The sequence below is a fragment of the Anarhichas minor genome, unplaced genomic scaffold (assembly GCF_050575085.1).
Source record: "Anarhichas minor isolate MPS153535 unplaced genomic scaffold, ASM5057508v1 ptg000073l, whole genome shotgun sequence".
NCBI lineage: Eukaryota > Metazoa > Chordata > Actinopteri > Perciformes > Anarhichadidae > Anarhichas > Anarhichas minor.
This window is the reverse complement of record NW_027466519.1, coordinates 2,031,572-2,175,750: the sequence shown is the minus strand read 5'-3', so window position 1 is coordinate 2,175,750 and position 144,179 is coordinate 2,031,572. Positions and strand designations below refer to the sequence as shown.

The following is a 144,179-nucleotide window of genomic DNA, read 5'->3' as shown; positions in this document are numbered from 1 at the left end:
AAAAAAATAAAACAATAGGATGCAAAAATGTGAGTCACCACTTGTGTATCATGCAATATGTCCACCTCTGCAACCTTATATATTGATGATCTCATGCATTTCATTAGCAGGAGTTCATTCCAACACACTCTCTCTCCAATGTCCATTCTTTTTCTTTCGGAATGTGAAAAGTGAGAGTATTTAGAATCATTTTTGCATGCAAAAAGTTCAATTCAATTATTCAAGAAAGGACTACAAAGTGCTTTCTAGTCTATAGACAATTGACATTTTGTTTTCATTAATTCATTAACAATGTTTGTTGCTCTTTCCAGTCAGTGTTTTCATTCCGTCTACATCATTTCAGTTCACACAGAAGCTGCGGTAGTGGTTCCTAAAAGTCGTTAACTATGATCCAAGAAATATGTCAACTTAATAATTGTTATTTCTGTAATAAGCAACCTCGACAACTGTGTTTATCTCATCCCACACTTTTTGAACAACTCAAAGGTCTAAAGCCAAGCTAGATTTTCTAGTAAAAGACTAAAATGACAAGATAGTGGTTGTGGAAGTATGCAATTTGGTCTGAATGCCTTAAGAGTGATGACATTTCATTTTTGCATACCCCAAAATATTTCGCAGTGTTCAAAGAATTGAGATCCGACAGCACATATAAATGTATGATATGCTGAGCCCTGAGGTGAACATTCAAAGTCTGGTCGCATGCTGGGAGCTTGTCGGAGGACAGAAAGTCTATGATTCTAAGAATCTGAGTATTTTCAGAGAGTTGGGTGACTAGTTGAGCAAGGCAGATGCCTAAAAATGGGTTCGGCTATTGATCCGTGACGTATGTGCGGTAATGACTTTGCCGTCTCTATTTGACCTGCCTGTCTCGTGTCAAACATACACACACACACACAAACAACAATGCACACAGAAACTAGCACACACACTACCATGGTCCCAGCGAGAAACAATCTATTTCTAGCCATCTCGGATGTTCCGAAGAAGTGATCAGGATCCCATTTCTCCACCATGGTTCCCCGTCGGGCTGTCTAATTGCTTGATGCGGGTTCCAACAGGATTTCCCTCACGGAGCAACTCCAACTCTGATTGGTTGGAGGGTCCTGGAGGGCACACTGGAACGTGGGAGGTCAGGTGGCATCATTATCGGGAACAAAAAAGGGACGGCAGCAAGAGGTGGTTTCCACTCACGCACAGCCACAAAGACTGGAGACATGTGGCTCTCATGGGATCATACAGAGAGGGAAGAGCAGAAGCTGTGTGTGTTTTCAACCATTAATGATCAGACAACATATTGTTTGTTTGTCTGTATGTACTGATCATTCTGGTGAGGACTGGAATTTAAATATTTTGGCTGGTCCTCACATATTCATGAGGGTTAACGCACACTAGGGTTAAGGTTAGCATTAGGTCTAGGTTAAGGTTAGAATAAGACTTGAGGTTATGCATATAATGTGATTGTTAATGTTTGGAAAAGGTGCTAGGGAATGTATTTTCAAAAGTATAAATCTGAACTGTGTGTTTGCATGCACGCATGTCAATATACAGTATGAACATGATTGTAATTACCAATATCAGAACCCATCGACTATCCATCTGATGACAGAAAAGCCTCTTGGGGCAAAGGGGCTATATTTCAGAGGTTCCGGTGTAGGCAGCAAATATCTGGGCCAAGACCTAATTGTCAGTGTGCTGCTCATTGCTTCACAGTCCGATTGGCAACATGAGATGTGAGACCGGTGTTGGAGTTGAGACAAAACATGTACGACCAGATTGTACGACCAGATTGTGTCACAAGAAGCCAGTTTACAAGCACAATTCAAAACTAAATTGTTGTCGGAGGAGGATAGCCCACGGCTTCTGAGATCGCATTTTGGCCAATGCGTTCCACCTCTCTTGCTCTCCACATGGACTGTTTAACTGCTCGAATCTGATTGGTCAATAACAGTCGGACTACGAATGGAAACCAGAACATTTCCTCGACCAAAATATTGTGTGTTGCATCTAGATTCTGCATATGAATGCTTAATGTTTATAGAGATTAGTAAATACTGTATGCATTTGTATGCGAGTACTTGTGTGTGGTTCTGCAACTGCAGGTTCACGTGCGTTTCCACAAACAAAGTGTGCATTTGTATGTGAGTGTGTGTGTGTGTTTATAGCGTTGGCACTCACTTTTCTGTGTGTTATGTGTGCTACATATGCATATTTAAAAGAACAGTGTGTAGCATTTAGGGGAATGTATTGGCAGAAATTAAATATCAGATTAATAAGATTGTTTTCTTTAGTGTATAATCACCTGAAAATAAGAAGTGTTGTGTTTTTATTGAATGAGCCTCTTATATACCTACCAGTCTGACACACTACACATTTAATATGTGTGTACCTGGGTCCATGTGTGTTTGTGGGTACATGCATATCTTTGACACTTTGATATATGTATGTATACGTATGTGTGTGTTCGGTGTGTGTGTGTGTGTGTGTGTGTGTGTGTGTGCATAACTGCTCATGTGTTCATGATTTGAAACCTGTGCATGTGTGTATGTGTAAATGTCTGCATCTGTCTCAGCATTTCCAATTGTGTACTCATATATTTATGTGCTGAGGTGTATAGTATGTGACGTTGCGAGCTTGTATGTCTGCATGTTTATTTTTGTTTGTAGGCATGTCCGTGTGTGTGCATGTGTGCATGTGGGGATGCGTGTGTGTGTGTGTGTGTGTGTGTGTGAGCATCTCAGCAGGCCCCCGAGTGGCAGGTCCACTGTCTGTTACAGTGATACAAGTTGACAGCAGGGTCTTCTTCAGTCAGCTCACTGGAGCTCAGCCAACAACCTGCTCTCTTCCTCAGTTGGTGCTTCTTCCTCCTTGCCCTCTTCTTTCTCTCTCTTCTCCTTATCCTCCTGTTAACCTCTCCCTTCCTCCTCTGGCTCAATCTCTTCCCCTCATTTAAATGAACTTTCTTCTGCCTTTCTCTCGCTCCCTTTTTAACCTTTGTCTCACCTTTTGAAAGGGATCCGATAATGAGAGTGTAAACACAGGGGGAAGAAAATGGTTTTGTTTCAGTTTTCTACCTCTGCCACATCGTGTCAGCACATCTAAAGGCAGTTCCATCAAAGCTGATACTTCAAAGCAACTAAACTCTGGAATATCGCACCAAGGCCATGGAAACACAGCCGAATGACGCATGAATTCTAGAGATCAAACCTGTCAAATGCTGCACAAGTAAATATGCGATGGATAGTTCAGACAGTAAACCGGGATTAGATTAAATGTTTAAACAACAGTTTTGTCCGGTGAATAAAATTAGAAAATAAATGGTAAAATACGCTAGAATGTACGAATACATTATATTTGTTATTGTCATTTGGACAATAAAACCAAGGTCAGCATACACATAATGTTGCTTATAATCTCTCATGGCACCGTGTCTGCAAAATACAACGGTAGATCAAAACTGAACCGGGAAGTCAGGATTTAAACTGGGATTGGATTTTCCCTTAATTTTGATTTCTGAATAAATTTGACCAGCCTGGGGGTTTCAACCAGTATAATCCATGGTCTGACCACTCTTGCTTATTGGACCAATTGTTAGCCATGTTGCAGCTCATCTAATCAGGGCAAAATATGAGCCATGTTCCACTGTAACTACACTCACCCTTTCTGATGGTATTCAAGGCATGCAGCCCCAAATAACATGACATGGATAGTAATACGTCACATTCCCAGGAGACTCCATGGGATAGTCACGTGACTCACACCGCCAGAAGGCTTGGTAATTACGTGTGTGCACGTGGAATCAGACAGCCAATAGCCTTGATAGAATAACCTGTAGCTGACATTGCAACAGCACATTTGATGAGTTTGCAGAGTCCCACTCGGCTACTGACTTTTCTTTTGTTCTCCTTCATATAAGTTCACTAGTAGGACTGTATGTCATTGTAGATGGGTTTATATCCATCAGAGAAGCACATTTCCAATATGTCTAAAATCACAAGGTGTCAATGTGAATGGACATGCAGTTAGTGGGGGGAGACATATCACTAAAGTATCTCAAATCACATTAGAAATGAATTAATCTAATCTATACTTTTATTTTTTACAAAGTAAGTCTGATCTTCTGGATGAGCCACTGTAAAGTTATTTCTTGCACCTCTGTTATATTAATATACATAAGCTTCTGTAAAAACATCAAATTTAACATGGTTATATTATAATTAATTTGTACTAAAATATTACAAGACAACAACATTGCATATTGGCATTTATTTAATTGTCTGCCTGTGCGCTGTTACAGAATATGATTCCACACTGCCTCTTTAATTTTGTTCATTTAGAGTTTGTTGCACTTGTGCTGAGGCAGTGAGTTTAGGTAATGCAACCCACTGCATTGTTGTGCAACCCCACTTCCTGATATTGATTGGTCCAATCAAAATGATTAACTAAGAGATGGAGATGGAGGGTGGGAGGAGTGAGGGATGATCGGGAGGGCAAACAAAAGCAGATTAAGGGTGGGAAGATGGGGATGGATGAGGGGAATCAAAGGAGGAGAAAAGGAGTAGTGAGTAAGGAGAGGAGTAAGATGGCGATGCAAGGAAAGAACAGGAGGATGGATGTCAAATGGAACATTAAAGGACTGAGAGGAGGGTGAATCAGACTAATTTAAGGTAGAACGAAGAGAAGAGAGGAAAAAAACACATTGCTGACATTTGTCTGACTCATTATTTGTTCTCCATGTCCTAGCTTAATGGCTCTAAATATGTGAGTTTGCGTGGGACATTTGGCCAAAATTAGCACAAATCTGAATAATAATAATCAATGTTTTTTTATTGTGTGACAACTATAAGGATGGTGGGTTGGTATGTAGTCTAAGTGCATGGCTGTTAAGTGCACTATATAATGTTAAATACAAATAGAGGGAATTTCTTTAAATTAAGCACAAATGTCGACTTGTACTCAAGGGTGAACTAATAAGATATTGGAGGTCAAAGGTCACTGTGACCTTACAAGACAGAGTTTTGGCCACAACCCAAGAATTTTTGTGCCGATAATAAAAATTTCTCACAAATGTCTAGGATAAAAGGATGAAGTGATGACATTTTGGGCAGACAAAATGTCATCGCATACAACAGTGAGGCGGTGACTCTAGTTTCCTGCTGGCCCCTACAGTAATAGCCTGAAAATACAAATGATATTTGGCCACATTTCCACTTCAATTTGCAATGATCAGTTGTAACAATGTAGTTCAGTGTCCTAAGATGCAGACGTAAAGGCTGTTGTGTAAATGTATTAAGCTGTACACAGCTACAGCTGCATCACTGAGAAGAGGAAGAAACTGAATGAAGGTTGACTTTTTCAAAGCACTTCTTTTCTGTTTTGCTGTTCAGGCAACAACATGTAAGTGTGCAATGATTAAACTACAAATTATGCATCAACAAGACTGAGATTCTAGCCATACTAGTGGCTCTGTGAGGCTGTACTTTAAGCTTAAAGCTAATGTCAGCATGCTTACACACTCATACAAATGCTTACATGCTAATGTGTAATGTTTACCACGTTCAGCACCTTAGTGCAAACATTAGCACTAAACTGTTGGAACTAGTGTGATTTGTTTTGCGGGTAACCACAGGATTAGTTAAATGACCTGCAGGACGCTGCTAGGAAGTGTTTAGGGGTGACAAAAGTCATTACAATTCAACCCGAGGGGAACATGATCATGACAATCTGCCAAAAAAATGTTCAAGATTTTTAACTCAACACCACAAATGTAAACGTCATGGTGACGCGAGGGCAAAAATCAGGGAGATCAACAAATATAAAAGGATTCATCCTCTGGGGACCACAATTGTCTATACTAAATGTCATTGCAAGCCATCCAATATTTGTTGAGATATTTCAGCCTGGACCAAAGTGTGAACCGACCAATCCAATAACATTACCATTTCTAGAGCCATACTGCTAGCACAGCTAAAAATACTCTCTGTTGTCAAGATTGTGTATGTATGTAGTTGTTTTTTTTCTCACTTATCCAAATATAGGGAATACATGCCAGTTTTAGTCGTAATGAAAAATAGCAGAAATCCCCTGCCAGGTAAGACTCTGTTCTTTGTTCTGCATATTGGGTCTGCATCCATTGTGTGTGTGTGTGTGTGTGTGTGTGTGCTACATGTCTGTGTGTGTCCTTGATTTACCTCAGGGCAGTAAATCAACCTGCATATGTCTGTTGTTATGACAGAAGTTTATCAGTTGACAGCAGATGCAGGTAGAGACAGAATGACAGATATAGGACTGTGTGAGACGGAGTGTGTGTATGTACAATTTACCAAAAACTTCAGTTTCCGACAGACAGCCATGGTAGCCACACATGTATTTATACAGTAAAGAGGAGTCACAGACAAGCTACATGCACACATGCACACACACAGAAAACAACATTTGTAAATATACACTATTTCAGTTCTCAGTGACGACCCAAAGGGTGTTCTTCAGTGTGATTGTAGGTGAAATGCAATTATGAGGCATTTGCTTGCAATTACATTCTATTAACTGAAACTTATTTAGAATTACTACAATTGCTGAGTTATTCCCCAAACTACACCACATGCTTTAATATCGCAGCAAATATGCACTGCACCTTATTTTGAAGTTATTAAAGTGGCCTCATTATTCTCATTCACATTCCCCCATGGCTGCGTGGCACATCACACAATATAAATATTAGCAGTCACTTGGCATAAATGGGAAGACTTGTAAAATCCTTGCATGCTCAGCTAAGGAACAACTTGTAAAACAGCATATAATAGTGATTAAGTGTACCTAAAAAGAACAAAATTAAGTGTGTAAACATCAAGTCAGCCATTTAATGCATGATTAAATCGAAGCCAACTCTGATACCGCCTGCTGAAGTGGCAGAAAGGAGATTAAGTGTAGAGTACTTAAATGCATGCACAGTCACATACGCACACAAGCTCTGGCACTGTTTCTTGTGGATACAGTTTTTTTTCCCGATGAGCCAAAATGCTCTATAAATATAGCTGACTAGAATTTTGGACTTGATAACTCCTCACCCCTTGAGGTGAGTGATATAAATATGAGGGCATGCAAAGAACATTTTTCTTAGAGATACATGATTCATCACCAACACTGTCATACTGCATGCAATTTGCGGGTGAGGCATTAATTATATACACTGGACCACAACAAAAGATGATATAAAAACAGAATATTGCCATTGTGAAGTTTTTTTACTTTTTTTGTATTGGTCTTTAAAATGTGGCCATATATGTCAAGAATGCAAATGTGCAAAAGCCATTTATTAAATTCACATCTTGCTAGATGAAATAAAAAGATTAAAAGTGAATTCGTTGACATATTGAAGTCACCATCCCAGACAAAGCATTTAATTTGAGAGCATAAATCTGTCTCTTAAAGTGAAAATTAGTTTTTTAAGCATTTTGCCACTTGATTCATGACATTACTTGATAATGTGTCTTGTAAAATTCAGTAGACACAAACACTGACCAATTTTCTTTTCTTCTTTTTCCACTGGGGAACAACAAAGGTTTATATTATATCATTTTAATATAGGGAGAAAATACTTAATGCTGGAGCATTGATTTGTATCAATGCTCAATACACAACTCATCCCTATCAGACATTATTTTAATTTGAAAATCACATTAATATAGTACTTATTTGTTTATTTTGGTAAAAAAAACGTAATTACCACCTAAACTATGCTCACAGGCAATGATTTATGTACCGCACAGGAAACTAAGGATTGCGTTTCCTGATGTTCCTGATGATTGCGTAATCAGAATGTTGTTTGTTGCTTCACCATGCCATGCCATTGCTGCGACGAAAACCCAATAGTCGGAAAAAATGTCCCATTGGACCAGAAGCCCAATTGTTGGACAAGCAAACGCCCACAAAAATCAGAAAGGTCCGATGATGCATTCTGGATAATAATTAGCCACATGCTTGTGTTTGTTGGAGGGAGAGTTTGTATTTTCAGAGCAATGGGCCTTCGGAAAACAATGAACGTTTGTTTTTAGGATGAAAAGAGAAAGCCCATTTGTCTCGGTCCAATGTGAATGTTTCAGACAATTGGAGTAAGGACCGTCAGAACAATAGGTAGTCCCCTGCTTCACTTAGCACACTGCCTGGTTATTCTATGTCGGAGGCTAGTGTGTGTGTGTGTGTGTAAGTGTGCAGGGCAGTGAACTCCATTACTTTTCTCCTGCTGTGAACCACATGTGCCTGATGTGTCATACCTCGCCTTTGCTTGATGAGCGTGCTGCGTCTTTCTGACACTGTCTGATGCTCAGTTAGACAACACACACACATACACACACTGAAAAACAAAAACAACAAACGACAGACAACTGTTCAAAACAATAAAGTGTCTGACAAGGAATTTCAGTAAATGCATACTGTACACACACACACAGTTATATATCAAACAGCATAAATAAATGGTGCCCAGCATGGGATGTGGTTAAGACAAACAACTCACTGACGTTAACGTTTTAATTATTTCTTATAACAAGACGAAAGTAAACACACACATGCAGAGAGCACCAGAGTTTGTGCATCATTAGAAGCAAGGCTGTCATGTCAATCACATTATTTGTGTGTATCTACATAACGCAGGTGGGGGAGTAAAGGGGTGTGTGGGCGGGCTGTGTCTTTTCTGTCTCATATTTTTCATAAAAAAAGGATATTGTCATAAATTCCACAAATACTACATTACATAAAGTTACATTAAATACAGAGCCACAGCATTGGATGTGGAGAGCAAGAGGAGAGAATAAAAGTAGCAATGGAGAGAGAGAGAGAGAGAGAGAGAGAGAGAGAGAGAGAGAGAGAGAGAGAGAGAGAGAGAGAGAGAGAGAGAGAGAGAGAGAGAGAGAGAGAGAGAGAGAGAGAGAGAGAGAGAGAGAGAGAGAGAGAGAGAGAGAGAGAGGAACACGTATAAATCCACAGTGCAGATCCTGCAGTTGTAGCACTTAAGCAGGCTGAAACTCTCACAGAATTCAAAAAATGTTGCTTCAGGCAACTCACGAAACTCCCTCTCTGCTCCCTCCTCACGGCAATGACGACAGGATTTTCCTTGAGTGGATAAAAGGAAGACTGGCTGTCTTGTTGGCATAAATGATCCAGTTCATCCCACCTGATACTTTACAAAGGAGGTAGCAGCAATTGTCAACCAATGCCCATGTTCCATCTCAAATGTAGTAGCTGCAGCAGTGTTTGTGTCACAATTAAATTAAATTAAATTGTTAAATTATGCTCATGTGATTGTTTTTATGGTAATGATGAACTAATAGTAGTGACAGTTTGAAAGCGACACTGTCTGTGTTATATGTAAAACATTTTGAGGCTTTATTTTTTACTAAATTGTAATGTGTCCCAGAATACTGTTTTGTCTTGTCAACCTCCAGGTAAATATTGGCTCCGTCTTCATGCCGCCACGCCAAGATTATGCCAAATGTGTCAGATAAAGAGTGGGATCAAGTGGCCTAGAGGGAATGCCTAAGGGTCATGTTTCGTACATTATATCTATTCAGTCCAGATCAGAGCTGGAACTACAAAGCATATGCTGAAGAATAGATTGTTTTTGGCACACCTGCGAGTTAACAGAGCTCTCCCTGATCAACAAATCTGAAGTGCCAGAATAGATTCGCAGGTTTTCATATGCAGGGCTTTTTCAGTCAAACACAACATGTGAAAACACATCTCTGAATGCACCCGCTGATCTGAAAACATCTGCCGCGCAAGCCCACCCTCTGTTGAAAGTCTGCGTTCCACCTGCAGCGTACACAGCTTAAAATGTGTTAGCGCACTCTAACTGTAGAGTGCACAGCATGGCAAGCACAAGTCCCATGGGTCAGACAGGAAGGTTGAACAGGCAGAGAGGAAGAGGAGAGGACAGAGGTCACCGCAGCTTATCTTCTTTTCTGTCATTCTGTCTGCTGCCCTTAGGCTTAACGAGAGAGCACATCCGCACATACACGTGCACACACTCCGCGCCATGATGATCACCCGCGAGGACACTCTGTAAATTGGTGTGACGAACTTATCTCCTACTGCTTTCCCCAAAAACTAGGCGGAGAGGATGTTCTTCCGTACGATTAGCAACCTGTTCGGCACGTTTGTCTTCCTGCTTTTATTGGTTTCATGTGTGTCAGTCGTTCACTGCTCTATGTCTACGAAATGCTGTAAATCCACCCTCTGCCTATTCAATTTTCATGGTATTTACAAATTGTACATGTGGGAAATGTGTAGGTCTTGGCATCCTCGAGGAATATTCTAGCAATAGGTTACAACGCTCCTACCTGCAGCATCGGCATGATTTGCAACAACAGGTTAGGTGCTAATGTGAATTTCCTGATTTATATAATCTCCTCCTTACATAACCTCACAGAGGCACAGACAGTGACAGACAGACACACCGTGATGACTGTCTGCTGCTTCGCTGCCTCCGTTTGCTGTTTTCAGCTGCAGGTACATGGAGTTTGAACAGAATGCAAAGATGATACTCTGCAGGCAGGCGGGTAGTTTTGGAGCACTGGGAACATCTCTTGGCATGGCAGTTTACTTTTCTTTTTCGTTAATGCAACATAGCACTCCGACCACCAACACAACTGATTCAGACTGACCTGCGTGTAGTTTTCTAGGTGTTTCTGTCTGAACATGTGTTTGCATGTATGAGTCATCCCCTGCAATGTTGTGGCAAAACAAAAAAAAAGTTAACATTTCATTTTCATTCCACCTGTTACATTTTCTTTCAACTCAAATTTCAATTTGACCCTTTTCTTGGAATTTGTGTAGCAATGTGTCGCGAACAAAAAAAAAAAAAGGCTTGCAAAAAGCAGCAACCTTTGATGCAGCAAAGGGGCATTACTAGGTCACTGAATCTCCGCCCCCAAATTTGGGGGCGGCGAGAATAAGAGGTTAAAAGCCGAAAGGATTAAACTGCAGGAAAAGACAGCATGTGGCGACTTTTAGTTTTTTTTAAAGCAAATGCGTTCTGAGTAGCAACAGATTTTGTTCAGCCGATAACAGTATTAGAAAAACCATCGAGCTGTTGGTTCTTTAACTCCGCCCACTGATTTCACTCAGCCAATCAAACCATTTCAGCATTTCTGCCTCCAGAATAGATCTGTGCACAAGTCTGCTTATGTAACCACAAACATGGATTTTATCAGAAAATGATGACCGAAATCCTGGAAACAAGTTATCCCTACTGCATCAGCCCATTCAAGAGCTGTCGTGTCTGTGTCTCACAGTAATCCTCCAGCACGGGCTACAAGAGTTCCAAAATCCAACAGAGTGTAAAAAACAAAGAGTATTACACTGTGCCTGTGTAGGAAACAATGTAAGGAAATCAGATTATATATGAAATAAACAAATCCACAAAGGAGTTGACTTCCACGAATAGAAGATGACATTTCCCGTCACATTATACAAGTACATGTTCAGCACTACTATGACACCTGAGACAGGAGGCTCAATACATTTGCATACATTTTCAGCAACATATGCAGGTGCATTTCAGTGCATCTTTAAGTCATCATTCAGCATTTCTTACAACATGTTTTATGGTGATAATGTGTACATAAGCAAACAAGTCCTGGTGATCTGGTGCCAGAGTTTGTAGATTTAAATAACAATGGGGGAAAAGATCAGAAATAAAATCACCATTGGATTTTGTATGATTTGTAACAAGAATGCCTGAAATGTGATTCATAGAGACTTTGTGGCGTTCCAGGAACTCGCCTGAATTCTGCTGCAGTTTAGCAAAAAATACAGGTAAGTCCAGCTTTGCTTTCCTGGTCATTCTCATACATTTCTCAGCCGCTCTGTCAACACTCCGGGGAGTCGGCGGCTCTGGCCGTTGCCTACACTTTGCCTGTACTTTGAATTAACCCAGAAGAAAGCCGATTTCATTCCTCCATACTTCTGAATGTCTTCTAAAGACAGTTTTTTTGCACATTGCATCAGAATACATGGTTTGTAAAAAAGAGGTTTATAAATTAGTGGAGTTTGAGTAAACACCAGAGTTGATCACACACTGTCATTGTCATCTTTCGCTAATTGTTTTTATGTGAATTTCCAAAGAACCATTTCTATTGGTGTGTTCCCTGTGTTGAGAGATTTGTGTATTTGTCTCCTACAAACCAAGGTATCTGAGCTGTGAACTCCAATGGGATGTGTTTGACCCCAACTCGATTGGTAGCTGTGAACATTCAGCAATCCCCACACTGCAAAATGATTGAAATTGAAGTGTACCAAACATCAGTCCCAAAAGTCACTGCAGAGTCAGCCCAACTGGGACGACACATTTGAGATTGAAACATTGAGTAACAGAAATACATGGACTGTAACGTACGTTCATAACATCAACACAAATCGCCTCACGGTTTAAAGTACCTTGTGGAGTTTCCGTTAGCTTTAAGTTGCAGTTCTTAAGTTGGTGTTTTTCCTTCTTTCTACTTGTAGCTTGCAGAACCTTCACTGTTGACATTTTAATGAAGTGATTCAGCTTGTGGGGAAATGGAATGCCGCTTTATGCCTTTCTTTCTTCAAATTAGTAGAATAGCCTTCTCACCAGTGGACAAGCTTCTTGACACACACACACACACACACACACACACACACACACAGGATCCTTACAAGGGTACATACAAGGGTACATCCTAAAAATATGAAAAAGAAAGTTCTACTAGGCAACTAAAGAATAGGTACAGCTTTTTAGGTTTTAAAAAATTCAGTTCCGACATCATACTCCCATAAGCATGCATTTATGTTTTAAATGCATGCATCACATAGAATCTACTCATACACAAATTGTCATACGCACTGTTTAAACAATTGGATCAGTGATATTATAGTGGAAAAAGTCTCTGCAGTTTCCTCCAGATGGGGCTTCCACTACAAACGTCACAAAAACAAAAATAGCTATATCAGCAGATGATTTATAGTTATAAACCTACAATGTTAACTGCTAATCGTTCAGGATGATGCCTTATTATGAAGCAGATTTGTTTTGTTTATGTGTGTTGAATCACCTAAACTCATGTGACAGTACCTTTAGGACTTACTGTAAACATACCAGTGAACTTTGTTATGTGTGGAATACAGCATCTCTTTATTATCTGTCTTGCGGTGTGCCTACAGAGCATGAGGGTCAGATTTGACTGGTATGAATAATGCTTTATAGTTAAGCTTTGCCTCTAGCCAAACTGTGCACTTTTACTCTTAAGTGAAATTAATGCTGACTTTCAAATCTAATTTTAATTGATTAGATAATTCATCATAAATATTTTACAGCAGGCAATTAGATAGTGCACAATAGAAAACATATATACATGACTTTTTGAGTGACGCTAGTTCACTCGAGACTTTTATTAAATTTGACACTACAGGAATTTGCTTCAAGTTGCCAATTTGTCATCAGTTGTCGGTAACGGCTATTACTGGAATGCATCAGTTATAGCAGCCATTACATATGACTGCATGGTTGATGTGATGTTAATCTTCATGATTAGCAGCCTCTAGTATTGCCAGTTATCCTACACACACAAACACACACAAACAAGTCAGCCTTTAGCTCCATCATGCAAATTCAAATTCACTCACACAGATGACAAAAGGGCATATGTGACTTTCGCATCACATCTGCTCCAGTCATAATCGTGACAGACAGACACACACACACACACACACACTCATAGTTATATTTCATAGCTGTCGCTTGGCTGTGACAACCTTGGCATGGTGGCATATTATTGATGTAAATTCCAACTTGAAAGCACCAGGATGTTTTTAAGTCCAGTTTACAATTAAAGTGGCAAGAGACATGCTTTTGCTTTAACTATTCATCATGAAGTAGATGTTGATTGCACAATGTAATGGCTGTAGAATAATGCTGCCATCTGTGTTTAAATTGATTTCCTATAAGTCTCGCTTTCACTATGCAATTCTGTCTGCTCCGGGTCACTGTCTCCCAGGACAATAAAGGCCGGATTTACGATACAAAGGAGAGGATAGCGCTTGAGTTGCGCCTATACTTACTGTATGAAGGCAATCACATAATATGACGGAGCCTGCGTAGTCTGAAACAAGATGGCAAACTTTGTATTGCCTTCAACATTGTCAATGACAACGCATTACAGCTATACTCCTTCCATTCTTACCTTTCACATTCAAAGCCCTTGACATAGCGTTACTGCTTACCAGAGAGCATTAGGCCAAAGGTAACTCTAAACAATAGCTTCCAGTAGTTATAGCGGAACTGGCGAAGGGTTGACAACTGGAGCAAACAACATCTTTGATAACTCACACAGCCTTATTAACACTATGTCAATATGTGATCATTTTTGTGATCCAACTGACATTTTGAGACCCGCATTTTTACTCTAACCCATAAAACAGTACAGGAATGTATCTCTGGCACCCACTCTACGATAATCAGCTGTAGAGAAGCAGTTTATTGCAGCTTATTTTTCAACAGGGATGTTTACGACATCACCAAAATGCTTCGGGGCTTAATATGCATTATTGCTTTGAGCAGGGGCAAACAATTTCAGACCATATCAACATCAAAACCTTTGCCTTGTTTCAAATCATCAGAGCATCTAACTGCCTCCTAAATACCACATTAATAATTCATTAGTATGGGACATTTTTATGCCCCATCTGCCTTGCCGAATAAAATCAAATCGTGCTGAAATAATTTCATCAACACAGCTTGTTGCATGAATCCAAGATTTCAATTATTCTCAATAATTCGTATCGATTTTCAAGCTTCACAGAAACCAGCAGTGAAATAGAAACAGTAACTCAAATGTAATCAGTTCAAAGGTTTATTGTCATACTGTATGAGGGCAACTTGGCTTGCAGGCAGGATTCCCCAAAAACACAATAAGTAACCACAATAGATATCACATGGGCACAAGTCCAATGACAAGTAAAGAAACCGTTGTTTTTTTTCCTTCATACTTTAAAAACCAGCAATAGTTCTGTGGCTACCCAGAGAGCATCACGGGCTTCTTAGATATTCTGCAGAGGATGTAAGACACTATCCCTATGATTTTTCTCACCTTATGTGTCAAGAGAAACACGTCTAGAGTCAGACACTAACATATAATCACAAAAAGATGCACATGCAGGCATGTACTCAAACTGCAGAACCATGCATAAAGACAATGTGTACAGTACCAAAGTCTGAAGGTCTTGCATTCAAAATTGAGATGAAAGATAAGTCGAAATGCGTCCTGTACAGTATGTGGAATGAATGACAAATATATCAGAGTGCAGTACTAAGCATACACAAATAACACACAACTGCAGAGGTGCTTGTAAAAAGAAAGGTGTACATGCAGACGCTGTCACACATGCATACGTGCTCCGAAGCACACATGCACATAAACAAGCTACGGCAGTTCTGTGAATCTCATCTGGGAGGGGTCGTCATACACTTCAGGAATTTCTCTCTGAAGAAGTTTTAAGAGCTGTCCCCAATAAAAGGTCAATGATTCATGAGAAGGTTCAAGTAAATCCCACAGAGGCGAGGCAGGTGGCCTGTAAAACATCAATACTCATTCTCATTTTCTTCTCCGCTCAAGTCATCCCGATTGTCAGTCCCATCCCATTCTTTCCTCCTGTTTTTCCTTCTTTCTTTGTTTCTTTCCCGCACACCCTGATGGTACATTTTGACATCTTAAAAGGAATTCTAAATGTACCTAAATATACATTACTTTTAATATGAATTCAATGAACAGTAAATTGTGAAAAAAGTCCCGGCCCTCCAAAAGTCTATAATCCAAAGAAATTCAGTTTGCAATGATACAATTTCCGTTTCTTCCCGTTTCCTTCCTTATTATTCCTGATGCCATGCAATAGAGCAGGAAAACAATTTAGCCTCCTGACCCAGCAAGTAAAACAGTTTAAAATGTATTATTTTGACCTTACATTCATGCTACCACCCATGTTTCTCTTTAATCTCCTCTTCCCCCCTTCCTCTACCCCCACCTCCGCTCCTCTTACTTCCCTCAATCCATCTCTAGTCAAAGCAAAAAGGCTGTTTAAAATTGTTATAGTGCAACATCCTGATTACCTCCGGTCCATCTCTTTCTATTATCTTCTCATTCTTCTGCTCCACTCTCTGCCCCGTTACTTGACTGAGACATCTTTCATCTGCCAGCAGTAATCCGGTTGAACTCATGAGAAGATGAGTGAAACCTTTTAAACTGTACCATTCCCCTTCCCCCTCTGTTCCCTCCCAGGTGTGTCTCAGTTTTTCATGTTGACTGTTTTCCCTTGTTGGTCCTTTTGTTTCCTTTATCTGCTCCACACAGTTTGTATTTCCCTCCTTCTCTGTTTTTATCATGTGCATGAATAAATGAAATGAACATAAATCAGTGTCCTCCCATGTTTGTGGCCATCAGTCTCCTCCTCCTCACCTTCATTCCTCACATCCAATCTCTGTCACCGTCTTCCCACAACAGCTAGGGGCATGCAGTGTTAGGTGCCTTCGGTGAATGTTGTGTGCAAACATTGAGGCATTCAGTGCATTCAGAAACAGTGCATATTGAGGAAATAATTATTACCATAACTGTAACCACACATGACTTAATTAGTCAAATGGCATTTTAAATATCCAAGGGGTCACTCGCAGTGACAACCTACAGGACATTATGAACCGACTCTGCACTTTCCCTCAGCACTCATGCTGACATTTGGCAATTAGCACGAAACAACAGTACAGCTCAGGTATTTGCAGGAATTTGGTCATAAACCAAAGTATTGGAAAAATGTAAACTTTGCCCTGATCATGGAGCTAGGTGAAAAGTCAGTGGATCACCAAAGTTATTATAGTTTATTCAAAATCACAAGTATGAACCTAAAGGTGGCGGTTGGGGAAAAGTTAGGGGGTAACTAAAGTCAGTAGGATTCATCTTCTGGGAACCATGCATAGCTGTACAAAAGTTAATGGCAACCCGTTTCAACGGTTGTTGAGATATTTCAGTCTGGACCAAAGTGTTGAACCGATATTAATACATAACTGTGTTGCCTAAGCAAGTGTTTTTGTTTTAACTCCACATGTAAACCACATGTTTACTGTAAAAGTAGTGGAGAGTCAGGTGAGTTGGTGGAAACCAAAAACAGAGCTAAAAGAGAGTGAATACCAGACTATGGCAAACAAATTTGCCATATCAAGGTGATATTATGTCAAGCTTGTGTTTACAGCATGTTCCTGCTGCGTCCAGGCGGCCAAAAAGTCATTTTTTGCAGTACAGAACCAGAGGTCGCCAGAAAAAAACATCTCCATTGTATGTTTCTATAAACGATGGCATACGGTCAACCAAAATATGTTTCATAAATACATTTTCACATCAACCTCATATCACGCTTAAAGAAACCCATAATGTTCTCTCTTATAATTTTTTCCAAAGTATTGTGTTCGTTTGACCCTTACACCCAAAGGTTCAGGAAATCATCGGTCCTATTGACCCTAAGACATTTCCATCATCGCATTCATAAAACTGAGCTGCTCTGTGTGTAAATCAAGAGATCAAAAATTCAGGTAGTTATTTAAGTAGTTCAGTGTTAGTACGAGATTGGACTGAATAAATTGGCGCTACATAATTTTGTAGAATTAGTCCACAAATTATCACATTTACTCTCCTATCTTTCTCTGTCTTTTTCTCCCTTGGTCTGCTTCCTCCCACAGGAATACATCCATTTAAAAGTTTATCAGCAGTACTCCCTTATTTCAACCTTGTATGTCTTTCTCCCTGCCATTATTCCTCCCCTTTCACCTACTCTCCGTCTTTCCTCCCATTAATAATCAGTTTACAGTTTCAGCGGATGGTGTAAGAGTGTTTAATGTTTCATCACTGCTCGTTTTCAACGTCCTTAACATTCCTTCCTCCCTCCATCTAAGTCTCAATACTGGTTTGTTCATTGGAATTCTCCTTTTTTCAAGCAGCTGCATCCATTCTCTTTCCACTTAATATTCATTCATCTTTCCATTTTCGCCGCAGTTTAAACTGTTGAGCAGATGGGATAAGGCTGTTAAATTTTTTATGACAGTGCCATTTTTTTTCTAACTTTCATCTCCTCTTTTATTGCCCTGACTCCATCACTTTTTACCCACTAACCCTCACATATGTACATATTAATAGAGCAGGATAATTAGCTTAAGATCTTGGAGTAGTTATGAGTCAAAAAGATAAGCTTTTGTTATCATTTTTTCCCACCTTGTTGTCACCATTCCATCCTTTCATGACTATCCTGGAAATCTTTTCCTCCCTATCCTCTCCGTTCCAATTCAGTGGGACCACAATGACCTTCTTCCCACTGCCTCTATGCCCTCCCTTTCTCCACTACCATCCCATCTATTCCTCCTCCTCCACCGTACTAATAGTGCCGAACAATCAGTTTAGAGTCTTGGAGTGGTGATCAGTGAAACAGTTTAGGTTTTATTGTCCATCGGCATTAATCTGGTCGATACGGGTCGGCGTGGAGATGAAGCTGATAGCTGTGAGTCAGGACTGAGTCCAAATCAATAAAACTCTAAACTTTATTATGCTTATAAAACGCATGAGTACACACAAAGGTGGATTCACACCCAAAAAACAAAAACTGATGTCCACACACAAAGATAGAACTACAATCTATTTAGGGACAAATGACTGACATTCATAAAATGCATAGAAGCATGCAATAACACACACATACACACACACACTTACTGGCAGTTTTGCTCATCCATCTGTCTTTCAAACAAACATCTGGGAGGCGGCCTGACAACAGACAATGTCTCTATTCAGCTATAGATTTTTGTGAGAATGTGTGTTGACTTGTATGAATGAGTTTACACATTTTTCACTTGGGAGAGGTTTTAGGGTTCAGCAAGAGAGTACAGCTGCTGGTGGGCTGAAATGTTGGAGAACAAGGACAATTGGGAGAGAGGTAAAGGAGGGCAGAGGAGGTGTCAGATGGTTTGGAGGCGATGTAAACATACAGGTGTATGTTTTTTGGTTGATCCAAAGTTGGTTGATCGAAGTTTCTTCTTTAAGAAAGCTGGCTCTGCTGGCGGAGCCGCAATACTTTCTTTCCACCCTGGGATCAATTACGCCCCACTCGCTCTTCCCATCTTAATCTATTTGTTACTGTCCTTCCGCCATGCTATCTGTTCGTCTGTCTTTCTTTTTTTCCCTCTTACGTTGGCTTTGTTGGCTTTTGTGCATCTCCTTCACCCTGTGAGTTTGACTGGTCACATAACAGCCTCTTATCTGGCTGACTGCTCGGTATTCACAGCAACACATACTTTTCAACATGATGAGTGCTACTGAATATAATGCATTCACTTACTGAAGAACATTGTGTGTTTACTTGCATTTGTGGAGTCTGGGAGTGTGTGTGTGTGTGTGTGTGTGTGTGTGTGTGTGTTTACAGTGTAACGAGTGATGTACTGCATGGAGTCGAAGAGATGCATGACCAGACACTTCTGTTATGACAGCTAGCAATGAAAAAAAGCATTTCTTGGCTAGCACCAGCTATTGACAAAACCTTCTTTTGCCATCTATTCTTGTGTCAAGCAGCACATTACACACACTGAATACACAGCGTCAGAGTTGGGTGGCATGGTGGCGTTAAGGATAATGATTAAAGCAGCAGTTCTGGACCCCTTTTTGGTTGTGACATTTCACTTTAAATTTGATGTCTTCCATCTATTTAAGAATATGCTGAATATTTACTCTTGTTTCTTGACTGGTAATTGGTATTTCACTCTCCATTCAGTTCTAAAAGCTTTTGAAATCACTCTGTAGGAGAAAACAACAGTTGATACAGAGTTCGATATAGGAATTTTAAATGCAGTACACAAATAGCAGTGGAATAAACACGTTTTCACAAACTGATGAGAGCAAATTGAAATGTCATCCTAATGTGACCAACCTATGTCATTGCATGAAGTGGTCTGCTTTACAATATGTGTAGTTATCAGATGCTGTATTGTTCTCTCTTTAGCTTAATATAACATGGCACATTTTGGGCCTGTCCTCACCTTTACCTCACCATGAAAATGAAAGCAATGGTGGTGTGTTCAAATGTTTAAGCAAATGTTTAGCAAAAGAAGAAGCGGCATTATATTAAACATGGGACAGGGTCAGGGTGCATGGTTGGCTGAACAAAGTCATTTTTGGAACAAGTAATTCATCAGTCATTTTGGAAGACACTGACACATTGATATGTGGACATTTGGGTATGATGACAGCTTATATCAGGTATAAGTGGTCATTTCGTTATAATATTTGAAACACACTTTAGCATTGACTTCAAGCTTACCACCAATTAATTGTGTTACTATTCTGTATTTATTTACATAGTATCCAGCTGCTCTGTGAGAATGATATTGGGTACAGTGGTGCTTTTGAGCTTCATGCTAACATCAGCATGCTAACAGGCTCAGTGTTACACGGTTAACATGCTGTTTAGCATGTTAGCATTCTATCATTTACCAATTAGCACTAGACACAAAACATATAACACATAAATCATCCTGAGGTGAACAATGTGTGTACCAAATTTCATGACAAAACATCCATTAGTTGGAAATTTCACTTAAAGGGAAAAATGTCAACTTGCTTGTGGTGCCTGAGGTAAAGTCAGAGTACCACCAAAGTTAGTATCTTCCTCTGGAGATCATGCATGTCTGTACACAATTTCATGGCTATCCCCCTGCATTAGTTGTTGCACTGACGTGACTTAAGCCAACAAGCTTATGGGTTGCCCACTCATTGACCAAGTTCACTGAGCCACTCAGCTGTTAAAACAACCATGGGCGATGTGTTGATCATATTGCTCCTACAGATATAGTTAATTCGATTCCTATGCTCACTGTCTGAGATTAAATTCCTCCACAGTGTTGGAAATGATCAGTTAACATGTTGCCCGTCATTGCACAAAAGGGTTTAACTCACCGTTCCATCTAACATGCCCAAAGTAAAGCTTCATATGGTCTCATGCTCCCAAACAAGCAACTACAGACATAAAAGATAACAACACACACTCGCATACTCACACACAGAGCACCAATGTCATCAAAGCGGATTAGTCACACATGACAAAAAAAGAGCAGAGTGATGGAAGATTGGGAGTGAAAAGCATGACAAAGAGAAGGGGGGCATGAAATGGAGATAAAGATGGCAGAGAGAGAAGAGACCGAGACACGGAGGGAGATTAGGAAAGAGTGGCCTGCTGGTCGACCTTGTGTTTGTTTGAAAAACAGAGAAAGAAGAATACAACCAGGGGCATCACCCATATCTGAGGCTTCCCTCTGCGACACAGAGTTTGAATGAGAAAAAAACTGTAACATCTTACATCTGTAAGTCTCACCTGTATATTTGTGTGTGTATGTGTGCAAAATAGGGTGATGATGTATTCTAGTTTAATAATGCCCTCAGCCACAGGGGATACTCACATGCAATGTAAAAGCCCCCTCTGCACACGCACAAATACATAACGCACACACACATGCATTCCTGTATTACCAACAGTGGACCATCATCCTACTCCAACCATGTTAGGACCTCTGTTTCTGAGCATTTTGAAAACACAAAAATAGAATACAAAAATTACTTCTAATGTATTTTTTTCCCAGAACATTTCTGCAAATGCAACGCTTCCACAGGTTGTTTTCAGTTCGTGAAACTTAGTTGTAACATTTTGTCTCCCTAAAACTGACTTATTGATTGTTGTACTCCACCCTCTCATGTCACTTCTGGTTGCAAAAAAACAAGCTGTCTACAGCCAAAAAATAAGATGGCGAGAGCCTAAATCTCAAGGGTTAAGAACCGTAGTCCAGAAACCAATGGATGGTTAAGGTGACTACGTCCAATTCATATATAGTCTATGGTAAAAAAAAAGAAAAAAGGTGTATATTAGTCACTCAAGAGCCAGCGCACATTTTTGCTCTCTGCATCTAACCAACAAACATTCACCAATAAACAAATAAATGCAATCCTTCCTTTAAAACACACTCTGTGTGCATGCAGCCACCTTGACACATTCCCCTCTCGGGCGGGCAGGATGAATGGCTGAGCTGTCCTGTATTGACAGCAGGATTGATGTTGTCTGATTCCCAGGTGACTCATTTGACCACAGTCAGAATACACCTCTTCTCAATGATTCACCGACTCACTGAGTGCACGTGTGTGAGTGAGAGGGGAGAGAGAGCAAGTGAGAGAGTATATGTTAGTGATATATTGCAGGTCTCTGGTTTGATCAGCATTCATTAGGAGGAGCACAGTTAGACAGAGGAAGGGAGGGGAAGGAAAGGAAATGCTGAAAAATTGTGAGAAATTCTGAGTATTTGTGTTCGTCAAAGAACTTACTCACATTTTGTATGTTTTATGCCAATTTATTTATATTGCATGAACTAAACCTTTAATAACATTAAGATATCTAAACTTATTCAAAGACACGGAAGTTAGGGAAAAGCAGTGTACGTGTCAACTTTGCCTCATAGAAACTACTTTATATACTACTAATTTGCATATGAACAGTCACTGTTCCATGATGTTTCACTAATCTTAACCAAGGTCATAGTCACCAACCTGCTGAGTACAGTAGTTTGTTGCATGAAAAAGTAAACCTGAGAAATTTCAAGTTTGTTGACATGCAAATGGTTCTCCTAGCACAACACAGGCAAATCCTAAATGTATACAAGAAAGCTTTGAGTGCTCAAGATTTTTAATGTTCATTTCAATTATTTTGTAATGTTCCTTTTATTGTTATTTTTGGCCAAGCCAAATACCTAATTCCATCACATCCTCACACATTAGTCATGTGCATTCTCATTGCATCCACTCAGTCACGGTTTCATTATCAACTTCCACAAGTGGCAATGAACGCATTTTGCGCAACTTCTTCCTCCACACTGAGAATTTCAACAGCTTTTTTTTCATCACTTATTAATATAAGTAAAAAATTACTTGACTTCAAGTTATATATTGTAAGAAAATCACACAAAAATGATGTTTAACTACAATCAATGTTCCGTAACTAATAATCCATTCACCTTTAATTAATGCAGTATTACAATAATGAATGCAATGCTGCCAGAAAAAAGACACTATATATAATTGATGGGACGGTCTCCGGTGGCTTGTTGCATATTTAAAATTCCATCTGTTAGCTTTAGCTGAAAGACTGCAGTGCTGAGATCAGCAAGCACCTCCATAGGCATGCTACTTGTTTTACAAATGATGTTGTTTTATTATTCAATTAATTAATTGTTATAGATGTGGAAATGTGCCTATGGACCTTTCTGTAACTTAAGTGCCAGGTGTATGTTTATATTTGCAGATACAGTGAAGTCCATAGGTAGGGAGAAAGTGATACTTTACATGTTGGCTCTCTGCTCTTTGAAGCTCCAGTGCTTCAGTTTCCTTCTTAGTTACATGTGAAATTAAAAGTTCTTCCTAGGAACTTTAAATCAGCTTTCTTTTGGGTCAAGTGCTGTGTCAACCTTTAACCGCAATTTGTTTCATCTACATGTGATACACCTCTTTTTAGATAATGACTTATACTCTATCAGATGGGAGGAAAACAGAATATTCCAAGTACAAGAGGACAATGGATAATGCATTTTGTCAATGCTTGATAACACTGTCAGCGAAAAGGGACATCTGTTTTTTTAATTCAACAGCTTTTTTATCAGTGAATAAATGTGTCACACCAAAAAGCATAACATCCATGACATTGTACAGTAGTTCAGCCTCATGTAGGGATATTCGATCCATACTTAATATATATGTATATCAATCATTTGCTATCTGGGACATAGCTTTTGTTGTTAAATTAGACGAGTGAGATGAGTTTTGTGGTGTTGAAAACAGCCCGTTTAATTAGCGTACACACGCTCTGAATATCTGATGGTTAAACTCACCACAGCAACTAACATATAACATGATCTTCAGGGTTGCAATAGGACTGGATGACGCCAAAGACACTCTCCCAAAGCTTGGTGCAAAAGAGTGCGGAGAGAGAATCGGGAGTACTGACCGTGCCAGATTGTTTTTTATTGACTTTTCCACAGCTTGTAATTGTATATAGCCCCATGTTCTCAGAAGCTCTTATCCAACTTTGACATGGACTCAAATATTGGCTGTTGGCTGGGGGATTTGTTAACAACGGGACCCTGGCTAGTGCACTTTCATCCTCTGCTGCATCACCACAGGGCAGCTCCCTTCCACCTCACCTTGTTTGTTAATATTTGCCAAATTAAGACTCCGAAGAAAATTCACAAAAAGTGTTGGGCGGCTTTTGCGGATGCTAAACCTGTAGAAATAAGATAAAAAGGAAGTGTGTAACTTACAGTTATTAGTTTCTTCAGACAGTTGGTGGTAACTGAAGCCCATTGATATGGGGTGTCATGCTCAGACTTTCATGTCATCATAGCAGCACTGAATTTGTTTGAATGAAATATATTTTCATTTGTCCCCATTTTCATGTTTCATTCATCTTTTTTATGGTCTAAAGGGGGTGTTGAGTTTATTGAAATTAAATCGGAAAAAAGCTCTCTCTCTGTCACAATAAGATTATTTGCCTGAAGTTTTGAGGAATACCTCTGCACCTCGACAGTCAGTTCATGTAAATTGTGGTGTGAAAATTCCTCTGCCACTCTGTTCTTGGCGCAAAGGAAACATTAATACTTTGCCGCATGGATATTTGCGATCACACGCAAAAAAAAATAAATAAAAATTGCACTGAGCTGGTAAACTTCATAGCTGTGTTTGTGTTGTAACATCATAAATAGATTAGATTTTGCGAATTGGACCTCAAGACGAGGCAGATAGCGGTTGCAAGTGATGTGTATTCATACTGCTATTCGTGGTCACAGTGTACAGATATTAGTAAGGAGATACTGTAAGGGTGCTTGATGATGAGGACTTTATTCATGGAACAGTCATTAATTAGCCTCTACGATATTGTAATCTTTTTTAATTTTCATGTCTTAAAATGTTGCTTTTTCTTTGATAGCAGCTTCTCTCTAAACGCCATTCCACTCTATGTACTTGTTGTCAAACTTAACTATATTCTCTGTACGGACTGTGTTTATCACTCAAAGTGCAGGAGGTGGCACCGGCTCTCTTGTGTGTGACCAACAGATTTCCATGACCAGAGCACCTGCAGCACTGTTGTAAAAGTGTCTGGATTAGGAGGATTAAATTATCAGTGGGTGTGATAGCAGCTGGCATCAATCAAGGCCAATCAGATCAACTGCTCTCAAGCCTTTTAAATGCAGTGCACACCATTTGCTGTGGTGGACCGACAGCTTTGTAATGTAGAGGAGAGTCCAGCACAGATTCCCTTGAGAGGGAACCAGCTGCATACGGTAAATTAAAGGTACCCTGTGGATTTTTTATTTTTTTTTGCTTTTATCAACAAAATGATGTTTACATCCACAACATATTGAATGTATCCTTGAGGCCTAATTAATCTTTTTAAATGTTGGCCTTCCTCACATTTGCAGGGCTGATATTCGGAAGTATATAAAATTGTTTACGTCCACGTTTGCTTGCTAGCAGTCTTCTTCTTGCGTACCTTTTTTGGCACATTGTTAAGTTCATTTACGTTAACTGGCAAAACAGGGAGCAGCTCTTTAAAACATTGCTCCTGACATTTAAATATGAACACCCCTAAAATAGGCCTAACGTCCCGTCCCATCCCGGAAGCAATGCCAAGGAAAAGTAATTTAGGATACTTCTTCGTCATGGACACACAAATTCCTAGGTTCAACAGAAATTTACGTTTTAAATTAATGTTTTAATCAAAATCCAGGAGGTTAGGAGGGGTAGATGGGTCAAACACGAGCCCGGTGTTTGTGTCCCGTGTGAAACGACAAGTCAATGTTGACTTATTTCAAACTCAAACCATGATGTTTTCTTTGCTAAACCTAACCAAGTGCTTATGTGGCCTAACCCCAATGTTAACTTGTTTAAACTAGCAGAGTAGTTTAAAAAAAATGTCCTTGCAGTGGAATTACCCCTTTGCAGCACAAGGTCATTGCACTTCATCTCCACTACCCTATGTTCTGACTGTGTGTCTTTTTCCTACATATCAAAAATTGGGAAAAGCTAGGTATGCTTTCAAATGACTAATTCTCTCTTATGATGAAACAAACAGAAGTTAAAATAATTTAGCCAATAAACAAGTATTTGAACATGTTACACAAGCATCTTCTGAGTTTGCCTGCATACGAGTGTATGTGTGTTTACATTGGGCATAGGTGAACTCCGGGTGCACCTCTATTCTGCTGATAGGAGAGCTTCCATTCGGCAGGGTTGGAGGGGGGGTCAAATCCCACCCGACTTGAGCTTGATTACACAGCCCTCTGGTACAAAAAACCCTCCGGTTGACAAGGGTGGCTTATGACCTCATAAGATGTAGGGTCAGTAATCTCAGTTTGCTGGGCCTGAGCCATTCATTTAGAATGCATCACTTCTTAAAAAGACGCCCAAACATCAGAAAACGAAAATAAAAAGGTTTCACATAGAAACATCTACAATATCCGCAGATTTTTTTGTGTGTAAAAAAAACAGACTTGGGTGTACAACTGGATCCCACACAGACGAGGAAACCACATTATCATCATCATCATGTTCTTATTCATGTGACGGTAATACTCATGACAATCTACCTTCACCACATGTCTGTTCCCATTGATATTCCGTCCGCGAGTCAACCTTGCCTCCGGAAGTTGACATTACACTAAAGAGAGCTACCAGTAACTAATGAAGGACTTAGACGGCGTCTCACCATAGATTAGAGCCAAGGGTAACTAGAAAGGACACATGGTGATGACATCAAACAGCTTCCTCATGTCCCTCTGGCTCCCTGTCCCCAATCGTCTACCACCCTTGAATACATACGGACACACACACACACACACTGGAAAATGCACGCACACTTGCAGGAAGTAGATTTTACTACCACACAGTGTAAACTACTCACTTACAAGCCGGACACCACACACCGTGTACATGGGCATGCATGTTTTAGATCTTGAATGTTTCTCCATCTGACTTTCTGTGCCGGTCGATCACTTTCATCCACACGTCAAGCTGACAGTCGCTGATGTAATCTAATGTAACATTTGATCCCAGAGCCTTGAGATTAATATGCAAGCTAATAATAGGATAACCAATCCACTCCCAAAACAATTTATTCAAGATTGCTTCTTCTATATTGGTTCACACCTGGAAAAATGTGCTCAGCATAACATACACCAGTGGGCCTATTGCAACAGAGTGATACCTCCTTGACATTCCGGTGAGGCACAAAGTTGAGCTTAGCGCAGTTGAATATCAAGTGAGAGGGAAGTGAAACATTCAGTCCAAGATTAGATCCTGCATTGATTCCACTGATGATAAAGAGGTTTTATTCCATTACTGAATGTACAGAAGAGTGGGGAATCTGGTAATAAGGTGCCATTGTGAAATATGCAGCATTGTGGCATATATATATACCCCCGATGGAGTCTCGAGGCTGGGGGTGGTGAGAAGGCAGTGGAGACGACTGTGGAGTGTCCGGAAGCAGCAGCAGTGGAGAGACGGTTTTCGAAAGTGGAAGCAGTATACAGTAACGCTGGCTCCTATGGCTCAGGGAGAGATCTGAATCTCTTGTTAAATGTCAAAATGTCAAAATATAAAATGGCAGCATTGAAAATAATGTGAGCATGTGAAGCTGTTTTTAAAACTAGAGTGTATGTAGTTGTTTCTACTGTTAATACATATATATATATATATTTCCATTGTTAATCTTAGTTGTATTACATCAGGCCCTGCCTTCTAAAAAAAATAAACACATAAACTTCTGTGTTCACAATGATGCACGTCTACTGACCCATGTGATGCTGCGACAGGGCATTCATTTGAAGTGTGGCCATTGTTTTTTTTTTAAAGGTTCTATTCTCAGCACATCTCAGGGGTTAGGAGAGATGCAGTTTTACCCGCCCAACTCAATAAATTAACACAATTTAAGAGGCATATTTATACCATCAACTCCTTACTGCAGACCATGCCTCCTCTTTGGAGCAGTTTATACTCTGGCAGAGAATTACATGTGCACAAAACTGGATGGTGCAATATACCAGATCCAACCATTTTGCCAGAGAGGAATATTGACATTCGACGATTCTGCAAAGCCCAAGAATGGTCGAAGTCATGGTTTTTTTCCCCCCCATTCTTTATCTTTTAACGTCAAATGCCAACATTTCTAAAATGCTAGCGTTATATCTGCACAAGGCAACAATATTATGGTCAATGAAAAACCATGGTTATGACAAATAAAATATGGTTGGGGAAAGGCAACTAAAACAGTTGGTTAAGTTAATGCGAATAAATATTATATAGTATATAATAATATATAGATATTATTCAATTCAACTATCTGTTTTTGATTTGACAGTCAGATGTTGACTACATACAGACCTTAATACAACTGCATGGCTACTTCAATAATACTGGCACTAAATCATAGCGCAAGTTGGACATTATTGTGATGTTCTGGACCTTTGTGTGAGGACATTTTCACTAACTGGACCTCGTTGAACATTAATTGAATACCCCTGCCCATAGACATATGATTTTTGTAGGCCAGTATTTTCTACAGCTGCATTATCTACAGCCATATAACATGGATACCAAAAGATCAGCCTCTCAAGTGGTTGTGTTTTATATCCACAAGAGCATTCACAAGAGCTCCTAAAAGCAGTGTTTTCTCCACACTGTGTGATTTCCAATAAAAGCTGGCACTGAACACAGTCTTGCCAACTGTCTTGGCCCTTTTCCACATCACACACACACACACACACACACACACACATGCTGATAGAGCTGACACATTCTCAGATCTATGGGCCGTCCCTGTCTAACCTCCCATAGCGCTAAAGAGCAGAAATAAAGCTGTTTTCACATCATAAAGCCAGCTGTGTAACTGCACTGTGCTTCTGTGGCTTGTATAATTTATAACAGCGACTTAATGAAAAGGCCTCAGTGCCCTTGAAAGAATTTGTAAGAAAAAGTAAACATGATGATGAAAAAATGAAAATATTCACTTAGCACAGCGTTTGGGTTTCTTCAGCTGTGGCCATGATGTGTGGACTCAGTAGGGGACAGGAAAACAATACAATTAAAAATTAGAAAGGAAAAAGCACAGTAAATAAAAGGTACAGTAAGAGTTCAAAAAGATCCAGAAGTACAGTTGGTTGGTGGACAAAAGGAAAGAGAGACACCCATGAGTGCGGAAATGCTGAGTGAAGAGAGACAGAAAAGAAAGACAGAGGTGTAGACAGAAACACAGCTAGACAGAAACATGCTGACGCAGGGAGACAAGGGAGAGAGAGACACAGACCGAGAGACAGATGCTGCAGGACAGAAAAAGCAGACGAAGGCCCCTGTGGAATCAGTGTGTCAACAGAGTTGTAATTGTCATCTCATGGTGGACAGACCGGGCGGGACACTGATGGCGTGGGGGAGGAAGAGAGGGCAGAAGAAAGGTGGCAGAGATAAGACTGAGGAAGGACATGGGGAGTGGCATGTCTCCAAGGATTAAGATCTGTCTGGGTTGTGAAAATGCAAGGTTATCACTGCACCGAGGTGTTCACATGCACAGAGACACGCATACTTTCATCTCCTATACGTATTACATTGCATATGACAGGACATTAAGTCAGGCACTGTCACATGTAACACTAACAGTCTGTTAGATGCTGGTCACACATCATTATTATGGACAAAATACTCTCGACAGAATAAGATTTTGTCATCAAAGCCTGTGTCCAAAATCTCTCCCCGTTTCACTCATTTGTTATTCCCTTTATAGCTAGAAAGGTGCACTCAGTGGAGTGCAGATCTCCGCTAGTTGCAACGAGCACTGCTGTATTGTGTGATCGAATGAATACAAACCAAAAGCTACCCTCTCAGATTAGAGGTAGTGGTGTAGGCATTGTACCGGACTGGGCAAAGTAATGGAATATTGCATGTAAACAGCAGGGAGGCTGGAAGTTATTTTTGCTGGACGACAGTTACCAGTAGGGCATTGTAAGGTTGTACGGGAGCTAGTGGGATTATTAAACGGGTATAACATCTCTTGAGGGGAAAGAAAGTTGCCTCGGATTTAATACGCTGGCACACTATGCCAAGAGAAAGCATTTGGAACAGATGGCTGCCAGGGTGAACAGGGATGGTGGCAATTCTTCCATTTCCTTTCTACAGCCTGATGCAATGCATTTCATTTACACAGCTGACATTTTATTCACCCACTCGGCAGTGAAGGAGCAGCCCGTGGAGCAGAAGTTCCCACCAGGTGGAACTTTACCTCGGTGAAATGGAGAATGTGAATATATAAAAAATGGGGCATGAGTGTTTGTGAGACGTTAGGCTTCCTTGGTTGCAGCACGAAGAATATTCTGTTTCAGCGCAGGTGTTTCTATCTCGCTACTATCACAGTGATAATATCGACAGCTTTTTGTGATTGCGCAAACAGTAGCACCCTCAGGTGTTTGATTGCTAATCAGGAACACACGAGCTGGGTGAAGAAAGCAGCCGACACACCTGCAAAACATCTTGGTGTGTGATTGGATTCTACCATCATAATATTGGTCCATCGTGCAAATCTGTTTGTCTCTCTGTTCCCAAAGATGATGTTACCCATTGATTAAGAACTCTGAAGCAGTTTCATTGCTAATGTGCATACTACTAATGTGACCATGAATGTGATGAGCCAAAACATGATTTATTTTCTGAATTGGTGAACTACTAACCACTGCAGGTATACAGATATGTCAATAAGTCAAAATACATTGTGTGCTCCATTAATAAAACAAATCGACACATTTATCATCATTCATGTCATTCAAAAACATTTTTTATTTAGCATTTCATTGAATTACATTGACACAATAATGAGATTTAGGTCAGCTATCAAAAAAAGAGAGATCATTCAGTGACGCATGGTTAGGACTATTTCATTTGCAAAATGTTGAATATTTTATACATAATCGAGCTTGGCTTTGACAGTGGTGGAAAGGTTATGTATGGAAATGTTGGCAATAGAAGCACAAAAACATGCAAGAATCAATTAAATGAAGCTTAGTGAAACTTTTTTAGGAGAATCTGATCTAAAGATAATTCAAAATCTTATATGACCCCAGAATAGTATTTCTCTGTATATTACATGATATTCAGTAAAAATATTTCCGGGATTTCATTTGAAACTAAAATGTTGATATAAAAATCGAGTAGATATTTGTGCCACTGATAACATTCAAGTTGATTTTCTCCAGTCTTCGAGTCACGCTCTCCTTTTCTTTTCAACCCTTCTTTGACCCTTCTATTCTCTGCTTATCTGATTGTCATCCCTCCATTTCTCCTCTGTCCTGTTATATCACTCCATCTGGCCCTCCTCCTCCTCCTCCTCCTCAGATTGAGGAATCAGAGAGTATCTTTCTTAAGTGCCACTCCCCATATCCATTCCTCCTCTGGTCTCTCGCCCATCTCTCCACCTCTTCTCTCATCTTATTATTGCTCTGTAGAAGTGCTGTACCTTTTTCTTCTGGCCTCTTTTCATAGCGAGTTTTACTGCGGTTTGTGGATGCTCAAATAAAATGCACCATCAACTTGAAGAGCTACAGTACAGTACCCGACTCTCCCCAACAAAAGCACAGCGCTTGATAGAAACCAAGTTACGACCGCCATAAATTAACTCAAAGTCATTCCCAAAGGCCGTGGCAAATCAAGTTATATCTGACAGGCCACAAGCAATGTAAAAGAGAAGACCGATATCAGTCTTCAATCTAGATTTGCTTGTATGGTAATATTTATATCCATTTAGCTGGGTATTGTAGTGCAAGTCAAATAGATAAACAACACCAAACGTTTGTGCCCGAGATCTGCATTGGGTCCAAGTTTATTTCTCTGTGGAAAAAAACAACTCCCTTTTGGCACCAATAAATTCAAATTTATTAGACCCCTGCAAAAAAATATAATAACAATTATGAGTGTGGCGAATAGGAGTTGATGACATAACAATTTGGAATTACCTCAACATCATTCTCTCAAAATGTTCAAGAATTGATTTCATAATTGTGATGAAAGGATACCTTTATTACAAGGAAGAACACTTTTGTAAAGGTCATTCTGACTACATGCTGTCCTGGCATATACTGTAGACAGGCGCAGGCTGAATCTCAATTACTGTCAGTATCACAGAGAGAGACCTCGGAGCTAAACTTGCCAGCTTTAAAATATACTTCCGGCCAAGTCCTGAGCCAGCTCCATTGCTCAAACGTTTCAGAGGATTCCCATCAACATTGGGAAACCCAACTTTTTTCCAAATATGTCCTTGGTGAATTAGAAGTGTTATTTGAACTACAGCGTCACAGGAAAAGCCTGTTACGGCATTTAGAAATAAAGTTAATTGAAATACCTATTCCTTTAACAGGGTTTGTCCTTTGTCTCTGACATGCAGTGCCATAGTAAAGTAATACATGTAGTTAATATGCACAGTGCTCCAATAGAACCTCTGGAGTCTGAGTGCATCTTTTTTTGCACGTGGCTGTGATGCTCTGGGCTGCCAGCAAGCTGTCAAGAATCCGTTTTCTCAAATGTTGCTATTATTGTTTGAGTTCCTTCAGCAACACATTCTCACTCCCAACTCCTCAAATACCGTTGCGTAAGAACCTCCAAATTATGAAGCTCTAGGTATCTAGCGCCGGTTTTGGACGTGTCAGGGATGGCGCGTTAATTTCCACTCAATAAACACAATTTCTTTTCAATACGCGTAATTGCAGGTAGGTATGTTCCAAGCTTCAACCTTTAACTGACGCAGAACTGAATACCACGTCAATACGACACACTCAAGGCACATATTGCTCAGCTTCAAGCAACATATTACTGCCAAATTTGACTACTAAGTCAAAAAAGCAAAACAGACCTTCAAACTCCAAAGTAGTGAATGGTGACAAGATGACCTGGTTGACACTAAGAAACGCAGATTGTCACCCAGTTTGCAGTTGTGATTGAAAATAGCTTAAATGATGCGATAGAAGTCCTAAAGAAATGTAAAGGTTAAGTGTTTTGGGACCCATTTATGAGTACGAGTTCACCGTTGATTGAATGCTCTGCTAGATCTTATGAGACATTCCTGACCATGTAGCCATGAACAACTCACTACAACTAGCCAGATGGTTGCATCAACAGTGCTTTTTTTTAAGTGTTTACTCCATGGAGGATTTTTATTTTATTTTTAATAAGGCTAATGTGTATTTTCTTTTTCTTTTTGTTGTGGAGTGTGGGCTGCCATGCACAGTGCACATTGCATGAATAGACCTGTTCTCTGCTACACATACCAACAACAAATTAATCAAGAACTGTATTCGCCATACTTGTGTGGGCATCATTTTATTTTGGCACAAAAGCAATGTTGTCTCATTCTGGTCACATAACCCAGGGTGACAGACGGTGTTGAATAGCATGCAGTTAACTGTGAAAGTGTCATATTGTACAAATACAAAAACGCATTAAACATTACTATAGGAAACACAACATGTCTCGGTTTCGGGCAGTTGCGTTTACCGTTATTGTTTAAATTGGTTAAATATTATTTGTTCTGCACACAACTTTACAATTGGCTTAATGGGAGCATCAGGCTATATTTAAAATCCAATGTGGCTCCATTAATCTAGACCACGTATTTGGAAGGCAAACTATGGGAGTTAAGAGCATGACGCTGTGAAAATTGATCAGAGGAATGAATTGCACATTGGCCTTCTACAGGCTGCAATATCTACAAAAAATAATGAGCACGATTCTTCGATTTTGTTCTATAATGTGCCCATTTTCGTTTTCTTTTTTTTGCTTAATCAAGCAGTTGAATTTAATATTTATTTTGAATGGATGACATTTTAACTTGTCACAGTAGGAAGAGCCCAGGTGTGAATAATTAAATCAGTGATGGCCGAATGCCAGCTGCTTTGATTTCCGAATCCTGGTATTGTGCATGCTGGCTCACTATCCCTCTCACCGGAATGCTTGATCATCATTAGTGTTATTAGTAACACCTGTGCTTGTCCTACAATGACAACCTGAAATGTGTGCTGTGAAGAAGGCCTATGGCCACCTAGATCTGTGATGCAGGTGCAGATCATCTGCTCGTTAAGAGACAGTGGAAACAGGTGTAGACAGGTGCAGACTTAGGGTAAATATGCTCACATGTGTGCCTACAACTAAAGTATTATGTCAATAGATTACTCTTGAATTATTGCTTTTGTTTGTGTGACCTTTGACAGTTTTGATCAGTCCTGTTCTCCCCAAAGTTGCCTGTGTTCCAGTTAAGTGAAGCAATATCCAGTCACTGGTCTATAGTCAAGGCACCAGCAACAAGAAATCTGACATTGTGAGATATACTTTGAGAAACTTCTTAAAATCCTCTTTGAAAAGCAGAGTGGCTCCATCCATTCCCACGATGGCAGCTGGATAATGGAGAGAATCAGGGTGAGCAGGTGAGAAAAGAAGAGTTTGACACTCAAGCACATAAATGGATGCCAGACAGAGGATCAAAAGGTAAAAGAACACAAAGAACTGACGGAGCAGCATGTGTATCATGAAATGAAAAGAAAAAAAGTAAAATGAGGAGAGGAGAAGTGTGGCGTTATCACGGCGCTCCAGCCTCACCAGATATAGCGTAGCAGTACAGTAACAGGCAGTATGATGGAAACCTCATTTGCATTGAATGAGAGGCCTCGGCCAAAACCTGCTGGCTGGACACAGATCCAGATGAGGAGAAGCAGAAACATAATGCATTTTTTTGTTTATTCTTTTCTGTCTCCAACTTTATTGTTTCAGTGTCATTACCTGTTCTGTTTTCCCTCCTTTTTGTCCAACTGGTTGATAGAGATCTGATGGCACTCTCACAAAGTGGTCTATTTAACCGTCTGTGTATTAAAGTCTCACATGAAGTAGCTGCCGTTGCACCAGCACCAAACTGGGACTTTTATTCATGCAGGGAGAGAGGGAAGTCAGAGAGGGAGAGGAAACCTCACAACCTGACAAAGGGAGAGATGCTGGGATAAAAAGGTGTGGGGGAGGGGAACTTCTGAACTACAGACACAAATGCAATCCCAGGATCCAACATCTCAATAAAAATAAAGCAGAGCATAGACATGTGGAAGAGTGGAGGCTGGAGGGGCCGCTGCCTGGGTAAGTTTTTGGAGTGTTAAAAACTTGATTTGTATCCGTGTTTTCTTTCTTCTTAAAACTTGTACTTCAAGAAGCCAAACGATATTGGTCTTCGTCCCCCGCTCTCAATGACTGCTGCAATGCAGTTCGACATCTATGGCACTGTCCGTGGTTCTGAAACAGAGCGGAGGAGATCCACAGCCAGACAGAAGACATCACTTACTTGGATTTCTTAGCCTGCTTGCTTTTTGTGGTTGTTAGGAGAGACGGAGAGGAAGTGCTGCAACCTGCAAATGGCTGTTTCTAAGCACCTTGCCCTGCTGATTTGACAGAGTGGTTCATAAGCTCACAAAATATTTAGCGTTCCGCTAGGGCTATGTTTGTACGTGAGACCTCTGATTATTAAAAATTAGATTTTATAAAACAGCAGCCATGTTGCTGTTATTTAGCATTTGAGGATATTGCATGTTTAAATGTATTAATAAAATCAGGATAGGCAATGTCTTGTCTACCGTTCTTTAGACGGTCAAAGAACGAGATATTTAGATCACCATAGAAAGAACATAGAGACTAAATCGTATTTATTTTCACTTTAAGTTACTTAAGAACAGACTAGATGGGCTACTATGCTATTGAACCAAAGTCTAACGATTTGACACCTGTGAATCTTCACATTGACCACCTACTTAATGAATCGTTACTGGCTAATTGAGTGAATTGACTCACCAGCCACAGCACCACTATATACCCAGTGAGCCATCCAGCACATTTTAACTTTTCATGACACTTGAAACAGATGCTCTAAGAATTCAGAGAAGCGCAAATACAGGCAATCTACCGCCATTATTCCTAGAGTTATTTCTCAAACAGTATTTTACGTTATGCAACTTTTACCTGGATTAACACAGTATTCTTGCACATTCATTTATACGAGAATTGTTTGAACCTTATTTGAGTTGCAAAATTGCAGTTCCTGGAATGACATAGAAAGCCAATGGGAGTCAATGGTTACAAAAATGACCATCCTGGCCTCATTCCCAACTCATCAAATACCAACGCTTAGTCAGAGCCCCTCTGATACGGACGCACCGTGCTTTTAACTGACTCAAATGTAAACCCACCCGCGTCATTATTAGACGCTCGGAGCAACGGATGTAGTATAATGAGCAGATCTATACAGAGCAAGAAGAGACGCCTGACTGCAAATTAGAAAAGGGTGGAGGGCTGACGGCTCCAACGCCTATGCATTATGAAAGCTAAACTTGATGCCACTTGAAGGAACCAGCAAGGTCCATTTAGCTCAGAGCAGAATGCAGTTCCACAGAGTGAAAAAGAGCTGGGAGCTTATCGAAATATTTTCATTACTGCCTGAGCTCTCTGAGGGTTGTCTTTTATGTTATGAATCAACAGGCGTCCAAAGCAAATGAAAAGAAGAGCGAGTGTGGCCGAGATAAATTGGGTAGAGGAAGAAATAATAAGTGTACATGCTAATGTATTCTGAAGTTACTCTGCGTATACCTCATTTACATCATTCCATCATATTGAGAGGCAGGAAGGGGAGCAATGTCAAGTGAAAGCCATGGGAAGGTCTGTTAAAGATGGACAGATTCACCCACATTAAACCTTAAGGAACCGATGTGCTGCTGCAGCTACTGAATGTACATTTCCAACATCTCAAAATGTTTCCTCGCGGTGCGAGGTAGCTTTTCTTCTCTTTTCAAAATATGTTTATTTATTTCATAGAATAGAATGATTAATGTATCAACCTCCATTGTTCACAAAACTACTCTCACATTATTTCAGAACAATGAGACCAATTACCCGATGAACATCTGTAAGGGTTGGTTATGGTGGAGATCCTGCAAATGTTGGTGTTTATATTTGGGATTAACCATATAAGCATGGCAGAACTCCTCTCCCATCTTACTGACACTCTCATGGAGATTGCGCTGTAGTTTTCTGTATTCACTAAAACCAATATTTCCCACCTTACTGGAATAACTGGACGAATGAACGCATAAGGTTCTTGAATGTTCTTTGAAATTAGCACATATCATTTAACAGAACTAACACGATGTGAGATATGCAATGGATTACGCTGCTAAAGTGTGCTCGTAATTTAAACTGTTGAAATGATGGATGAGGACCATCAATGGGAATTTAAACCAAACACACACATACACACATTCCTGCATGTAACTACACTGTCACAACAAGAAGCTCTACAGAGAATCAGGACACACATATACACAATTTACATGAACACAACTTAATTCAGTTTACCCCGACACACACAACTCTGGTTGACGGTTAATTGCTGCCTCATTAAGTCCCTGTAAGTTTGTGACGACTCTATTACCGAAGTAGACACAGCAGGGCAATCAAAGAGTGACAGAGTGGAGACCGAAAATGAACCCTCCTTCCATCTCCTTCTCTGCTATGAACTGTTCTTCACTGTGGATGGATGGATGGATGGATGGATGGATGAATGGCAAATGGCATAAGGACACTCTCATAGGGGACAAGAGCAGAGCAAAAGAGGGAGGTGCAAATGGTGCGAGGATGAAGGAAGGGGAGATTTATGATAAAGGGAGGGTATACAGTATAAGATAGTAATGGGCAGTGAAAGAGAAATGCCAGCATAAATTCCAAAAGATGGGCAGAGACAGACAGCCCAAGTGACACACAGAAATAGGGAACAGGGATTCAAATAAAAAAAGTAGCAGTAAAGAGTAGCAGATAATTTCAGGCCAGCTTGTACTGTAATACCTCGGCAAGGGAGCCCCCCTGCCGAGCCAGTAATCCCCTGCCTCTACAAAACAGAAAAGTTTGACGGATGAGCTAAATGCTGACTCCAGTGCCTCTTCAAAAATAAGAGGGTCCAAAATATTATTGGATTATTTATCTGATTTCACAGAGAGGGTTTTGTTCAGGGAACATTGCACAGTCTGACCTGCTTACCGGCGTCGTGTTCGACTATTTCCAGCCAAGCAAAGAAACGCCTGTGTCTGTGCTGTTAGGAAGCTGCATGCATAAAACCTACTCCGCAGCACGGACGCATTTACTGCACACACCTGTAATTCAAGCAACTGCTCACTCACATCACACTGTCTGTCGAATTCATAAAGGAATATTCAAGACAATACCTGAATAACAATATAAAACACAGACTGGCACAACAGGCTCCCATAATAAAGTTGGTGACCTAATTAAATTCTGGAGCAGCTTTTTACATAATTTTAATTATTAATTAGAAGGCAAAAAATAATTTGTGGGTACCACTGTAACTTCTAATTGTTTTAGGATACAGACTGTGTGAGGACAACTTGACATTCTTATTTATTAATTTCCAATTTACATAACCGGTTACATTCAGTGCAGTACATCATGGTTATGGTGTGACATTAGGCAGCTCAAGTGCCTCTCGTCTGCTTTCACGTTGTGCTGTGGACATGTCATTCCATTCGTAAAGCGTCTGCTTCTCATCACATTAAGGATTACAGTTGGGTGAAGGGGAGGTCATGGCTAAACGTTTGGTTTGGTTGCACTGGCTCAAGGGGGGCAATTTGAGATCGTTTGTCTCTTCATGGCATGTTATGGAAGATAAACATTTGACCCATATTGTCATCCCAATGATCAAATAAAATAACCAGCTTCAGGGAAATACCACCTTAGTGGCTTAAACAAAATACATTTTTTCATGTTGTATTTTTTTAAATTCCTGATATTATTTTTCTAATTGAATTGAGCAATATTTGTTGTCATACTGCCACATAATGCATGGTCCTGGTCCTCATATCAGCAGGTGGAAAATATTACTACAGGTTAATAGCAGACCACCTCAAGGTGTCACTCAGACAGAACCAGGACATTCTGATGTAGAATAAAAGTGGAAAGATGAACAAGAAAAGGCGTTTTGTGATTGTAGAGAGGTTCAAATGGCGGTGACTTCACCAAATAAAGTGAAATATTATGGAACTCAAGTGCGGTGAGCTGTTAAACTGCTCTGAGCAGGCCAGCGGTGGACTGGGCGAGATGGACTGATTCTTGGCACCAAGATTGCTGTAAGCCACTGGATTGGCATCGCCACACTGTCAACAACACCTTTCCTCCCACTGTGGCGCGTGTTAAGTCACCATGATACTGCTGACATCATCCCTTCAGACCCTCTGAGGGTTAATTTGATGATTGAGATTTCACAATGGCCTCAACGATGTGTCAGGGCTTTTAGCTGGCCTTAGGCTGAAGAAAAAGACAGGTGTCACATAACAAGATGTTACAAACAGGCGGATGCAGCTGAACTTTGTTGTTTTTCTACGAAAGCCCCGAAAGCTTTCTGAGAACCAGTTTTGGTTACAGAGTTGTTGGTTAACTTCCACGAACCTCTCTCTCTGAAATTCATGAAAGGCAATTTAGAGTCTAACCAAAAAAAACTGTTTTTGTGTTACTGGATTCAAACTTTTATTCAATTAATAAATTGATCTCAATTCATCTGTTCGCTTGGGGGAATCTGCTGCTTGGGGTGTCAGAGTGATAATTGCACTCCGGCTTTGAGAGCAGAATTGCTTTGCATGATATTTTCCAGTATTTCCTCCATTGACAGTTTCATATTATTGCATTTTTTGTCAGTTCCTGAGATTGTAATTATGAGGTGCTATAAGTTAAAAAAAATGAAATGCGTGGTTTGTTAATAGTTTTAGGTCAGCAATCGCCACATGATCCTATACAGGATCTAATTTATGTAAAGTATTAATATTCACACTTCAGTCACTTGGTGAACTCACTGTGAGTCAGACCTTTTTGCTTATATCTTTATTTCACATCCTTTTCATGCTCCTCTGACCATTAAATGAGCCCACATGGCAATGAGCAATACTTTCCCAATCACAATAGAATTGTTTTGCCGCAGTGTAGAATAAATGTTGATTATTTTGTATTCTTTAACATTTACCAGGCCCCCAAGGATTTCAGTTGGAATAAACTCTGCCGGAAAGTGCACTCCTCATAATAAGAGAGATGGTGATGTTTACTTCAGACTTTATGCATAGAGCGTTCTGGTTTGCTGCCGGCTATTTCTTATTTGGGTTGAAGGACTATACCAGCGGTTTCACCCCTAAAGTACAAATCTTGTGTTTCAGTACTGTATAAAAATCTATGTAATGACTCCAAATAGGTAAGAGATAAGAGATCTGCTTGAAATATGTTTGGTGCATTCAAGGATACTCCAAAATGATCTGCTCTGAGATTTGAGTCACATGACCAAAATGAGCGTTCAAGCGCTTTGTTATCGGAAAAAAACGAAACCGGGAGGACAAACAATAGCAATAGATGCACATGGACTTGGTGAAAAGGAAGTTGAAATTGGTTGTTCCATGGCTGCTGGCTGACACTCCCGAGTCTATAAAGGGAAAATGTTGTTGAAGGCAGGTTGCTTCGACAATGTTTTGTTGTGAAAGCAAACAGTTTACAGCCTGAAATCTGTGTGTATTCCGGCACTATTGTAAAGAAAGACAGTGACCTGTTTTATCAGTAGACTCTTTAACTGTGCTGAGAACACAGGGAGGGATCATTCATCTGAGAAACGCTGACTGGATTGCTACCGTCTGTATGTTATTTGTAAAACTTAATTTACTTAAGTGCATATTTCAGCATAATAAGGGGTTCATGCAAAGCAGCTCAACCTGCTGACTGACACTTGAGCAGCTCGGTTCACTCTACATGTCACTCGTCTTTGCTCTCTTGTTGAACAGAGTTTTGCACAATTCAATAGTTCAATTAATGATTTGATTAAGTGTTCCACGAAGACTTCTAGAGATCATAACATCAGCAAAGTGCTATGGGGTTACTTCTGTGTCTTTATTATACTGTCAACCAACAGGCTTGAGAGTAAAAGTTCCGGGAAAAAAACCAACCTATTTCAAGTAACATGAATGTATGGTTTATTTATTCTGAACCAGAGCGGAAATGTTATGCTGTACTTTGATTAAGTTCCTTATCAGCTTGCAATGTTAACAAGGTCAAATTTGGTATATTTAAAAAAAAAACAGTCATCCAAAACAACATGGTAATTAGTTCGCCCATAATTATTAGTTATCATGATATTATATCAGCTACTCTGACAATAATCTGAAAGAGGTAATTGCTTAAATGTGGAGTCTTTCATGGCATATCAACAGTATTTTAGATTAATTTGAAATGCCCGCAAACACATCTCCATGATGTATCTGACTCTAAATTACAGTTTTGCTCTGTGTTTTGTGTCAGGTTTGTCTTACATCATGTTCATGTGCCATGCTTCACCCACATTTGCATCATTAGAATGAAGTAATTTAGCAGCTTTCGCAGCTTACATGCAGCTTATCACCCAAAAGCTCCATCCTGTTGTTTACTTCATCGTTTGGATTCCAGGAGCAAAAAAAAACAACCAACAATCTATTTATTTTCTGTTAACCTTGTGCCTGAGTGACTGGATTTTGAGCTCAGAGTCATTCACACAGGTGCCTTAGATGGCGGCGAAAACACAATAACAGTGGGGGTGAGGTGGCGTAAAGCTCTAACCTGACAATTCTGTTGATTAGGGATTGTGTCTAATAACGTGTGTTTGTGTGTGTGTGTGTAATTCTGTAAATGCTCAGGGTTTGCATCTATTTTTGCTGAAAATGACTCAGTAATGAGAACTTGGGGTAGATAATTGACTTTGCTCCCCTTGATTCAAAGGCAGAGGTGTTGCTCTCCAGCACATAGTGTGCAGAGCCGTTTTTTTGCCAATGCACAGTTTTGGGCTGCGGAAAAAAGCATGTGATGGACATCTGGTTTTGGGGGTTGATGAAAACACAGATTGTCAGGCTCAGGGCCACGAATGCTAGACAGCTCCCGAACTATGCTTTGTCTCTAGTGCTCTGTTCTAGTCTGTGGTGAGGTTTTCCAATGCAAGTTCTACATCAAAAGTCCACCATTTTATCCGAGCCCTGTCTCCTAAAAAAGATGTTCCTCTACAACAAAACTGCTTTGTGAATTACATTTTGTGGGATATGTATTTTTTTTGTGGATTACATTTGCTTTTGATGAATTATAACTTTCAAATGAGTCGGCAGAAGTCCTTATAGGAAGGAGGTTACGGTGCTGGATGTCTCAAAAAACGCAGGGATTTCACCCAAGAGACTGATGTTTGTGTCCCATGTGAACCAAGTGATTATGTTGCTTAAACATTACCAAGTAGTTGTTCTGTTGCCCAAACATAACCAACCTCCGTCGCCTAAAGCTAAGAAAGTACTATTGTTGGGTTTTTGTTTTGTTTTGTAACAATTTTGTAGTTATTTTGAGCCAAACTGTGATTTTTTTTGAGTGACCCTAACCAAGTAGTTTTGTTGCCTAAACCTAACTAAGTAGATTAGCGTTTTTGTGTTGTTATGTTTACATTTACATTAACAACATCAAACAGAATTAATAGTGCATTTTAGATTTATGGGAAAGTAAGTTTACAGGAGATGTCTCACACACTAGTGGTGTGGTTTTACTCTCTCAGAGTTTACCCACCAATTAAATATTTCTGGGTATGGGTCCACAAACTCCGACAGCTGTGTTGGTTTTAGCTGATGGGATAGTGCTTATTGTCAAGGACAAACAGTTTGTCTGGATAAACATTCTCTCATTATCAACAGAAAACAATAAGGAAGTCTGTGCTGGTCACGTGCGACCGCTCTCTTGCACATGAACACACTGATGCTGCTGGTTGAACATATGTTAGTGTCAATAGCTCAGCCACTTATGCATATAAGTAAGCTGCTAAAGTGGTGACATTTAAATCCATTAAAAAACGTAAATTTAAATCCTACCCTTTCAGCCAGACCTATTATTAAGAATGGTTTACAAACATTTTAATGATTCTATTGTATTTAAGTTGACACATTTTATTGAGTTGTTGTGTTGTTATTGTATGAATCACGTATTTCATTGTATTTGAGTTGTATAATGTGATGCTACTTTATTTTTAGATTATTAAACCAGTTTTGTTTTCAGGCTATTTTACTACTAATGCTGCTATTATAGCTTTTCATTTTTTTTTATCATTTTATTGTCTTGTGTGCATTGATCGATCAAATTGTCAAATTGTTGATTTTGTTATTATTATTGATTGATTGACAGTTATAAGGCATAACATCTGTCAAATCACACAAGTAAAATAAGTCACCACCTGGAATTAAAAATGTATTGACAATACATATATTGCAGAATACTTGTTAGATTAACACAACTTTAGCCTACAGCTGGTCATTGTTTATTGATTATTACGATTTGTTTTTTTTACACATTAAGTGCCTCGATTAGGCTGACTTTTCATCATTTTGGGTTGGAGAAAATACACATTTTTCAGCTTCTTTTAAATATGTGAGAACTTCATTAGAAAACCACAGGAGTTCACGATGAGTCTGTAATCTTTATCAAATATGAAGGAGCTGTACCGGTTTCCCAGCCCAGGCTCCGTGTTTGAGCAATAATGATTGGCCTTCTGTACTCCTCTTGAAACACAGAGGACTGCAGCCGCTGTCAGCTTCAACCTTTGTAAAACCTCCCGTGTCATCCGCTGTGTAGATCCCTTCCTTTGGCACCACAGCGAAGGGATTGACACCTGCGTATCTCCAGGCCATGATCCGGCCCTATGCCCATATACCTGCCGGCCATAATATGCCCAAACCCATCAGCTTGTGCTTTGCATTCTGACACACCTTTTCAGACGGGCTCGACCCTTCTGCGCACTGCCATTGATCTAGTTGGAACTCTGACTCTTAAGCAAGCTTTTTCAACCTCCCCCTAAAAGAAAAAATCGGTTTTATGGCAACTCCTTCACATTCACCTTAAAAAAACTGCTGAGCCCAGCATATTTATTTTTTTGCAATTATCTTGATTCTGTATATATATACATATATGTATATATGTATAAAAAACACTTGATGATAAATAAAGCATAAAGTCACCCAGAAGAAACTTCCATATGATGAATATAGAATTAAAGCAGCCATGAAAACATGCATTCAACAGTATGAAATATAAATTGAAACACTGAATTAATTTATTATATTTTAAATTATCCTCGTATGTAAACGTATACAGTATTTTTGACACATTTCAAGTGGAGCGCTGTGCTGGCTCGCATCCCATCTCTCCAGTGCAACCGTCTGTCATGACAAGCGATCCATCATCTTCGCCAGGCAACATCACCTCTGGGGTTCACCATGGCGCTGATAGGCTCTTAAAGGGCCCCATCCTCGGATTCCCTCTCCATGCACCCACTTTGCAAAAGACACATTCTGTTCATCTCCTTCCAATTGCCATGCACACGAGTCCCAGTTCAGCATCTCATTTCATACAAAAAGGTGCAAACATTCAAGTGCAGGAATTCTTCAAAATGTTTGAGGCCAACGTTAAATAGAGTGAGGGAATGTTGAGAACTTTCTTGACCATATACTTTGGCGTTACAGTGCATTACAACGTTGGTGATCATATTATTACGTGAGTTCCAGTGCAAACATTACCATTCTGCTCATACGGGGAGCTTTGCCCTTTTTTCTAATAGATAGTGACGTGCTACTGATCGGCGTGAAGCAAACGTCAGCATGAGACTAGCATCAATGGGGTGATGGCTTCTGGTCTGTGTCAATATTAGCATTCTCTTGTCTTTGCCGGTGTCATCTGCCGGATAAATGAAAATGCACATGAGCTGGTGTAGTAAGCATCTCGCGGAGATGAGTGAGAGGTATTGATTACGTGTTGCTGATGTTTGCAGAAGCAATTACCTAACACAGTGTGGATGGTGACGTGGCATTTCGGATGAGACTGCAGAAATATAACGCGTTACGTGAATCCAATAAAAATGATTTTCTAGTTGTAACATGGTAGATTAATGCCATGAAAAAGTCAAAAGGGCAACTTCTTTTAATCATATAGTGGTGTGGGCACATCAACACACACTCACACATACTGATACAAACACCAGAATGAGAGCTATAGGCCGAATATAACTAATTTCCCTACATAGGGAAACTACATAGCAACACACCATGCTGTAAGTGGCAAAGTGAACTTGCACTAGTAAAATACATCAAGGTTTCAACTTATTAAATAAACACTAGTATTAAACACGTCAATATGCCATGTCTGTGCCCTCGCACGTCCGCCTACATGCAGACCTACATGTGATGTGCATTGGGCAGATTCTTTTGCCAAGTTTGGGATCTAAATTGCAGCAGATTCAGAAATGGCAGATATGTGGGATAGGGCAAGAAATGGAGCGCAGCAGAAAAGCCCTGCCTGGACTTCATTCTACTTTTCACAGACAATCCAACTCCACTCAGGCACTCCAACATCCTTGCAGTGTAAACGGATGAGAGGAAATGAATAATTGGGCTCATTTTTCTCTTGCAACTGTCAGAGATGTATGAAGTGCCCTTTATCATCATCAAATCAAAAGAGCTTTAAACCACTTCCTGCAATCTTTTAACTTCCCTCAAACATCTGCCTGCTGAACGTGATGTCTTTTAAAAATGATGCTGAAAACATCACAACTCATTACTGTTGCTTGAGTATGTATTTTCTTCTAAACGTCTTATCATACCTTGGAAGATCTGTGGCCTCTCATTGTTAGGGATCATGTCCAACCAGGTTTTAGATGCCATATTCTCCGTTTCTGAGGCAATTATCCGTTTCCAATAATTTGGCTGTAGAATGTCTCATGTCTTAGCTCCCTTAGCGCTGTGTTGTTTAGTTTTTTGCTCGTTCGACTAAGTTCTGAAAATTGGAACAAAATGGGCAGGAGGGTAAAGGTCGATGCAAGACGAAATGTAAATAAGACCAGGCAGAGGAGATAGCAGCACTGTCAGCGCTGCCTGACTCCTCTGTGTGGCACCGCGCTGTCCTTTGGGTGGCAGGCTGAAAACAAGGGCATTGTTCTCCTCTGCCGATTTTTGACTTTTGTAATCTGGGGCAACGGTCCAAAGGGGGACTGACAGAGACTGCCTGTCTGTGAGATAAAACAGGGCTTTGGAGTGAAGGACTGCTGTAGTTCAATGCTGATTAGTGTAGCAAACACAAGAAATAGTGAATTGAAAAAACAACTGACTTTCACTCTCCTGCTCTTTCTCTGGAATCTGTGCTTGTCTCATGCGTGCTTCCTCTTTCTGCTGCTGTACCCCACTCTTATTTCTCAAATGTTCTCTCTGCCCATCTTGTCATACTCTTCTCAACACAAATAGGAGCACAGAACCCAGAAATGACTCACTCGGAACTCTCAAGTTTATTTATGAAACTGGATCCCAATCATCCCAATCTGTCATTTCATATGACAGGCTTCTCCATTACAATCTTTGGATTGAACTAAAACCACCACTACGGCAGAGAACTACGTATTCACTTCTGTATTGTACTGCATGCATGTTCAAGCTTGCACATTTAGAGCGGTATAGCTCCATGCTTTTTAGTATTCGGTGACCTGGACTGCCGACCTTGCCCTTTTCAAAGAACGTTTGAATGTCGTTTATAGTGCTGAGTTTGTACAGAAGCACAACTAAGATCATTTTGGTTTGGATGCGAGTATTCTTTTGTGTTTTTTCTCTCATTTTTTTATACTTGTCTTCCTGCACTGTTATCAAGAGTGACAGCAAGTATAAAAAGCCATTGGAGGCAAAGATTCGAATGTAAATTATACCCTTAGAAAATAGCTTATACCAAGGTTTTCATTTGTGAGGTGCTGCATGAGGTGTACTGCACTCTGCACATGGTCACATGTTGAATGAACTCCAGTTACTTAATGTTTAAAAAATAATCAGTTTGGTCCCTTAATTAGTAAAATTAGCATACTGTAATAGTTTGAGTTCTTGAGGATGAATGAGAGAAAAAATGGTTCAATCACAATATTGCATTAAAATGCATAATCAAAAGGCAAGTATTGGACTGATTAGTCTCTCATTTCTTTTAACTATTCAGTTTTCTTCTTTCTTTTCTGAGAACGTCAGTTGTAAGTGAAGGGGTGTTAATCAAAATCTTGAAATTGTTTACTTAAATTAACTGTAAAAGTCAGATTTCTACTGAACATACTTCATCACTCAGCGCATGCCTAATTATGGATTTTTTTCACCAAACAACAAACGTCCTTGTTTGGCTTTCTAACAGCGACTGCTTCGCTTGACTAGGTCCCTTCATCTGAGACTCGCCAGGGATATAAACTGCAAAGAAGAAAGGTGTGTGGGTATCGTGCATTATTGACAAGATTATTGTAAAAGAACATAAACCCCCTCTGAACAATACTGATATTTGATGAGCAAAAAATAAACTTTTAGAGAGCAAAAAGTCACCTTATAAGTTAACAGCTTGAGATGGTGACAGCAGACTGGTGAGTGGATTAAATAATTCAAATGAGACATTCGTTCATGCTGGCTTGGCTGTACTAAGGCAAACTAGAAAAAAAAACAAATACTTATGTGTCAGTCAAAGGACAGATTGTTGTTTATTCATGAGCAAGTTGCAAAGATCCATTTGTACCTCTGTCCTAATCATACTTCTCTCTTTAGATGCCTGTTTTAGAATAGACAGTGTTAATGTAAATCTATGTACCTGTATGCGTGGAAGGCTTTGTGTCTGTGTTGGTGCATTTAGAGCCGTGAGATCAGGTGTGTGTCTAATAGGTGTCTAACCTATTATATGCTTTAACCTTGATTTTTTATTTTTTTTTTCTTGGTGTGTGAACCTTCAGGTTCCATCTGTTCATACGCCCTGCTGCTGGAGAGGGAATTGAACCATGGAGGAATTTGTCTGTCAGGTGTAAGGGTCGCAGAAGTCTGCAGCATCACTATACAGCAGACGGGCTAACTGACAGATGGGCAGGAAAGGAGGCGGGGAGGCAGAGCGACAGCCGGGCCGACGATTACGCAATGATGCTGACGGAGGAGGAAGAGAGACAGGTGAAGGAAATAGTCAGCAAATCAAACAACCAAAGCAGACACACAGCGATGCGGATGAATATGCAATCTGACAAGGGGTCAAACTGATTTTCAGACGGGGACAAAAGAGAGTGCAGTATTATAGGTGTTCCAACCAGGCGGATGGACAGGCATGTCAAATCAGATGAGCCTGCAAGCAAGAAGACGGGAAGACGGCTGGCGTCTACCAGCGAGGACAGGCAAACGACACAACAGTAAGTTAGATAAAGATATTGAAAGTGGACGGACAGACAGACTGGCAGCCGAAAATGAAATCAATAAAGTTAAAATGTTAAAAACAGTGCTAACAATTTAATGAATGTTTTTAGGTTACGTTTTGATCATGCTTTGATTGACCTTTATGTAGAAAAATGGGCACCTCGTCACAGCGCCATTGGCATGTATTTTCCCAAAGTGACTTTACAGAAATTTGTTGATTCCTCCACACAGATGGGCCACAAATATCAAAATATAAGATAATTACGATTGGAAAGTGTCCACTGCTTACCAATTCTGAAGGAGAAAGGGAAGGAGCTGTGTGCAAGGCGCTCGCAACACCAGCAACATCTCGGTTTGATGCAAAGCTGCTTTGGTTTTACACAAAGTAATGTGTGTACACACAAAATCGCTACATGTCTGCATTACAGCTGAGCTAACTGTGGAGGAATAAACTAAAAAGTTACAATGAAGAACATAGTAAAGAGGCAGGCCAGGTTGGAGAAGTAATGCTGTTATTTGTCATAATGCTCAATCACTATTAACTAAAAAACACCATGTATTGTGATTAAAAAAAATGGTATTGGTTCTATTACTTTAGAGTAGATTGTGAAAATAAAGCTCTGATACAAAAACAGAACTGTTGTGATGTTTATTTGACCAAGTGCACCCCCAGGAGCTGTGGAGCACACAAAAGCCGTCTTTTTGATGTAATTATTTGATCTCTTTATAGGTCATAAAAGGGAAGGCTGAAATAAAACCAGTCTACCCAAAAATGCTGGCAAACCTTCCTTCTGCTAAAGTAAAAATTACAATACCCTGCATACACCACCACCCCCCCCCCCCCCCCATAAATCTCCATACAGTCCGTTAAATGTCTTATGAGTGGCCCATGGGGAGACGGATGGGATGGTGAAAATAAATTTAACAGGTGCAAACTTCCTCCAGCTCAATTCAAATGGGCGAAGGTAATCTTCAACATGTCGGTGATTAAACTGTCTTTTCATCAAGAGCTAGAATTAGAATTAACACTCTGACTCTTAAGCCTTTTTGAATGTCCTGTGCAGCGGCTGCTCGATCTCCTGTTGCTCCTTGCAGTGCAAAATGTAATGGCAAAAAGAAATAAAATAAGGAATTGCTTTTTTGGTACAACAACTATGATGGCTCCTTCAAAGATTCACGCTTTAATCTCACTTTGAATCCTTCTGTCAATGCTATTGTCTTACCTTTTTTGTCCACCCTCTGTTTAATCTGCAGTAAAATATCTTTCTGTTGTATTTGTAATAGCCTCGATTCTTTAAAGAGGTTGCAGCCCAAGCTGCCTCTTGAATCACTTCTTCACCTGTTCTTCTCCCGTCTTAACATCTTCCCTTCCCCTCCACATCTGCTCCTCTGTCTCCTCTCCTCACTCTCCATCTTCTCCCCTCCTTTCAACCCCCCCCCCCCCCCCCCCAAGCCATTTCCATATGTGCTCCTCTCTCCTCCTCTTTATCTCCTACAGGGCCCCTCTGGTAACCACCTCCTCTTCTTCCCCTGTCAAAATCTCCCCTCTCTGTCTCGCTCTCGCTCCCTTTTCCTTCCAGCCCCGTCTTTTGAGGTCATGCAGTATCCGATCGATCCGGGTCATTGATCTTCCAATATCCTGGTAGGCGTGCCTCTCATTTCAAGACAGACCATTAGACAATCATTAATCTATATCAGACCATTAACCAATCATTAATCAGGGTCGCTATTTAAATGGAGCCTTCTGATTGGGTCAACTGACCTGTGTGTAGCAACAAGAGGCAGATCAGTTAAACATTCGATCACTCAGCAGCTGTTAATGATCTAATTGGGTGTCCTTATATATCATTAAATAAAACAATCTTATTAAGAGCAATTGGCTGTCTGGTTTCGATTAAAGTGGCTAAGCACGTGTGCGAGCACACACAGACACTGCAGGCCAAATCTACAATAAAATCTCACAAAGGCTACTACATAAGCTCTAATCAATGTGTTGCACCATGTAAATGTTTTCTTGACATGTTTGGATTGTGCTTTTAAAAAGATGAGCTATATATATACACATGCACACTCTTTAGGGACCAAAATCATACGGTTTCCTCCCTGAGCCTCCCTGCTCAGTGGTGACTCCTGACACTGGTTTCAAACACCTTGTTATTGGCTTAACATTAGAGTTGCAGACATCATTTTATTTTTATAAACAGAAAATCAACCACATGTGCAACGCCTTGAGGCAATACAGGTGCTGGATACATTAGTATGAGTACCCGTATTACCTTATAAATGTTAGATTGGTAAGGATATGTTGAGACTGAAACAGAAGTCTGTCCATCTATCCATCCATCCATCCATCCATCCATTCATGCCTTAATTTATTCATAATCCCCTGGACACTGTTGAAGGGGATGGGGTGGGGGTAAAGTGAGGACGGGGTTAAAATCCCATTGGAACGTGCGCAGTTAAGTCCGCGGTCTCGTGCCGGAGGTCTCGCTGGTACAAGTGTTGGTACAGAGGTTGACTCGAGCCAAGTAGCGCGCGCGCTCTGGAAAGCTTTTAGGGTGTTTACTGAAACAAGGGCAGAAAAAAAAAGCTGTTTTTTTTTTCTTTTTTTTCATCTCGAGTACCGGGACGAAGTGAATGTCGCTCCTGCGCTCTGGTGATAATGGGATCATTTTCCTTTGAAGACATCAAGCCATCAGATGTCTCCAGTGTTGGATTCCACTGTTTTGGAATGTGTTTGATGCGCATTAACCTTGCTTTTCGACATCTCTTCCTCTTGGCTTGGCTTCACATTATATCTGCCAATGGAATATGTGGAAACGTTACCGTTTGATTCCGCGACCTGTTCAGTAATCAAAAAGCTTGAATGATGAAAATCTTTTGAGATGAAAAAAAGCACTTTTGGGGATAATTTTTTGCTTGTGCGCGGCTCGTGCCTGATCGCGCGCCTCAGCAGCCTGTTGTCTGTGTCCGTGGAGAAACGCACAACTTTGCCGCGAGCTGGAGCCGGAGTTGGGGCTGCAGCGGCGGGTCTGAGCGCCGCACGAGGGCCACACGCAGGGGGCCAGGAGGGGGACCAACGGAGCGGCCCCGGTGTACCGCCATTCTGTGGTTGGACGGGGAATCCGGTGCAGCTGTGGAGCGCGGATGATGAAGACGGTGATGATGATGATGACGAATGGCCCGGCAGCTCGAGCAGGCACCGGGGTCTTATGTTTACTGCTGTGCGCTCTAGTCTTTCTCCCGCCGTGCGCTCACTCTCACCCTCAGCCGTGCCAGGTGCTGAAACGGATCGGCCACACGGTTCGGGTCGGGGCTCTGCACGTTCAGCCTCGCTTGCTCTCCACCTCCACCGGCAGCGGTTCTGAGGACTGGGACAACGATCGAGGTTTTATTGGGAGCGGGGAGCGGATGGAGTTGGAAAAGCAGGTTAAAACAAGTGCCGGCGCGCCTGGATACGGAAGCCTCAGGACCAGAGGCACCGTTAACAACCAGCGGGGAGCCAGCAGGAGTAAGAGCCAGGCACGGCAGCGGGAGGAGAACACCTCGAGGGAGAACCGCGTGTTCGCACCCCGAGACTCGGTCCTGCTCGCGGTCGAGGCTCTCAACCGGGTCGGGCTGCTGCCATACAATTTATCCTTGGAGCTTGTCATGGCCGTTGGGTCCGGACTCGGGGAGCTGCCCGCGTTCTCCACCTCATCTGCGGGCAGCCCCGAGAGCGAAGACCCGCTGTCCTTCGTGGAGAGCGTGTGTCACACCGTGGTGGTGCAGGGGGTTTCCGCCATGATCTCCTTTCCACGGAACCGGGACGAGTTCGTCAAATTGGAGTTCGTCTCGCTTGCGCTTCAGGTGCCAGTAGTCAGCGTTGTGCAGAGGGAGTTTACGCGCAACAGTGAGGTAAAAAAAAAAAGAAGTTATTCCTACATTACATCTCAACTGCTGTTAACTGTTGATTACTGCACTTCGGCATACAGCTGCGGTGGCTGTTGCAGATGTTATGTAAAATAACGCATTGACTGGGACAAGTCAGTGGTTTCCAACAACCTATATGAGCACAAAGCACTTTGATTTATACCTTTATTTCAGTTTTAAGACGTGAATAAATGTGGATTCATGTGTCCCACGTCTACCCAGAGAGAAACACTTCCTCCTCCTGCTGCTGGTCTTTTTCCTCTTCTCCTCCTCCTACTGTGTATTAGGTATTGTTTCAGATGAATGACATCACATTTTCTTCTCTTTTCTTGTTCAGTATTGATTTCACCTCTCTTGGTAAAATGGCCAGCATTAAGTGAAATTGTTGACCCAACTTGTGATATAAACCAATGTTCTTGATCTCCACATAAAGCATAATTAGTGAGTCTGACAAAAGCTGCAGTTGCTGAAAACTGGGACCAAATTAACGAGCTTGGAGAGGGAGAGCACAGCAGGCTCTGTCCATGGTGCTGAAATCTACACATAAGAAAAAGCAGAGGGAGTGTCTTTTCAGAAAATTAGGAGAGTGCATTCTTTCTTATTTAATAAATAAGGTTTCCAGTAAAAAAAAAAAAAAAAAAAATGATTGAAGGCTGCGTGCACCCAGCAGCACATGCCCTGAGGTATGAATGCACAAACAAACACTTTGCTGGAATTCAGCAGAAATTCATCACCACACAGAGACGCAGACAGATACAGAGACAAAGAGAGAGAGAGAGAGAGAGAGAGAGAGAGAGAGAGAGAGAGCACAACAGTAAAGTGGAGGAGAATAACTTATTTGGAATAGCAACGCTAACCTCAAGTTCTACTTACATCTACAGCATTGCTCTGCTTCGTTACCTTACAACAACAACAAGCAATGATAATCCCTTTATTAATTCATACATCATTTTCAGAATCACCTGTCATAATCATGCATTATGTTGAGATGTGATCAGATGGCTACGTCAGATGTCCCACACTGCTGAAGTGTTGAAGGCATTTCACTGCTTTTACAATAAAATCAGCATTACTCTTCTCCACCTGATATCTCAATGAATTCCTCAGCAAGATTATGTATGCACAGTTCTTTTAACCAAACAATATACCCAATTGGCAGGAAAACATCATTATACGACCTTGTGCATTCAAATATACAAGTGCTGCATCCTACGCATAGCAAGTTACCGCACCATGTGCAGTGATTGTAGCAGCTGCAGAAGTTGCTTGTTTAAAACCTCTCATCCACCCAAAATCATCAACTCAATCTGAGAAATAATTGATTGAGCTTTCATCTTAGAATGATTTTGGTGTGTAAACAAAGCTGCAACATTTTTGAGATATGTGGAGTTTGTAGGTAAAAGTGCCGACCAAAAGTATCCATGTAACTGTTCCAAAATGACATAACATTTTCAGCTCTTTCCCCCATCTAAGGTTAATGTTCAGCAACTACAACTACTCTGGTTTAGGTTTGGGAAAGGATCGCCTTCACGTTTGATGGAAATCGACCACGACGGTTCGTGAAGCTATTGTGCCAAATACTCTGATGATTATCTGTAGAGTTCGCAGCTGGAATGAGAGTGAGAGAAAATTAGCTGAAAGTGTAAACACTCTAAATGAATCACTGGGATGGTTGATCAATAAGCTTTCTCTGGAATAGACACCTGCCGAGTGTGTGTGTGCGCATGTGTCTGTGTGGGGGTGTATTTGTTTGTGTGTGCAGGTAAAAATCTCTCTCACAATTACAGACAGTCACAGACACAAAATGATTTAATGTTACTTTACACCGTAAACCTATTTAATTAGGTGGCACCAACAGGGCAGTTATTGCATATCAATGAGCAGTAAGAGTGTGTGTGTGTGTGTTTACTTTCCAAGCACAAACTTCCTGGGAGGGGTAAAGATCATCATTGTTTTTTCTTTTTTTCTTTAGCACAAATACACACACACACACACACACACTACTTCAGCTCAGTAGGTGGCAAGTGTCCCAGAACCCTTCAGTCTAACTAATGGTTCGAATGTGTGTGTGTGTGTGTGTGTGTGTGTGTGTGTGCGTTTCCAGGGTATTATCTAATTCCCTGCTCTGTGCACAAGGAAGCATTACACTGTTAGCAGTAATCAGGTGTTTAAAGTCCAAACTGGTTTTTAGATGCAAAATAGCAGGTATAGATATAGCACACAAACCAACAGATACAGATTGATTATTTGATGGATAAATAGACGTATGGTTGGATAAAAATGTACTTGCCAATAAATAAGCAAACAGACAGATTGTTCAGAACTCGTGTGTGGCTTTTGGAGAGATGGCTTTAATCCCTTTCTGAATCAATCTAGTTTTGCCATTAATACCCAATTGGAGGCTGACAGCAATTTCTCCGAAACAGTTTTGAAATTGGGAAAACTATTTGAATGTCTTGAGAGGACCTCATTGGTGTTTGTTTGGTGACATTGTCTTGCCATTGCCTTGTGTTCTGCTCCTTAAGCTTTAGGTTCAACAAAGTTCCCTGTTCAAAAGTTTATAATATATTGAACCTGTGAGCAACCCTTGACACAGTATGCCGGTCACATTGTTATGTAAGTGTCGAAATGACGAGGTCGCATGAGAATATGGAGGTTATGGACCAAAATATAAAGTGCAGCTGAGCGCAAAGGGACTAGGTGGGTTGGGAGTAGGTGGTGAGAGGCTTTGGAAGCAGCAAAGGGTTGAAAATTTTGCATATTAAAAGAGCAGGGACTGAGAAACTCCCTGGGAAAGACCAGTTGTCTCTGATAAGAGGACCTAGTTTCCAAGTGGAAATCCATGCCACGCTGGCCCACAACCCTAGAGCTTTTGTGAAGTTAAGATACAGCATCTTCATTGACAACTTGAAGCATATTGGCAAATGTTGGTTGCTGCCTAATCTAATTATGTACAAATGTATGCTCTTTGCATTAAAAATAAAAATGTTGCAGAAAAATGTTGCAGATATTCCCATTATGTCGAAGGGCATATGTACAGAATGTTTTGACATTGGTAAAAAAAAAAAACACACAGTGGACGTTAATGCAGTGCTCAAACAGAAAGGTCTTTGAGAAGCAAGGGTACAGTAGACCGAAGATCAGTCATAAAAAGCAAGGTCTAATTACCGCGAGGAATACACAAGGAAAGACGGCTGAAAAGCTTGACAAGGAAGTACAAAGACAAACTGGCAAGAGACAAAGAGATTAAATATCACAGGGAAGGAAGAACAATAGCGAGGGACAGGTGACAGTAGGGCTAACGAGAGAACAATCAGGGCGGGGCAGACAATCACGCAGGTGGGAAAGAACACAAAGGGATGAATCGAGGTTGTCTGCAACGAAAGAGGTGAGTATTAAAATAAAACAGTGACAAATTTACCAAGAACGAGCAGAACGTGAAACAAAGGAAAAGATAACCCAGGAGCCTGGCATGTTATGACACATGTGGAATGAGTGTTGATGATATGGTATGGCAATTATTAGGGCTGTATTTAGTGGTGCTGTACATGGCTGCGTTGGTTTTAACAGTTGTAGCCAGAAACTACATTAGAATCGTGTTTTTAGCAGGGCAGAGTTGAAGAAGTGTAAATATGTCGCTGGCGTTTGAAGAACTTCTTCATCGTTAGTAATCACAGTTAGTAATACTGTCTCACAATTGGGTCATATTGAGTGCCATCAAGCTGAATTTGTCAATAGGCTAGTTTGAGACGAGCCAGTCCTGCGCATAATCGATCACCGGCGATCGCCGCACAATGCATGCTGGTTAGATTTGTGTTTGACTTGATCCCGCCTTGCTCTGGTCAACGATAACCTCACGAGAGCGAGGCGGGCGCAGTTTTTAGAGCCAAGCGCCGCAGTTGCTTTTCACCAACTGCATGACCCAAGGCATGATGGGAAACGCCTGGCTGTCGCCAGATCAGAGAGCTGACTCTTAGATTTGACAACAAACACCACGTTTTGCAGAAAATCCTAATTTTCTCTGTAATTGTGATATTCAACGCTCCATTGTTGGCTATTCGTCTCATGTTGAACAACAAAGGTTTAATCTAAAAACATACCTTGTGGGATTGATGATAATAACGCTCATTTATACAACTCAACGAGCAGCAAAGTGTTTTAAAGACAGCCATGAAAAGAACAAAGGATAGAATACAATGCAGATACAGGCACATTTCCACATAAATATATATTTACAAACGCACATCAATAAATCCGAATGAGGTTTGTAAACTACAGGTAGCCTACAGATATGATCTAACAGGATGTACCTGTTTCTGTGACTTCCTGGTTATTCTTTGAAGGCGGCTGAAAACTGTCCGACTTGACCGCAGTTTTTTGTCAACGCCCCCTGCTGCTGCCGCCTACTCTCGTCCACTTTCCAGGCGAGGCGCAGCTCATCTCGAAAGAGCACAATTAGCACTTTAATATGTGAGCTCCAAATCACTGATAAAAATGAACAACAACCACACATTTAAACTAATGTGAACATGTGAAATGCAGTTTTGGAGCAACGACAAGCGACAAGACCGCCGGTCAAGTCCTGTTTTAGTTTGACCCATACAGCACCCCTCCCACAAAAGCTGGGTATTGTTTAAATCACAATGCCAGTACTATTACCAGTACACCTAACGGAGTACCGATTCCAATAGAGTCAGTTATCAGATTGGGCTGGTTTCCACCCGAATGTGCTACTTTTCATTAAGTTAGGCTGGGAAAGATAGCCTTGGGCTGGTGGATGAAATTTGGTTGATATGAGTTGTATTCAATCCTCGCTTGCGATAACAGAGGACCTTCTTACCTTGACTTTATCATTACTGACATTGACATGGGAATTTGTGTATTTGGTTGTCGTACTTCACTCTTTGTGGGTTGAAATAGCCTACTCGTCTTGCAGATATTTAGCTTAGTATGCTTATGATGTGTTTTCGCATGTAATGGTTTTACAATTTTACACGTGTTTCTGGCAAGTTTATGATTTGGACTGGTCTCTATTTTATTGGGTGGGTTTTAAGTTGTGATTGGGCTGGAAACTGGCAATATGACCTGGCAACACTGAATGAAGAACTTCGTTTCAATACCCATCATGTGAATGGATGTTTGTCCCTCTGTGTGCATGCCTGCATTAAGACGCCGGGAGCCACTGCCCCAGCGCCGGTATTTGACTTCCTTATTGTGTCCAAAAATAAGTGAAGTAAAAGGCTATTTCAAGGTCATTTTGTTTAACCTCTGTCTTTCGGGTTGTGTAGCTGTGTTAGTCTCCACAAGCTTCAAATACCCACAGTGAGTTTAGGCTAAGGGGCAGTGGTGATGGAATGGTGATAGTAATAACTCAGAGATGGTTTTTGGAATGCATACTTTTACTGAGAAAATAAAGTAAATATCACACCCATGTGAGCCTGAGATTGTCTTTTCAATTAGATGCAGGTAAATTAATTTGTAGATTATGCTGATTAGGATATTGGAGTAATTATATCCTGACAATCTATCAAGGAAGATGAATGATAGGGCTTTGGTGACTATGAGGAGAGTTAATGGAGGTTGTTATTGTTCCATCATAAATAACACTGGCAGTGACACAAGGAGGCCAGTAGGATGAAAGGCTAAGAGCCATGGGTAGGTCTATGGAGTTAGGGGTCGGGCCGTAGGGAAGTTTTGCTGTGAAATCAACAATGTTGACAATAGTTGTTTTTTCAAAACACAGTTGCAACATATTGTTTTCTGCTAAAACAACACTTTGTTGAAATTATTGCAAGACGGGACAATTTTGTTTTTGTTAACTTCTGTGATCTTGTTAAAAAAAAAAAAAAAAACAGTCCCAGAAACCTAGAATCAGTTTTCACACTTTCCCCACAATGAATCATCTAATCAAAGAAAGATCAATACCAAGCCATTACTAGTTTATTTGATTTGTCTACTGGCTCGAGATTTTGCCAGTCCCTGCAGTTTTACCAAAAAGCTAGGCTTGCGAGTTTCTTCACATAAACAAATAACAGCAAATGTATGTTTGGACAAAAAAAAACAGATTTCTGAAGAGAGAAGAGTGATGAAAGAGAGCAGAGTGACAACAAAGCTGGGATTTCCCAGTTCGTCAAAAGCAGCAGATCTCTGTATTTATGTAAGAGAGCAGGCAGCCGCACATCCGGGCAAATTCCTGCCTGTTTATTTACATGAGGAACAAAGAGGGGGTTACAGATTTATGGTGATCACAGTGCAGACGTGCCACAGCTGAGAATAAATCCTCAAATCCTCCTTGGGGATGAGAGGAGGTGAGAGTCTGATGCCCTGTGGGCTGAATTACCATTTATTTCCGAGACTTCTAGAACTGCAGCAATAATACTTCTATGTACATGCTATAAGTGGAGGAACAATGCTTACCTTATTTGCATGCCCATTGGGTGATGTGATTAATGAAATGAGTGAAATTAACCAATAGATTAATCTAATGGGCTTTTAGTGCAAAGCTTGTGGAAAAGTTGTAAAGTCAATTAAACAGAGAAGCTGAGGGCGTTTTTGAGTGTGTGTAGTTCTGCGTGTGTGAGTGCAAGACATATTGATTGCCTGGGTGACTGGTATGTTGGGTACAGTATATGCCAAGGTACACTGAAGCAGATCTGGCAGCCCAGTATTACAGGGGTGACTGTGTCAACTTTTAAATGTATCAGCTCTGATCTTCTGGCTCACAATAATCCTGTAAGTGCAATGCACTGCATGTGTAGAGTGCAGTAGGTTTGTACTGGTCTGATCATAATGGCACTGAGGGAGCCAGTGGACCCATTCGGTGGTTTTGCCTGCAGCCTATTAGTTACAAATCATACATATTTATCATATTGTATTACTGTCAACAATGTTCTATAGCATACAATATGTTTCAGAATAAAATGTCCAACCTTTCAGAAAGCATTTTTAGTTTAGTTTAGTTTAGTGAGGTATGAAAATGAGTGCTTGGCTTGGTTTAGTCAGGTGTATTTAACAATTGTTTCTGGACACCTGATGAATCTGAGTCCAAAATTCCCACATGGCTGTGCTCAGAAGGATGACTACAGAAGCTGTGCTGTTCAAAGTCACGTTCAGTAACATTTGATCACGTCCTGTCATTTAAAAATGATTAGTGGGCTATGAGCTGTTTGATTAATAAAAAATTGTCTTTCATCAAAGCAGGAACATTAGCCCACAATCAACATTGCAATGTTTATGGATAGGGATTCAGTGAACTGAGAGAAGCGTATTTCCACCAACAAAGCATCCCCTTACCGGGATGAATATAGTATAATAAAAAAATATTTTTTTCAAAAAAGTATGCTGATAAATTACTGTAATTTGCGGCTATGGTTACCTGTTAATTTACATGGAAAGGATGAACATTCAACTGTATGTTACAGTTATTATGAAATATTGTAAGATACAGTTGTGAATCCACAGTAAATTTACAGCAATTCATTACAATATTTTGGTCAAACAACAGGTTTTGCACTGCAGGGGCTTGGGCAGGCGCACTGATCGCTTGCGTTGCTGGACATTCCTAGGAGGACACTCAAAAAATGAATAAAAACTCTTCGAAAGATATCTTACAATAGATTTATACTCTTGGATTGATTATTGTATTCGTGATGTAACTTAAACTTGAGAGCAGCTATTGCCTCATAGAAACACAGTTGACAGCACGTACATGTGTGTCACAGTTTACCATGGTGATTGGGGCAAATTACATACCTTTGGAAATGACGGGAGCTATCGCACCTTTGTATTTGAGATACATCTCAAATGTATCGCTATCACTTGCATCATTTCTGTATTTGAGATATATACCTTTGTTTGAGATACATACCTTTGGTACATACCTCTGTATTTGAGACACGTACGTCTGTATTTGAGATAAATACCTTTGGAAATGATCAGAGATATCGCTCATTCACCATTCCCGATCAGGCCATGTATTTTTTGCGCAGGTGTTGGCAACGCTGTGGGACGAGAAGCGCTGCAAACTTTTGTACGGAAGATGGAGAATAAGAAGATGATGATTATTATTAAGCCCGCAGGATTACAGTCAGTGTGCTGTGCATAAGGCTGTTTTACAGCCTTTGTGCCACACTGAATGAAGGTAATGGAATCTTTCCTGAAGGATTATCTAAAACCAACTGTAGCCCTGAAGGTGGGAAATCAATCTATAAAGGTTATATAGTGTGGAAAATGTTCAGCTGCAATGTAGAGAAAATAACTTGATGTAATTCTGCCTGTATGGTCCTTAAACGGGATCTATTGTTGTTCTCTTCTGAAGCCTGAACTGGCCAATTTAAAACAATACTGACAGAAAGCCCATTTCCCAAACTACAAGACAAGCAAGCACTCAGCCTCTTACGTAGTATAGGTGGGATCCATTTTTATTTCAGAAACCCAATAATGAAAAAATACTACTTTCTATATTTGGTGAAGATACTACAGAAATGTATTTTGAAAATAAACAGAGCATAATCAAGCCTCTGATTTTTGTATATTTCTTGAGCATTTAGCATTTATTAGGTGGGTGGTTTTCATCACCACTAGGAGACCACACTTTTATCATTACTGGTCCAGGTGGAAACCACACACCATTGCTGTGCTCTACCCATTGATCTGTCCAGACATCATCAATCAACTGATGAATTCATGAATTGCAAAGCAGAGTTGGGAATTATATCACACGGAGCTGACCAAGCATAGTATGTGAAAGGCCCAGTTGAGTTTCTTCAACTTTCTTCAAATGCTCTTGAGATAGATGTTGTGTATTTCTTATGATGTGAATAATGATATTCATGGGAGCAGGTAAGTGGAGGCTGAAATCCATTATATCCCACTGAATGTATTTGTTCTCGAGGAGAAAATTGAATTCTTTGACAGAAAGTAACTGCTGTTGGATTTATGACCTTTCTGTCTTTCTTTCTTTACCTTTTTCTTCTATTCTCCGCTCTACTGAATCTGTTTCTCCTTCCTGGTGCCCCATAAAATCGTCCCCCCCCATCTTCCTTAATGTTGCACCGAACCTCCTCCTGCACAATCCTTCCATTGTCCTTGTTTTGCCTTTTCTCCATTTCATTTGTATCTTTCTCCTTTCTCGCAATCTACCCTTTATTCCAAAAAACATCCTATAATGTCTTTCCCCTATCTCTCTGCCCTCTATGAAATCCAACTGACCCTCACCAATCCTTTGTCCCCCCATCACTACGTGTTAATCTTCCATCACCCTTACATTTCCATTCCCTTTATTTTTCCCTGTTTATTTTTACAACGGCCCCTCGTCTGTATCCCATCTCTCCAATCCAATATGCCTGATATCTTTACCATTCATTTTTCCATTTCTTAAATGTTACTCACCCTCTCCCCTTGTACGTTCATTCCCTTTTTTTCCCTTTCCCAAATCACTTGCCCATTCACCCATTACCCTTTTTCAATCTCCCCACAGAATCCTCTCCATTTCCAACTGGCGATGCGGACCGTGGAGGCCCCACCATCCCGGCTCCTCTCTACCCTGCTGATGATGAACGGCTGGTGGGATATCAGTATTTTGCTCTGTCAGGATTGGGACATTAGCGACTTCCTCCTCCTCATCAACAACAGCACTCGCTTCCACTTGGGCACTCTTGTCAATCTGACAACTACCGCTTCAACCTTGTCATCGGTCTCATCTTCATCAGGAGTGGCATCAGATTTGGCTACAGGAGCTGAGGCGTCTTCATCGTCTTTGCCTTATTTCTCCCCCGCTGCCTCATCATCTGCTTCTTCGTCCACTTCCTCCTCCAAATTAGACCAGCAACAAGCTCTCATGCGGCAGCTGGAGGCCTTGAGAGAACCTTCATCCACAAAGAGTGTGGTGACATTTGGGTGCGAGATCCGTGAAGTGCGGCGTCTGTGGACGCTGGCCAGTCGGATGACGCTCCCAGAGTTTCACTGGGTGTTGGGGGACAGCCAAAATGTGGCCGAGCTGAGAACAGAAGGGCTGCCACTGGGGCTACTGGCACATGGGGTCATGGAGGCCCCTTCTCTGGATCACTTCGTACACGACTCATTGGAGCTAATCGCGCGGGCTGTGGGCAGTGCAGCCAAAGAGAATCCTGCTCTAGCACTCATACCTGGGACTACTAACTGTATGGATATACAACAGAGCAACAGCAGCTCAGGGGAGTACTTGTCAAGGTAAGGAATCATGTGGATACTTAAGTCACATTTGCACCTACACATTCACATAAAATCAAATGCAATGACCACAAACTCTGAGAATGCATGTTGTTGTCAATGATTGATGATTTTATGATCTTGATGATGTTCCTGCAACATAAAAAGGATTGTTTCAGCAACGTGGAATACCATTGCTGCATGGCTGCTAATAAAATAAATACATTATTTGGCAGCATAAACAACACTGGAAAATGATTTTGATAGCGTTAAAGGGCTTTACTTATGTTTTCAGCTATTTTCTACAAATCACACAGACTTAGATCACAGTTAACCATTTTGTAGTCTTGTTTTAAAAATTTGAATGCACTTATTTATGAATCCCAGGCATCTTTTAGTTTTTTTTTTATGGTTAGCAAAGCCTTTGGCGATTTAAACCTGGCCTGGAAACATGCTGTGAACACAACACTGACGTATACCTTTTAAGTTGATATGGCAACCCCTACCACCATACATAGCGAATACCTATTACGCAAGTATGGAAAATGCACAAATTGTCATTAAATCTCACTGATTGACCTGAAAGAAAAATACTTTCGGTGTTTTTATAGCTTTATAGAGAAACTCTTGCTTGATTTTTGTATTGTCCCCAACATGGCAAACTTCCACATGTAAATATATGATCATTCAGTGTGTCAACCATGTCTAGCGCAACACTGATGCCCTAATTCTCTGCAGGTGCTTGCCCTGGGTGTTTCCCAGTGTATGCTTTCATATTCCAGCAATCAGGCATTGTGAGCTACTTGCTAACCTTGTCTTTGTGCTGTAAAGAGTTGGCAAGGAAAGTGAGTTTTCAGAGCAATTTTGCTGAAAACAGCTGCCGGCCGCATTCCAAATCCTGGGTCGTCTCCACCCAACAGCCCTCACTCTCCTTCCCACCCCTCGCACCCTCTCTCTCCACGGTGCTGTTCACGTATGTGATTCAGCCTTTTGTTTCGACTTTGTCTTTGTTGTGGTATAATGTACTTCTCTCCCATCATGCACATGTTTTGGTCACAGTCCAGCAACGTCTATTTGGAATTCGCCACGGAAACGCACATTCATACACATCTACGAAGGTGGATGCATGCACAAGTAAGCAGCCTATTCGAACAATATATACAATCAATATTTGGAGCAGTGTAATAAAAAGACAAGGTGCGATGAATTGCATTTAGCTGCTGGACTGTCCATTACACGCTGCCTTTATTTTGATACCAAATTTGTCCGGTGTGTTTGGTATATATGGTGTTAAATGCAAGCAGACATTCATCCACAGCCATGTGAGGGCCCAGATTGTGAAGAATAGGTAATTGCTGGACCCACTTTTCCCATACATCTTGTATTGTTTGTCACAAAGCGTATGACGCAAGAGAAAACATGGAATGTCTTCAGAGACTGGAAATATTGCCCTTCCAGCGTCAGCATTCCAAATGCTCGCTGGTGCTTCCCCTTTTTGAAACTCCTCTGCCAAACATAGCAGCACAATCTATAGCTTGCAAGTGGGTCACATCCAGGTCAACTGTCAACCGTTCAAGTAGGGAGACGGACCATGATAACCTTTCATTTTTGCAAGGTATTGTATCTTCTCTGGCAGGCTAAGGGAGAACAGAATATGAGGGTTACAACATGAACCCAAGTGTCTCATTCCCATCAGAGGAGGACTTTGTCTTCCTGCTTTGGGGATTGTGCTCAGGAGCATAGTGGTTTTTTTAGAGCCATTTTGCTGAAATAAGCTGCATTTAAAAACCTAGGTCATCTCGACCCAACAGCCCTCATTGTGCATTGTGGAATAATGTACTTCTCACACATCGTGGAGATGTTTACTCATACTTTAGCTGCTACGTCAGTCTGGAATTCGCCACAGAAACTCATATTCATACTCATTTGCAAAGGTGCATGCATTCACAATCGTGCGGCACATTCTAACGCCCATTATATTCACTCAATAACTGCAGCAGTGGGGTAAAATGATAAAGTGTGAGGATTTGCATTTAGCAGCAGCGTCGTAATCTGCAGCTGGGCCACTCTACTTTTTAGAGCTACAGTAAGATGTGAACGATGATGTGTGATCATACACCAGTGCATTACCATAAGAGTGTGACCTTTTCTACTGAGATTCTCCTCAAAACATCTGATTCAGCAGAATGATCTCCCCAGGAGGAGAAGTGTTTGAACGTGATGAGCATATAGAAGAATGGAGGAGATTTTTGATTGCGTTTTTTCATGTCTTTGGTTCATTTTAAGCTGTTGTAAAGTGTTGATTAGCCTGCCAGTGTTTTACTTATCACAGAACGAAGAACACGTGTTACAGGACCTTTTACCAAGTTGATAAAAGCCCTGTTGTTGACACTGTGAAGGCAAGGGATTCACCCGAAGAGGTTTCGTTTCCCAAACTTTGTCTGATCCAAGCTGTTATACACACCTGAGATTTGGAAAAGTCAGCCATATGCCTGGTTCAGGGAAAGCTATATCAATTAGATAGTAATATATACGATACTGTCACCAGCTGGAGATGCTGGAGAAAAGGAACGGATTTAGGTTTCTATATTACCTGCAAAGATTAAAAAAGGCTATTTTTTTTATTTCATTTTGTCAGAAATGTTATTCATTTTTTTAGCAATTCAGTTTTTGTAGAGTCGTGGGATTGTTTGGACTGCCCCATCGCATTTCATGCTGCAGAGATTAATATATGTTGACTTTTTGTTATTTTTCCAATTTCCGTACGTCTCACCAGGTTAGAAAGATTGGCGATGAATTGAATCGGTGTTGTGATCATCATCTATTACCATTAACTTCTGTTGCGCAGTCTAACAATTTTATTGATTTCCTTTTCTTTTTTAAATGAACTTTCATCTGATTGTGGACACAGCGTGGTTTAGTTGTCAGATACAATGATCTGTCGCCTGTATTTTTTTACAGCCCGAACTCCCAGGCCGCCAAATACCGACTCTTTGTTATGCCCCTCGACACTGATATTGACGCACATGGCACCCTTGGGTGACTTACTTATTTACGTACTTTTGTTTTTCTTCGGGTAAGGGTTACCTACTTACCTTAAGACCATGATGGTTTTTTTTTCTAAAACTAAATGGATGACGACAACTTTCTAGAAAGTAGAAACCAATGTTTTTGTTGCTTCCAATATACTTTTTAAAAAACTATTTCATATATGTATACTGTTTTCTACTAAGCAGGTGCCATGACAAGTCATGATATTGCACACAATGACTGAGGGCAAAAGGGATGTAGACTACCCGATGGAGAGTAAAAGATACCAACGAGTTGAGTGTGTGGGGAAGGTTCTTGGAGTTGACTGTCCTCAAGTTCTGCAGAGGGAGAACCGGAAATTTGCACATGAAAGTTTCTGAAAGTCAGACTTTATATATTTTGAAAGCAATTTTGACTTATTTTTGCTTCAGGGCTGACATTAGACACTGGAGGTGCTCTGATACATTAAAGTTTGATATGATCCTAGAATAATGCTATGTTTATTATGTCTGAGTTCAGCTGGGATCTGGAGATCAGATAGAAGGCATATGATGAGATTTTAGAGAGGTCACAAAAACCCTCAAGCCCCAATTATGTATTTATTTATGAGATATTAAAGCTTAAAACCTTGTTTTTCTGAAACACAGTGCAATTTCATATATACTATGATATCACGCAACAACGATTCTGCGATACTCAATACATTGCAAGACAATCATCTACTATACATCATGATATCTGTGTACCTGAGAACTAAAAAAAAAACCTAAAAGGCAGAATTGATGCATTTATTCACTGCACTAAGTTGAAAGAATAAACAACAAAGTGCATAGAGTCTTTGCTTAGGGCCTCTTTTATACACACAAACACGCACTGACTGCAACTTGTTCATCATTCTAATGTAAGATAGCCATAAACTTGCAAAAGGCTGCACAGCCAGAAAGCAAAACAGCTCTAAGGTTAAAATGGAAAAGGAAGGATACAAATATGTCTTACTAAAATATTTCTAATGTAATTTGACAACTATATCTTTCAAGGAACTGTATTATTCAGGTTTATCACCAAAAACTTAATTCTACAAGATTACATTTAAACAAATCATGATAACGTCATCATTTATGTTTCATTACTGTGATAAAACAAACGACAGGCCGTATTTGTTGGGTTGACCATCACCGAGAAAATAAAAACGTGAGTAATGGTTTCTTCATAGGACCTAGAGTCGGACTCTCCGTGACCCACGAGGTTCTCGACTTGGAACAGCCACTCGACCTTTGTGCTCAACACTCTAGGGACGCCAGAAGTAGGGGGGTAGGAACTAGGAAAGCCTCTGGCCAGATTTGGCTTCACAGCCGGTGAGATGGTCTCTAGTTAGACACTACATTTAAAAAATCATCAATCCAGAAACCGCCAGCTCAGTGGTTATATGTCATACATGTTGTTTTTGTAGAACCAGAAATGTGTCTTTTGCAGGTCTTGTTAACATTCTGGCAAAGATTAAGTTCATTTAAGAAAATAAGATTGTCTTACAGAGAATGGGTGTTTCTCAAACACTGATGATAACCAATTATCTTAAATCCATACCACCGCCCTATAGTGAAAACCTATTGTATTGTGCAAGAAAGTAAATGAAGTCAGTGACGTTATTATTAGACCTATAAGGAAAGGAAAAGATGAAAAGACTGAAAAAACACATCTTGAAAACCATTAGAGGTGAAATAGGACACTTTAAAAGATGGCCCCCTCCTGACTTTTTCTAGAATAGTTTGTGTAAAAATCGCTCGCATTACATTGTACAAAACTCAAATTATTTAGTCAGGTTAAACATTCAAACTTTCTTTCATTTGTTTCTTTTTTCATCGTCAGTATTTTCCAAGGTTTAGGGCTTATGACCTCTGAAAACAAAGCATTCTATTTATGGCCTCTTTTCACAGGTTGAATATGTGTACAAGTTGTGACCAGGACGCAAAAGAGCAATGTCCCCTTCACAAAATGATTAGAAGGTAATACTCCAAACCCAATTATTTACAGATACATTGTAAAGTTTGTTTCTCACCTTTTAATCCCAAAGATTTCTCTAGTGAACCCTTGTCTTACACCCTTCAACATCCTGCAGTCACTTTCAGTCGTTTTTTAATTTCTATTGCAGTGAGAGGGACTGTCGTCGGTTTGGCAGTAGAGCGGTGGTATCAGGTGCGGAGCTGACCTGGAAGGGAGTGTTGTCAATACGGTAGAAGCCAGAAAGCACGTGACAGATGAGCAACAGAAAAGATTTGATTGATAGTTGAGATCCCCTGAAAGCCTCAACAGCAAAATGTTTTTTTCTTTTCATTGTCTCCAGCAATTGTCACGAAAATGTCTTTTAAAAACTCAGGCTACCATGACTAGCATTACTCATTGTTCAATTTGAAAACATTTATGCGCAAATATTATCAGTGAGTGCGTGAACAGATTTTCCGCCGTAAATGAAACAGCCAGCCAGAGCCACGACAGGTTGTGTGAAGAGAGCCTGTCTTTCCTTCAGTTTTTGGACCTAAACCCTTTGGACAAATCTGATCCAGCAGCATTTATGAGAAGCTGGATTAAAGCAGGACATCGTCTCTCTTTTTCTTGGTTAACAGGACAGGATGGCAATGAGAAGAAGCCAAGTCTGTGTGTGGATTCTGTTACAGGGCATAGCTGTTGTGTGGTTGTTGTGTGAGTGGCCTTACTGTTAACGGTATAGGCCTTGGTGATGTGGGTGCAAAGCTTGTAGTCTATATCCTATTTAATTGCCTTGGCTTGCATCCATGAAATTGTGTGTATTGCGTATTGAGTCTGTGTATGACTTCAGCACACCAGTGGAGCACAAGGTACGGGGGACCCCCCCCCCACCCCCCCTTTGCCAACGGGGTATTTTTGCACACTGCCCTAATTAATTTGTGCAACACTTCACAACTGCACAAAGATGGATGACAAATTGAAGAGCAAAAGAAGGGAATACAATATAATTTGGTTCGATATTTACCCAGATGTTTTCCTCCAGGCTATGTGGAAAAACAGGTGAGCAGGTGTCAGATAAGGGACTTTCCCGTGGATGGTGGGTATGTAATGGATGAGGGGGTTACTGGGGAATTTCTAATACAAGCAGAGAGTATTTTGAGGTCAAATAAGGGTGTGATTATCCTCATTAATCAAGATGTACCAGGCCATGTTGCTATTTGTAAAAGAACTTCTGTCGCATCAGACAAAGACAAGCATGTGAACCCCCCTGATAAACAGATGGTAGGCTGGTTATATGTACAATTTGTACTGGTGCTGATGTTTGGTGGTATTTGTATTTCCTCTTATTCCAAAGAGTAAGGGACAAATCATAACTTAGGAGTAAAACTTAGAATATGCCCAGAACAACAGTATTACAGACCTCGCTGACCTTTTCTGCCAGTATGAAAATATGTCGTCTGTCGCTTGAATAACATAATGATGAATATGTGTTTGTGTGTCTGTATGTGTATGTATGTAGGTTTGTATGTCAGTATGTATGTAGGTTTGTGTATGTATGTATACACGTGTATGTATATATATTTGTATGAGTGAATGTGTGCGTGTGTGTGTATAGGTGTGTACATGTGAATGCAAGTGTGCACAGAAAACGGAAAAGGCAAAGTAGAGTTAATCAGACAGTTTTAGTATCATGTCATGTTATGGAATTCCAAATGGAAAATTGTTTTAAAGGAATCTTGGCAATTATTTCAATTGAGAAAACAGAAAAATGTCGACAATAAATGTTCTTCTACATGATTGTACAGAACATTTATAGACTAAAAATACTGACATATATAATTTATGGTATGAATAAATAATGAAACAAAAGTAATCTGATAATGTAGAAAGATTACCATAACATTTTGATAAATCAGATGTTTTATTATCCTTGGGGTTAATCAGTTATCACAGGCTATTCTGCTTGGCTAATTGATTTATTCATTATTACTTTCAATCCCATTTCTCTCTCCATTTGCTTTCTCAGGCTTCTGTCAAGCTGTACCATGGATATACTCTGATGGTCACACCCCAGATATGTATTATTATTATTATTACTAGTAGTAGTAGCAGTAGTAGTAGTATAAATGTTTTGTGGTAATAATCATAATAAAAATCATAATAATAATACCAATAACAACAACTAATTGCTTCGTTCCATTTGCTTATGATTATATACTACCACTATACAAATCAGGAAAAATATGTCCTACTTTTCAAAAGAAATGTAAAAAATATTTCTTACACAAGGAATATAAAAAAATCTAAAAGAGATAATTAATTAATAATTATGCTCTCAAGATGATGAATCCAATTTGTAGCCTAGTCTGTTACTCAAGTTCCACCAACATTTCAACTTGCACACATACTATTGCATGTAATAGGCAATCTGGGAACCCATTGGCTATAGGTTTGGCGACGGATAAGCCTCTGGGGCCATGGGGCTACATTTCCGGGGATTCTGATGCAGCTGCAAAATATCCAAGGCCAAGAATCCCTTTTTCCAGTCTCTGCTCATTGTGTACAATCCGATTAGCAACTTGAGATGCAAGACTGGAGTTGGAGTTGAGAGACCACGACTACAACTGGATTGGAGCAGCTATAGTTTCCAAACAAATTGTAAACCAACAAATATCTAAATCATCGTCAGAGATTGCATTTCGGCCAATGGGTTCCGCCTCTTTTGCTCTCGACCTGGACTGCATTCAACCACAGTTTGCTCGAACGTAATTGGTCGATACTTTACTCGACTACAAACGGAAACCAGAATGCTTCAGACCAAATATTGTCCCATTGCCTACAGATTATGAATGCAGAATCTGTTGATTAAGTATAAAAAGCTTTTAAGGACTCAAAAATATTAAGATTATCAAATAGTTGTTGTATTTTTACCAGATGAAGATCAGTGAGCAGGAGTCTGTATGGTATAATTAAGCTCCTATTAAAAGGGAAAAGATCAACATGGTGCTATTCCAAAGTATCTGTGTAAAAGCCTATGCGAGGCACCGATAAGGTTTTTCCACTAGACTGAGAAGCTGAGGGAGGAGAGTTACTGGCTAGGAGGCTAAATATGTGATAAGAAAGCAGGGGAAGAGAAAAGGTAGTGTTCAGGAAAAGAAAGACACGGGTAGGCCCTGGAGATGCAGATACAGATAAACCACAGGGGCAAAAGCCCTGTATTATAACAGATAAGATACATATCAGCAGCTTATCTTATTCATTTTTTATTTTCATCAAGACAGTCCTTCGCGATAACAAACATTTAAAGCAATGCATGCCCGCCAAAGGCAAGCAGAGTACCCTGATGTGCCCACCAGCTGAGCTGTAAAGATAGATAAATGATATATAATGAATGTCCGCTTTGAGGTTTGCATTCCCTGAACCGATATAAGTAAAACACGTTCTGTTTGCTTCAGGGAAGGATTGGTTTAACAAGGAGGGATGCTCCTTCTATGCTTCAGAAGAGTCTGCGGCATCAACTTATATCTTTTGGTGTTAAGAACAAGATGTTGTGACGCTAACTGAAAAAAAACCATGTTTAATGTTGTTGATTGATATTTTGCAAGTGATATAAAACGTGAAAAGTTGAGGTGCATTTCAATCCTATTTAACTCAGCTTGCTTTTTTCGCTCACTCTCCTTCATGGCCGCTGATGTGAACACGAGCACTACGCTGTGGTTATAACCTGCCTCATACTCGGAATAATTTTTTTAGGTGATTCACGAGGAAAGAAGACGAGGCGGGCATGACATTAAGTTAGTGTCGCTGGGTTATAGATGTGATTCACCTAGACGTCACTCGTCGACTCCTCTGCTTCAAATGCAGCCAATTTTGTCTTTCATGGAGTGGAAATGAATCATGTCGCATTGTATAGAAAGTTAACGTTTTTATTGGAGCGTAGGAGGGGCCGTAGCAGGTCTGGATGTAAAGGATGTCAATGTCTTGCATAAAATATGAATCTGAAAAAGAGACGCCTGAAAATGTATCCAACATGCATCTGTCCTTGCATGAGTCATCAGCTTCCTGGGCTAAATCTTTTCGACATAGGTACTTGAGGACTATACGGCTCCGTTCACACCTCAGTGCTAAATTCTGATTTATTGGTCAGATCTGGGGTTTTTTGTTTGGTTGTGTGAGTTTTTGATAAATGTAGCCTTTTTGTGGAGCAATGGCTGCTATTTTGGTACGGAGATGATGCACAGTCACAGCCAGTTGTGGTGGGATCGTGATGTGAATGTATTCACTGAAACACGTTTCATCCAAAGTTTCAGAAAGTCAAGGGCTACTTTTAACTTTAACTACTTCAAACATCTGTCAGTGCCTCTCCACAACGTCAAGAGTGACAGAAGAAGTCCCAATTCCAATTGATGATTGAGTTATTTAAGTGGCCTAAATCAGAGGGCGTTTGCAGTTTCCCTTTTGCATACAATAAAAAAAAATGTACCATCAAATTGTTTTCATATCACGTTTTCATGCATGGTGTTTTTTCAAAATAAATGTCTGTCTTCACAGTAAGTTAGGTTTATAGGCAACAAAACCACTTTCGTAAATTGAGTGTGATCGACATTTACTTGACTGACTAACGACCAACGTGACTACTGAGTGGCTAACGACTGACGTGACAAAATGTTAAGTTTTGCACCGGACATGAAGAGCGGTCTCCTGCATGAAAGTCCTGTACAAGTACATAAGTGTTAATTGCGATAATACAATAGTAAAAGTAATAGTTAATTAACAAGTGGAGCCAATTAGGATGAAGCCAGGTTGCAATGAGCACCCTGGAGTTCTGCTTATGTGAGTGGCATGATGTCTATTCATGCATGACAGAAAATGGTCCATCAAATCCTATAAAGAGAAAGACACTTGTACACTCATACACGATGGTGCGATTTATTAGCGAGAGAGAGCATCTTTGACTTTCCAAGGAGCGGCTTTCTGCAGCGGGAAACATTGTGAAACTCGGCTCCCTTCATACGACTCCACTCTGCTGACATACCCTGCTAGTATTAGTCTGAAACTACCTGTAACGTCACCTTCCAAAAGTGACTCTCATAATATGTGCCCTTTTCACACGCAACACCCTCTGCACTGTTAGGAATGTGCAAGAGCATGTCACTTTCATTAAATACGAAGAGGAAAAAGATACAGTCTGCAGGTAGATTAACAGCTACACGCTGCAGTGAAGACACTGACCTTCAGACTGACTAGTTGAGCTGTCAGGTCGACTTAACACCAGTTAAAGATGTAGGAAAGTAGACAAGGTGGTGGAAAAGGGATTTATTTTTTCCTTTTTTTTTTACAGTGAACAAGTTGACACAAAAACGAAATTTCGGTAAAGGTCACGTCTTTCACATCATTACCACCTGAAGGCATATCAAAGCGGTGTGCATCTCCTTGCACAGAACGGATGCCCGCATTCTTTCCTACGTCCAAAGATATCCATTCCAGTGGACAAGTGTGTGTGTTTTTGTCTGTGTGAGTGCGAGTGTGTCCGTCTGCTCCGATATCTGACACTCTCAGACAGCCAGTAGCATGGCTCAGTGAAAGAGACGGTGTGATCACTGGACCGTGGTCTGCCTTATCCTGTCACACGCACACACACACACACTTTGGACAGCCACTAAGGCCACCTAGATAATACACCTCTCCAGTGCTGGTGTTACACTATTAAATTGGGATTTTTGTATAAACTAACCAAAGGTAAAATATAATCGTACATTTAAGCCTGTAAATCCTGCAGCCACAGAAATCCTGGAAAAGGTGTTTTTCTTACTGGCAATTGTACTAAAAAAAAGCAAGCCAGCAGAAAACGTATTGAGCAACTGTGCATCTTGCAGTTAACTTGACCTGCAAGCGTGAAGAAGATATGCTTTAAACACTGATACAAGACTAAATTGTTTTAATCCAAGAGGCCTTCAATTTACCGTGAGGGTCCTTAAATTGCAGATTTTGTCAACCATTGTATCCCTGTTGGGTAGATCTTTGTTCCTCTTCAATGAAACTGTCTTGCATAAAAAGTGTTGCTTTGCTCATTTGTTTAAATGCCTCCAATGACGTATTTCTATGTGTCCAAAAGTCGGAAGTAGTGTAGCGTGATGTTGTCACAGCACAGCAAAGCCTCCCGGGGAGCAGGCTGCGGTGGATTGAGTCAACACAGTATGTGACTTTGACAAGGGAGACCGCTGTCGTTTTCTAAACTCACGACCCGACCTTTCAATATCTTAAATCCATGACTATGATTGTTCCCTTACTTTTACCAAGCATTTTTTTTTAACCCTAACAAGTATCTTTGATTTTTCAATAGCTTTAATCAAGTAGGGGAATTAAACAGGGTTAAACATATACTGTCAAGTTTAACATCTAAGTAAATAAAATAAAAAAATCCTATATGCTCAGTTAGAATTAAGGGGAATGTGAATGGTTATAGTTCCTAAAGCAAGGTATCTGGTGTTTTGATAGCATCAACGAAGTGTAATGTGAATCCCCATTTCAGTAGTGTTTTCAACTACCATACTAATTATAAATGTTAATTACATCAAAATGAATGATTTTTTTGAGGATCACTGACACTGGTCAAATGCATTTTTCTCTGAAAATAAGTGGCAAAGGGCTGGAAGGATGGTCAAACTTCCTTCAGTGTGAGGCCCTACAACCTCTCTATTCTATAATCAATTGAAAATTATAACATTTTACTCTATTTTTGATGTCTTTTATACATTTAGGGAACATTAAATTGAATTGGAAGAGCAAAGATGAAAAATGTATTTTTAGTCACTTTCTCATTCAACCACTTAAAAGTAAATGTATTTGTGGGTAAGATTAAATATATTAGTACATAGTGGGCAACAGCAATAAACTGGCTTCCCTGTGCTCTGTCCATGGTACTGAAACCTTTGAACCCAGTCTCACCTGCAAGGAAGGAAACTGTATCCACAGGCCAAGTTAATATTTTGAAAACACTAAAAATGATCTTTCCTCTAACTCCTCTGTTCTTTCCTGCTCGTCCTCCTTCCACCACTCTCCTCCCCCAATCTCCCCCATCATTTATTTCCTTCTTTCTCCCCCCATTCCCCTCAGATTTCTATCCAACACATCTTTTGAGGGCCAGACCGGTTTAATATCCATAGACACTCACAGCCAGAATGTCATCTCAGAGGCCCATCACTACATCTGGTCCCTCCAGCTGGACCCTCTCGGCCAGCCAACCTGGACCCGACTGGGACGCTGGCGCAGGGGGAAAGTTCTGATGGACCGGCGAACTTGGCCAAGCCATCAGGGATTTGGGGCCGGAGGAGACTGGCGCCGATCCGCACGGCTGCACATGCGGGTGGTGACGCTGGTGGAGAACCCGTTTGTATTTACCCGAGAGGTGGACGGGGACGGGATGTGTCCCGCGGGCCAGTTGTGCCTCGACCCGCTCACCAATGAATCTTCGCTTTTGAAAGGATTTTTCCAGAACCTTGCGGGCCGTAACGGGTCTGTTTCCACGGACCTGAAGAAGTGTTGTTACGGTTACTGCATAGATCTGCTGGAGAAGCTGGCAGAGGACATGGGCTTCACTTTCGACCTCTATATTGTAGGCGACGGGAAGTATGGGGGGTTCAAGAATGGTCGCTGGACCGGATTGGTGGGGGATCTGCTCAGTGGCGCAGCCCACCTGGCAGTGACATCTTTTAGCATTAATTCGGCCAGAAGTCAAGTCATTGATTTCACCTCGCCCTTCTTCTCCACCAGCCTGGGAATTCTGGTGAGTAGTGCTCTCTCTCTTTTCCTGACTCGTCTTTTTCTCCTCATTTCATACAGAATTTTTCTCTTTTTTCCTTTGCACTTTTTTACTTATCTCACTTCTTTGGCCCATGCTTCTCCGCTCTGTGTCAATGACCTTACCTCAACCCTCTCCGCTTGGTATGCTGGTGGTCAGTATCAATATAGCAGAGTTGTATTACTGCCAGCCCTAGGTTATTGGATTGTAATGCACTTCCCCGTATAGGGCTGGGCTCGAGAGGGTGCAGCTTAGTGTGGTGACCCCATTACTACAATTACTCTACCTAGTCTCATGCTGACAGAAAGATGCCACTACAGTGAGATGTTTTGATTCTTTTTTACAGCAGATGTCTTTTCTACTATCAATATTTAACAGTTTATCAGACAGCACCTTTACAAATAGACATCCAGTTAATGGCAGGCCTCTGAATTTGTAGCTTTCCTGTGTGAACTGTATTTACTATTTATTTGTAGCAAAAAGTGACGAGGGGGGATTGCGACTTTCTTTTTTGTCATGTCCCCTCCAAATGTGTTCCTTCCCATTTCATCATGCTACTGTGGCTCTTTGTAGGACCTGTTTCAGTTCCTAGCTCAAATTGGTGAGACAAGCCTGTGTTTAACCATTTCATTTCTGATGAGTAATTAACCGAACATATTAACCCGACATAGATATTCCGTTTCCAGTCTTACTTAATCCTCATGAACAACACATTTTCACTCCTGATTATTCAAATACTCACGCTTGGTCCATGGCCCTAAGCTTCAAACTATGATGCTCTTGGTAGCCCTCTCGCGTCAGTTCTGTCACTAGAGTTAAACCACAGACAGCGTATCGGTTTCCACTCATTACACATGGTGTCTTTTCAAAATAAAAAGCCGTCTTCATCACAGGAAGTTAGATTTAGGGAACAAAACCACTTACTTAGGTTTGGGAAAAGCGTGGTTGACGTTAACTTGACTGAACGACTGACATGACTATTGAATGACTAACAACTCATGTAACTAATGAGTGACAAATCAGTCACGTGACTAGCAACTCACGTAATTAACTACTTAAGTGGCAAAATATTAAAGTTTACTTTTAGTTTTGCACAGGACACAGCTGTCTCCTTGACGAAAGTCCTTTGTTTGTTTGAACTATCCACCTTCTCTCCTAACCTGAATGGTCTATCTCGCTCTTTATACTGGGTCAGTTGCTCTGAACGTCTAATAATGACGCGGGTGGGTTTAAATTGGAGTTAGTTGAGAGCTTGGTGTGTCGGTATCAGACACCGAGGGACACTGACTAAGCGTCGATATTTGCCGAGTTGGGAGTGAGACCCGGTTGTCATGTCATATCAGAAAAAGGTGACACTATGCAAGTTTACTTTAAGATTGTTAGAAAAAAACACATCAATATCTAACACTAATGTCTTACTTTTATAGTATAATTTAGGTGTAGGTATTCTAATCTTGTGTACCCCCTTGCCCAGGTTCGTACTCGCGACACAGCTGCACCCATCGGTGCCTTCATGTGGCCTCTCCACTGGTCCATGTGGCTCGGCATCTTTGTCTCCCTCCACGTCACCGCTGTCTTCCTCACCCTGTACGAGTGGACCAGCCCGTTTGGTATGACGCCCCGTGGACGCAACCGCGACCGGGTGTTCTCCTTCTCCTCAGCGCTCAACGTGTGCTACGCCATTCTCTTCGGGAGAACGGTGGCCATCAAGCCGCCGAAGTGCTGGACGGGCCGCCTGCTGATGAACCTCTGGGCCATCTTCTGTCTGTTCTGTCTGTCCACCTACACTGCTAATCTAGCTGCCGTCATGGTCGGGGAGAAGACCTACGAACAACTGTCAGGGATACATGACCCAAAGGTCGGAAATGTGCTGCACTGCAAATAACTGCAGATTCATAAATCGAAGTTTACAGACTCGGGGAATGTAGTTTCAGGCTGTTGTGGACCTTCTCTTTAAAAGTGTCCCCGATGTACACTTGATAATACTGCAGACTGGAGTAGTAGGTAGCAACTTCTTGTGAAGAGTGCAGTCTTTAAACTTTAAGTCAGCAAATAGATTATTTAATTAAACCACTTTGTTAGAGCAATCAGCATATGGTAATTGATGTTTTGGCCAATGCACCAAATCTCTGAATAACAAGAGTAAATCAGAAAAGAAACAAATCACCAGTTTAACAAGCTCTCCTTCTGCTACTGAGAATAAAAAAAATGCCAACTGAAGAAAAGAGAAGCAGCAGACTAAAGTGAAAAATATCAATATTATTCAATATTAATGCTTTGTGAAGACATTCTAAGGGTAAGATCTGGGTTTATTGTATCTTTCTTGCAGTTACACCATCCCTCTCAGGGATTCCGATTTGCCACAGTGAGAGAAAGCAGCGCAGAGGACTACCTCAAGAAGAGTTTCCCTGAGATGCACGAGTACATGAGGAGATACAACGTCCCGGCAACCCCAGATGGCATACATCAGCTCAAGTAAGACAATGCCATGAGTCCGGCACAGTCCACGTACGCATGTCGTGCAGACACACACACACACACACACTCTACATTCATGGCATAGTCGTCACTGTCGCCATGTCCTCTGGTATTCAGTAACTATACAACCAGTTATATCTTGCTGTCATCATTCCTTGGAAATCAACTTACACACATGTGGGGAAAAAAATAACTTCTTTGAAAATAAGGAAAAGGAATGGGAGTTGCGTGTCTTAAGAAAGTCAAAATTTGAAGAGAGAAAAAGCCTCCTGTTTGCATTCGGATCTCACCCTCCTCCTTACCCTGCCATTGCTGTCATCATAAGCTGCTTCGACATTCAACTGGCACCCCCGTGGAGCAAAGCAGAGTATAGTGAGAAGAGGCAGCTGAATACAAGGCCCAGGCTGTGCAGGACACAATTTCAATGGATGAAACAAGACTTTTCCTTTTTTTTTCCCTTGCTGAGCTTGTGAAATGCTGATTAGAGGGTTCAAGGGAAAATGTCATCTTTAGAAAATTATGACTGGAGAACAAGACAGCAAACGAGTGTGCCGCAATGTAACTTTGAATACCGTGAGCTTAGGGTTCACTTCTGAATCCACCAGGCATTAGTTATCATTGATATAATCATATAGTATGCCATGTCACGTCATAGTGTAATGCAGCTTCTGTATACTGCATTGACAGACCAAGCCCCATGAGGAGATTAAACTCAACATTCATGAATTGGTCAAAACTGGATGTTAATATTATTATATTAGTGTCTCCGTCCTTTCATTGCCATTTTCCAAGCCATCCACCAGATGCCCTTGGACTTGCCCTCCCTCCTTTCCTCATCACCTGTCCCGCCCATCGACACACCTGTTCCCACTCTCCCTCATCAGCCCTGCAGTTAGCTTCCCATCCTACTCTCCCACCTGTTTCCACTTTCCCTCATCACTTCCCTCACCCCTGTGGCAAGTAGACACAACAATCCACACACCCTGATGACTAAAACAACATTGCTTGGGGGAAATGTAGTGAACTTTAGAGGTCTATTTGCAGTTATCTCTTCCCTGCACACTGTGCACCAATGGTCTTTCAGCTTGATGAACATGTCTGACAACTGAAATTGAAACAAGCAACAACTGCAGCCCGTCTGCTACATAATTAGAGCATTCTGAGAAAGCGCACTTACTGGAGCATTATCAGCCGCCAGACAACTGCCTTGTGCTATTTTGTCTTACGATGTGATGTGAAAGCTGTTGCCTGATCTACCTCAGAGATCCAAAATGAATGGAACTGCTGTGTCGCACATCATTTTGTGTTAAGTGAAGCCGCACCGCAGAAATTTTCTACCATCCACATGCAAATACATACTCCTCAAGCGTTACTGCAGGACGATCCAGGGAGTCATCATGTTTTAATCACACTGGCTAGGTAATTGCTGGATGTCTAGGTTGTGCTCTAATCATAAAATACACATCATGCAGTACTATGGTTGAAATACAAAGGACATAAGCTGCAACCTGATTCCACCTGTAATAATGAGCAGCTAGCTTGTGGGTAGAAGATAGTTGAGGATTTCAAACACTGTCCCCGATAGCAAGCGTAAAACAAAAATAATATCTAGAAAAAAAAGGCTTTGCAGCATTTGGATCCCAGTAGGCTGTACCTGTCAGCAAAGAATTGATTTGTAAAAGCCTTGCCTTTGCGAATGAATATCTCAACTGTGTATAAGAGACTTGGAGCGAGGAATCTGAGTAAATTGGCAGAAACTGGCGGACAGGCAGTTATTTTACTGGAATAGGGCCCGTAAGAGGGTTGAAAAACCACTGGCAAAAGGTTGAGGGAATTTGTTGAATCATTGACATCCCATGTTCAGTGATTGTTACTCTGCCCTCTGAAGGGCTATAAAAGGCTATAAAATCTCTTTTTTTGTGTTTTATTCTTTTCACCTATTTTTCATTGGGCACAAAAAAACATCCCCACTTGTGTCTCTATTTATTCAACTTAACACTGTTAAAATAAGTGAAACAGACACTCATGCTGTGAGGTCACAGGTGTGACATGAGGACAAAAACAGAGAAAATGAGTCTCAAGAGTATCAGAGCTGGAGTGAGATGACAAAGGTTCATTTAAGTTTGCGGCTCAGGAGGTTTTTAAAAGGTTCATTTTCCAGAGGGTTGCTTTAAAATGTCAATCCCAGAAGATGTAAGATCTGTTTTAGCGCTATGGTTACATCTGTCACCACAATTAATTTCTGACTGACTACGGATCAGTCCAAGTGCATCTATCTGTTTGTCTGTCCGGCGATCCGTCAAAAACATTTCAAATGCCACTGATCAGATCGTCAAAAAACTTAAGGGCAAAATTCAGGTCAACACTCTTATCTTTTGTTGAATGACTGAGTGCTTGCTAGTGTGCAACGAAATGTTTAATTGGCACAACATGTTGCGACTGATGAATGCTGAATAGTTGAATTGGGTAAAAATTTGAAGTAATAGATAGAACCATGAAACTTCTCCAGTTGATTACTGACATTAAGGCAAATATTTGTTGTATTGCGAGTTTTCTGAAATGGTATGCCTAAATATGCAAATAAGGTATTAATGCCAACTTTTTGTCAATTTTGGTGAAATCTACAGACGCAAATGGACAGAGTAGTAAAATAAACACATACATGTTTACTTCTGGATGTTTGTTGTTGTCTGAATGAAGACATCTGTCTTTGTCGATTACATTTTTTGGGGGAAAATAGTCCACAATCTCAAAATGGGCCAGTGCACGAAAATGTTTTGTACTTGTAGTGTCTCAGTATAAAAGCTGAGCTCTCACTATCTTAGTCAAGAACCGGTCACTGCACAAAACACACAAAAAGCCTGACATATATTTGCTACATCTGCACTTGCATTGCACTTCTAAATTAAGCTACTTGCTGTGTTTACAGGAATGACCCTCAGAGACTGGATGCATTCATCATGGACAAAGCTCTGCTGGACTACGAGGTCTCCATAGACGCAGACTGTAAAACTCTAACAGTGGGGAAACCCTTCGCTATAGAAGGTAACACATGGCTTCTCATCATAAGACAAATCACTCACTTATTCAGGGCCAAGGCAGTTTGTTTTTGTTTTATGTATTTACAAATACTAATTACCTGTTAAAAATGTAGTCTGTAACTTAATCCAAGGAACACAATATTAAAGTAAAGTAACTTGATTGCTTACATTTTCACTAACTTTAGAGGCTATTGTGACGTGAAGTCTGCCCACATGTGCCCATATGTGTGGTAGGTTAGGCCTATTATTCCTAATTTTAATTTTCAAATTGAAAACCGTAAACTCCCCATTTTTACGAATGTGTCTTTAATCGAACGATGTCTTTGTTCCTGTAACTCTAACGGAAAACAGTCTTTTCTTCTCGTATCCTAATTACGTAACGTCGTCCCATGTATTATGTTACTCCCCGAGCCTGTAATACACAAAACAGCACTTTATGAATATGTGGCGCTTTCCCATCTTTTTGATAATGGTAAATGGTAAATGGTAGAGATTGATAAAGAACATTTTCAGATTAAATTGGTAATTTGTCATTACTGGAAAACAGTAAGTAAGTAGTTTGGTTTTTGATTTTCATTACATTTTAAGAGGTCGTCCTGAATGACAGCAGACAAACTGCCCATGAGCATTTTAGGACTGGCCAGAATTCAACAATATCAATCACTCAACCTTTGCACAGCAGTTAATCTTCTTGCTTTCAACAGCTTAGATCCTCTACTGTCTGCTTTTAATCTCTGGTCCACTTAGCAAGCTCCTTCCTCCCACTGTGAAGATGTTCCCATGGTGCTTGCTTCCATTACAGGCCACCATAGTCCCAGATTCCAGTGTTGTTGTTAATTACTTAATGCACCCTTAAGCCTCCAGGATACGATACAAATCAATCAGTGTACTTCCTACCAAGGCGAGGTACTTCTGTAATTGGCTGCTGCTGTATTTGTCACACTTTCCTGGCAAGCTGAGGAATTCAGAGATTTACTCACAACGTTAAGTACCTGCTTTGTTTTAGAGTGATGATGGTGCTTTCTGATAAGCGCTGGTTAAAAAAGAAAAAACAAAAAAACAAAAAAAAAAGATGCCAAGACTCCCTCCTTTCTGCTCAGTTGTTATTTTTCTTACTCTGTGAAAGAATATCTTAGTGCATGGAGGTGAAGCTCAAATAATTTTGCGGCTGCGACAGAGGAATAATTGTATCGTATGTGTGTGTGTGTGTGTGTGTCCATTGGCAGGCTATGGCATTGGCCTCCCTCAGAACTCTCCACTCACCTCCAACATCTCAGAGCTTGTCAGTCAGTACAAGTCGGATGGCTTCATGGACATGCTCCATGACAAATGGTACAAGGTTGTGCCCTGCGGGAAGCGCAGCTTTGCTGTGACTCAGGTAGGAACAGAACCGCCTTTTGTACACAACAGCAGCAAATGTATTGTTTTTGTATGGTGACATTTAAGTACATGTTGAATGTTTGCCGTATTGTATCTTTCTGTCTCCACACGTGGATATTGTCGGGTATTTCAGTTGGTATCATGGCTTTAACTTTCTGCTAATTAAACAAAGACCAAAAAAAGCTGCACTTGTCAATATTCTTATATGATCATTCAATCGAATGACTATTCATAATGGGAAAACATATTTTGTCGTGGATTACGTAAGGCCGGCTCTTGGGAAACTGTTTGCTTACGTGTTTGCCACAAAAATTTTATCAGGAGATAACGCATCACTTTTGTGTTTTCAGATTGTACCGCTGCCCCAAAAGTAAAACAATAATGTAACAAATTACACCCTGTAGAGAAGGGACCTATTTTCTTTATCATAAAACATTAAATAAAAGAAACTCTCTCTTTCTCTCTCTGGTTAGTCAGAATTCATTCAATTGATCACAATTTATTTCCACAATGTATTTGTATAGAAGTAGCTTTCTTGTCACTTTTTTTCTGCCCTTACCCAGAACTTTTCTCCTGGTTTCATGATTTTCCTGGCTGTCAGAATACTTTCCTTGCACTGCCTTTACAACCTCCATGTACAGTAATGGCTCCTTACTAATTCAGAGCCCGGCCCCCTGACCCACCATCTGCTAACTGAGCTATGCCCCCATAACTCATCTGCCCCCATCTTCCTCTTGTGTTTCATTTATATTGTTCTTGCATGCAAAGGCATAAAACCCCCTTTATGAAGTCTGATAAAGCAGCACTTGGGGTGTGTTCTGTTGAGCGACAGCATTACCGAAACACACCAAATACATCATTGTAAATGCCCATCTTCTGAATCTCATATGAGTAGCAGAAGCAGCACACTGCAGTGCAACAGATTCAGTGTCTCTGAAGTGAACCATTTCCCACTGCGTAACAGCTAGACGTGTTACAGATGCTATCTGCAGCTGCAGACATTTAAATTGCTCCGGGTACATTTCATTTTGCAGCATCATGCCTCCACCTGCCTACGCCGACAGCAGAGAAAGCGGCTTGACCAGTATTTCTGCACACCTTCTGGTTCTCATATTATAGATACTGCTGTTAAATAAGTTACGTAAAATATGTATAATTACATTAAAGTTACAGTGTGCTGTCAAAATGAACACTGGACAACATCAGAGGGAAATTCATGTGATATACGCAATATGAATTATTGACAAGGCTGGCACAGTTTAGTCCTGCTCAGCATTTCTTTTCTTTTTTTTCAATCTATTATTCCGATGAATGGCTACTACACCACAAGCAGCAAGCCTGGGATTCTGAAGAGATGAAACATCTGATGGATTGGCTTTAGAGAAGGCAGCCAAACTCTCTGGCATCCGTCCGGCTCCCTGTCACCCCAAAGAATTTGATCCCATTTGAAGTAATAAAATCAATACCAATAAATGACATAATATTTGACATATAACATTAAGACGGCCAAACTTAACATTACCTGGAAATAAATTGTGATCAAAAGGGAGGAAGATTGTGAGCATTATGTGTTTTATTGAAGCTTTTCTTTGATTTTTTTTTTGCAGCAAATTTATGCAACTAACCCATGCAATTTATAAGTGGAGTTGGGAATTATAATAAAAATAATTGTTCTATATGGTTGCGTAGAGTGAAAAGAGACAGGAAGTGTGTTTGCGGCCAAAACTTGGAAGAATGTGCTTAAATGTGCTGAATGTGCTTAAATGTGCTGATCCAAGGAAGCCCATAACTGTGAGGAATGTTGGAGCGGGTTGATGAACAATAACTTACAGTGCTTTTTACACACTGGAGCGAAGTATTAGATTAATCTCGTTTATCCTCAGTGAGCTTGTCTTGCTGTCTTTTCTCCTAAGTTGGAGATGTCTTCTCCAGCACTAAGATGTGACACTGACTACTGTCTGCACTGCCTGACTTCCCAGGAATCATTAGCTTCCACTCCCGATTGACAATACAGCCAGCTCGCCAAGTCACAATGTTGCAATGATGAATTTAATCCATCATACATATTATTTTTTCTCTTACCGCCGTGACTTTATAATGCAATCATTGCAGCCGCTGCTGTATCACAAGCTGCTCCATACTCAGCAGTAAAAACATTCACCGGACAACGTGTTGCAGTTACACGCGCTTAATTAAGAAAAGTGTGATATCCCAATAGGAGATGCCACATTTGCAGACTCAGGATGCATTTCTGAGAGGCTTCTCAATAGTGACACGTTCAGAATAGAATGAGTGCCAATTAAGATGATGGGGGGGACGCGTGATATCCCAGCATGAGAAGCAGGATTTCAGAAAAATCAGGACAAATCTATCAGTGATTTAAAATCAAACGCAGGCTGTATTTTTCCAGGATAACTATGGGGAGGTATTATCTTATTCCAGATGTCCATTTTTCTTTAAAGGGCAAAGCTGAATTCAGTTCACGGCATTGCAATTTTCACTTTAGTGACTTTGAAATGCTGTTGCTTGTTCAGTTATCACTTTTTCCACTGCCTCATGGAGTTGTTTACTTCTGATAGGATGGAAAACAGAGTTGAAAGCAAACCTGAGCAATATTCTCCTCTCACTCATTTCTTTGGGGAGAAAACGTTGCAGTGATTGCAATGTTTTAAAGTCAAGTTATGGGGGAAAAAAATTACATGATGCATTACATCTGGCAATGCAGTGTTTTGTCTATGCAAGCTGTTTTTAATGGAAATTTGAAAAGAATGGGAGCCAATGACTCCTGGGAGGTCGGCCAAACGTGCTGTAATAGAGACGGTATAGGATAGATATACTTCTGACTGTGGTGAATACGTCAACGGGTTCACACATTTCATGTGAAATAACGGCAAAGAAAATTTAAATTACACTAATGCTATCATTAAAGTGTTAGCTGGGGAAATACTTTTGTGTACACAAACCAGAAGCTAGTGCCACGTCTGCTACTGAATACAACATCTGCTTCTATAAGAAAAGGATGCTCACACACAGACATGCAGTTTTAGTCATTTTCTCAATACATTTTCTTGTACAAACAAAAATACAAACAGAAAACACAGAAAACAAGTAAAAAGGTGGTAGCTGGCAAATAGCAACATAACATTAGAAAAACATAAAAATGATGTTCACTTAATGACAATTACAAGTCAGCGTCATTACCATGGTGAATCCATTTTTATTTTAGGTTTCTACTTGAACATGTTTACATCCTTTATTAATGTTTCAAAATTACATAAATTTTCTCACACTGTCTGAATATACCTGCATTCACCCTCTGTCTGAAACACTCCATAAATGTTTAAAGCTACATTCGATATCCAAAGCATGAAACAACTATTTGCTTTGTACACAGTGGACTAATGTCTACCTGAGCAAAGAAAGAAGTCATGCTCCCTCTTGTAATCCGAACATCTCTTTGCCTTGTTGACATAGCCAGGCCGGCCGCATGTGCTTCGGGCACATGTTCGTTCATGTGAGTGTGTCACTGGCTAGTTCACGGTCACCGCTCTGCACTACGCTCATAATGTAATAATGCTGATAATCGCTGCAGAAACGTAGCGCCCACCCTCCGCTAGCCCCTCGTGTAAACACTGTTAGCTCTGTCAACACTTTTGCCGTTGTTTGCACTGTTAGCGCTGTCAGCACCGTTAGTTGTGAGCCGCTGGCTCACCGTCGCCACGTTGAGAGCCATTGAGAGCCAATCGAAAAGCTCGCAATCCTGTATCTTGTACCTTTTAAGTTCTGTTGTTATCTGGTTGTTTTACCATCAAAGGCACAACCCGAGGGACTTTGTATAATTGTACTTCCTGGACCGAATTTTTCAGACAACCACTACTCCATCAGAAGTAATAGCTTTGCATCCCTGATCTCTTTCTCTCTGCGTCTCCTTCTACCTTCTTTCCACTCGTCCACTTTCTTCCCGCTGCCCAGCTCTCTCGCTCACTAACCCTGTGTCTCTCCAGACGCTGCAGATGGGCATAAAGCATTTCTCCGGCCTGTTTGTGATGCTCTGTGTGGGTGTGGCCTTATCCCTCCTGACCACAGTAGCGGAACTCATCGTGTACAAGCTGGTGATCCCGAGAGTCAAGGAGCCACGCTTCAAATACTGGCTGCACACAAGTCAGGTACTGACCTCACACACAAATACACACATGTACAACACAGCGAAGCAGCCTTTCGATCATGAGCTGGAAAGGAACCACATTACAATCACCAGAAGAAGAATTATTCTGATTATTTAAGTGAGTGAGTGAATAGCCATAACAGAATGTAAAAAATGTGTTTCTTGTGCTTCTACTACTAACAAAGTGTGCTTACTAGTCGGTTCATATGTATTTGGAGGTGATATATTGTCTTCTTATTTTTCTCGCACACATAAAAAACATACAAAGCATTTTATGTTCCCAATAAACAACAGAATAATCGCAGAGAAACAGGTGAAATTCCAGTAAGTGAGTAAGTATGTGACAGCTAATGTGTTGCTTGTTTTCCAGAGATTACACCGGGCCCTCAACTCAGTCTTCACTGATGACAAACTGCCGACGGTTACCAAGCCTGAGAAGAGGTACTGTCCCCTTCATTGAAGGCTGGGCTCAATACAACTTCAGTTCAATCGAATAAATCCGTCGCTGAAATATATTGTAAATGATAATGATTTTTTCTGGGGGGGGGAAACCCATTACCAAGCGATTGAACTGAATATGAACTGAGCCCAGTTGTGTTGTAATTATTTATGACCCATTCAGTACATTTTGTTTTGACTGAGGATGCAAAGACACATCAGAAACAGGTTGAGTGGGGCGAGCGGGTCATCCGTCAATCACAAGGTTTGATCCTTTCGCCTTCTGTCCGCATGTCAATAAAAACAGGTGCATTTTTCCTCCTTATAGAGTGGTATCAAACCACTGCACCCTCTACAAAATGTACCAAATGCAATGTATCCCCCCCCCCTCCCCCACACTTACATAACATACATTACAGGCACACAAACAAAGAAAGGTGTCATTCTGGATTCCGGGCTTCCAAACTTCAACAGCCCATTGGCCAAATAATGAGGCTGAGAATAAGTGACATCAATTAACATCCGAGTGGCAGTTAAGGGACCCATTTTTAATCAGAAACCAAATGAATGGTTCGTCTGTTGGAAGCTAATTATCAGAAAGCGAAATTGAGGAAATAAGCTCATGCTGACGTCACCGAGTATTGTTTGGCTCAGTGGGTGAGAGAGGGAGATTCAGCACATCGTGAAAGCTTCTTTTTGGTCAGTTTCAATGTCTTTTCAAATGTTGTATTGTTGCAATTTGGGTGTGATGTGGGTTTATTTGACTGATCTGGACAGCCATCTCGGCACCACTGCAGTGCGTGTGTCATAGTCCCTTTTTATTCACATTTGGTCACTGCTCACATTGCCATGTCACTTGGGAGCTTACTTAAGGCAAGCAAAGTGAGAAAGTTATAACTATTTTCTGTGCCTCTGAGGGGGGATCAAAAACGACTCTCAAGCTTTTGCTGAGCAAAATAGTTCCATTTCATCTTTCTCTGTCTGATTCTGCCGTACTCTACTTCACACCTATCCCTACTTAGCAGCACGCACCGAGTGCACACTCAGGTGGAGCACTCGAAGTGGGGATTAAATACACACAATAATTATGGAGCCAAGGCCATGTGAGGGATGCCTGTGGTAATGAGGATAGATTACCTGCTGCATAATCAGCCTCATTCAATCAAGTTATTCTGCAGTGCGCCTGCACGCTGTCTAAAAGTCCGAAATTATTACCCTCATTTTGTCAGTGTCCTGCAGAAACGTGGTGTGTCAGAAATGTCTGTTTTGCAAGCACTATACAGATGATTTTCCCATTCAAGTTGTATGAGATTATGTGCCGTAAATGGCTGCAGCTGTGGGTCGGTTACATGAAAATATACGTGCTGCATATACACCTGTTTCATCAGCATAATAAGAAGGAGGCATTGTGTGACCGAATGGAGCATATGTGTGAAAATGAAATTGGCTTTTAAAACGACTACTTGGGATGGAATCGTAACGTATTTCATTTCTGCGCTAACAAGGATGTAGAAAAGCCCAAAGGCGTCACAGAAGTGTCTGCGAGCATGAGGAGCGGTGTTTGTAATGCCACGAAACACTCTCCGATATCCAATTAACATCTTGTGATTTAGTATCAAACGCGGTGTAAAGGTCATGTAGCTCTATAGAAAAGACCTGTAACCGACACTAAAACAAGATCATGTCACTTCTAAGTTCAGTTACAATTCAGCTGCTATACTCTTTTTGATAGAGAAATTGCGTGGGATAGGACCATTGCTTCCACTGCTTACAGGTATGTAAACTTACTATCTAAGTTAGCGTTGCTTACATTCAAGTTTAGTAAACATTTTCAGGCCACCAGAGCAACTTTGCAGTGCCGAAATAATTGGGCAAGAATTGGGCTTCTTCGTGTCAGTCTTGCTGTGTAATGCTTCTATAGCACACCATCACCCCAATTAGAAAAAAATTGCAATCTCAACATATAAGAGCTACCGTCTACCGCAAGAAGACCAAATTCGGCATTCACGTTTTTTTACCCTCCACAAGGGTGGGGAAGCTGTACAGACCTGCTGGTGGGGAATTCAATATATTTTGCTCAAGGACACTTCAGCAGGGCTCATGTCTTTCTGGTGCACCTGTGTCCTGCTCGTTGAAGGACAGCCTCCCCCCGTTCACTGTGCTACAAGCAGACAGGTATCTGTACTGACAGATGTTCTGGTGAAATACCGATCAGTGGTGAAATATTGCGTTCTAATTCCACAGCGTAAAGAACTGCTGCAGGGAAACACGCGAGCTGTCCTCTTCATAAGCTGCACTGGTTGACAGGAGACAGAAAAGTATCTGGAAGTTGTTCGCCTAGGATTCTGTATCTGGCACGCGTGTCTAACAACTCTGGGTCTGAACAGTAGGTTGCCAGGACATTCGGAAAAACCACTGCTTAAGGAGAAAATCAAAAAGTAAAACGAAATACTGGATACATTTTAATGAGTAGGAGCGACCAGATATCTCTTGAAATAATTTGGAGGAATCTGAGAATAGTGTGGAGGAGGAGGGATCTGGCCTCTCTGAAGAAAAGGAGCAGGAGTAACCTCAGACCCAGCAGTTGAGAAAACTGAAGGGTCTCTCTGTAAATGATGAAGAACAATTGTCTGACTTTCAGTTGTGTGTACATGCTCCTGGCCTCCTCATTGTTTCTACAGCATGTCAAACAAAGAGCTCTATTTGCTATAGTGATGCCGCAGTGAGGATTTGATACCTCGTATGTGTATTTCTTCTTTAATTAACCACCTAAGAAAATAATGATGATGTGAAGGACATCCTAACGTTGCAGAATGAAATAATAATTTGTATTTTAGCCTCCTTTTCATCTGCTAAACACACGTTGCGGTGCGCAGTTCCCTTTAGGACCTTGAGATCATTATTTGTTGTTGGAGTCTCTAACCTCTTTCTTTTGAATATTTTCTGATGAAACGATGTGGGCTCAGTCTCACGGTATTTATTCATATCATGGAAGTTAAAAGATCTCCTCTTTCATATAGAAGTGACACATGGACATCGACATGTTAAGAAAATCAAGTAAAAGGCTGGATGGAAGATAAACAATCAGGAATAGGGCTTTTTGGTTACGACAAGAGGTTCTACTAATAATAAGAACCCTCTTTATTTGTGTTGCACTTTTCAGAGTATAGCCACAAAGTGCTTTCAAAATGAATGAATAAAAAGGAACACGACGAAAACAATGAATGCAAAGCAAAATAAACAAGAAAAAAGGTCAAGATGTATTAAAGAAGCATAACCAGGGACATGTCTGAGGTCTTCAGGCGGCTGTGATTGTCTTAAGACTTACGGCTAAATAGACCTGATAATGTTAACCACATTGCTAAATAGTATCTCTCCTATTGCAGCCATGATGTAAGCACATGGTGCCTTCTTGTCAAAAGGTGCACACATCACTTTGAGATAAGATTCTTTCTTATATTCTTATACTCTCATCCTTCAGCTTAAGTCTGGAGTATCTCATTAGATTCTTCTTGTCACTTCTTTTTTACTACCCATGAAAACACCTTTGATTCAGGGAGTTCTTCAGTTAGGCTTCAATTCATATGAGGTGAATCTCTCTTCTCTGCTCCTTAAATTAAATCATGGTTTCTTCTCTGCTTGCAGATCTGGTCCAAAAGATGTGAAGAGTTTCTTTTTGACAGGGAGTACAGTATATATTACACTGAATTAGTATTTTGCATTTACTGACGTGTGTTCTCATTTTCAGTGATAGAAAGCAAAGAGTGATCTTAGGGGCTTTAAAAAATGCTTACATTTTATCTTCATAAAAAGTTTCTTTATATTGTGGATTAAATCTACCATAAGAATACTGCTAGAATTACTACTTTACCATTTGTATGATTACAATTTTGTCTTAAAATGCAACTTTTCTTGTTTTATTTGTTTGAATAAGAAGTCACGATGTGACTTATGACATCTAATGTATAGCAATTAACTCACCACTGACTCACCACAAAATCGTGTAATATTATTTTAATAAAAAATAAATACCGGAAAGAGGATCATGCGTTAACCAAAACATACATATTGCCATAATAACTACAAATTTGGAATCAATTATCTGGACAGAAGTTTGGTTTTCCTACAAAACATTTTCATTTTTTGGCGAAGCAGAAAAGCAAGAACACAAACTGGTATTTTCTCTGAACCCAACATGACTCCAGCCTTGTGCAATATCCAATCACGTACTGCAGATGCCACTTTCTTTCTGCCTTCCTGTCAAATCCAGACTTTATGTTGCAGGTGTTTTTCACGGCCAGTGCAATCAAAGGAATTGATATGTAACCAAGGACAACCATGGCTGGCTGTTTCTTAAGCTTGTGTAACTTTGAAGCCCCGGTGGAATAGCTTTGAGATCGAATTTTCTCTTTTCATTTTTAAGTTTAAAGGATTTGTCATTTGTCACATGTGTTGAAGCCTGAATGGAACATGACATAAGTGATGTTGCGTCAAACTGACGCCTCACGCCTCCAACCCATGATACTGGTGCTGGAGCTCATTAGCTTGAAGAGGAGGTGGGCCTGCAGGCTGTGTGGGAGAGGTTGGCCGGGTCAGTGCGGAGGAAATTAATTGGACGTGAATTTTTACCAGTGAGCCTCGACAGTCAATGTATTTATTTTTTTGTCTTGAGTTATGTTGTGGGAGGCGATTCACTGGTATTTATTATGCTTATTTGCATCACAACAACAACTGCACAATGTTTATTAGAGGTACTTTTCTAACTTAAAAATAGTAGTTTGAAGCTTAGGGCCACTGACAAAGCGTTCGTATTTGACATGTTAGGAGTGAGAACATGTTGGGGACAATCAACTGGCCCACCTGTTCAGACTACGTTAACCAGAAAGGACTAAAGCCTTGTTTACACCCACACGAGACATTGTGGCGCAGGCCTACATAGATGGCACGTGAGGTACGGGTGTGCACAAAGGCGTTAATGCTCAAGGCCTTGTTCGTTGCAGTATTTTCCGAATCACCGAGGGGTGCACAACAAAATATTCTGTAGAGAAGCTTAGACGTCAACGTATGATACCGGCAAACCACCACGGACCAAACGTGTAACTCCTTAATGCCGACGAGGAATTGAAATTACTGGTAACTGTAAACTCATCAAATATTCATGGTCATACTTTATCGCCTTCATAAATTTGGAAGAGCAAATGTATTTTAATTTTAAAAAACGGTTGAATATCCTGTAAACAATTTGATACAGCTTCCAAGATATTTTCTCAAATGGAGATTTCAAAGATCTCCCGTTTGAAAGCATTTGAAAAACGATTGACAGTCCTAAAAAAAATCCTGAGACATATAAAGTATGAGGCATAATAAAAAGGAATTCATTATTTTCCCTCTTACCGTAATGGGACATTTTGGGGGAACACTTGTACTGCGCTCGGAGAGTGATGCAATCTGAGCCACTGGCTTTAGAATTCAGCCTGGAAAGATGTGATCAGATGATACACATTCTACCACATTTAGATTATTTGGTAAAAAAAACAATCCTAATTGCCACCTGATATTTCTCAATCTATCTGTCTTATCTCCAGGTGCAATGAGGGAAACAACCAGTCAGCATCTTGGAATCCTGCAGAGTCCTCTCACTGCAACAGGCGTAGACAAGAGATGCAGAATGACCTGGAGCACCAATCCTCCCAGGAGCTTCCTTCACCGTCATCCCCATCTTCCCTGCCTCGCCCCCACTCTCTTCCCCTATTGGAGAAACACCCGCCCATAGTGACCAACTCTAACGGTCGCTCTGACCTGTTAGGGCGGGGGTTGGGCCAAGTACTGGGGCCAGGGCAGGGGGGCTCCGGGCAGGGCCTCGCGCGCTTAGGGGTGGGCGACTGCGGCCCCGGCCTGGGTGTGGGCCGGAACCCGATGGTTCAGGAGCTGTCAGAACTGGAGGGAAAAATCCTCGTAATCAAGCAGCAGTTGCAGTCAGCCATGAGGAGGAAGCGAGAGCTAGAACAGTACCAATCAGAAAACCAGCAAGCAAACCAGACTGCATCCAGTCAGCCCACTACGCACCAGTTTGTTCAGTACACCCAGTCCCACCAGCAGACTAACCAACACACAAACACACTCCCAGAGTTCTGAAGCGTTTCTCCTTTGTTCTGCCCAGAGAACCCTGGCTATACATGGGACTTGTTTCCACAACCTCCAGTATAGGTTAAGGAAAATAATGAGTTTTGGAGTTGGAACCTTCACGGATTTCTTGGAGTTGAATCCTCCGCTATAGGCTCAGGAGTTCCCCCTGAACGCTGGACTGAAACTTTCTCCAGGGATCCGATCCTGCTCTGTAACTCCAGTAGAACATTTCCTGACTTCTGGGAACGTGAGATTGCCTTCGATGAGAGGCAGTGGACAAAGGTGAACCAGGGACCCTGAACCAAATCTGTTCTCACTAGCTTGTTGCTGTCACTGAGGCGCTGTGCAAACCTTCCTCTTCTTAACCTCCCTTCCCCCATTTTCTTCACCTCACTGATCCCTTCATTTTTTTTTCCATTAACGTCCATTCCTCCTCCCCTTCCTCTTGTCCCTCTCTTCCCATTCCCTCTATGCCTCGTCTCCTCAATGGTACAGATTTGCTGCCATGGTGATAAACTTGAGCATAGATATGAAGACTGGTACTAAAGATTAATGGGCGAATTCACCTGAGTCATATGTTGAGACTCATTGAGAGTGTAAATGACCTGAAGTTGAACTCATCCATAAATCTTTAAGTTAAGTCATTATGGCCTTGTGCTGAAACCTTGTATCTTTGAGGGGGGAAAGAAAAGGAATACACCTGCTTGTGATTGGTTGATTTTACCGCGGATGGCCTAACGTTTCTGGCCTTTGACAATGCATTTGATGTGGCTTAGGTCATGTTTTTCTTGTGTGTCTTTTTAAGGGTTTGTGGTGCAGTTGTTAAGCGTAAAATCAGAAAAAAAAGATATAAAGCTTCAGCAAAACACCTCTATGTTCTTCAAGAAATCTGGTAGGCATCTTGTGGTGGATCAAGATCTTATTTTAGGGATCACTGTATAATGTTGCCCTGCACTTCACCGATGCACTTCTAGTAGAAAGCTGCACCTACGAGTCATCGGTTAACTTGTCATAGTTTGACTTGTGGTCTGAGTGTTTTTCGTCTTCATAATAGATTCACAGGAAGAAAAAAAAGAAACTGGATGTGAAATAATAATATGGTAATAAATCCAAGAGTCTTCAGCCTTTTCAGTCAGGGACCCACAACAGGAGTTTTATACAACAGCCTCTTGAACTCAAACCGCTCTTCTTGCAATCTCTTGACACAACAAACACAAAACTACCATTCAGTTCTTGGTACAAGGCCATGTTTGAATAGTACATGTAAACATGAATAGACCACTTGTCAAACTCTGACATCTTATTTGAATAAGATGATCATTCACAACTGAGCACACTGAAACAGTCCCTCTGTGACAAGACACGTTTTCTTGCATATTTTCTTTGCGTTTGGATGTGTTATTAAAAATGTACCTCTCCTCTTTGCACTTAATTGAATTGAAACATTTTTGTCTAACTACCTTACACATCATTATGTAATTTCCAATACATATTAGTAAGCAGAAAGTATGTTAGGAAGTCTTTCAGCCTTGTGCATATTTACATTTAAGTTGACTTCTTAATAGATACGCCTCCATAACCTAGAAACAGTTTCAATGCACTATTAAACTCAAGAACTTAAGGGTTGTGCTTTCACATATAAGTAAATAGTGTACAGAACAATGGCTGCCATCCAGCGCAAATCAATCCATCCGTTTATTGAGGATTTATTTGCATAAATATTTATGTATATTCCTGTTTCCAAGTTGGCCATTGAGATTCACCTGCAGTTGCTCATTTCCTCCCATCTAAATTGTTTTCATTATGGTTTAAAAAACACCCTGCAGCTATAAACATAACCCACCCACTCGGAGCTTTGCTTCCCGCCTCGAAACGATATTTGGTTGTTGCACTATTCTCCACTCATATTGCTAGGGGACAGCAATTTGGGCAGGAAGGCATACTCAGAATAGCCAAGGATGACATTTTTAAAACACACGGCATGGTCAAATACTGCCACACACACACACACACAAACACACACACACACAGCTGCTATCTATTTAGCCAGTGTGTCTGCAGGGTAAGCGCAGGCTGTCACAGCTGAAATGAATACCTGACAGAGCAAAAGAGCAAGTGCACTGGCTGAGCCGTCAGCTTCCTTTGTGTCTCTCTGTGTGTATGCCTTGCTTAGCGGTGACATAAACATCACGGACGTCACTGCAGTTGTAACAGGATGAATCAACAGAAAACCTAAATAAGATCCTGGTTTTAGCATATCTAAGCTCACTCTAATACATGTCTGGGTAGCATGTGTGCTTGGACAGGTGTGTGGTGCGGTGTGAAGAGGGAAATATATTGACTTTTTGGGGCCTGTCTTCACCTGAAACTTAATCCCACAATTTTCCTTACTTGTTCTCAGAGGCAATAATATGAGGCAGCCAGCTTTGCCTTTGAAATCGCACACGCTAGTTCCCAAAATAAATGTCAGCTGTGTTTTTTGTTGATGAACAACCCTGAAGGTGCTCTAGTCCTACCAGAAAGTTTCCATTTTATAAACTCATCACATTATGCTTGATTACATATCTGAAGAGCATTTAAAGCATGACTGCCATAATTTGTTTATGACAAGAAGAAGACACCACTTTCATTTCAGTACTCTGACACATAATGAAAAAGACAAGAGAACACATTGTTGCTACTGACATTTTAATTTGTGGTCGAACGAAGAAAAAATATATATGTAGCATTTCAAATGAAACACTTTTTTTTTGTTCTTAAAGTAAAAAAACGTTTATAATCACAATGATAATGAGTATAATTGAAATCATGAATATCTATAAAACATCTTGACCATCTCTCTTCATGCTAGGCGTATCTTCCAATGGGAAATGGAGTCACAACATTGCATCACAATCCACTGGTGGGTCGGGGAGGGAAAGGGGTGCTTCATGGAGGAAAAGTGAAGCAGGAGTCATCAGCCTGGTTTCCAATAAAAGGGGCTAGCCGGGCCTTAAGTAAGTCACTCCAAAGAGCATTTCTTTTTTTCTCTTTTTTTAAATGTACTTTCTAAAGATGTCTACTGCTGTGATTTGTGGTTAAACTTAATTGTACTGCCATACCAGTGAAATGGTCAGATAGATCTGGCACAGGCTAGCCCTACTGGACCTCTCTGTAGAAATAAATCCTATTAACATCACAGTGAATCAGGAAATTGGGGTGAAACACTCTCATAGTGTTCAATTTATTTCATATTCATTGTTGCTCATAACATGGCACTGCAAGTGCCAAACCCCATTTTCTGACTCGGAGGATGTGACTGACTCTTCCTTGTCGTTTCCTCCAAAGGGGAAAGGGTTCATTCCCCAAAACACCTAAACTGATACCAAAACATATCCAGGTTTACACAGCAGGCAAACAGGTCCAAATGGATCATAATAGTCATACAGATTGACAAAAAATCTTTACAAAATATGACCTGACACGGTCAATTAATGTACAGAGAGATAATAAAAACAAGGATTCTGTCTTTTTTTTTCCTGTACAAATGACAAACATCACAGAACGACAACATCAATATTTTTTCCATAGCACATTTTTCAGACTGAGGGGAATAGATGTGGTGAGCGACGTGGCAAGTCACCTGACAGGATGTGATGTAAAACAGGGTGAGTCAGCTGACAGGAAGTGCGCAGGTTTAACACCGTCAGGATAGGCTACAGCACTCGCTCATACAAAATGTACAAAACACCGTCCTCAAACTACAAACAGCGCACCGTGGAGGGAAAATAATGTCCCATGTTTCAAATGGTTCCAAATATCTGGAAAAACAATCTGTGCTTAAGTTTGCCTTGTGATTTTTTTTTTGTCACGGATGCAATAGGTGCGCCTTGGCAGGTTGAATTGAGCATAGCCCAACTAGATGAAAACCATTAGAAACATGTTGTAATTTGTCCCTCGGGTGAATTAAACAGATATATCAGCTATGTTTTTTGTTAAGCATTCAGAGCCACGTGGCATGCGTCCTCGTCATTGTGTCTGGAAGTGCTGTGGAGACGCAAACGTGACCCGGTGCTGCCCCCTTAGTCATGTGACCTCCGTCATCGATGCTGAGTGGTTCTGAAAATGGACGTGGTGGAAGGAGGGGAGGATGGAGATAGAGGTAAAAGAATTGACAGAGATTTAGAAAGAAAGTAGACAGGCGAGGGAAAAAGGCGTGGAAATGGAGAAGTAGAAGAAATAAGTGTCAAACAGTATCAGGGGTGCTCTGTGTGAGGTCGTGTGCGTTTGGGAAGGAGGACAGGGGTGTAGTGCAAAATGTCATGCCTGTATGTTCTTTTGAACATGTGTCATTGCTTTGTGTTGAAAGAAAGAGACAGAAAGAAAGAACACATGGTCAACCAAATATGTGACTGACCCTTTCTCTGTGAATTCTGGGAAATTACAACAAATTGCAGCAGGCTAAATTCTGAAGGGGAGGTTGTTGTAAGCTTACAGTCTTGAGGGAGCTCTTCAAATTAATTGGGAAGCATAATGTGCACCATAGAGATTAGGTTTTTGGGAATCCAGGTTAAGTGTTTTCAAGTACCTGTGCGCTGAGGGTCTCCAGTGGGCTCTCTACACGGGGGAAAGTCATCAGAGGCAGACCACGGTAGTCTTCAGTTTTCTGTTTAGCTGCTGCACTGTGGACGCCTTTGAAGTTGTTCACAACACATATACCCTGTAAGGTATGAGGACAGTTTAACATTAACAGCAAGGTAGGTTAATAATGACTGGCTGAGGTGGAAATGAAGTTTTAGAACGTGAAAGTTAGCTCCTGCTATGACATTCTGTCCGGTATTATGGCTTTTACCAAACCAGGCTGGGTTATTTGAGATAAAGTTTAATTAATCCATGACAAAGTTTTCATTTGAACTAAGCCAAAACATTTTTTTTCCTACCCGTAATCCCCAAAAACTGTCCGAATACATATTTATTTGACAAATCATTGTGACGTCATACAACAAGACGAACAGTCTTCAGCCACGGTAGCAGTCTGTGAGAATGTACTTAGACACAGCAGTGTCTTGAGCTAACTGCCAATTCCAACATGCTAACAATGACAACGCTACTGTAGGTATGCTGCTTACCATGTTCACTGCATAGTGAAGCTGTAGCATGTTTTAGCATGCTAACATTTGCTAATAAGCAGTACAGCTGAGACTGATGGGAATGAATGACTAGGACAAATTTTTAAAAAAAAGAAAAAAATCACCTGATGAAAAGTTAAAAGACCGCCAAACAGATCACAATTCATCCTGAGGGGAAATGAATGTGTGTACCAAATCAATCCAACAGTTGTTGACACTCGAACCCACAAAATTCAATTTGCTGGTGGCGCCAGAAAAGTCAGGCGATTGCCTGGGAAGCATGAATGTCTGAACAAAAATACTTGCCAATCCATCAAATAGTTGCTGACATATTTCAGTCCATACGAATGGGGTGGACCGACAGACTGACATGGCTATCCCTAGAGCCATGCCCCTAGCAGGGCTAACATGTATGCCTTGATGCAGACTTCTTGCACCAAATAATGTGAACAGTCGCACCGCACTGCAGGCTGTCCAAGAATGTCACCAGTCTCTTATTCAATTTTAACTTCCTATTATCAGACAAAGTAGTGTTGTTAAACAACTGCAACAAATGAGACTCACACCAATGTTGAAAGAGAATGTCACCTACGTCCATATTAAAATGACATTACTTGTACATTATATCAGACCGCCTGCCAACCCTAGTGCCACTGCTATTTTAGGCCCCAATTAAAAGGACTTAACAGCACCCATGAGTTTTTTTGGAGAGATGTGACCATTTATGTTGAGCTTCGGAACAGTTATCGCTGTAATATAAAGTTTATATGGGTGTAAAAGCTCAATTAAACATGGTATGACTCTACAAAATGCAGCCATCCTTTAATGCAGTCAAAGGAGATGCTCCTGGTGTTCATATTTGTGGCAGGAACTGACGCCTGGTTTTATGTAAAATTCTTATAATCTACAGTCACTTGTAAATTCAGTTGTTTTTTTGTCAGGATCTTTTAACAGTATAGAAAAACCACCAAGGTTGCTTTACTTCTATACTCCTCCATGGACTGGTTAATCAAAGAAGGCAGCCCGAGAGGGAATCCGCCCCCAGGCCGACCATGCCCTCAGGCAGTGGCAAAGGAGAAAATGAAGCAGGGCGATTCACTGCTGGAAGATGCTCAATGTGTCCTTGTTTGTGGCAGTTCAAGGACAGTGCTGGGCGAGAATGTAAGGGCGACACTCCAGCATCACCGTTTCATTAAAAGCATATGAATGACAGTGAATCTAATGTTGATTAGGTTAAAGCATGGACAACTCAAAAGTACACTCCTTTGTGCTCAACTCTACACTGACACTCATTTCCTGTTGTTTTCACATGACTGTTCATGACGTCCTGCTTGTTTCAAATGCAATTCAGTATGGTTTACACTATCTTGTTTTCTCTCAACTGAAGCGCGTCCGAGTAGATCGGAAAAGACTGCTTTCTTTCGTCTCGTCAGCCATGCTAAGACAGGCCCTGCCAAGCTGCCATCTATTGTCTCAGGTGTCTCCATCACAGCTATTCCCAATGACAGTAAATAAGGTCAGGAACGTTCATTTACGCACAAATTAGCTCTTCTCCCAAGTTATAGCTAAGCCCTATTGGGACTTGGGGAGCGATGGTTTGTCATTTTTAAAACGTGGGTCCCCAAAAAAAAATAAAAGTTTGGCAGACCTGGCACGCAGTCAGCATGTGCCTCTGCTTTGTCTTGGATCAAGTGGACACCTCCATCTCCAACATCATCCTGGAGCTCAACGACCAAGTGCTTAACACTGATCCCTCAATCTGCTGGCTAAGGATAAATCTCTTGTAACACCAAAGGCAACTGTTTGATGTGTCCATTCGGATCTCTTCGCAGCACTGATAGCAGGGGGGGGGGGGGGGGGGGGGGAGCTATACCTGCTGCTTTTTACTCTCCTTGTACCAATTAATTTTCCTCAAGATAGCAGTCCATTATATCGCTTCAGTTTTTTTCAGATGACAAGAACTTTATGATCTTCATCGGGACCATTAGGTCGATGTGAAGGGAGGAGGCTGCCGTCCTCAGTTTGCTGATAAGCTGGAAATGAGCCGATTCAAAACTGCTGAGGCGATGACTGATTTTCTTGTGTCCGTTTCTCCCTGGAGACCACTGACTCAATTTGTATAGATCACTCATTGAAAGCTAATATCATTTATTAAAGATTGGGTCGCTGGGGCTCATCCTCCTCATGGTCCAAGGACAAACCAAGATGAGAGCAAGGTGTGATTACTATACCGCTCACCCAGGAAACTCTGTAACCATCTATTCACACTAAAATCTACCATCATTTGAACATCTTGTGTGGCCCTATTTTGCCCCACAAATGCTCATCCTTCGAGAACCTCACAGTTTTTGAACCCCTCCTCGCCATCCTGTAGGGCCGTCTGTAAATCTTACTGCTGTCTGTTTCCTGTCTTATTTTGAAAGTGAACTTTTCTCGTGTCATGTTTGGTTTAACTTCCTGTTTTTTTGTGACTTTTCCCGCCTTTTTGATTGTCTGCCGCGCCAAGATCAGTTTCACCTGCCGCGAATTAGTCACCTGTCCCTCATTAGTCTGCACTCAACACGCCTCCTACTGACCTGTTCTCACTTCCCTTGTTAGTAGGTCACTATTTATACCTCCTCAGGTCCCTTGTTGGTTTATTTTTCGTTGCTGTAATGAGTTTCTGTTTGCCTATACCCACCAGCTGCCTGTTCGTATCAGTACGCTTTTTATGCCCTTAAAATATCATCCCTGTTTTGTTCAGTGGTGCCACCATGAGGCTGACATTTGTAGTTTTGAGTGAACAGTTACCAGAACTGCCATGTAATTCATGTTCACTAATAATGGTGATGCCTTTACTTTCTCTTTTTCTATCGCATCACCAGGTCAACATTCTACTTGTACAATATTTAGGTGTATGACAAAATACCTGCAAAAACAACGACATTCCCATCAGCCTCGGGACATCAGGTCTTTCACACTAATTCCAGCTGTGAGGCTAGGTGACCCAGCGGCAGTTAACATGTAATGAACACTTTTAAATTCATCTTTTTTTGATTTGTGGTGGTTTCCCTTCAACTTCCTTTCACCTCAATGGGCTGTTCCGCTTCAAACGAGGGTTTCAGCTCTAACCACAGTTCTGTATTTAAACACTTAGCATAAAATCTGATGCTGACAAAGTGATTATAATGTTCAGTGGAAGCCAGGTTGTTTGAAAACTTGATTTAATATCAAAGACAGCGGGACAGGGGCATTCAGGTAGAAGTCTCCTCGATCACCTCTGAATTAAACACAACCACTATTTCAAACTACTGTTTCCCTCAACCTTCTTCTCACTTTCGGTCCTTGTGCCTTTCACTACCCTTCCTCCCTTTGGCTCTTTCAAAGCCAGAGCGACTGCTGCTGTATCTCAGTAGAAATCCAGTATTCACTCTCCTTTCTGCTCTTCTCCTCTTTCCCCCAATCAACCAGTTCATCCTTCCTTGTTTCCCTCCAACTCACCTGTGTCTGAACCTCCTTCAAGCTCAGTATAAACCATGCTTCATCCTCTCCCTCTATCACCTCTTCACAAAGTGCTCTTTTAAGCTTCTTTTGCAAATTAGTGTTTATCAGGTCAGTGCATATGGCTGCATTGTCACACAGCTAACATTTACATATTCAATATATATATATATATATATATATTATGTTGCCTTTACAAACACTTAATAAATGCCACTACACATGAATATAAATTAATAAAAAAATATGTACGCTGTGTAAGAATTTTAAGACCTATATTTGCATAGAACTGAATTTAAAGATGACACCAAAACCATGTTACAGGCTTTGAGAAGGGGTGCAGCCAGAATAATCATTTAATTACTGGTTTGGGTCAGTTCCAAAATGAAGCTGAAAATTTGAAAATAAGTCATGAGCAGAATCCACCTCGGAAGAATCATCTTCACTCTACTCCTCTAATCCCCGCTCCCACACTTCCCCAAACATGTCACTCTTCCGTCGTCCTCACCAGAAACAGAGCAATGGCCGATCCCAGTATAAATCCGGCCACTACGTCCGAACAGTGGTTTCGGTACTCTGAGACTCGGTTGAGGCCGGTGAGGAAGGCTGAGCAGAGAGTGCCCAGACAGAGCACAGGCTTGGCCAGGCGGCTGGACTTGGTCTTGATGGTGCTGGTGATGTACATCTGGACAGGAGGACAGAAGGCAGATTAAATCAAAACACTTTGTGTCTTTCTGTGTCTTTCTCTCTCTTTGGGTAGACAACAACAGAGGCAATCTCATGAAGAGCAACTGGAGGTGTTCCCACAGAAATGAAATCAAATATTTTACAATTTTCGTGAGAGCACAACGCCTCCATTGCTGTTAAAGAAAGATGTCAAAAACTTACATCAGTTGAGTGAAATACCTCTCCAAGACAAAGAGTTTTTTTCACAGAGAATAAAAGATTACAAGATTAACCTAACAGAGGAACTTCCAACTGTGAGTGAAAGCTGTGAGGAGACTGTCAGCATTTAAAAACACACTGTCTTCCTACATATGTTCTCCCTTCTTGAACTTTTACCTCCTCCCACGCCACACGGTGCAAGGAGCTGTGCGTATCAAATCCTCTTTTCATCAATAACCTGTCCTTGTATTGCTCTTGTTCTGGCTGATAAAATCTGCACCTCTTCTCTGTCTTTCACTTTTCAGCAGCTGAGCCCCTCCGTCACTCTGATATCAAATTGCGGCTCTTCACATAGCTCTTCAAAAAAGCCATTCCTCGTGTGTTCCTCCAGCCAATTTTCTAAAAAATGCCTGAATGCACCCTACGCTTGTGTGAAACATTCTTCGACACACTTTCAAGAAATATTTCCTTGCCAATTCCTCCATCAATGATGGATGTGCTATGTAGCACCGTATTACATCAAATATTCCCTTTTATTCAAAGCTTTTTAAAATTACAAATCAAGGGTATAACTTAAATCAATTAAAAGGATCTATTCATCTCTGATTGCTTGGATATAAGTGTGTAAAAGTCCCAAATGAGTAACTCTGGAGCCTCAAGTACACTCGATGACACTGATTTTTAATTAAATGATCTCCCGTTTTGTTGAAGAAAATTAGAAAATTTGGTGGAGAATTTAAAAAAAAGAAAGTATTTTCTAATAATGTAGTACTGATTTAAATAAACAGAACAACGACAACAAATGTTTCTATATTCCAGAATACAGTTACTATATGTATAAACAGTTATAGCCTGAATTTGATATTCTGGTATATTTACTTAGATTTGCAACAACTCAAACATAATTTAGACAACAAACTGCTAAATTAAAGTTGTATCTATTAATTCAGTGAAGCAGCTCTTAATCCTCCACAGTTAACCCGAGTACATTCTTCTCACCGTCAGGTAAACGGCAGAGTACACACTCAGCGAAGCGTCCTTGGATGGGAACGACCGGCGAGCGTTCTCCACAACAACGGGGTTCCCGGTGCAGATGTTGCCGTTGACGATGAACTGGTGATTAAAGCGGCACTCGGTGCCGGTGTAGTTGGGCTTGCATACGGACAGGAAGTACGGCGAGAGGCCTCCAGTCACCACCTGACCCGCGTTGACGAAGATGTCTGTGGCAAACAGGCCGAACGCAAACACACCTGGGGCACACGGACACACAATTAGACTTTATAGCACATGAAACCACACAGCAAAGTAAAATGAACACATAAACACAAAGCTTTAAAAGCTTCACACGCGTTTCCCTCTTCACGCGTGGTGCAGTCACCTTGTATCCGAAGTTAAATTGACCTGTGACTATCTGGCTCCCAGCACTGGCACACAAACCAACTGTAAACCCCAACTGTCATGAGGCAGTGCTCAACCCCAGAATATCCACGGTTAGTATTTTACCCGGAAAAATGCTGGAATCTAATGAAGTTAATACAGAAGGAAAGAAGAGTGGACAACATGCAAGGAACAAAATATAAACAGAACAAAAGCATCTAATATGAATGATTGCACTGACACTTTCAGCCCACCAACCCTGACCAATGTCTGCGTCTGCATTTCGTTTGCTGTGAAATATGACTGCTTATTATCTGGCCTGCTTAGCCATGAAATTACTCTGCTTTGTATTCTCATCCGGGGGGGGGGGGGGGGGGGGGGCTGCAGAGGGCTGAGGTGTGGTAGGGTTTGGTTGCCAGTGAGGGTTACAGGGACATGATTGTGTGAAGGGCATCATTGAGGGAAATAGAGAAGGGAAATTAGGGTGAGAGGAGATGGGAGGGAGCAGGAGAGCGGGAAACTAACAGCCTCAGTGATCCTACACATTTGAGAGATTGTTTGGCAGCTGACGGAAATATAAATCACGCCAATGGCCGCGAATGAATCTCTGATGAGTTTTATTATAAATTGAAGGGATATTATTTAAAAAATGAACAATACAGTTCTGATTACGCCACTTAAGTCCAGCAAACGACCTCATTTACCGGAAAATATAGCAAAGAGCCTGTCAGTTTGCCCAGCGCTACTCAAGCGTTGTGGAAAAGTGGCTGCAAAAAGTTAAATTCAAAGGTTGCGTGGGGCGATACACCTTACCTATAATTGCGATGTAAAGCTTTTTGATATGTTGCCTACAATCCAACATGATTTGATTTTGTTTCATCGGCTGATGTCGTTTTAGAGAGAGTGTAGTAAACGCATTACAGCTGGAATCCAAATTGGCTCCTTTCAGTAACTGAATTTCGTTCAGATCGACCAGTTTGCTGCACTTGAATTGAAAATCCACGACCAGCAAGTTTACCCACCTATTCAGATTCAGATTCAGATTAAATCAAAGCAGATGGTTCCAACTACGGCCACACCAGATGCACAACATGACATGGCCAGTTCTAATTAAGCCGCACATGTTCTCCCTGTGTGAGGGTGGGTTTTTATCCAGGTCCCCTGACTTCCTCCCACAGTCCAAGACATACAGGTTATGTTAATTAGGGACTCCATTTCCCATAGGTGTAAATGAGAGCGTGAATGGTTGTCTGTCCCCATATGTCAGCCTTGTGATAATCTAGTGACGTGTCCAGGGTGTTCCCATCCTCACGCTCAATGTCAGCTGAGACCGGCTCCAGTCACCCGCGACCCTATGAGTATAAGTGATTTCACATAATGGATGGATGGATATCAAAGACTGAACTCAAGAGGAATACAGAACAGTCAAAAATTCTCTCCCTGACATGCATGTGCATGCATTTTTAGCTTTGTTCCCTATGATGTAACATGAAATGTAATTTTATTCACACTTGAACAAGGCTGAGGTGATTGCAACCGTACCCAAAGCCTATTACGTATATGTTGCTAACTGTAGCGCTTGGATCATTTAAGCCAAGACTATTGCCTACTGAATATACGGCACACACACCGGCTTCATCTTGACACGCATCATCACTTCAGGCTACACCACGGCTCCCAGCATCAGCAAGCATCACTGCCTCCGAAAAAGCAGCAAATGCATCATATTAGCTCCACTGCTGCCATAACCGGCTCGGCAGGCACGTGCTACAGCTCATGTGTGTTGCACTTTCACAATTGGCTGATCTACAAACGTTCAAGTATTTGCAGACAATCTCCTGTTTACACGTTTGGGTGGTGGAAGCTGCAGCCATCCTCACTGTGGCCATCCTTGTTAACCTCGTCCTCTAAACTCTCTCATTTCACCCTTCACTGTGCTTTGACCTGCCTTTGACACAACAGAAAATTGGCCGATCCCGTCACATATCATGTTATCCGCAGGTTGGTGATTTCTTGATTGACATGTTGGTCCGTTGCTTGCATTCATCGTTGCACCCTCTTCTGTCCATTGTAGGAGAAATGACTCCTTTTCACATGATGGTGGAGGTGTTAAGAACATGAACAGACAAACGGGACATATCCCACAAATTTTGAAATATGTCAGCTGCCTAAATCAGAAAACATGTGATTTAACAAACCATTCAGATTCAGATGTCACATACAGGCTAATTAGAATATACCGCCTCCCTTCTGAGTGTCGCCAACCCACAGCTTGAGAACTACCTTTGCAAAGGTATGCCATGTTTATCTCGTAAGCCAATCAGAGCAGACTGGGCTTTTTTTGGTGTGGGGGGGCTTACAGAAACAGGCGCTAAAAGGGAGCGTTTCAGACAGAGGGTGAATACAGACAGACAGTATGAGAAAAACAATATGTTTTGAACATTAAATCATGTAAACGTGTTCTCGTAGGAACCAAAAAGGTATGAACCTAAAATGAGCATTGTGTGTCCTCTATCAACACCAACATCCTCAAGCCCTGACTCATCAGGCTTACTGTTTAAATGTGCAGCTTTTTGCATTGGAGCTCCCCTCTCAGGTGAGTGACAGCACATTCACCTGTCAGCTTAGCCACGATATGCAGCAGGTTGCTTCTTGGTTAAAAGCTTACTGAAACACTAAAAGCCACAGACACATTCCTGATGTTTCAGATTCATGGTTTACTGTAAACTGTACTCGCATAATAATAAACAACAGGAGACTGACTGAATACAAACTGAAAGTAAAAGTTCTGATTTGGCGCCCCCGTGTACCTGTGAGAGGACATGTATGTCATGGTGGACACGGTGATGTAGTGCGTTTGTGAGTTGTCAGCTACTGCCTTGTACCGTCCACATGAAGGGCAGTTAGGACTAGTTGGCATGAAAACCTTCTTACCTACGAAGCGTATGACGCGACGGATAAGGGGGTTGAGGTAACAACAGTCTCCTGTCACGATGGTTTTCTCCTGGGCCAGGAGAGCTTCCCTCGTCGACTTCATCACATACATGGACACCTCTCCGATGAAAATCTACAAAATGCACACAAATAGGCAGAAAACACCAGAGGGCGACGCAGAAACAGGAGGAGATGGGAAACACACACACAGACAAGGAAGAAAAGAAAACATCGAGTTAAGCATTCCATTATAGGGCAGGGGGACATTTTGCTCCTGTCTAGCCTGTGTACATAAACCACTATGTCTTAATGCAGCCTTTCTTCAGGCCCATTATCGTGTGGACATTACATCAGGTCTAATGGAAATACTGCTGCCGGACACACAAAATGAAACTCATTGCCGGCTGTCTCCGGTGATGCAGGCTGCAACAAAAATATGTATGTGTTTATGAGTGGGAGTGTGTGCATACAGTAAGGGTGTGTGTGTATGCGTCTGGTTTTGGTGTGTGTGTGTGTGTTCATAAAAGAGTTTGTTTTGAGCCCCAGGACAGGTCATCTCCTGTGTTTTTCTCCATCCCTTGTGAATGCAACTCTAATCTATTTCTTTCTTTGTGGCTACAAGCAGAATGAGCGGTTGATTTTGTGATGTTGGGGAACTCAAAGAAAAAAAAGAAGAAGAAAGAGGAACTGGCAGCAGACACATAAAAGAGGGGATGACTGATTTAAAGCTCTGCACTGGTTTCAGTCCTGTCTCGATTTGTCAGCACAAAGGAGGCGGAATTAAAAATTTTCAAACACTTTTTTCCATTAGATGATGACTGACATAAAGCGTGCAAATACCAAATAAAAATCTCATAAATGCATGATGACAGAAGAATCCATCTTCTTTTGCATATTGACCCAGAAACATCTGTCTTCAAGGGCAAAATAGCCAAATAAACACGCCTTTATCTTCAAACAGACTGCGACTGTAAAGGGCGGGGAACTTGTATCATGTAGTTTCATTATGGCTGACAATTTGTACAAACACATAAATATGTATATTGGATGTTTTCTGGATGTTATGGATGCAAAATAGCCCAAACTCTGAAAATTGACCAGTGCATGAAGATGATGTTATTGCCTTGGGTGTCTCTACAAACGTTCCTGATCTAAATGGAAATAAAATTATTCACGAGCCTCTTTAAGCATTGTTATAAAACTTAAAGCATGCATATGCAAACACATCTATAGTATGATAAATCTAAAATGTGCTCAGATTACTTTTATCTCAAGTGAGGTTACTGGCAAACTTGTATAATAACTTTATCAAAATCTGTTAATTTTCGTTCAGGTCCTTGAAATGCTGACGAGGAGCGTTTCCCTGATACTAAATGATGACTTTAACATTTTCAAGCAACTAGTAATTGCCTTAATTGATCGTCTTATTTCAACTCATGTGACCCCCAACTCTCCTTCAAACAAATGTCATGAAAACTGAACTGAAGTGACTGAAAGCAACTAATCTCCAAAGGCCATGTCAGATATGAAGTGAAACTGGTGTGATGTCTGAGCGGAAAATTAAAAGGTTAAAAAGATTTAATTTTTGGGAGTAATTTGTGTGAAATGAAATGAAAAGAACAGACTTCTGGTTCATCTGCTATCTTAATTTATTACGAACCCATCCACCTGTGACATTACAGTGACTGCCCAAAGCATTCAGGAATACATTTTTAGTTTCACCCTATTCACATTGTGAATCACTCACATATGATGACAACTGTCCCCTGTAGAAAACCTTAAATCACTTATTCTACGGTTTGTTCAATCATACTGATCGCCAGTCTACAAGCATGTAGCCTAAAGCAGTACAGAACTTCTCTTGATTGTTACAGTAAGCGGATAATTATATGTAATAATCTTTTTATATTTGAGCAAAAAGAAAGATTAGTTTATTTAAATTTGAGTAAGGTATATTTGGAAATATGTAATACAATACAAATGTAGTAGCTGACTAAAACAGCCCTTAAAAACACCAAAACTATCAGTGAAAAAGGGAAACTTCCAATCATGTGTTGATTTTCACGGTCCCTGTGGACACGCACCATATTACCTTTAGAAGACCTCTTATTTTACTTAGGCAGGGTATGGCAGTCTCTCCCGCACAGTACGTTTCCAACCCACCACCAAACTGTTGATGCACTAAGTTAGCGGCTAGTCGGGAATCATAGTGGAACATTTAGCAGCTAAAGAGCCAGATATTTCCCTCAGGAGTCATAGGAGACCAAAAAAACCGAGCTAAAATGAGAGTGAATATTGGACTCTCACTGGGTAGCCAGAAACATGACACAGAATAAATGCTAATGTTGCTTCATGTCTCCTGGAAGTGTAAATATAGGCAACTTGCTCACATTCACATTAACACATTCACTTCATAGGGTGATAATATGTAAAGCTGCTGTGTTTACAGCTTGTTATACTTCCCTGAAGTGGAGAAAAAAAAGAATCAATTAATGCTCCTTTAATGTCTTCTTAATGAGCTGATTATTTCCAGTATTGCCACCAAGACGCACATAAAATAAAGTGGAATAATGAGTCATTATAGTTCCTCAACTTCAACATAGTCCTCTGATATCTCGACACCTTTAGAGTTTAACTAGAGAACCCTCATGGAGGTTAACGCTCGGTCAGCCACTTGTTTCTGTTGGATCCACACTTGGCAGACAAGAACAACATCATGCTTTCATCGTGTTGAGGGTGAAGGATCACCTTTTATGATGCCTGTCCATGGATGAACAAGTTTATAGCACGGCGCATCAAAACGACCTCTACAGCCTCCCATTGGTCCGGCCATGTGGAACCTTCTGAATAAATTACTGCCTCTTTGCTAATTGGCCAACATCCCTGTCATCATTAATTCTGATCGGCTGCTTCGCTGGGCTATGACGCATGTGGCAGCGGAGCGATATACAGTGTGACGCACAACTTTAGCACTTGACACAGCACTCTCAAAGGGCACAATTAAAAAGTTTGGGATAGCGTACAGATGGATAAAGAGACTAAAACCATTCACTATAGGCCAATGAGAAAGAGAGATGGAAATATGGGAAATGACCAGCACTGTTAAACAAAAGTTAAACAGCTGACACAGCACTGAGGAGGGGTGTGTGATCAGGGATAAAGCAGGATAAAAGAAGAAAGGATTTATCTTATTAGGTTTTAATGAGTTTAACGAAAAAATACTAATTGTGTAACTATAATAGCCCAAATAACATGAAAACATTGACATATAAAGAACAAAGAGTACTGTGTACCAACTCGTACACTGATGTTTGTTAAACATATCGGCCTGTAATTATATTTTCTCTTTTTTCTGAAGTAATCATTGCAGAAGAGTCCGTCAAACCTGCACTCTTCTGGATTTTAAACCAATTATTTTCATTCTATTGAGTAAGTCAGAGAGTGTGTGTGTGTGTGTACTTGTACATATATCTGTGCGTGGACCAATGAGTTTTAGACCATCGTGGGCGGTCCTCACTTCTTCAAAGGCCTGTTTGAGCGGTTCAGACTTGGTTTTAAAATGAGGTTAGGGAATTAGGGTCAGGGTTGGGGTTAGGCATTTAGTTGTGATGGTTAATGTTAGGGTAAAGGGCAAGGGAATGCATTACAACAATGAGTGTCCTCACAACGTTAGAAGTACAGGGATATGTGTGAGGGGGGTTGGGTGCACAGGTGTGTAACACTGTAGAATGCTGATGCAGCCGCACAGCAATTGGCTTCAAGAAGAGAATGTAAGCTAAAGGCTGTGTTTTACTTGTTTTATAAAAGTGATGATAATTCACGTTTGACTTCAGACTAGCATACCGGTAACCACAGTCAATGTTTAGAGCCTGAGAGCAAAGAACAAAGTGTCCAAGATAATAAACACAAAAAGAGGGAGACACAAAGAGGCAGCAGAACGGTAATATCTCATTACAAATAAATGGGTGACATGCGTCCAGGAACCAGACATATTTTACGATCGCATCCCAAATTAAGTGCCTCTTGAAGTCGTAATAGAAAAGGAAGATGTCTGTTTGGAAAGGAAGCTGGGATACACAAATGGGACACATACAGTACACTGCTAAGAGCTTTTCCACGGCACTCTACAGTTCTGAACTGAATTTTAGATTTGCTGCGGAGCATTCAACAGAACATGTGGTGCTCAAGAAACACACCAAATTCTATAACGACATCCAGACATTAAGACGTCCTTCAGTGGTGTAGTGGGTAAAGAAAGAATTCAGCTATGATAACGCATATCCTCAGGAAATCATAACATTTTAAAATGCTATTAATGAATGAATCAAATGCTGCAAATATGTACACTTAATAGACAAAAAAAAGATGAAATAATGCAGTTAACATTGACTGGATTATAACACGGCATGCACAATAAGGAAACAAAAGGAAAGGATGTTGGCTCACACGGTTCACAAATAAATATAGTTGTAGTGAAAATGCTAATAGACTTACCATGAACTCTTTGGCTACAGTTAGTTGGCAACTATATACAGTTACACAAGGTAAATAAGGGGTAAAATAACCAACATTCACCAGCTCAAAATGCAAATTAGTATAAATGATTACATAATTGCTGCACTCTTACAGCTTTAAAATACTGTATTTTTGACACCTGACTAGATGACGTGCAGTAACGTCAAATCCAAAGCTAATTAATATTATTTCAACACATTGCATCTGTACTGATGTGATGCACGACTGCACCCCTTAACATGTTTGCACTGTGCGATCCTAAAACATACACCGAGGCCTGTGTCTGACCATTAAGCATTGGCTCCTTGAAACAGAGGGACCCACACTGTTTCTATATTCTGGGATTGACTCGTCTTTTCCCTCTTATGTGGCCAGAGAAAATTAATTCTAACATTAAAAACAGACACATGCACACAGTCGTCAGGAGGTGCTCAGAAAATCTTTGACACTGGTTTAATAATGAAGTGAGCCAGGGACTCGGAGACACATGGCGGATGGTGCGGTCTGGTGTGCTCGGTTGGAGTCAACCAGCACGGAGCTAAACTGACACCTTGTGGCTGCATGTCGCTACTCCTGTTTGAATCAGCAATGCACATGCAGCCCCTGCCCTACATTCATCCACAACTGTCCCTCCGCTTTACAATTGAACAGTCCAATAGTTATTTTGTTCATTCAGTGATCAGAAAAAAGATTTCTAACAGACCCTTTTCACACAAGATATTCGTCATTGCAGGTACACAGGTGTAATTAATAACACTAATGAGGGCTGCACTCATCGTGCTTGCTGACTGATACACTTTAGAAGACACAGAGCCATCGTTAATGGTATTGATTACACCTGTGCCTCCCCTGCTATGACAAGTAAAAACACCTGCTGTGAAAAAGCCCCATTGATGCTTTTAGCTACACCTGTAGTTTTCCTTCAATGTCGTGTCAAAATCCATACTGCAGCACAAACTAATGCTATACAATGTGTGCCACATACTGATTGGCATAGTACACTGTTTGAGCAGTAATCCAACACTCGACTTGTTTTATACTAATAATAAATGTTACAATATGTGCAAAGTGGGAAACTGCAACTTTGGTCACTAGTTCAATTTCACAAAGTGGCAGCAACGTGTCTTTCTTAAGTTGTAACACCTTTTGTTCTTAAGCTGTTTAACTCACCACCTCCCACAATCTAGTTTAATTCCCCCAGTGCCTCCATTTCCTTTGTGCATTGCATTGTGGGAGAATAGTGTTCATCAACATCGCGCTCAAAAATCAACCATAATCTAGTATGCACACTGTCTGGTAGTGGTGAGGGGAAAAAATCGATACAGCATAGTATCGAGATATTTTGCGTGGCGATATTGTACTGATACACGGAAGCCAAGTATCGATCTTTTGCAAATACAAAATAAACTTTTTTTTTCTGGTGAGGTCAGCAGAGGTCCCGGGTCAGCGTGATTGGTAGGAAGTTGGTCAAAACAAAGATGGAGACATCCGAGAAAGAAATCAGAAATACGCCGTCCGACACAGCCGTGCCCAAGCTCTACAGAGAAGTGAAGCTGAGGAATCTTTGAGTACAGCAGAAAGGGTTGCATTAACTTGTGATGCGTGGACGTCAAGGGCAGTGGATTCCTATGTGACTAAAACAGCACATTATCTCACAGAGGACTGGCAACTGCTGTCTCACATTCTCCAAACTAGAGCAGTATACATGTAAGTCCCACCGGGGCAAACATTGCAGACCTCCTGCAAAATGCAGCACAAGAATCGGGGATTGCCGACAAAAAACCTGATGGTTGTAACCGACACCGCTTCTAACATGGGCGTTGCCGTTCAGTTAGCGGGATACCTGCATGTGAAGTGTTTGGCTCAATCTGGCCTCACAACGGGGGTTAAATCTGCCAACAGTAGCCAGTCTCTCTGCCCTTGACGTCCACGCATCGCAAGTTATACCGAGTTATATAACTATTATATCTTACTTATAGAAGTTATAGTTCATATACCTGAGTCCACACACGTTTGCATTCAGTTAAGTTGGACTATGTAGACTGTGATACAAACAGTTCATTTATGACAGTGTTGGTCAGTCTGTCTGCTTGACAATCCTATTTTGCTGCAATAAAAATGATTGAAGTGAGACTGAAAACTTTATCTTATTAGATGAAACATGTTGACAAAGTTTTCCTTTCACTACACACTCAAAACGTGGTTAGAATCAGTGCGTTCTATTAAACAACAGCTGTGAAAGGATAGAGTGGCATGAGTTACACTACACTTATAGAACACTGAGTCAACTGAACTCGCTGTTGATGTTGAAAAGGTTTCACCGGTGCACGGGTGTCCCTTTCATTCAGCACAACGGTGAAGGAACAGTGAATGAATGGCGAAACATTACACAACAGGAAATCCACTCGCCTTCTAGCACCTGGAGGCTACCCTGTGGCCCGAATAACAGGGAATCTCCATGGACACACACTGTTTAAGTTAAGAGATCGCGTCATAGTCCGGGGAAAATATGTGTCCGTCATGTCACGACTTGTACACTTCACATGGTGCATTCAGCCGAACAAAGCAAAAGATTAAGGGATGCTGTTCAAAGTTCAGAGAGCCAAAAGTTCTGTCCGTGAAATCGTCACCGGACTTCTCAGCTGACCCATGAAAAGATTTGAAAACAGTCTTTAGTCGAGACGGGTCGCTGTGAGCTTTTCTGCCATATTTTGACAGAGAAAGTGGAATTTACCGAGGATAGAGGGACAACTGTAGTAGGTTCAAATAAGATGCATTGCTGAATATCTATTCTGCACAGACATCCTACTTATCTGATTTGTAATTTAACACTGAAGTAACTTATGTGTTGGTCAGTAGGCCATACTGTAGGTCAGCAGTATATGTTGTCTGGCAACATTATAAAACTTTGTGGAGTAGAGGTTACATTTTTGGTGGTTTGTAGGAATTATTGTAGAAATAATAGGTTTCAAATGTGAAGATCTGTAAGCAGTGAACAAAAGGTTGCTCTTTTCAGAGAGACGTAAATAAACCAAATGTGGTTGCCGTATTTAAACACTGCAACGAAATACACATAAGATGTTTTTTTTTTTTACTCACTATAGCGGTGGGAGCAGCAGCCACCACACAGTAGAGGATGAGAGGGGGGACGAAGCTGGACTCCTCTGTGCCGGGGTACGGCTTCATCAGCTCGGCGTCGTTGCAGAAGAAACCCTGCACGTGCACGCTGAACAGGTCCGTGCACTCCATGTAGTAGGCCAGCAGCAGCGTGCCGGACATGATGACGAGCTGGAAGAAAAACATGTCGGAGCGGGACAGAGCAAGAGAGTAGAGAAAGTTGAAGAAGAGGAGAAGAAGAAGAAGAACGAGAAGGGGGAAAGGGGGACTTGTTAGTTGTATATCCAGTGCACTGAAGATTATCCTTCCTTGATTCAGTGGTTAAATGAGTTGTTTGGTGGCTGATCTCTGAACAGCGCTCCTCTCTCAGCTGTGATGTGTCTAACATGGTTTTAAATGCCAAACAACCGCATAAATCCTCTAAAAACATCTATTTTCCTCTCTCTCTCCCTCTATCTCATGCTAACTCCTCGTGTACAAGCCCCCCCACTTACCACCCCCTCATCCTTTTATCCCTCTAACATCATCTTTTGTCTCTGGCCTCTTTTCGCTCTTTCCAGAATCAGCTGCAGGCAATATTTTGATATATATGGTATCCTTCGTCACTGATAACGAAGCAACACTGGAATATGAAATGTAAGACATTTCGAAGCCAGGCTTTTAATGTGGATTCTAAAAATCAGCTGCATTTGTGTCATTCAGCCGCTAATATGTTGATACCGACGCCAACCTGCTGGCGCTACACGCTCTGGTTATTATATCAAAGGAGAGTGGTGACGTCTTTGTCTATATTTAAAAGCTAGATAGAAGAAAAGCACCACAACATCACCGGAACTGGAAAGAGTGTCTTAGTCAGGGAGGGTACTGCCAGTAGATGTAGACATTAGTCATGAAAAGGTAACATTAGAGCAGTAAGAGCGACTCAGCTCCCTGTGATTACAAAAAGAATGCAAAAAGAACAAAATATGAAGATGCTTTATTGACCCTATATGAATCAATAAAGTATGAGATCATTACAAATACATGGATACAGGATGCCTGGCGATCCTCTCATTTGTCTGCTGAAAAACTGCAATCTTCCAAGTGTTTTTAGTTTAGTTTAGTTAAGTTTTAGTTGTTAAAATGTCATATAGACATGATAATAGTGTTGTGAACGTGTTAAAGCAGGCCATTTGTAATACTTCTCCTCAACACCAGGGGTCACAATGCTGCCGCTGAAGGAGAAGTGTTGCTTCAACACACAAGAGACACTCAGCTCCCTGTGATTACAGGGAAAATGTGCAAAAAGAATAAAAAATGAAGATGCTTTATTGATCCTATATGAATCAATAAAGTAAAGGAGGAGTGTTGCTTCGACACACACTTTTTCGGTTGTGTTGTGTACGATACAATAACTTTATTCCATATTCTGCTGGGATGATTTTAAATATTTAACATCTCCAGCCAACAAGAAGAGCGATTGTGACCGTGTTTGTGGAAACACTGCATGCATCTGGAGTCGAGGTCTGAAGTTGCACATTTCATTTATCATCATTGATTGAAGAGCCAAGACAGCAGAAAGATGTTTGCCATTTAACAGTGATTCATATTAAAACAAGCAACTAATTCTGGGTCCCATAAAGGAATAAGTGCTTTGAGATCGCAATAAAATATTCCTAATTTGTTGTTTCTAACTGTGGACCCATAACATGTTCACCTATTTGTATCCCAGTAGTGGGTGCACTGTGAGCTGTGTACTTTCACTCACTCACTGTCAGCACCCACTGTTGATATTCTGTCATTTTACACATCCAGGAAAATATCAGGGCTAAGAGCATTTTCTGCTTTTCTTTTCTTTTTTTTTAACCTTTTTCAGTCTTGTCTAAATGTGCAGCAGCTTACCCTCTTGTTGAAGCCATTCTTGCGTGTCAATTTATAAAGCAAATAAAAATCCGGCGTTTGAAGAAACAAATAAAAAGACATTTTTAACATGTCGAAACACTGATTACAAAAGAAGTATAAATCGGCATGCATGTGATCCTACACCGGTGATGTTGGGTAGAGAAGACCACATACATACATCCTATTATGGGTAATATCAGTTATCTCAGTTTAAGTTAAAGGGTTTTGTTTAGTTGTTCATGCTGTGCTAAGAAAGGGAAACTTTTCAAAGAGAAAGTGGATCGTTGTGTGCTTTGTTAGTGAGCCTTGAGTTTGGGTACAAACCCCATTTAGGATAGTATAGCTCTACCACAGTACTAGTCCTATGCTACAATACAGGGACCTGCATATAAGTACATATTTTGCAGCAGCATATATTAAACACCTCATTGCTCTCCTGAGTCAGACACTACAATAAACGTAAAACAAGTTAGAGCTGTTTTCCTGAACCTTAACAGGAGATCCTGTCCAATCAAATCAGTTAATCAGAACTACTTGTATCCACAGTAAAACATGGAGGTTGTGGGAGCCAGACTGGACAGTGAGACAGTGGGGGCAAGAAAGCGACTGTTTAGGAGAGAACTGTTGGCAATATCTAGTCTTGTGACATATGGCCATGCTGAGATGTCCAGGTGTGTTGGCCTGGGTGTGCTTTCTTGTTTTCTATGCCAACTTTTTGAATAACACTCAGCTAATTAGTGATATTTTTGCTTGCTCCTGTTGTTACAAAGGTATCATGTCACGGATAGAATATTTACACAATTCACATACATCAACAACAACTCGCAAGAGAAACCATTATCCTTGGCTGCACACCATACCTTGATACGTCACGGTTATACTCGTGACGGAGGGCACTCATATATGACCAGGCGTTTTCAGTGTTTCAAATGTAGAAACAAAGTCCTCCTGTTCCTCCATCTTAATAAATGATTGATGATTGATTTTACTTGGGTTTAATTGGGCAGTTCTTTACCCAGCCCTGATTAAAAGAAAGACAAATGAATAACAGTAGGAACTGATGATATGAAGCAGCGACTAAGGCACAAAATTGCAAAAAGACAATAAAAAAGCTGTAGCTAAGCATTTTAACTTACTTTCTCTCAGTACTTTCTCTAAGTTCACCGACCTTGACAGAGGAATTTGAGGGCTAAAGCGGTGGGTTCAATCTCATCTCAGTGTAGTCCGACTGCAGTAACTGCAGACCCTATCAATCGTTTAGCTTTACGGAAGTTGCTGTAAAACACAGTTTCCCAAAGTTCCCAGATATTTCTCACAAGACAGCTACTTGTTGGAGTAGCAGAGTTTGGTGATAGCGTTTTTCACTGAGACAGTGGTATTACTGAAAATGAGGCCAACTGTTCATCATTGAACCCTCTACAGGGACTACAGGTGAGTGCCCACACAGTGATACTATGAGTGTTCATAACATACTATACATAAAAGCATTTTCATACTTCACATCATGTGTTTCCCACACCTCAGTGGACAATACACAGTAGTTTTGACTTATGTACGCTCTGTTTTTTAGTTTGGTTTTGTCAGAATAGCATCTAATGGTTACTGACATTATATTGTAGGCCTTCTTGTCTGTTAAATAGAATTAGAAAATAATTATTAGTCAGCAACATTTTGCCACAAGTGTTAATTATTGTAAAGATTTTTTCCACTTTAAATTCCAAGAAAGCTAAAGTTTTCTGTATTTCATCTTCCACCTGATTCTGATAAATCACAAGTGTAACCCAGAACGTCAGAGCAACATTTTCATTAATGCAGCTTGGCGGCACACATTATCCAGAGAGGGATAATTTCATGATTTAATGTTGTTCCACAAATGCGTTCCAGCAGGGTAATCGGCTAACACATAATTCACAGGTCTCTGAAAACATGTAAATTCCTGCGCTTGCAGAAATGCCATGTAATACCTTGTGGGATCGCATACCTAACTCAGGTTTACAGGGAAATACCTGAAAAGGGCTCGGACAGATTAATAAGAAGGGAGTACACTAGAGTACACATGTATTGTGACCTACACCTCATTTGCATTTGAAATAAAAAGACCAAAGCTCGTCTCATGCCCAACGCACAACAGCAACCACATTTGCATTCATTCACCAGTCTGTGTTGAGCAGTATAGCCTGAGAAGTTAAGGTTGCTGGTTTGAAGCATGGGGCTGGTTGAGGAGATCAAGATGTCCTTGAACCATTTCTTCCCTCCAACATTCATCCCAATCACATTCTACCTCATATTTCCTCTATCACTCCTGTAGCCTCCTGCTACTTCTCCTGCTACTTCTTCTCGCTATAAATCATAGAAAGCCGCAAACAAGCAGTGAGCTATTAGACATCGGGAGAGTCATCGGGCTGTGGCAAATTACCAAAACAGGCCACGAGAGATGAGCAATTTGTGCTTGTTGAGCCTGATCTTACTTTCCTCTTCTCTCGTCTGTCCTGTATTCTGTATCAGACCTTACTTGGTATAAAGTCAGGGTACTATCACTTGAGTATTTCCATTTTGAGCTAGTTTATAGTTCTATTCCACTACATTTTGGAGGCAAATGTTGTATTTCTCACAACAATAAATGTATTTAGACTTTGCTTACTTTGCAGTTTGATTATTAATACGAAAAGAATCAACAGTGTAAGTAGTTTAAATTCGCCCTGCAGCAATAGTGATACCTACACATGAATACATCAATATTTATAATCCAGTAATATAATATACATTATTCTAAAATGGGCCATTTTGCATAATGAGTAAGAGTTTTACTTTTGGTACTTTTAATATATTTTGAAAACAGCGATGTCGTCCCCGTAGGCCGGTTGCCATTTCTGTGACTTTTTTTATGAGCTGGCTTTTTTGTGACAGTTGTACACCAGGACAAGCGTCCCTTTCTCTGTAAAGCACAACTTGTGGCTCCATTATAGTCCCTCCCCAGCCAGCGTCATGCTGCATTAGCTGTTTGAAGGGCAGACTGACAAGACTGGCTGCCGTAAAACGGTTATAAAAAGTTACTGCCGCATGCCATTATCCTTCTCCCTTGGAGGGCACAATACACCTCTTTTACCCAGGATTCTGGCAGGGTGCTATGGCGCAGCCATCTACCTCTGTTGAGTTTGGACATGACATACATTTCTCAGGGTAAGTACATCACTTTAGAGGAGTGGACAAGAATTTACTACTGCCAACATTTATAAATAAATTACTTATAGGCCTCTAACAAAGTAAAATCGCAGATTTCCTCAACTTTAAATTTGTTCTCATCAATATTTTTATTCTAAAACTGGACTAAATGACTGCCTGTGATTTTAAAAGGTACCCACAGTGAATTATCACCCAATTCTGCATTTACCCTCAGCTCTATAGAGATTAAATAGCATCGTTTAGCCAATTGTTTTGCTCGCTACTTCACTGTTGTGGTTCACAATCTCTGCTCTCAGCAACCATGCTTTTAGTCGCAGCAGAAAAAAAAAACCTCCGATAAGCCCACTGTACACTACCCAACAGCACATTCAGATAAACAAAGGTAGCAACTGGGGAACATTTAGCAGCTAATGCACCAGATATTCCCATCAAGGGTTGGTGGAGACCAAAACAGAGCTAAAAAGGAGACCAAAATTTCAATTTACACAACACTCAACTCCAAATGAATGCTGATATTGCTCAGCTAACACGTAACCCCATCTTAACTTTTGAAGGTGGTCTTAAGTCTATTTGGGAATTCAGCTTGTTGTGCTGCACCAAAGTTGCCTGTATATCAATTAATGTAGGTTTGAAAGAAGACAGTCAAAGTTGTTGATGATACTGGCATTAATTGGTCCGGTATGACCAGTAGTCTGTGATATTAGATATTAGGTAATGTTGGCAAACCGTGTTGTTAAATAACTAGCATTACCGTACTTGTGGAACGCTTAAAATATTTTATAGTGTTAACCTGTGACAACAGTGGCCAGTGTTTAGTAGAAGTAACATAGTCTCCTTTAACTCAGTAGGGTAAGTTAAAATTCTCATCATACGTTTGCAACCATTTTGCGGTATTACTTTGTTTTGTTTGTAATCACTTCATACACAGGCCATTACATCATAATAAAACTCTTAATTATATTAATACACATCCCTCCCCTTCTCCAGTGTTCCCAATCTCTTCCCTTCTTTGTCTCCTTCAATCCAAAATCGTGTTACTGTCAGTCCCACCGCCATCTCCTCCCTCAGACCCTAAAAACAACCAGGAAAGTGTTATATAAATCCACCAAGTGCTAGTTTTTCATGTCACTGTCATGTTGCGTTAGTACACTGGGAGAAAAAGACTCACTGACAGAAATGGGCATCTTAGTCTGGCTTGCCCGGATTTAGACCGTGATGCTACACTTCTGTTGTCAGACTTGTCTTTAAGTGACACAGAAGACAGCTACTTTTTTTTTTTTTTTTGTATGTATTCAAAAATCTAGGGTATCATGATTAATAGCCAGCTATTCAATTTAATTCTGGGCCCCAAATCAAGACGTAACATTTGTCTTTTACAAAAATGACAAACCACTATTCAATAGCATTAAATAAAAACCCCAGCCGTAACAAATATATTGACCTCTTGATCCAGGGTAATCAATATGTTGAGTACAGCATCTCTTGCCATTGGGGGTATGTCTAGGCTCCTATTTCTAAGGCTTCTGTGCCTGTTTAGCAGGTATAGATGCATTCTGTACCACATGCAATGTTTTGTGTGTCTTATTCAATTTACTAGTATACTTTCATGAGGATGTTGTTTTTTTCTCAGGTGAAGTTTGACTCGAAGTAAACATTGTTGTGTCGAGTTTACCACATCATTATCTCTATTCTAAACAAGCCAAAATCATATAAATCGCCCCGGTTGAACTGGACCGACAAGATCTCCTTCTGCTGCCTAAACAAATATAAAGTTAAACACACACAGTTTGTGATTTAAACTGCAGTGCAAAAATGTGATAAAAACCACAGTGCACATTTGCAGATAAAGTCAATATGACCCTTAAATTAGTTATATATATTTTTGTTTTACTTTCAGACAGCATGTTAAATGAGAAGTAACTCTCATTTACAATTATGCTGTTCTGAAATGGGTCTCATGGTATTTTCAGCCAGACAGTTTTTCCTCTTTGTCCCCCTGTGGGACAAAAGGCCACAAACGTATTCATAGTTGGATGTTATCACCTGCATGGTACTCGTGCTCTCTAGTGGCTTTGCTGTATGTGGCCGTGTCTTTCAGGAGCTGCTCCCTGCTAGAGTGATCACCTGCAAACAATCAGCTGCCCAATCAAGCCATGTCAGGATTTAGCCTCAGTCTTGCTCTAGCCGTTGCCAGATTGTCTTGTGCTCATGCCAAACTCTTAAGCCATTTGTTCAAGCCTTGTTTCTGTGACCCGTTAATGACTTTTTCCCCTGTTTTCAAGACGAGCAGGATTTTGCCTATAGCCCTTATACTTGTACCTCAGCCTGCACTACTTTCCCTACTATCTTCATTGTCTGCTTGACATTTTTGCCATTGAAACTCTCCCAAAGAGATTTCTGTGTTGTCTGCGGAGTCCTCTCCACGGTGTCTGACAGCATGTGAGCAGTTGAAAAAACAAAACATGAAATGGAGATTTGACGATTCAAGTCGCATGTGCTTTCAAATTGTATTTAAATTATATTGTATGGGTCCCAACATGAAAGCAATACAGGAGCTTTTTTTTAAATGAGTAGGGGTCAAAGATTAACAATTCCCCTAATTTCAAAAGAATCACCACTGCAGATCTACCTGTCCTCTCCTCAGCCTCCTTAAATTAAAATCTCCCAGCTGCAGGCATCGCAGATTGCCGGCATGTTTCCTGTCCAAACGCAATCAAAGCTAGCAGGTTCACTTATAGGCTGTGTGTTGTTCCAAAACTAAATTTAACATGCGATTCCCCAGATAAAAGCCCGTTTTTAGAATCCCCCAAGTTAAAAATCATATTGCGTCAGTGCAGCCAAGAGAGAGACGGAGCAACATCAAAGACCATCACTCCCTGAAGTGACTTCTTTTTTTTTTCTTTTTTTTTAATCATGACAGCCCAGAACATTATTACACCATACTGAGAGATGAGATTGGGCAAGATAAAAGACAGAAACCATCTCTTAGTTTGACAGTGGGAATTTTCACAAATGATAGTCAAGAGATTAGTTCACTTCCTCAAAGCCTGGTGCGGATGGTGTTTTGAAAAGATGTCACAAGGCCCTCAATAAGGTTTTTTTGTACACGAAACCTGAGAAGTCTAAGTGGAGAATAGTGAGATGAATGAACGCTCGGGGCTCGGTGTATTACATAATGTCATCCAGGGGGAGGCACAGGAAATATCTGTTCTCTTCTCATTTCTCACGGCTCACCTCCACAGCTCCTTCATTAATTCATTTTTCATAATTTTTGCAACCTTTCGCTTCCTTCCCTGCAGTATACTTTCTTCTTCCTCCTCCCCATCTCGTCTTTCCTTCTCCTCCCTTGTGACCCGTCTTCCTGTTGCACTCCATCTTATTTTTATTTTATAGTCCGCAGCCAAGGCAAACGGCAATGACAAAATAATCAACTAGAGGTTAGGTAACAGAAAAGCAACATGAAACATGACTAGATAAACAAATCACCATAAATAAGCATCCTCCCTGTCACACTGCCTCTGGCACTGGGGCTGCTCCAATCAGAGCGCGTTGTTCCGGTCATGTGACGACACTGTCCCTCTGCCTTGCTCTGTTTCGTGACAGGCAGGGTGAGTAAGATAAAGACGGCGAAAATAAAAAAGGGAAGGAGAAACAAAGGAGCGGGGAAAGAGTGAGGGGCACCGAGATGGAGTGATACAGAGGAGGATACAGAAGGTGAGACACCATGAGAAATAGGAAGAGATGGGGGGGGGGGGGGGGGGGGGTGAGACTGTGAGGATGTGACAGAGACTTCAAAGAGGGAGAGACAGAGAGAAAACGGGCAAGGACAGAGTGAGACAAGGAGGTGGAAGTGATGCCTTTGAGAGCTGTCCATGAAGAAGAGGGGGAGTTAGGGAAAACAGTCGTGAAAATTAAAGAAAGCGTGCAACTCAACGGGCTATCACAGCGTAGCACTCCGCCTGTGCTCTGCTGCAACATGGAGGAAATATACATGGGGTGATTCTTTTTATTTTCTTTTTTGGGAGATTGTGATATTGAGACAATTTCTCTGTCTTTTGCTTCTACGTGCGTTTCACATATGATTGTCAATAAATTGTGCAAAGGAAAAACATTTTGTGATGTCATTTTTTTGAGAGACTGTTGTATTATCATATAAGAGCTTCAGTGGTGTCCTAGTGTGGTATCATTTTACACAACTTCAGTGATTATAAATCATTTAAATTAGCAATTGAAGTAGTTATACTTCACATTTTTGGTCTGGTGTAAAGCATAGTGGAACACACTTCCATCATTACATAATTGTGTCTACAGACATATGTACTTCACATACATATACTGTATATCTTAAAAGGATAGTAGAGGTAGAGTTCATGGTATTCTGACTTTTAATCTCATGTATTGGTAATACCAGCAAAACGCTGGATCCTACATTTCCCACAATGCATCTTTCCTTATATTACACCCTCCCAGGCACGCTTCGTTTTAGGAGTTAAAATACAGCGGCAAGCTGCGGGACGACGTTTCCTCACTCCGGTGGAAACAGGAACTGTGAGAACTTTTAGTAAATTTTGCATCAGCATCTTTCAGAGCTGGCAACCTATGGCCTGTGGAGAATGGCTTTCTGCTAAAAATGTGTTGTCTCCAAGCCCGAGCTGAGATGACCCTGAAGAGATTATCACAGGTCATTTTTTCAGACTTTTGAGTGGTCGTGACAGAGACAACCGTTTTCTCAGATTAAATAACAGATTCAAATAAATAAGACAAATAAGGGGGTGAACACGGCATGGGTATACAACTGTGCTCATAATGTAATAAGGGGAGGGGGGGAATCCTATTAAGTATTGTGAATGACACTGTCAACATTTACCGTTCATCCTCTGCGGTGATTACTGATGTGATTCAGTAAAATAACTGTCACTACTGGGATTTAAATTTTCTCATCAGACAGACCCTGTTGTAGATTCATCAATAACAGCTTCTTGTGTAACAGTGAAGTCTCCAAAACAGATTTTTGACACAAAACCTGGTAATCAAAAATCTGATCAGCTGAAGGTTTCTTCATAAACAAAGGAGGCATTTTGTAGTCTGACCGCTCAAACTGATGTTACACTATTATCAAATAGCAAATTCCAAATTAGGAGAATAGTTAGGAAACTGGACAATCTCTTGTTTATATTGTAAACCAAACTCAACTTCTCATTAAGCACGATGTTCTTCCAGAACAAAAAGCTATCATTCCCAGATCCAACTGTAAGTAATATCACCACTAAGTACTGGCGTTTCCAGCACCACCGTAAAAAACATCCACCAAAAGAGTTTACCACCTAGATGTGGAACTGGGGATGTTGTCACCAACACAATAATCAGTTACCCATTAACCCCCCCTCTCTAGTTACACATCCTAATTAAGCAAATTGCACAGCCGTGATTACCAACGTCCAACTGAGCATTTCACGCTGAGCTCCAGCCAAGACACTTGAAAGCTGTAAATCAGAAAACTGCTGTACGACGATGACAAGGCTGTCCAACAGCAGGACTAAAGAAGATGAAACACTCGGTGATGAATAGTGTGTCATAATTTAAAAAAAAATGTTTAAAAAAATTACAGGAGGATGATGCTTGACATGTGTCTGTATCCACTTCGTTTTTTTTATGTTAACAGATGCTGTACAGGGTGATTTCCCACATGCTCCAGCTTGAAGTCTGGCTGCATGGGAGTAAAACTGACATTTCAATTGACACAAGTGGGATTTCTAATACAGCATGCATAGCGTATTATCTCTGTTCTTATTCTGACAAACACGAATAAGCATAGACCAAGCAATATGTGCCAGTCATTCATTACCAGAGTGCATACAGGTATGAGTCATTCTGCGAATATCTCATACCTGCATGCTGCTAAACTTGCAATCTATCAAAAACTGATGTCCCCGGCTCATCTGCTTGTTATTCCTGATGTGGCGAGGTGTCGCAGAGCTCAAGTGCGACGATACATTTTAAGGTGTCAAACTGAAATTAGAGCGGAAATTATCTCAAAAGCGTGTCGGATGCATTTTTGCCATCTCTCCTTGTTCAGCGACACAAAGCTCCATTTAAATTATTGATATCTGACTAATCAATAACTAATCAATAACTGGGGGTGTCCCTGAGGTAACGTCTCGGGTGTGAAAAGAAGTGTGATTCTTGGATAAGAAGTACTGAGGCAAGAAATGGGCAATATTCCATGACGCTGCTCGAAAGAGCAGCAAGGTAGAAAGGACATCATGAATCAAACTTCACTTATCTTTGGGGCACAGAGTCTGACGATTATATTCATTTAGAGTGTGAAAGAGTCTTATGGTGGGAGGCTGTCAGAAAATGTGACACAAAGGTCAGTCGGGAAGAAAGCATGAGATAAAAGAGGAGGCGTGAGCTCATCTGAGACTGTTATTCAGGATATCTCCTCAGAGAAGCGTGTGTGTGTGTGTGTGTGTGTGTGTGTGTGTGTGTGTGTGTGTGTGTGTGTGACTGTAAAATAGCGAGAGGAGAGAGTAATGGAAGGCGTCCTGAGACATCTCTCTGATTAAGGACTTTGAGCTGACATGGTAATTAAATATGGAGGAGCAGAACAGTTCTTACACACACACACACACACACTCAGCTTTCCACTCATTCCAACACATTACGGTCTGGTTGGCTGTGTATAATTTACCCGGGGAGGTCATTTGCTAATGTTTAAACTGTCACTCACACACAAACACGCACAAACTCATCGTGTACATTTCCCCACAATCCAGGATTAAAATTCCACACACAGCCTCTCACCTCTACAAAGATGAAACATGGGATGATGGAGTAGCTGCGCAGGGTGTTGTTGGACGCCATCTTGACTCCTGTCGGGAGACTTCTCCTCTCGGGATTCACGGCGGCTCACTCTGCAAAGACGGGAACATTCAAGTGTCAGCGCTCATTATCTGATAATGAGAGAAATGCGGCGGTGCCATTGCTACCTATCACACTAGATCTCACTCTCAATATTGACCGATCACCTACAGCTTGAAAGTGATTCATTATTATTATTGAAGTTAATTTGAACTTTCTAATGTCCATTCCATATATCTTAATAAAGACTGAGAAACAACGGACTCAAAAGTATTCTGTTAAATCATTACACTTGGGAAGCTGACTTAGAAAAGTACCTCCGGCCTTGCCAAACCAGTCCATCAATCCAGATCTGATCCTGGGTCCCAGTGGCAGAAAAGGACAAGCAGAACAGCTCAAACGACCTTTTTCCTTTTGCAAATCCCTTCTGGGGGGGGGGGATCCTAAGAACTCCCAGAGCAGATAAGAGATTCAATCCCTGAGTTGTGTCTTAGGTCTACCCTTGAGTCTCTTTCCAGTCAGTCTTGTACCAAAACAAAGTCCAAAGGGGAGATGGACTGGTTGCCAGGCCAGGTAGAGGAACCTGCAGGCGTTCCAGGTCTGCAATTACCAATTACTCTCAATATCAAATCATTTGTTGTTGTTGATTTTTGATTAATCATTTAGAAAATATAAAAAGAACATGAAATGTCTGTCATAATTTCCCAGTGTCCAACGTGATGTTTTAAAATTGCATGATTTGTATGCAGCACCAGGCAATGTTTGGTATTTTTGCTTGATAAATTACATGAATGGGTTATTGATGAATCAATTAATCGCACTACTTCCTGTAACTTGACTGGATACACCTAAAAGAGCAACCAGGGACCACTGGGCTCACCACCTGTGAGACAAAGGGTGGGGATCAGAGTGGAAAGTGACCTTGATGGCAAAGACTGGCTAGTTGCCCGGTGCAGATTAGACCTATACAAAACATGATCACTAATCACAGCATTATTAAAATGTAAACAAAACTAACTTCTCTCTGGCTTTAAAGAACAGAGAGAGACTGACACCACACCGATAGAACGGATCTCCAGCACTCACACACTGCATCTGGCGCTGCTTCCGTTCTCCTGTCATTGTGTTTTACTGCATTTCATCATAGCTCCTAATTGTCACAAACAATACCATGGCATTTCCCCATAGAGATAGCTAGAGAGCTTGACAGTGAGAGTGGAAATCAGAAATAAGTAGAGAAGATGAGGGGAGAATATTGAAAAAAAGAAAACTGCTGTGATGTATTAGCTTTTCTGGATCTGGACTGAAATGGCTTGTTGCTCACTCGGAGCATCGTTTTCAACTGCTGGGGACCGACAGCGCAAGCACTGTCAGTGGGTGTAGATTAGGTTGGTTTTAAAAGTGGTTGTGGAAAGCAAGAAATGCTAGTATCTGCAGTCGTAGTTGTTGACAACAAAGCTATGACCCCCCCCCCCGCAGATATTTAATGTTCATAAATGTGTTGTGGGGCTTTAATCATGCTTAATTTCCGATTAAAGAGTAATGCTGTGAGTGATTTGATTTCTCTCGCTCCCTCGTCTCCCTCTCTTCTCACAACCCCCCCTTTACCTTCATGCCATAACTTCTCTCTTCTTCTGCTTCTCTCTCTCTCTGTCTCTCTGTCTCTCTCTCTCTCTCTCTCTCTCTCTCTTCCTACTGTGAAACTCTGACTGAGAAAAGGTTTGTTGTGGAGCCAAGTTGGAGAAAAAAAGGATCAGTTGATTCAAATTCTACATTTATTCATCTATTTTTCTTATTTGTTTTTATTTACTGATTATTTACTGTTTTTATTTACTGATTTATTCTAGATATTGAAATATACTAGATTGCTGCTCATTTTAACCACTGGAGAGACCATTAATATGCACGGTTCTGTTGGATTTCAACATATATTCGACATTTCTGCTCAATTGTTGACAAGATTGCCTTTGATGCATTTCTTGCGTAACTATCTGGTCATAAATAGCAGACGTTTCAAGTTCTTACATATGCACAACAATTACAGAGAAACAGTCATTGGCAAAGGCTCCCTCCAACAATGCTCAGTAATTATGAACACTTCAGGGATAACATATAAACATAAATAAAATATGAAATGAATATACATTAAAGTAATATAAATTTGTGGTAGAAAGTATTGCAAATTAAGGTAAACAGGGACACAGTAAACACAAAGAAATTGGTTTTAGTTGGGAGATAAAATGTTCTCAACAAAAATCCAGTACTAAAGAATCAAGGATCCCAGCAGCAGTCAGACTGTAAACATGGAAAATCATGTTGGTGTGTCATTTTCATATATGTGTCATATGCATCTCTATTATAGATAAGTGTATACTGATACTGTACATTTGTATTCATTGTTGTCTGAAAAATAGATAAATTAGAGGATATATTTATCGTATTTTGGCTAAAAACCCTGTACATGTCGGCCTGTTGTATATCTTGTCTGTTGCTTGACTGCTAATTAGGACTGTTGCTGCAATTAGTCTAACACACTTCTACTCCTCAATTACTACTTCAATTCCCATTTAACAGTCCACACTTAGAGCAATAGTTTGCATTTTGGGAAATACGCTGATTCACTTTCTCGCCGAGAGTTACTGTTAATGAAAAGATTGATTTGGCTCTCATATCTGTCCATTAAACATAAGGGTACAGCCAGCAGCGGGTTAGCTTAGCTTAGCTTTGAGCCACAACTGGAAACAGGAGGAAACTGCTAGGCTGACAAAATCCACCTACCAGCATCTTTAAAGGTTGCTAAGTAGCATGTTATATGTTTCATTTGTAAAATAACCTATATGTTGAAATGACTGATGTAGCCTTTATTCCATTCCCTGTCTTTATGCTAAGCTAAGCTACCCAGCTCCTTATATTTTAACGGACAGATATGAGAGGGGTCAATCTTGTCCTTGAACTCCTCTAAAATAAAATAGGCACACTGGGAGTATCTCTATGTTTATCTACAAATGTAGAAACATTTGAAAAACTGAATCAAGAAACAATGTTACCCCTCCTATATGTTAAATCAGATGTTCCACTGACAAAGGAAAACACAAGTGAAACTCTCATCCTGACACTCCAAACACGCTGAGTCACTCGACGCAGGCACACAGTGATGCTGAAAGGTCTAATCAACCCGACGTTAGATGGAAACAATCTGACCCTCAGTCTCCCAGCTCTGAACACGGGAAATAAATCTGTTTGGTATGTGTAGTGAAACACAAATCAGCACCGGCCATCCCATCACCTGCTACTTAAAACTTTTAAAACTGGTGTAAATTTGCCTTAAGGTGACAAGAGCTGCAGATTTAAAACGTAATCTTATTTAACCTGCGAAAGATCAGCGCAGATATCAAATCAGTATCAACCGCAGAGCTGGTATAGAGGCTCACTCTTATGTTCAAGGCCACTTCAGCAGGGTGGATAGCTGTCAGGTAAGGCTGAACTAAGGTTTTCTAGTTGATGGATAGTCTCACACTTCACTAAAACTGCGAACACCCACATTAGAAGTCTTGCATGCCATGTAAATTTAATTGCTTTCAGTAAATCCATGGGAAAAAAAAAACCCTCTACTGCTAGCCATCCTCGCGATCCGTCTCAGTGCACATTAACGGTTATAATCGGCCTCCAGTGACTCAGTGACTTTTCAGATTATGTCAGCTGGGGAGGCATCAACTACCGGGAGTAAATTGAGTAGTCACGTTTGTAATGTGGTTTTTAAAAAAAGCCCCCAAAATTAAATGTAATCACATTTACACAGTTATACTTTCCGATACTCCAAGATATTTGACGGTTCTTGAAAGTCTCTCTACTTCCGCCAACAGGGGTTAAATTATTCATCATTTCTGCAGCTTGCTCTACTGAACCATGCTTTTATTAAGCCAGTCAAATGGAAACATTCATGTAGCCAACTGTGATTTTTATCTCAAGTGGAAAACTTGATTTGTTTGAGGGGTTGTTCTTTTCCCATGATAAGCACTGTTCCCTGTATATACAGCGCTAATTAGCAAAAGACTATAACTGCAGAGAGTGGCGCTCACTGGATATGTCGCAATGTTATACAATATGATATGATACATGTGATGTAATTATGATATTGTGCAGCACAGTCAGCCTATGATGCACAATATATCACATGCCAAGCACCTGCAATCATAATAGCTACAATCTATCTCTATAGGAACAAAAAAATGTATTCAAAAGCATAAATCGGTTCTAGGGAGGGTCTTGATCCGTTTCCATACCGACTCTGGGTGCGATGCGTTTGGGGTGGGAAAGCCAATCGGAGCTACCACAGGATTGAGGTCTAACCCGGGGGATGTTGCAACCATAGTGTACAGTATGCTAGTAACCACTGGGCCGCCAGACAGACCAACAACCATGGATTTTCCCCTCAATCAATAACAAAATGTTACAGAGGTAAACAGAAGGGTGCCGTGCTTGTGCTTGCTTCATTTACTTCATTATAAAGTTGCTGAAACAAGATAAGTAAACCTATAAAGGCACAGTTGGTCATCGAATTTCAATTCCCATGTAGCAGAGGATGACAGTCACCGAAACCAGTCACCTGTCGGTGTATTTTCATTTGTAATAAGACTGTACACAAAACAGACCAGAAAGAAGGCCACAATGTAATTTATATGAACAGTGATGAAAAACTAATTGGAATATGAATGTACTACCAAGTCTATTATAGTGTAACGACATACAGCAATGTGTGAAAGCAGAATATGTACTTTATTCTGAAGTAAAATGACTAGAACTAGCTGCCCTAAATGATTGGCAAGTATTGTCTTTTTGATGCACAACCCTAAATCTTTTGAGACGTGGTCTAATTATAAAAATAAATAGAAAACTGTGCAGTGTAAGCTTATATTTTTGCCTTCTTCTGTGGCCGCAGAGGGAAGAGACAGAATAAACAACTGGCAATTTGACAGTGTGGCTGTGAGCTTGATTTCACTCGGGGCTCTGCGACAGATGATTCGAATCAGAAAATTTAAGGGGGGGCTGCACTCAATGTCAAAGAGTTTACACAACATTCACTTATTTCTCACACAAGCAGAACAGCCTCACAGCTCTGAGGAGTCGCAGCGCTTGAACAATTGGACCAAGTCTTAACATGATTTCTCTTTACCTCTCGCCGCGATGACATCGCAGTTTCAAAAGATGTACCAAAGATCACAAACCAAGGAGCATTTTTCTTCCAAATCCGAGAGCCGGTTAATTACAGTCAGATGAAAGGTGATCGGATCATCTTCCCGGAGGCGAGCTCGTCAAACGAGCCGCCCACAGGCCTTGTCGGGATTCATCAGTCTCTCCTCTCCACTCAGCCAGCCTGTGATGACTTTGTCTAGACGGGAACGCTGTCCTCTCAGAGACGGCAGGAGCTGACTTTGAAATATTGAGCTCGCAAATATCATCTGATTGACCATCTCCTGGTCTCCGGCTGAGTGCAACTTAAAACTGTCACAATGACAGAGTTGGTGATAGAGCTGGGGAAATATTACCTTCCAGTTATCACTGCCAGCATGTCGGTGGTGTAGCCCTTCTGTCCTTTATACTTTAACAAAGGAGCATCAGGTATCGAACTTGTGCAAATTCCAAAAAGCTGCACTGGCAACTTCACGTTCGAACATATCGGACTTTGGACCAAGCTGGAAGACGCCCTATACTAGAGGAAACTATAGCGCTGACACAATTCAATCATTTATTAATTGTCTTTTTCATTTATCGAGGAGCTGATTTCCTTTTTGATTTGAAGTGATATTAAATAGCTGTTAATAGAATATTTTAAGGTTTTAGTCTCTTGGTTGTGTGTACAAGTAGGATAAACCTCTTGAAATGAACCATCTCGTATTTTTGGAGGTCCCAACAATACAACACAATACATACAAAAATGAATAACAAGAAACGAAACAAAGACATTAAAGTAATGGGAGAGACAAAAACAAACCCAGCAAATATACAATAGAGAAAAATATAGCATACACAGCACATTGTCTAGCATAGCATCATCTGAAACATGAACAATTTAACTGAAAATAAGAAAGTATCCCATTTGTTTTAAACATGTGAAATAATGCTACGGATTGTATGTTTGAAGGAAAGTTATTCCAGTCCGAAAGGAGACTTAAACATGAATGCTCTCAATTGCTTTTCTGACTGTAGGAATGTTAAAAGTATTGTGTAGAATGCCTTAAATGATGCATTGTGATAGTTGGAATGTAGACATTTAAAGATGAGCTGCAGCCAATTACATTTTTGAGTAGAGGCCATTTCAGTGTGTTATGCATTGAAGAGTGTATCATGCTGTATTGCTGCTTTCCATAGGTTGATGCAGAGATGGTTATCATGATGAATTACAGCACCTTAATCGAGGCTATTTTGAGTTTTAGGCTTTTTTTTGCATGACAACAAAGGAACATGTTTTGCTGGGACACACGCCAACTCAGCATGCCAGTCTGTGTCCAAACCCTTCACTGTTGTGCCTTTTACTTGGACTACAGAGAGTTTTGAGGGCTGTTGAACATGCTCCTGCTGTCACCAAAGGATTCTTTTTAACGTCTATTATACAACCCTCAAAGACCATGAATCCCCTTTTTAGACGTCTTCCTGAAATCATAACCGAGAAAAAAGGTTTATGGCCATCATGGTGTACACATCTCATTTTAAAATTCCTCATCTGCCAAATGTGCAGCACACGCTGTCTCTCTATCACGGACACAGAGCTGTCCCACAGCTGCCTATCTTGCCAATGGAGCATCTCTGTCGCTCCAGTCAGTTTTCGTACTTCCCTTAGGGCTTTCTCAACAGTGGGGAATCCATTTTTCCGTGGAAAACAATAATAATGGATTTTCTCCAAACGATTTTGTTGACAAAGCATGTACAAGTTCTGAAAATGCACATCCAGTGCCTTTGCGCTACTTTCCTGGAGAATGTAATTCCAAACTTTTGTCAGGCAGTGATGAACTCGCTCTGTCGTGCACATAAGAAATCTGTGTTAACATAAAATAACATTGTCGTCTTTCTTCTCCATATCTCCCCTCAGAGCCAAACATCAGTGACTCACGGCGGATAGAGCGGAAAGAAAGGGAGAGTCAGAGTCAGAAGAGGCATGAGAAAGACAAACAGAGGAGGGATAGAAAAGACAAAATGAGGCTTAAATCTTGTTTAAGAAGGCGGTTCATTTGGGGGAGATGAACTCCCTCTTCTGGGACCTGCTGTTTGTCATCTTCAGCAGGAATTACAGATAACGTTTTGATGCTTTCTCTTTTTACTGGCAGCCACGGTTCTTGGCGCCTCCACATATCACACCTACCACATGCATATGCATAAGTTATGTTTAGGGTTCACCATACATGTGAATTCTAAAGACCCATGCTGCTCACACAGTAGCTCATAGATCATTTTGTCAAATACTTTGCAAACAACATAAGAATCCATTACCATTGCAATTCCCCTTACAAATGCATGACTAAAGAGCCCTGAGACCTTCTGTTGACAAAAGAAAAATCGAATTACTATGCAGAAAATATGATTTGAACATCCCCACTTTCACTTTGATTCACTTCCACCAGAATGATACTGAGCTTTAACGTTACTGAAGATATTCAACAACTTTGTTTGGCATTAGCCATCAAATCTCATTAACTCGCTGTGTTAACACACAGATGGTGCCGAAGCAAAGCGCTCATTCATCCCCGCAGAGCCGCCGTGGGTTCAAGCCTTCGAATTGGTCACGCATTCCAGCAAACACAATTAATTGCCAGTGTTTGGGTGTGGGAAGCCGGTGAGAGATCGCGTCCTTGTAGCTTGAAAGATAAGGAAAGAAACCCAAATTGAAGCAACAGAACCCAAAGATATCAACTGTTTTTAACATTCTTTCTTGGCAAAAACACACATAAATCTCTGACTTGTTATAAACTAATCTGCCTTGTGGGTAATGTAGGCGTCAGGTTCAAACAAGGAAGAAGAAAGTCTTGAATATAAAGGACAATATCTCTGGTTCTGCTGCATCGATGTTGATTCATTTTAATTTCTTTTAACTGTCAATCATGAGTCCGGCAATGTTATATACAGTATACTGGTATACTCTTTGTAAAGCTCTCCAACATACACGCTTGAAATTTGCTGTGTGTCTTTAATACATGCTATGTTGTCGTTTCTTACAATACTACTGAAAACAGTGCTAACCACAATGAAGAACAGTATCACTTGATTGTGTTGTTGTGTTTTTTTTGTCTTTCTGACAGAAAGCTTAACTGGAAAAGCTGAACAAAGCCTGGCAGCGATACACAGTAGAGGACACAAGGATGTCAAAGACAGAGACAAGTAAGATGAGATCACACACAGAACGAGGTTGACAGTAAAAGATGTATTCCCACATATCAAGGGTTCGCCTCAGCTGCTGGCCTGGTGTTTCACCCTCATGTCTTTTTCCAGAGTGAGGACATTTTTTTTCTCTGAAGCTCATTTTATCTCATGGCCACAGCCGTGATCATTTTTGCCACAATGTCATACCTCCGTCTGCGCTTTTCTCAACTCTACAAAAAAAATCTTGTGTGATTTTAGCACCTACTTCATTATCACTTGTGAATATTCTGCTAGTTAATATACAGTGTGGTGACACCTTGAGGCTTTTCTGCTTATTTTGATTTGAGCTTCCTTGTCAATACAATCTACTTTTATTGACTAATTATTGGTTCTTCAGAGCAACGATTAAAACTAAATTAAATTTTATAATATTGTACTTCTTCTAGATGTAACTCTATATATTCTGGTTGAGCCAAAGCAGCGAATTAATGCCGCAGGAATGGTGGTTGTTGCTTTGCATTCCAACAAATTAAACAACTGGAAGGGCTTCAGGTATATTTGCATATGTATGAATGTAAATTCTTAAGTTGGGGAAAAAATGCATTTCACGAGTCCCCCCCAAGGGTTCTGTGTGTGTGAGTGTGTGTGTGTGTGTTGAATGCTGAGTGACGCTGTGAAAGTTTTTTTTGTCATGCTGCCTTGTAACATTGTAACAGATTTCCATCTATACTTAGATCAAACGAGCTCTTGATCTCTGGATGTTCAGCTATTATTCAGCCCAATAGAGTGCTGCAGGAATGAGTCCTGAAACCTGGAAATGAGTTAGCATTTTTGCCCTTGCACTTGAATGCAATACAATGTTTTTTTGTTTTTATGTTTTTTTGTTAGACGCCTGAAATAAAGTCTGTGGTTAACACAAGCCTAAGATATTTGAATGGTTTATTCTATGATATGAAATACGTCAGTAACTATCCGACTCGTGAATTTTGACGCTTTTGTGTGTCTTAAAAATAGCTAAACGGCAAAAATTCAATGCACCATCCTCCTGACCCAGCTGGAGAGAAAGAACCCTCTCCCCTCTGAGATTTCTCAATATTCTTACAAAATCCTGCTTGTGCGGAGTCTTAATCATCCTTGCAATCATTTCATTCACAAGCACATCTGTGTTTGCACTTTAATTATCTAAAGATGTATATAAACCTTTACCTTATTCTTAACTTATTGTGACTATACTATGTCTCTAGAAGGCACTAAAGTCTACTTTTAAGTGCAGCTTTACCAGAACAGATGTGCATTAAACGTCCAGCTGAAGGATATTTGCTGTAGGTTTGTGGGCCGGCCCTGTTAGAGGCTGACAACCTGCACTGATCAGAGAGACTTAACAGCTGTGAAATCATGATGCAGTGACCTCGATCAGATCAAATCTTAATATTGTTCTGGTACAGACGGAAATGTATCTGTGGCACAGAGTAATGAAAAGTGTCAAGTAAGTTGGCATGGAAAAACTAATAGATGCTTTATAGTCTTTTCAGCAAATTCTTTAATCAGATATTTACTCATATACTTACGGTGGTTTACTGAGGCAAAGTTACAGTTTAGCTGCAACATTTAATACTTGCAAGGAAAGTTTCACTCAGCTAGCCAATCAAAACTAGCAGCAGAAAAATTCAAACGATACTCAGCCTACTCATGTGCTGTACATAAGTACAATTGTGAAATACTTTACTTGAGTATTTGTATTTTAGGCTGCCTTATACTTCTACTTCACTACATTTTAGATGGAAATATTGTACTTTTTATCACAAGTACGGGACGGATAAAGTTACTAGTTACTTTCAGATTAACATTTTACATTAAAACATATGATAAGCTTATCAGACCCAACGCATTGCTAAAGATTAAACCACTGGTTTCCAACCTTTATGGCTAGTGACTACTTACAAAAAAAGCCGTGTAGTCGTCCCTTTTCCCTTCACAGATGATAAGCAGTTCCACAAAGAGACATTTCGCTCATTATCCTTTATTTTTCCACACAAAAAAAACAAAGATTACAGAAAAGTCAGATGGTGAGCCTTTGGAGAAGCCTGACCCCGAAATTGAAAACCACTTGGCTACAGTACAGTACTTATTGTGATACTTTAATCTGCTTATAGTACTTACTGTATGTGGGATACTTTTACTAATGGATTTTGAACTATGGTACTTCTATTTGTACATTGTTGTACTTGTACATTTACATAAGGAACCCTTACTTACTATCACTCAAAGACACTTGGCGGATCTCAGAATTCACCGGGTTCTCTCTGTTATTTCCCTCGAGCATCTCGGCTCTTTCCTCTCACGTCTCTCCGTGCATAGATTCACAAAGCCACGTGGTTAGCGCAAATGTTCTGGTCGAGTTCAAAACTATTTCAACTCACACGGTTGCTCCCTTCACGACGAATTGGCTTTGTAGACTAAAACGTATAAAATACAACCACGGGCACATCTAGAAATGTGCTTCACATCCTTACTTTGAGAACACTAGAGGACAAATGACTCCGCTCTCACTTCTTCTGTTGCTTATCAGTGGGATCGCCGCCTACGTGTCCAGAATAGCTCAGCGGGCCCAGCAAAGGTAAAGGGTTTGATGTTCGATAACAAATTAACATATACATTAATTCAAGTAGCTGCAACGTCTGCCAAAAGATTCATTAAAGACAAACATTAGTCACACTGGAAACTAGTGATGAACAATCAAACAAATGATTCTACTCTTTACCAAACTGTGGTGCTTTGCATTTTTTAAATGCGATGTCTTGATGTGTTCTCACTTCATACATTATATAAATATGAGGATTATCAATCTAAAATTCCTCCTTAATATCGTTCGTTACCATTTAAAAAAAAAAAAAAAAAATCACCCAAGCCTCTCAGCCAGCGACATTTGGCTGTAATTTCAAGTATTTCTCCATTAGCTCCCGTTTCCATTCAAACTAATTATATACACGAGTCTGGGCTGAGAGGCATGCGCTGCAGTCTGGCACGCTACGAATAGCGGCTGCATGTGTGTACTCAAGCCAGCAACATACCGCTCTTCCCTCAAATGAATCAAGCATCCTTGTAAATATAGATGTTAAGCCACATTTTGGCTTCTGGCAAAACCGAGCAAACACATTCAGGGGGTGCAGCCAGTGTTCCCGTTTGTCCTGCTCGTCTCTCACACTATATATCACCTGCATATATCAGCCTCCTCGTAGAGAAAGGGAGGGCCTCTCAGTCTTCAGAGGCAGGCCTTATCTCACCTTAGGGCCAAGCATTCCCAGGAGGCGTCACGGTGACAGATATATGGCCCAATCTGGACACTCCCACTGCTCTAATAACACTGCCCCCCCCCCCCCCCCCCCGCATCTTGTGGTAATCAAATACTTGCTATCAACGGAGCATGGGGAAAGGGTTTATGTGTGTACGTATGTGTGTGCATGTGATCAATAGCCAGTCTCTAGTGTGGTAGTGGAGGAGGAGTTAGACAAGCAGACATGAGTTCAGAGGTCAGCGCTTCCTGCAGCTTCCCTTCTGGTGTTTTAACAACGTAAGGCATTGGCCGCTGTCTCCCTGCCATTATTGGAATTTGTAACACATTTCAGAACAGCAACGTGTCACCATTATTTCAATTTTTTTTGTTTGCCATGCGTTCAGAGCACTGTAGCAGCTTTGTGTGCTCCAAAAGGCAGCAAGAAATAACTGAAGCATTTCAGTGTAAATAGCCAGAAGCGATATGCGTTATCCAGTTTCCCTGAGCACTCACTCGCTGCTGTTCAGGACGCATGTTACATTTTGATTCATCGCGCGTGATGTGACGAGGCGATCGTACACGAGAGCTCAATTTCAATTTTCGACAAATCTCAAGATCAGCCCTCTCGCTGTCCGTCCCTTGCGAGCTTCTGATCATGATAACCATCACGATGTGACCAGAATGAATTGATGAATCAGAACTAACTTGAGAGATAATGAAAAACGGGACAAAGAACAAGACTGTGGCAGCCCAGGAAAGTATTTGACCATCATTTCAGTTAACAGTAAACAACAACAACAACGTCTGTCACAGTGGTATCAACCAACATTAGACTACTGTAATCAGAAATGTGCACTGACTTCAAAATAAATGTGTTTAGTCATTGTTAAACAAAACTAGACTAAAACTAACAATAACACCAAACTATGAACATCCAATGACTAAAATGTCACCAAAACTGGCACATTTTCTGTCAAAACGGACAAAATCTAAATCATGTGTCCAAATTGGCACATAATCATCACAACAATAATACTGATGAATCTAAGCACAATAACCATCGTGATCAGTTAAGAGACGTGTCGATGGTAGAAACATCAGAGTACCTGATGATGTCACGAGCGAACATCATATCATTGCCATGCATGATGATGTCATCGTGACCTCAGCCCGTTTTGCTGTCTGATTGGTCAAAAGTGACATAACCTGACATAACCTTTCAAGGAAAGGCAAACACACACAGGCACCCTACAGCAAAACAAGACCTTCTGTGTGAGCAATATAGAATGGGACATTTTACACATGCACTCCCCGTGTGCACTCTCTTGTCTGCAAAGAAGCATTTGCATACTCAAACCTTCAACACACTGTATAGAACGCACACTTGTGACGCTGTATGGCGTGCGGGTAGGTTTATGCCAAGAGTTGTCTTGCGTTCGGCGGGCCCCGCTGACAGCCAATGAAAGGCTCACCTGCTGCCCAGCCGCCCGCCATCTGTCTGTTGAATAATACCATTTGCCTGCTCCAGTGTACTCCAGGGACGGGCATGAGCACACATTTCAAATACAAACACACGCGGCAAAAAACAACGCACAAATTCCCAAGTACAAATAGCTGAAATATGTGGCTCTCTGGGCGGGTGATACTATCTTGCTTGCAGCCCTCAGCCAGGGGACACAAGGAGGAGGATCCAGTACAGATGGCAACGTGCAGACAGGCAGGAAGCATTAAGCATCACATCTCCACCACTGAGGATGTAAAGCGGACGGCGGGGGGGAAACTATCCAATAATCAGGGCAAGTGATTCAAAATAAGAAGCACTTGTTTGGACAATAGAGTTGACTCCTGCTGTACATGGAGGGTCCAGCGTGGTCACTGGTCTACAACGCCTCTCAACCCCACTCGGCAAGATTTGATTCAATTTGTTGTTAATCATCCCAGATTTGTTTAAATGTATTGTTTGATCACATTTGCAGCCTTATACACAATTTACAGTCAAATATACCCCCCCCCCCCCCCCCCCCCCCCCCCATGCATTTGAACCTCATGTCCAGAGAGCACCTTTAGGATAAGGTCATATTGAACCAAATCAGACATTCATAACAAATCCTTTATATCACAAATATGATTTTATTCATACTGGTATTTCCTTCACTGTGGGAGCACCATTGGAAGACGAGGTTCGGCCCCTTTGCTCAGCTCTCACACTCAAGCTAAGGCCAAGTCTGCACATGCACAGTGCCGTTTTTTCCAAATATGATGGAGGAACAGCCAGCCTGTGATGTCGTGGAGGGGGGGGGGGGGGGGGGGAGTTGGGCCGATTTTTTTTTTTCCTGCTGTACTGAAGACACGTTTGCTCGGCAACGGAGGCGAAACGTTTGCACATATGTTTGTTTTACTCCTATAAATAAGGGATGCGCAGCGCTCGGCAAATACGCGTATTTGTAAGGGCGTAAATAAGCCCCGGAGGACGGTCACTGTTGCCGGTAGAGAGACAGGTGTCTGTTCAAATACCGATATCGATACAATCATTTAAGCACTGTCCTCCACACATTCTCCCACTGAAAACCAAAATCCGTTTTCATTCCGAGCTTCGATTCCCTTCTTTTTATCTGAATAGACCCCCGCGTTGCGACTTGATTAAGGTCCGAACTTGCCACAGCAACAGACAATAGCTGCACAGTCCCGTTTCCTCTTATTTCTCTCACCAACCACAGCATCTGCAGGCACCGCGCACACTTACCGCGATGGGATGAAGCGATATTCCGGAGAAAAGGCGAATCCATTAAAGCAACAAAACAAAAAAGGAGGAGAAGAGGGCGAAAGAAACCCGCGAGCACTCCCACTACTACTAGTACTACTACTCCATCAGGCTCCGCGAAGCCGCCGCTCTCGGTTTGTGATGGGGATCACGCAGCGTGTGGATGCTGTGCCTTGTCGGAGGGGGCGGGGACAAGACGCGTACTCGGGTCCGGCGGAGCGTACTTAATTCTGTGTGGGGAGTGGGACCTTGTGTTACAAGCAAGTCGGCTGTCTGTGTCCGCATATTCCCAGCCAGCCTGGCCTATAGCCCCCCAGGTCCTATAGGGACAAATCTTTGCTTACCCCAGAGAGGCTGCTTTGTGTCCTCTCAATCCCTGCTTCATATTCATGCAGCTTCACACGTTTACCGTTAGACAGGCGGAATACTTTGCTGTTGAGGTATAGTCGCTGATGCTGGTATGAGATTATGAAGATTCATTCATTCAAGAGTTTGTTTTAATTCAAACCAAGATTTGGTTTTCAATAGGAACATTTCATTTACAAAAAAATGTTATTATCATGTAAGACATATGAGGTTTATTTGCGAGAAGCCTAATCAAATGTAGGATAAACACATCAAGTCCAAACATACTCTTTTGTCAAATGCCATGAGGAAAAGTAAGAGGAGAAACTCCTGAACTCCCACTACTAAAATGAAATTAAGCATTTACTCACAAAACAATGACACAGAAGTGCATGAATGAAACATGGCAAAAAAAAGATTTTAGAGACGGGTTGTATGATTGGTTTGATATTTAAATGTATTTGTCCAACACAGTTGGCCTCATGCAAGAACCACTTGTTCGAACAGATTTCGTGGTTTGTGTGAGTGATTTAGGAGAACTTGACCCATCCACCAATTTCCTTATAGAATTCTGTATGCATTAAAATGGCCTAACGATATCACCATTTCTTTAAAATAAGCTGTTGATACAATTGAATAAAACTACAATATCAATATGAACATCTCTAAACTGCAAAACGACTTAAATTATATTTACCCCCTCTCATTGCAGTCATTGATGGTTCCAATATTAGTATCAGACTGTATTGAAATGAGTCAACAAGAAACATATACTAATGCTATGGTCACATTCAACTTCAGCTGCCAAATCAAGCCACAAGATAGGTTTACAGGCTACGATGAATTTTGATCATTCTTCACTGAAGGATTTAAGGCTTATTCCCACTGTGCCGTCTCTGTCCCCCCCCCCCCCCCCCCCCCCCCCCCCCTTTATGCAATTAAGTTGTTGCTCTAGCTTATTGCATAAGGTGTCTTGTCTCAAAGTCCAAACCTGCAGCCCCACCTCTGTGATCCGGCTAGTCGTAGCATTAGCACTGTGGACGCACATACTGCCCGATACTGGGACAGACACGTTCAAGTGAAATCAGGGTGTCCATTTCTGCTACAAGAAATGACTGAAGGAACACTGGTGTGTTCAGTGATCTAGATTCTGGGAGCACGCTACATTAGACTCTGCGCTCAGCCCCACCTCCCCCCCCCCCCCCCACTCTTCCAATCCTCTGCTTTTTCAGCCCAGTTCTCTCACTCCTCCCCTTCTTCCTCATCTGTGGCCTTCAGTCACATTAATCAAACTGAGCAGAAAAAACTTTACTGTAAAATAAAGAAAAATGTAAATTCAGCACAAGTTATATTTAACAGTATAGCGCTGAAGTGGTCTGAAGATGTGCTGGACAAATTTGGTATTATATTTGGGATGTTTTACTTGATTTTAACAGGGTCAGTGGTAGCCTCGAGGAAGACAAATCAGGCTCAGGACTGGAGGATAGGGTCTATAAATAACTGCCAATGTAGTCTTGAGCAAGGCATTTTACTTCTAATGGCTCAGGGCATCGGTGTAGTTGCTGACAGCAGAAGACCGTGGATGTATCAGTTAGTGCTAAGGTATGTTTGTATGTCACTGAGTGAATGTGAAGAAGGATGACGTTAAGAGAATGCATTGACTTCTAATAAACTTTAAGGTAGATTTTTAAACCCAATCTGAAACTTTTGTTGTACCTGTATCTCCAAACAAGAAATGGTTTACCTAAACAGACCAAGACTGGCAGCAGCATAATTAGAAATCAGACCCCTTACTTTAATAAAAGTAGCAATTGACAATTGACGCTTCACTAAGCCCCGCCCCCTGCTGCTACCCTGTCAGAGCTACCATGCAGCCCACACTGTCACTACTGCAATCCCTGCAAAAAATATTTTCTCATGGACCAACAAAAAGTGATATCAGAGAGAAGCAGACAGAGGGGTCTACAATACGAGTTTAAAGGATATATCCAGGATGCCAAACTGATTTAGCAGCAAAAACTAGCTCAATAAATAAGGATAGACGCTAAAGCCTATATCATAGTGTAAAAGTGAACGACCCAATCAACTGGGGATTGAGACAGAATACAATGAAATTAAGGAACAGCACTGTTCCTGTGAAGCCGGGCAGGTCTTAATTCTCTGTTACAATCATTAAAAAGCCAAAGCAGCATTTGTATTCAGTAAACCTTCGGTAGCTAGCTTAGCATAGAAGTGCTAGCGCTAATCAATGATGTGCTTACGTATTCTAATATTAGCTCCATAGGCTATTGCCTAGAAATGTAATATTTTAGAAATGAATATCTCCTTCCAACATCTCCAGGTAACAAGTTGTACCATTACACAACCTTAAAATTAGCTCCAAATCCACAAAACCAGCCAGAAAATGAAGAACATCTGAAATGATTGCGTGAGAGTCTATGGAGCAGTTGTGGGACCTCGGTCAGAGCTTGCCAATGCTACGCTATGATTGTCCAGTCTGCGATCGAGGGGCTGGACTTAAGGGTCAATTGTACTGAAGTAAAGTAACAGAGAAAATGTACTTAGTTACTTTCCAGCACTGGCAGGCAGCAGCATGATAAACCAATGAACAAGCAGCTGCAGTTGAAAGAATAACCCCACTTGTAATTTGTCTTTCAAAGCGCACTTCAAACTTCCTGTCAACAAATACCCTGCAGCGATTATGAGGCATCATGCGATCAGAGCTGATATAACCTACCCCGACTCCACTAGACTGAATGTTATTTGGCCCAGGCTGATGGTCCTGCGATGACCTCATGGCAACGTTTGTGAAATTTGATCTGTTGGATAATTGTTTTGTCTCGATATGTTAAAAGGGTTTATTCATTCCAGGTTTCACCTCCTGACATGTGTTATGCATTTAACTGCATCTCCTCTGGAATATACTGCCTTGTTCCAAAGTACTGTGGGTGCACATTTGCTAAAGTAGTAGTCATTCTAGGGGACGTGAACTGACAAGCTTGCTCTAGCGATCCTGCCTTGCTGGCTACTGGAACATAAATGTGACATCTTCTTTTTACTTGCTCTTTTATAATGTTGCTCCAAGAGAAGGAGCCGTGGTAAACCATTTCGTGAAAGAA

General features: G+C 40.9%; 2 protein-coding genes across 2 annotated transcripts; one reads left to right on the top strand and one right to left on the bottom strand.

The window, feature by feature from the left end:
• Positions 1-51,592: 51,592 nt before the first annotated feature.
• On the top strand, positions 51,593-92,996 carry grin3a (glutamate receptor, ionotropic, N-methyl-D-aspartate 3A). Its single transcript, XM_076079822.1, has 10 exons — positions 51,593-52,342; positions 61,836-62,566; positions 74,675-75,344; positions 76,834-77,217; positions 77,689-77,834; positions 80,767-80,882; positions 82,105-82,256; positions 86,263-86,424; positions 86,794-86,864; positions 92,447-92,996. Exons 1-10 carry the CDS (start codon positions 51,593-51,595, stop codon positions 92,994-92,996), a joined length of 3,732 nt encoding a protein of 1,243 aa, XP_075935937.1.
• Positions 92,997-96,962: 3,966 nt separating this feature from the next.
• On the bottom strand, positions 96,963-126,331 carry plppr1 (phospholipid phosphatase related 1). Its single transcript, XM_076079864.1, has 7 exons — positions 126,272-126,331; positions 114,386-114,574; positions 106,772-106,904; positions 103,460-103,710; positions 102,084-102,260; positions 97,555-97,686; positions 96,963-97,085 (listed from the first exon to the last, which is right to left on the bottom strand). Exons 1-7 carry the CDS (start codon positions 126,329-126,331, stop codon positions 97,053-97,055), a joined length of 975 nt encoding a protein of 324 aa, XP_075935979.1. The 3' UTR covers positions 96,963-97,052.
• Between the last annotated feature and the right edge of the window lie 17,848 nt (positions 126,332-144,179).

Bases quoted from the DNA above. Each gene is read 5' to 3' on its own strand.
- grin3a (XM_076079822.1), top strand. From the start codon at position 51,593: ATGATGAAGACGGTGATGATGATGATGACGAATGGCCCGGCAGCTCGA. The intron at 82,257-86,262 runs GTAGGAACAGAA...GTGTCTCTCCAG, and splicing joins GCAGCTTTGCTGTGACTCAG to ACGCTGCAGATGGGCATAAA. The intron at 86,865-92,446 runs GTACTGTCCCCT...TCTTATCTCCAG, and splicing joins GTTACCAAGCCTGAGAAGAG to GTGCAATGAGGGAAACAACC.
- plppr1 (XM_076079864.1), bottom strand. From the start codon at position 126,331: ATGGCGTCCAACAACACCCTGCGCAGCTACTCCATCATCCCATGTTTC. The intron at 106,905-114,385 runs GTGAGTAAAAAA...TGCATTTTGTAG, and splicing joins CTGCTGCTCCCACCGCTATA to ATTTTCATCGGAGAGGTGTC. The intron at 103,711-106,771 runs GTAAGAAGGTTT...CGTGTGCCCCAG, and splicing joins TCGCGTCATACGCTTCGTAG to GTGTGTTTGCGTTCGGCCTG.